The following is a 121896-nucleotide window of genomic DNA, read 5'->3' as shown; positions in this document are numbered from 1 at the left end:
TCAGATATGGACATATCGATGCAATAGTGTAGGAACCAATCACAGGTAAGAAACATCTAAGCCTATGCAATGGTATAATTAAATTTCTTTATATTTTCCCTTTTCAGCTATGGACATACCAATGGAAGACTGTTGGAACCAATCACAGGTAAGCATACAACAAAACCTGCAAATAATAATTGTTCTTTACTCTTACTCATTTCAGATAGCATGCACCTATACAGATACAAATCTAACTAAACAAAGGTAAGGTACATTTGGTTTGCGTTTTCTCTACAGGTATGTGTTTGAATAATCTTAAATATTTGTTGTAAATTATGATAATGTGTAAGGTGGCATTATCTTTGTATTGTAAGCTTTTCTCTGCAGATATGTGTGTTATATACTGTAATTAAGTGTAGCTAAGAACGTAGAGGTTTAAGTTTCAGTGCATTTCAAATAAAGTTAAATATGTGTTGTAAATTATTATCTATAATGTGTAAGGTGGCATTATATCTTGGTATTGTAAGCTTTTCCTGCAGGTATGTGTGTTGCTAAGATAACTGAATTAAGTGTAGCTAAGAACGTAGAGGTTTAAGTTTCAGTGCATTAAAAAAATGTTAAACATGTGTTGTAAATTATTATCTATAATGTGTAAGGTGGCATTATCTTAGTATTGTAAGATTTCCCTGCAGGTCGTGTGTAGTTAGGAAATATAAGTGTAGTTAAGAATAGAGGTTTAAGTTTTCAATGCATTTCAAATCAGGTTACTTTTTGTAAATTCATTTTAAGGTGGCATTATATCTTAGTAAGTTTGTGTGTAACTAAGATATATTATGTGTAGCTAGCTAAGAATATCTTTTCAGATAAGGACATACCGATGCAATACTGTTTGAACCAATCACAGGTAAGAAACATCATAGCCTATGCAATGGTATAATAAATGTCTTGATATTTTCCCTTTTCAGATATGGCATACCAATGCAAGGCTGTTGGAACCAATCACAGGTAAGAAATATCAAGTCTATGCAATGGTATAATAAATGTCTTTATTTTTTTCTTCTTTTCAGATATGGACATACCGATGCAAGGCTGTTGGAACCAATCACAGGTAAGAAATATCAAGTCTATGCAATGGTATAATTAAATTTCTTTAAACTTTCTCATTTCAGATATGCACATACTGATGCAAGACTGTTGGAACCAATCACAGGTAAGAAACATCAAAACCGAAGCAATAGTATAATTAAATTTCTTTATATTTTCCCTTTTCAGGTATGGACATAATGATGCAAGGCAGTTGCAACCAATCACAGGTAAGAAACATCATAGCCTATGGAATGGTATAATAAATGTCTTGATATTTTCCCATTTCAGATATGGACATACCAATGCAAGGCTGTTGGAACCAATCACAGGTAAGAAATATCAAGTCTATGCAATGGTATAATTAAATTTTTTCATATTTTCCCTTTTCAGATATGGATATATCGATGCAAGACTGTAGGAACCAATCACAGGTAAGAAACACCAAAGCCTATGCAATGGTATAATTAAATTTCTTTATATTTTCCCTTTTCAGATATGGGCATACCAATGCAAGACAGGTGGAACCAATCACAGGTAAGAAATATCAACGGCTATGCAATGATATACTAAATGTCTTTATATTTTTCCTTTTCAGATATGGATATACCAATGCAAGACTGTTGCAACCAATTACAGGTAAGAAACATCAAAGATGTATTGGTAAAATCAAATGTTTTCATGTTTTCCCTTTTCAGATATGGACATACCAATGCAAGACTGTTGGAACCAATCACAGGTAAGAAATATCAAAGGCTATGCAATGGTATAATTAAATTTTTTTATATTTTCCCTTTTCAGATAGGGACATACCAATGCAAGGCTGTTGGAACCAATCACAGGTAAGAAATATCAAGTCTAAGCAATGGTATAAATAAATTTCTTCATATTTTCATTTTTCAGATATGGACATACCACTTCAAGACTGTTGGAACCAATCACAGGTAAGAAACATCAAAGCCTATGCAATGGTATAATTACATTTCTTTATATTTTCCCTTTTCAGATATGGACATACCGATGCAAGGCTGTTGGAACCAATCACAGGTAAGAAATATCAAAGCCTATGCAATGGTATAATAATTTTCTTTAAACTTCCTCATTTCAGATATGCACATACCACTTCAAGACTGTTGGAACCAATCACAGGTAAGAAACATCAAAGCCTATGCAATGGTATAATTACATTTCTTTATATTTTCTGTTTTCAGATATACATACAGATGAAAGACTGTTGGAACAAATCACAGGTAAGAAACATCAAAATCTATACAATTGTATAATAAATTTCTTTATATTTTCCCTTTTCAGATATGGACATACCAATGCAAGGCTGTTGGAACCAATCACAGGTAAGAAATATCAAAGCCTATGCATGGTATAATTAAATTTCTTTTTTTCCCTTTTCAGATATGGACATACTGATGCAAGGCTGTTGGAACCAATCACAGGTAAGAAACATCAAATATGTAATGGTATAATTAAATTTCTTTATATTTTTCGTTTTCAGATATGGACATACCAATGCAAGACTGTTGTAACCAATCACAGGTAAGAAACATCAAAGACTATGCAATGGTACAATACTTTCTCATTTCAGATAGTACCTATTGACATACCTATGCAACTGTTGGAACCAGTCACAGGTAAGCATACAACACCACCTGTACATAATCATTGTTCTTTTACCATTACTCATTTCAGATAGATTATATGCACCTACTGTACAGATACAAATCTAAACACAGATATATTTTGTTTGCGTTTCCTCTGCAGGTATGTGTGTAAAAATGTAAAGGTTTAAGTTTCAGTGCATTTCAAATAATTTAAATTTTGTAAATTAGTATATATAATGTGTAAGGTGGCATTATATCTTGGTATTGTAAGCTTTTCCTGCAGGTATGTTTGTTGTTAAGGTATAGTGTATTAAGTGTAGCTAAGAACGTAGAGGTTTAAGTTTTAATGCACTTCAAATCAGGTTATTTTTATTAAATTCATTATCTTGGTATAATAAATGTTCACTGCAGGTTGTGTTGTAGCTAATAATCTACAGGTTTAAGTTGAAATGCACTTCAAATCAGGTTATTTTTAGTAAATTCATTATCTTGGTATAATAAATGTTCACTGCAGGTTGTGTGTAGCTAAGAATCTACAGGTTTAAGTTGCAATGCACTTCAAATCAGGTTATTTTTAGTAAATTCATTATCTTGGTATAAAAAATGTTCACTGCAGGTTGTGTGTAGCTAAGAATCTACAGGTTTAAGTTGAAATGCACTTCAAATCAGGTTATTTTTATTAAATTTATTATCTTGGTATAAAAAATGTTCACTGCAGGTTTGTGTAGCTAAGAATCTACAGGTTTAAGTTGAAATGCACTTCAAATCAGGTTATTTTTATTAAATTTATTATCTTGGTATAAAAAATGTTCACTGCAGGTTTGTGTAGCTAAGAATCTACAGGTTTAAGTTGTAATGCACTTCAAATCAGGTTATTTTTAGTAAATTCATTATCTTGATATATAAAAAATGTTCACTGCAGGTTGTGTGTAGGCTAGAATCTACAGGTTTAAGTTGAAATGCACTTCAAATCAGGTTATTTTTATTAAATTTATTATCTTGGTATAAAAAATGTTCACTGCAGGTTTGTGTAGCTAAGAATCTACAGGTTTAAGTTGTAATGCACTTCAAATCAGGTTATTTTTAGTAAATTCATTATCTTGATATATAAAAAATGTTCACTGCAGGTTGTGTGTAGGCTAGAATCTACAGGTTTAAGTTGAAATGCACTTCAAATCAGGTTATTTTAGTAAATTCATTATCTTGGTATAAAAAATTTTCACTGCAGGTTGTGTGTAGCTAAGAATCTACAGGTTTAAGTTGAAATGCACTTCAAATCAGGTTATTTTAGTAAATTCATTATCTTGGTATAAAAAATATTCACTGCAGGTTGTGTGTAGCTAAGAATCTACAGGTTTAAGTTGAAATGCACTTAAATCAGTTTTTTTTAGTAAATATTCTATATAATGTGTAAGGTGGCATTATATCTTGGTATTCAGGTTGTGTGTGTTGCTAAGAATATACAGGTTTAGTTTTAATGCATTTTATATTAGGTTATTTTTTGGGGGAAATGTGAAAGATAACATTGATATTGTAAGTTTTCCCTACTGGTGACTATAGTTTTTCTTAAGCAGGTTTCAACATTTATAGGATACTTCATAGTAGGTGGCATAGCAGATTATATCCGGACCAGCCCGTCTAACAGATATACATGTGTGGTACCTGGATAGTGGATGCAGAAAAAACAGGAAGATACAGTTTTTGACATGGAACCAACCACAGGTAAGTCCTCGCTGTGATCATCAACCTTGACGTGGTAGCGAGGCTTGCGTGTTTCCAATATGGAAGCCAGACTAATGATGATCTCAATTGTATAATATAATACATTTACATAAATCATGAATGATTCCAGAAAACTTTCAAGTTAAAATAACGATTGTGAGGCATTTGATAAATAAGCAAACTTAAACCTTAAAATGTCTTGACATGTTTCGAGATGTTCTAATGATGAGAATAGTTTCTCGAAACATGTCAAGACATTTTAAGGCAGTTTGCCTATTTATTAGTTATTTTAATAAATTTACAAATATTATAAATGTGGTGTTTCTTATAATGAAATTACAGAATGATCTATTATTATTGATAATACGTTGGAAAAGTTTTTAATTTATTTCATTTTCATAGTTAATTCATACTAAAACATGAGTTCCATTTGGAACCAGAGAACACACACACAGTCATTCACCTAATCTTTAGCTGGCAAAATGTATTATATTTAACACAAGCACATTTTTGTAAGCATTTAACCAACTACAAACCAGAATTTAAAAACACTAATCTGATTGGTCATAATTTTTGACTCCCTAGATTGATAAAAGTTATATGTACCAATGATTTTGATTCAATAAGTTATATAATGGTTTGGGTACGAAACTAAACACATAAAAAAAATAAACTTTTTAAATTTCCAATCTTCCTTTCACACATTAATATTGAAAAGGATATGTTTAAGTAAACAAAAATAAAAAAAAACAGATTAAAATGTTCTATAGTAGAAGATTGATTTAAAACATAAATTTAAGAAAATAATTATGCAAGAAGCAAACGTAAGCTTGTCCACCAATACCCTTTGGCTCGAGATGCAAAAATCCCTTGCAAATTATAAAACTACTAATGCTTGGTTATTACTAAGAGACACAATGCAAGCGCTTTGACCAATCACAAGCTATGGATCATCTAAACTGTCGCTTGTGATTGGTCAACTTGCTTGCATTGTGTCTATGTCTTGTAGGCCTACTGACCCTGTAAATGCAATACTTGCATTGCACCTTTTATTACATGATGGCAAACTTCTATTAAATAATAAAATGCACATTAACATTGAATTGTTGTTGTTTCCGCACAGCTGCAACTCTTTATCTATACCTTCCCTACAAAAACCACGCTATGCCCACTTGAATTACAGTAAGATATTTAATCGGTTTAGTTGAATGCAATAATTCTAAACGAGTAATTAACAAGTTCACATTGGGGAATAGGTATAAAAATATGTATACAGTCAACGCTCCCAATATCGGACTACTCTCTAAAAACCGGAAATTCTCCCTAATAGTAAAACAGACTTTTCTTTCCTAAATTCCTTTTTACCATTAAACAAATTAAAAAAATCAGTTATATTAGGCCAGTTTAAAGGTGTCCAGTATTGGGAGAGTTGATTGTACATACTGCTGTATTGATAACATTCAGAATAGAATAAAATGTGTTAAAAGTTAATTGAAATTATTATAATAAAACCAGATTATTGGATTTGGGCGAGGAGGGATTATCCTTAACAACATCTATCCCCTTGGATCGACGTAAACTTAAGGCTATGATTAAAATTATTACAATCTAAACTAAATTACATTTTAAAAAAACCTATAGTATATACAAAAATAAAAATACATATTTAAAAAAATAAAATACTGTAATACTAAAAACCTTTGAAAGCCATGAGATAAAAATTAATCATTGATTAACGACGTCTATTAGATATCAGATTGTAAAATATTACTGTCCTCTTGAGATGTGGAAATTGATGGAGACCACACCCTCCATGTTTCAGACTGAGGTGTACATTGTACTGTATAAGAGGTTCACTGCCTAAAAAAATGACTATATCAAACAACAAAGCACGTACACCCTGGATAGTAATAACACTTCATATTAGGGTCCTTAGCGTGTGATTGACTCACCTTTCTTCGAAATCCGTCCTAAGTTAAGCTAGGATGTATTGTATTATTCATATTGTTGATCTAAAAACAGACAATGTTTATATTCCAAGGTAACTATCTTCTCACTTATTTGAGAATATACAATATTTTATTTTTATATAGCGCTTATAAGCAAGCTCTCAATGCGCTGCACATTAGTACCCCGGTCATTTTTTGGATCAAACATGTATGAAAACATACTCCCATAATAATGCAGCTATAGTCATCAGCGCAATCTACATGCTTATGAAAATCTGGGTAAAGTTTTATACATTGTTTTTAAATAAAATATACACAATCATTATGTATAAAATTAGATACAACAACTTTATGTACAAACACATGTTTCCTGTTATTTTCTCATTTCACAATCCATACACACTCGTTTGTTTCCGTGAATGTCTGACCTGTCTTGGAAAGTACTCACGTGTGACAAAATAAACAATGAAGTTTCCATTATTTGTTAACTAAACCATAGTTATGATAACCCCTTGCTTAGTATGGATGTTGGTTCATGTATTGCAAAATAAGAAAACTAAATATTAAGATCTGTCTACACTATCAAACTAGTTTGACAAAAAAGTGTGATGTGTCCAAATATTGTAGTGATATGACATCATCATGTCCATATTATTGGCACATCACATTTTTTTGTCACATAAAGTTTGATAGTGTAGATAGAGCTTTAATCATTGAGTGCATTGCAACGATAACAAGTAAAATTCAATTAAAACTTGGTCTTAATCTAGGAGTGTGCATATAAATGTATACCTAATTCCTTCCTAAGTTTCTTTTTACAAAAATAGAATTTTCAGTGTATTTGTTTAGTCGGAGTCTCCGTCTGAGAGGTATTCATCGTCCTCGTTATCTGTGTAAAAAAAAAATAATAATACATTTTTGTTTTTCTATTTAAGGCATAATGTATTTAATTTGTCCTCAAGCTTAACTAAGAAACTGAAGAAATTCGGACTACTGGCCCTCCATGGACTCCACGGCACCCAGCGGTGCAGCGCCTACCAACAACAAACCGGGAGACGATCCCCTACTCTTTGTGAATAGTGTACCAAGTTCTTTAATGTGCACTATGTATATGAAACCAACGGCTTTATGACACATCCAAAGGACGAATTTCAATTTCAACCACATTCAACAATTATAAAATAGGAGAATGCATAGCTTGTCATATCAGGAATGTTATTTCTGATATTATTGTTATTATTTAATACAAAATACACTTACTTGTTGAAACAGGTTGTACAAGAACTGCTACTTCTGGTTTGGAAGCAAGATCATACGCAAGTTTTCCATCTTTGTTTTTAATATTTGAACGTGCACTCTTTGATAATAATAGTTTAACAGCTTCTGGGAATCCTTTCCAGGCAGCAGAGTGAAGAGGTGTGTCGCCTAATTTGTTCTGAAATTAAATTGTATTTCATCTTTGTATTAATAGAATATTAACTATTATGTTTTATTTTGTCACTATCAAACAAGTGTGACAAAAAAGGTGATGTGCCAAATATGGTAGCGATATGATGATCATCAAACTGTTTATACTTTAGTATTGTTTTATTTTGTCTTGCTTATGTAAGGATATGATGACCTCAGAAGTGAAACATTGACACTCTTAAGCCCTGTCTACACTATCAAACTAGTTTGTGATATGCCTAAATATGGTAGTGATATGCCATTGCACTTTTTTGTCACATAGTATTTGATAGTAAAAACAGAGCTTAAGTTTATTTTCTTATTTTCAGCACTTATCCAGAGCAGAACATTTGTGTTAAATATTAATTTTTGTATAATTATACTCACAGGTACATTGACTGAAATATTAGCTTTGGAGAGAAGAACCTTCATACAGTCAATATGACCTCCAGCTGCAGCCCAATGTAAGGCCGTTGACCCTGACTTGTCAAGACCATTAACAGATACCTACAAATATAATACAGGTAATAATAAAAACTGTAGCATGTACTTGTATTTTAATAAGTTTAACTCATGTTTTGGACTACAACTTAAATTTAAAAACATTTAAGTTAGAGAAAAAATTTTTTGAGTATTAATATTAGTCCTGCATGGATATTTTTCTATGCCGGGCGGAGCTGCCTAGGTGCCTCCCAGCGTAAACACATTAGTCAGTGCCGAGCGGAGCTGCCTCCCAGCGTAAACCCTAGTATAACTTACTTCATTTGAAAGACATTCCTGCAAAAAATCTAGGTTCCCCCGCTTGGCAGCCTCATGAAGTGGGTTAGAAACGGATTCCATACTCATTTCCACTGGAAAATAAAAATGTTATGTTAATAGCTATCAATAATATACTATGAAAATACAATGTGATTCCTATCTAGATATTCATACACATATCTAGATATGCATACGCATATGTATGGCCCCTGGGATTAAAAGTTAAACCTTTTGTTTTAAATTTCAACAAGAAACTTATTCACCTAAAACATACATTTTTATTACATAAAACAAAAGAAATTTGAAAATATTTTATTCTAGAACCATAGTATAAACCATTTATGCTGTCTTTGATAAAAATAATATTAACATCATTTCATTAAGTATTTCATTTTCATTTCAAGAACATTAATTAATTTTAATAATGGCAAAATTAAATAATATACATTAAAAATAATTAAGACATTATTGAGGATCCTGTAAATGAAGAAAATCATTTGATTAGACATATGAGAACATTATTTTTATCAAACACAGCATAAATGGTTATTTTTAGATTTCTTTTGTTTTATGTAGGAAAGATATAATGCCGATCGTTATCGTCCTAGGGTAAATGGGCCTGAATACAGTACTCTTATGAAATGCAAATACAGAGTAAATCATCTCATAGACCTATAAATTAATAGATCCATAATCATATTATGAAACAAACTAAACTAAGTACTTTATAATGTGAAACAAAGTGATGCAATAAATTTGTTTACAAAGACTTATAAAGGGACAAAAGGAAAGCTTTGTGGAATTCATGATTTGTTTGCATGATTTCCTATGACCACCAGGATGTTTATTGTGTTTATGTGGCTTTCTATGCTTTTCTTTATTTAATTTAATGAAGGTATTTTTTTGGGAATTTATTCCTTTATGTCATAATACCTTTTATTTAAATTTCTTTTTAGGTTACAATATTTCTTTTTTTTTGTATAATTTCTTTTCAGGCTACAATACTTTTGTTTATTTCTTCACTGCAAACCATAATTATCGAAACTTGTTCAAGTAGAAACTAATTTCAAAATGATTGGTTTAAAAAACATAAATTGATTTAGGAACGATGTTAAAATGAGTATACTGCAGTTACTGAGTGCATATAGTGTACTTACCATAATTACTAGGGATTAGTCCAGTTTTCTTGCCACTCCTTGCCTTCCACCAACTGTCATTGCTCTATAGAATCAATAGATAGAAATTAAATGTGACAGTGTATACAATAATAACATTTATAGGACTAGAAATATTTAAAACATTCAAAATATAAAATGAAACCATTAACTGAAATATATCCAGGCAATTAAATGTTAATTTTTATTTAACATTGGAAGTGACTGTATGAACCTTTTTAATACGTTGTTAGGATATTGTGTCATGTGAAAAGATTACATTGCTGTTCGTCTTATTCTTGCGCATAAATAACTAATAATTAATATACAAATATATGCGTTTGTTTTCTACCTAGATATTCATACAAATATGACCAAAGGCAGAATAGATTATGTTATCCTATAGTTCTACTTTTGATGTATATTGATCTATATATAGTAGTTCATTACCGTCCTAGTGTAAATGGGCCTTAATACAGTACTCTGTATGTATTTTTAATGAAATGCAATAATTAATATACAAATATATGCGTTTGGGGAGTTTAAAACGTTCCCATGGACAAACATTGAGTGTTTTAGGAAGGAATAGAGTAATGGTTTAACACGTTTATTATACAGTAATACACTGTAGATATCAAATCAAATTTAATTTAAATGACAAAGTGACAATTTTACCTACCATATCTAAGATATATAGAATGTCACCCTCATCAAATGACAATTCATCATTCTAAAAAGAAGTTACAATAATTAATTAATAAATTATTTATGTAAATAAAATACATACAGTACATCAGAACCCCAATTAAGAGGGGACACTCTTGTTAGCCAAAGTATTCCTTTGTTGAATAGGGGTTGGATCTAGTAGTGTTAAAACACATTGTCCCTTTGTTTACATGAGAAAGTGTCTCCTGGGGGTATGTTAAAAAAGAGGGGTTGTCCTGCATTATCTTAAAATGGTTCATAACAATGATGTAACCTTTGTAGTGTAAGTGGATACCTCCCTCATAAATGACAGCCATTCAAACATTAGCAGTCGTAATGTTTAAATACAAAAGATGAAAATTAATTAATTGGAAAGATTAACTGAAGGATTAACTTACGAATTGCGCTTCATATGCATAAAGAGCTCTAAAAACTTTAACTTGACCTGAAAAATAATGATATGTGGTGTTATATTATTGTATCAGGGTAGCTTTTATAATTTGATGATCTGTACAACCAAACAAAGTTCTTGTTTCACCTACCAGGTTTTGGAGTTGGTTTTGGTGGAGCGGGCCTGGCTGGTTGAGACATTCTGTATGTAATGTTGTTCTATACCTGAAATATAATACATAATACATTTTTCAAATAAATTGTATTCAATTTAAAATGTTACTTTTTCCATCAGAATACAGAATAGTTTTTGCTATTTCAGACATGAATAAAAACTGTCACTAGTCATATGCTACTGCCACCAACACCTTGCTATGCCTAGGTGTTGACCTCGTCACCTTCCTTTGGTGACGCCTATCTGAACCTATTAGTATTACAATACAATACTAAACCTACCTACTATGCATGAAGATACAGAGCCAGGGGCCTAGCTATATTGCAGTTTAAAACAACAAATTTTATGGTGAATTCCAAGTCAGTAAAGTTTAGTTACATTATATTAGCCAATATTGTCTAATGAATTTACTTACTTGGGGCTGCTTTAAAAACGAAAATACTTTGTACTCACCTACTGTTCTTCTCTCTTCTTCTTCTTCGAAATGTTTCCCCTGGTTTTTGTTTTTATTGTAATTTACTTCCGGGATCGATTTGAAAGGCTTCCGCAACATTGTGGATGTGAGAGGGCGCTAACTTATAAATAATTGTTTTCCTTCTGCTGCTGTTTGTATGTTGTATGGTGGTTTCGATGATGTAGTTTCCGTTTTTTCTGCCGTTTTAAGATTTTATTTATAGGTTTAACAACATAATACAGAGGTATGATTAATATATTATATTTGTGTTTGTACTTTATATATTAGTAATAATAATGTTTATAAATTGGTACATATATTTATATAGAAATGAAAGCAAATTGGTGTAAACTAGCCTAGCCTCTAGACTAGGCCTACTCTACTACTAGTACTACTACTGTACTACTACTAGAGTAGTTTATACTGTTAGTAGTAGGTTAGTAAGGTAAGGTTAGTGCTAGGTAGGAAAAGGGTAAACCTAGCTAGGCTAGTAGTAGTACAGTAGTAGGCCCTATCTACCAGACCTACTGTAAGTGTAGGGCCTAGAGCATAGTTACACAGTAAGAGTAGTAGCCTAGTTGATTTTCAGACGCACAGTGAAACTACTAGTACTGTATAATATAATAATAGTACATTTATTTCCTTGTTGTCTATCTGCAAATTCCCATCTTTTTAAATTAAAAGATTTGAGTTTTACTGTGTTTGTACAGTATAGTATTGTAGCCACATATTTGATCATTCCTTTTTTTTTTAAATAAAAAATGTAAAAGAAGAAATTTTATTTTATCCACTGACTCTTCCCAAACATACCAAATTAAATTTAAAATATCATTAGAAAGATTTGTCTACATTTGGGACAAAACCGAAATTCTGTGTTTGTTTTCTCTTTGGGAGTCTTTCAACTGTTTTTGATCAAATTATCATCATCATTTCATGTAAATTTTGCTGGCATCAGAACAATCAAGTATCTTTCATTTGGTCCAATGCCAGTTGACAGAAAATACAGGTATTAAACAATCTCGGTTTTCTCGGATAAGTACTATAAACCGTATGTCCAGTGTACACAGTTAGAACCTGTGTGCAGCACTTTAAAGAACCCAGTTCATCATTCGAGACAAGTAGAGGGTTACCCCAGTGAACTGTTTCCCCAGTGAACGGTTTCACAATATAGCCCCTGCATCAGGGGGAGTACCACCTATCTGATAGGACAGTCATTAATTTACTATTGGTAATCCTTGGCCACATTGCCTAAAGACAAATTAAAAAAAAAACTTTGTCTTCATTCTGTTTAAAGATGCTGTTTTCACTGCATTAATTTTATAACTTTCTGGGAAACCAGACATTGATTTTTCATAATACATACAGTTTTAATAATTAAATTTCAGAAACTGAACAGTTGCCAAGATACCTTTCATTATGGATTCAGTGCGATTTATAAAATGTGCAATATTATTATTGTTGATTATTGCGTTATGTCATATCAACAATTGTGAAGAGATAAAGATTACATTATTAAGCAGTAAGTATACATTATAGTTTTTGTCCTCCAAAACATAAAAATAAAGATCAATTTAAAATAAACATTGAATAGGTCATTTTGTAGTTTTATAAAATCCTCATCTTAGACCTTTTACCATTTTAACACATTCTTATAATGGTGTCAAATTATTTGTAAGAAGTAATGAAAAAAAAAAGAGTGGAAATTATAAAGGTGGGTTGTTTCCAAGACAAAAAAAAAAAAAATAGACAACTAATGTTATGTTTTCCAAACCCATCTGACCAGTAATGATACATAACCCTCTCAGTATTAATTACTATATTTTAAATAAACACTGTATTACTTGGACAATTGCCAACACTTCAATAATGTATAATGAGGATCAATACATTATTTACTATGCTATAGAAACTGTGCTATATAAACTGTGGAAAATAAATTTGTTTTAATTTCAGGTGACAAATATGATTTAAACATTGTTGAAGAGTCCAAAGCTTCACGGTACAAACTACTGGCTGACATAGATAATACATTATTTGTTGGAGGCAAAGATGTACTGAAATCAATTTTTATTCCAGACTGGAATTTAGAGTCTTCAGAAATTGTAAGTGTCTGCTTAGTTCTAGTACAAACAATGATGTACATTATGTTATAATGAAATATAATCATATTGTACATATTTTAGAAAATAATGTTTTAAAGATGTATGTCCCCCAAAACAAAGCAAAAATAAGATTAATTAAATCAGACTTTAGGTTATTTTGTAGTTTTAATAATCACTTCCATAGAAAAAAATAATGTTTTCACTTATAAAATGACAATATAAAGAGTTAAATTCAACCAAAAACTCATTGGCTGGCAGCCAATTTGATTATTTTTTGCTTTAAATCACAGTTTTTTCAGGTAAATATATTTTTTTTTCGATTCATTTTTTGCTCAAAGTGAATAACTATTGTGTAGACATTAAAATGGCATATTCAACAACAAAAATGTTAATTATTTTTTCAGGGGACAATACACTACAGTACATCTTTAAATAAATCTCTTTCAATTAAAAATAATAATATTCGTTCTTATATAGCGCTTATTGGACAAAGTGCTTCACGTTATTACCCCAGTCAATCGCATTTCTGTTTGTATGTGATTGTTAGAAGTGAGTAAATTTCTTTTAGGAGCAAAATGACACGACTTTTGAAGTATGTGAGCCGAAGAATGATATTGCCTGTTCTCGACAAAATAAAGAGGTATTATATATATCTTTCTTTTTTATTACTATCAATGTTAAACAATACAATAACAAATAGCAATAGATAATAATGAAATAATACAACAATACCATTAATAGATGATCTTGCAAGAAGAAATTTCTTGTCACGCAACACCCATAAACGAAAAAAAAAATGCATGTTTCAAATTTATTAATTACAATTGTAACATTACAAAAAAAGTCTGGTTTTTTAAGGCTTATTTCATGATGCTTGTTCTGCTTAACCACAGACGAAAAATAGGTGGGGTTATAATAAATGTAGTTTGTAAAGGTTTAGATTTTATTAAACAATAGAAAAAAAGTGTGATGTGCCTAAATATGGTGGTGATATGCCCAAATATGGTAGTGATATGACATCATCATGTCCATATATGGGCACATCACATAAAGTTTGATAGTGTAGACAGAGCTTAATGTTTTGTATTTGCTAAAATCCTTGTATTGCAATATTAAAAAAAAAAAAATAATGCTGATTCAATTGTCTGCAATGGTATTATTTGACCAAGTATGGGACACTTTTGACAAAAATTAAGGGGTGGGATTACATTAACAATGGATTTACCAAAGTGGGATTATACTCGAGCACCATTAGATTAAATACTTGATAATATACGGTATAAAGTTGTATTGCCATTGATTTGTTGCTATTAATATGAATGTTGTGTTGAAATACATTGGTTTTTTTTTCTATTAGGAAACATGTAATAATTACATCAGAGTGTTCAATGTTATGAACAGCTCCAGAATGTTTGTGTGTGGAAGTAATGCGCTCTACCCACGTTGCTATTACCTTGACTATAACATGACAGATGACAGGGTAAGCAATATTTAAAGATGTATTGTCCCCCAAAAACATCAAAAATGAAGATTAATAATAGAATATTAATATCGTAGAATATGTATTTATTTGCAACTGTAACTGTGGGTAAGTTATTAGTTAGTTAATTTTAGTGTAAATGTTAAATATGTATTGTCCCCCAAATAACATGAAAAATGAAGATTAATTAAATCAGATTTTGAATATGTTATTTTGTAGTTTTGATAAAAGTTAATCGCTTCCATAGAAAAAAAAACGGGAAAAAAACTGTTTTCAACCAAAAACCCATTGGCTTGCAGCCTGTTTAAAAAGCTGAAGTTTAAAAACTTGGTTCCCGCAGATGCAACGCAAAGATGAGTTGCAGCCCGGATGAGTTGGCCAATCACAAGTAACAGTTCGAATGATCCATCGCGTTTAATGTTGCACTTGCATCTTTGCATTGCGCCCTAATGGGACCCAAGCTTTAGCTACAAAATGTTTTAAAGAATTTTGGAAAAAAATTATTATTTTAAATTAATTAAAATAAAAATTATTTAAAAATCAATAAATTAAATAAGAATATCAAACATAACAACATAAGTGAAATTTATTTGGATATGTTTCACATTTTTTGCTACTTCTCCTAAAGCATTGTCTACACTATCAAACTAGTTGACCAAAAAAGTGTGATGTGCCCAAATATGGTAGTGATGTAGCCAAATATGGTAGTAATATCATCATGTCAATATATGGGCACATCACATTTTTTTGTCACATAAAGTTTGATAGTGTAGACAGAGCTTTAGAGGGGAAGCATGTAGCACCATGAGCAATGATCATTGGAATGGACATTATCATTCCTACCTGTAAATGTAAACAAGGTTCTGATTGCATTCATCTGATCCCTGTACACCTCCACTCCTTCTGCATATTGTAAGCATTCCTGTGAAGTATGTTAAAGAAGTATCTATCTCTTATTTAGTTTCAGATTGAAAAGGATATTAGCACTTTTGAATGTGGTGACACTTGGGATAAAAGAGACAACAACGGAGTAGATTTCACACCATTTAATTGGGATGGTGAAATGGTGCATTTATTTGCTAGTATGTTTATACTATTTTTACTGTATACTGTCACTTGATAGGTTTATTTCGTTATTTTAAAGGTACTATTGCATTATCATGTGTTGGTGAAATCATATATTGACTGATAGGTTTATTTCATTATTTTAAAGGTACTATTGCATTATCATGTGTTGGTGAAATCATATATTGACTGATTGGTTTCTTTCTTATAATATAGATAATGGTTCTCAGTTGTTTTCCGGTGGTTCAAGAAAAGTTGGACAAAGTGATTCTGTAATATGCCACATTACATTTGCTGACGGTTTTCCCTCTTCACGAATCTGTACAGCTATTGGATCTGAATTTCTTCGTGGTAATTTCTTAGCATTTCTTTTTTTGTTTCTTTAATTTTTTATAAAGTAGTATAATGATATTTTAAAATCAAAAGCAGAGAACAAAGTCAAGCCGTATATTAGTGGTTGACATAACCATCCCAAATTCGAGGGTTCAATCTTTACCTAGTGCCAGGATAGTAACCAACAATGGATTCTACTCCTGTCTACAAAAATGTGATGTATGGACATGATGATGTCATACCACTACCATATTTGGGTATATTACAACCATATTTGGACACATTTACTCTTTATCGTGATCCAGTTTATTCATTTATTATATTAGTTCCTTGTTTAACATCCGTCGTTATGGTAGTGTCTAGATAGATTTCCTTAACCTATAAAATCAGAAACAGATTTTTCCAGTTTTTGTCTGCAGTAACTCTCAAGCATATCTGTTAATTGTATTTGTTTTAATGAACAGAGGCAAGCTATGTTGGTAAACCAATTAAACACAGCGGCCACACCTACTTCTTCTTCCGTGAAGTTGCCGAAGAATATGCAGATTATGGAAAAATCATTTACTCAAGAGTTGGTCGTATTTGTGATGTAAGTATTGGATTCTGATTCGCCAATTTAATTATATTTCATGTTAGTGGACAATGTAATGTAATGCGACATTTATATATCGCTATTTCATGAAGATCAGAGCGCTGTGGACTTTAGATGTTACACCTTTTCAACAACATTCTTCTCCCCTGTCGTGTCATCGACAGCCAACTATGGCGCCATTACGTCTTTCCACGACAGTGTGTGTGTGTGTGAAATAGTACACCTGGGTAACCACCTACTCGTCTCGAAAAATGTACTAAGTTCTTTAAAGTGCACAAGAGCAATATGCATACACTGGACCTACGGTTTATAGTCCTTATCCGAGAAGACTTGTTCTACCACCAGAACTATGGAGCGAGTGAGCCACAAACCCTTGGCAATGTTATGGCTATGGATTACGGTTCCACTGTTTTAACCTCTCGGTCACTCACTCAATATGAAGATTTCATGTTGTTGTCTTATTATAGAGATGGAGAGAGAGTGGCTGATGGTGTTTATTTGAATCAAAAATAACAATTAAAAGCTTTTATAATAAGCTTTAATTGAGTGATAAAAAAAACAGTGTAATAACAATTATCAATATAAATTATTTGGAATACAGTGATCAAATTAGCGCACTTTGAACCCCCCCTCCCCCCTTTAAGCTCTGTCTACACTATCAAACTAGTTTGACAAAAGTGTTATGTGCCCAAATATGGTAGTTATTATGCTTAAATATGGTAGTGGTATTACATCATCAAGTCCATGTGCACATCACATTTTTTTGTCACATAAAGTTTGATAGTGTAAACAGAGCTTTAGAGAGTGCTTCCTCATTTAAAATTTTGATCTGCGTCTGGTATAATAAGGCTAACACTATTTTGATAGGATGATACTGGTGGCACATATGACAGTCTGGATGGTAAACTAATATCTTATATCAAAGCACGTCTAGATTGCTCAATCAATGGTGGATATGACACGTTCTTCTTCAATGAATTGAGTAAGTATCTTTTAGTTATACAGTAAAAATCATCAATTACAAACACCAAAATTTACGAATTCTCAATTCTAAACAAATATGGGTTGATGGGATGGGTTGAATCTTACAAATTAAAAAAGAATTGATTAATACGAAAATAATTCTTTTTCAGAGGATATATATCAATCGAGTGAGGATCCCGACATGATTTATGCTGTGTTTACCACGCCAAAGTAAGTCTGTGAGAAATAAAAGAAGAAATAAATGCCCATATATAAGCTGGATTGTAGGCTAAATTGTTCATACAGACACCTTGTATTCAGACCCATAGAGCCACAATGTAATGTAGCACCAAACATGAACAACAGGGCTAAGATAAACTGGTAACCCCCTATGATTACGAAAGATGCACTTGGTTTTTTAAAGTTTACATGGGTTGGTTGAATTTAACCATTTAGTTGGTCTTTTTACAATTGAATACACTAATTTTTTTTGCTACAGAAGTGATTAATTTTATTAAAACTGTGAAAAGACCTGAAGTCTTTTTTTTTTATTAATCTTCATTTTTTGGGGACAGTACATCTTTAATGCTCAAATTTTTTGTTTTATTTCCAGAGTTGGACTGCAGGAGTCCGCAGTATGCAGGTTTGACCTCGGTGAGATAGAAAGAATGATGAATGAAGACATGTTCCGAGGTCAAGATGATGTCACTGATCTCTGGCAACCAATCACTGATTTAGCCCACAGACCTGGCATAGTGAGTTTTTTAGTTTTATTATTTATGGTATTTATGGCAAATTAGGAAAATAGATCCGAAATAAGAATGCAAAAACATCATTATACATTCACAATATGTAATTGGTTTTTACAGTGTGAAACCCCAATTCCAGAATCATCTTATGCACGCTACTGGAAAGTAAACCTGATTTCCCCTTTCGTCAAGAATCGTCATGAGGTGGCAGGCACTCCAACACCCATGTTTATTTTACGAAATGCTATATATACAAGCATAGTTGTTGAGGATCGCTTATTAACAAATATGAAAGTCTACATACTTGGTACAGGTATGATGTTTATCTGTATTTACTGATGTATTCATATTTAATTTAAGTTATTAATATCAATGTGAAAATAGATTTTCTTTTGGCATTAGAAAATACAGTAAAAACACTAAAAATACACTCATCATACAAATCAGTTATAAATAAAAAAGATAACATTGCAAAAAAATTTAATATTTATTTATTGACAAAATAATACAAATATAATATTTGTCCAGCTAACTACTCACAATATAAAATCAGACTCTCGCTGAGATTGCCAAAGTTAAGTTGTTCAAAAACAAGATGAAGAAGATGATTGTTGTGTAGCATCCCATTTTCTTGTTTAATGTTATGTGTATACTTTAACAGGTGGGTTTGATATCAACCAATCAAAGCAGAAGTTGTTAATACATTGTCTGCCTATGTGTACATTTAAACCCTAAATTTAAGAAATTTAGTAAAGGCAGGCTTTATGAAATGACATTTTGACAATTTTTAGATTATAGGCAATTTACTGTTAATCTATATAGAAATTGATCAAATTAATTTGTAAATAAATCATTTTTCATAAAAAAAATTTTAGATGTATACAACTAGTGTTAGTAAATTTACTTTATTTATAAATATAGATCATATAAATATAGATCATATAAATATAGATCATATTCATTAGTAAACTAGAAAGCCACTCCGAGAGTGCATACCTCCGCGAGTGCATACCTCCGCCTACTGTAAAATTCTCCTACATAAGACTTCTCCGGTTAAAAAAAAATATATATATATTTGTGTGTGTCTTAATGCTGTTTGTGATTTAGGCTAAGTTCACTACAAGCATGTGTATGCGAGTTTGGTGTAATGGTTATGTAACAAGCCTTTCAATTAACAATAGCCTCAGTTGACTAACAATAGAACAGCAACGCGAAAATCAAACGAGTGAATTTGAAAAGAAAATAGGTTTTTTAAACTACTGGCATCAAAAAACGTGCACATTAAATCAAATTATGTTTTAAAATTACAAATCACAAATTATAACTCTTGCCTCTTGTACAAAAATGAAGTTTTTTGGACAAGTAGTTCTCGAGAAAATGCAATTTCAGTATACTTGTTACTTTAAGACTGCTCACCGGCTTTTGAAAAATTCTGTCTCATCTTTTAACACTAGCAGGTCTGAAAAGTATACTAAAAAGTGGTCCAGAATTGGGACAATGCTCCCAAAATTTTATGGAATGGTCCTTGACCACATATCTATCTGTATATTCATTTTGGTAAAGATCTTGTAATTACTTTTTGAGTAATCCTGCTAACAAACAAACAAACAAACACACGCTACCGATTACATATACCTCCTTGGCGGAGGTAAATAAATCATTTTCTGTGCTTAAAGTTGTAAACTATTACATTTATTTTCCTTATTATATTGAAATAGATAATAGTACAGTGTATATGGCCTATGAAAACACAAGCAGTGGTGAGGTGAAGATGTTCCACATGATTGATTTGAAAGAAACTGATGAGGTAGGCACATAGAGGTGTTATAACTAAAGCTCTGTCTACACTATCAAACTAGTTTGACAAAAAAAAGTGTGTTATGTGTTATTCAATGCCTTTTTTCTCTTTGTTTATTACCTAATTTAGGAACTGGATGAAGTGACAGACCTAACATTGCGTTATTATGATAATAACATTACCTTTGTATATGGCACAACTGATGGTCGGATATTTGGATTTCAATTGGCCAACTGCCCTCGTTACACTCAGATTGCGTGTACGTCAAACCCGTACTGTGAATGGAATGATGCCAAAATGCGTTGCATATCTATTTTTGGCAATGACACGTATGTTAATTTTATTTTACCTAACTTATGTTGTTAATAAAAGAACAGAATATCATTATGTATGAAGGAATGACTGACTCATTGAGTCATAGTGGCCTAGGTCGCCTTTGTTTTTCCTGACCTGTTTTTATTGTGTTTTCTTGGTCAAATAAATAAATGAATGAAATGAGAATTTCTTTTTAAAAATTAACTGAATAAATTTTGGATGGTAAAAGTTGACTTTTCACAATCCGCTTCTGCAGAAGAATTCATATAAGTTTTGAAATCTCTCATTATTATGTTTTTTGATATCAAAAACAACATGTATTAATAATGTGACCTTTTTTTTGTTTAGCCAAAAAGAAGATAATGAAGAAAAAGATTCCAACTATTTGCGTAAGTATTTAACAAAGCTTTTAAATTTACAATTGTTTTTTTCCAATCTGAACAATTGTTGGCTTATTGGGTTTGTTTACTTGTTTTGTCTGTAAGCATAAAAAAATAGTCTTCGCACGTAATAGCAGCCAGCTATATTTTAAAATTGTGATGACCGATGGACAAGCTAGGTGAGGTCAAGTGATGTGTCGTCTGGACTTAGAAACTGCCAAAACTGTCTCTGTGTATAGTAAGTGCTTCCCCGCACCATGAATAAAATTGACATAGTTAGGTCGTCACAAAGAAAAGCTATTGAAAGTAAACACTTCTCGCAAGCATAATCGATTGTTTATCGAATATTCACAAGTTTTTACAAAACATTTAAAAATAATTTTCTTATAATTTTAGCTATCACCACAAAAGTTATAGGCATGAACAATACTGTAGTGCTGAAATTTGCTGACAATTCTGCAACAACATGTTTGAAGCAAAATGATCAATCTTGTGTCTTTTACCTGGAGGCATCTGTGAAAAACAGCAACCAAGGCGAACCAACATGGAGTTTACGCCCTGATGTAGCAAGTGTTACAACTAGAAGTATTTCTGGTTCCTTTTCCAAATATTTCTATTTTAAGATTAATGTCGAAGTTGCTGACCTTGAAGAAGAAGATACCATTTTCACCTTCAAGTTTATGTCGTTGAATATTACATTTCAAGTTCAGCCCGATACTACTACTTTAGGTATTTACTTGTTTACTTGTTCCCACTATATGCAGGAGTTATAAAGACCCTTCTTGTGTGTGAATAATATCTTTTTGTACTGGGTGTGGTGTTTCAGACCAATTGGGGCTACGCATGCTCTAGCCCTCTTGTTAGGGATACTTTTCATCAGGGAATATAATATACAATCATTTGCGTTCACTTCGTAGCTTCAGCGCTAAGAAACCGCGACGTTTGTGCAATGTTTATTTTATTTCCAAACCCAACCAACAGCAAAAAGAAATTCGGCGGAGGGTAAATGCTATGTGATTAGCATTCCTAAAGAATTGAATTGTTGACAGTGGTTCCTATTGTAAATATTATCACAACTCCGGATAGTAGGAAATGTACTGCTGTAGTATTCATATAAACATACCTTTTAATTTTTCGAGACAATATCTGTAAAGTGTTATAAAATAGTGTAGTGCATTTGTTTTCATATTTCACTCTTTCATTTTTTACCATTTTTGCTCATTTCAAATTCTTTTTCAAATGAAATGTATTTAATTGACAGAACAACTGAATGTTAAATGTAACGGCAATGATGATAAGAAGTTTTGTGAAAAAATGAGTGATTATGATGAGAAGGTTGAAAAATATAGATACGATCTTAAAATATGGCCGCAAGACAATGCAGTGAGTATTAAAACCTGCAAAACATCATTTTGTTTTATAACACCTGGGGTATGTTGATATAGTTTGCGGGACACCACATATATTAGTTATAACACCTGAGATATGTTGATATAGTTTGCGGGACACCACGTATATTAGTTATAACACCTGGGTATGTTGATATAGTTTGCGGGACACCACGTATATTAGTTCTGAAAGAAGCTGTTGAGTTTCTCGATGTTCCTCAGGAGTGAGAAGGTTGTTCTTTCTATAACATAAAATTTAATTTAATTAATCCGCTACTTCCATTTTGAATCAATGTTGAAGACGATGCCATTCAAAATGGCTGTGCTCGGGGTTTGACCGTTTAGTAGAACAGTTATAATAGAAGGCGCAGACTACAGGTTAATGTTCAAATATATACTGCACAATATAATATAATATTTTTAAAAATTGCTAACTTTTCCGTACTGAATTCATAATTATATTTTTTCCCACAGGTAATCTGTCAATCCCGAATTTCAAGGCAGGAAAAGAGAGGAACTTTCTACTTTCCACGATCGGAAAAAGTGGAGGCCTGAGATTATATTTTCATTCAGTTTTATCATATTTCATAACATTCCTATTTAGAAAATTTCATTTTAAAATGTAATCAGTTGACATTTTGTTATCCATGTGCTGCTAATGGTTCACTTTGTAAACAATAATAATAATAATACGAATTTGTAATGGACCAATTCCAGCAGTAAGTGATCAAAGAAAGAAAAGAGTTTTCAAAGCAGATTTGAAGGCAATAGTAGAAGAACATGATCTAATAGAGTCAGGTAGGTCATTTCATAAGCGAGAGGCAGCAGAAGTAAAGGTGCTTGGGCCATTTTAGTGTTAAAAGTCGGAATGGAAAAGAAATTTTTTTAAGACGAGCGAAGGCGATGGTAAGATATGTGAAGAAGAAGAACAAATTATGCTATTGTTAGTTTACACTTTATATTACTGTAGAACCAATTCCGCCAATAATCTGGCACGATGATACAAATTAAATATACTCTTGCAATTTGACCATTGGTAGCACTTGGATTGCAGCAGAATTCAACTGTTACAAAATTTCTTTTGTATGCTGCCAACTAACTTTCTTGTCCAATCATAACTACATCTTTTATTTCCTCCTAACCAAATGTAAATTAATGTTTTCAAAAATGACATCAATTTCCCATAACACCACTATCTTATTCCAACTAATATCTGCATTTAAATTATTTCCTATGGTGCCGTCTTATGTAATCCTGCAATTAAATTAATGTCTTGTGTCACACTTGGCGTGCCATACCTGTCAAATGATGTCATAGTCCTATTCTACAGTATTTTATTTATTTTATATACTCGACACTAAATAACTGATCCATAAGTACAACTTTATAGGTCCATACAACGTTTCATTAATTTTTGTGTTTGACAGAAAGTTGTATAATATTTTTAAACCAGTTGGCATGCATGTTATATTTTAATTACATAGTGTTTGTGAAAATATGTGTATTGTGTGTAGTTTGGTCCAAAGGACATGTTCTACTGGTTTTTTTTTCAATTTTTTTTTTACTTTGTAGCTACTTTTCCAAGACAGTTCATGTTATGCTCAAAGTGAAATTTAATTCAGGATAGATGGCACAAAAATACTGTTGTTTGCAAGAGAAAAGGATATGAATCTAATTTGTAACTTTATACACTGTATTATGTTAGATGTATCACTTAATTAGTACCTTATCTTGCACTACAACCTATAAGAGGTTGTAAGCCAATCTCTTAAGCAGTTAATAGTTAAACAATTGTATTTGTCCATATACGAAGCTACTGTAAATAAACATTTTACTACCATAGCATGGTTCCCACAAAGCGATGGATATTCAAACTGCCGCTTGTTATTAATCAACACGCTTACGTTGCAGCTGGCGTCCTTATGATGCTTCCAAGTGCGAACCAAACTTATTCAAACCCCCTTCACTTGGCCATAACTTTTTGTTTATTGAAATCAAAGTTTTAGTAGCTTAAGCATTTCTATTAATTAAGTGATGTTGTTACAATGTGTGCTATTCTATTGTTTTATTATGTTATAAACAATATTAATTGAAAAAAAAAAAAAAAATTGAGAATTGAAGTTAAATATGTACTGTTTTTCCTTAAAGTTTAAACCCTGACTCAATATTATTACTGTTATTAACATTAATTTTTTGTTTTATATAATTTGAAAATTTATTTTACCAAAACCTATTAAATGGGTTTTTCATTAAAAGTGTGTTATATATAGTAGAACCACTATTAAGGGGACATCTTTGGGACCTAACAAAGCGTTTGCTGGAGTTGACCATAGTGTTAAGACATAATGAGTGAAGAAGAGTGAAATCTTCTCTGGTCCCTCATTCATTTCCCGGGAAACTGTACCTTTAATAAAGGTGTCTCAAAGAAGGCGTTCTACTAACTTATATATAGATGAATCAACTTTTTGTATTCATCAAATATTTTCTTATAATTTGTCTGATTTCAGAGAGAGTACAGCATCAATATAGAGATTAATTCATAACATGCATTTTCTTCACTAATCGTTTTTTTTTATATATTTCTAAAAAAAGAAATTTATCTATTGTGCAAATATCTTATTTATAACCAAAAATGATGTATCTTTGTAACTAATATGTTATTGGTTTAATTAATGTTAACATTATTAGATATTTTATTGTACCATTTGTGTAATTAAGTTGGTAAGTATTGTTTTTTTTCGATTGGAAAGTTTGGTGAACTGAGTTAGTTGCACCTTTCGTTAAAGATACTCAATACTCGGAATACAGTATACTGATTATTATTATTAACAACTAATTTTTGATACAAACTATATTGAATATAATAGAATATTATTACAAAATAATCATTTACTGCATGTATATAAAATCATAGTGAAAAGAGAAAAATCATAGAGACAAATAGTGTACTCAATTCGTGTTGTTCATCTGCACATGTTCCATTTGCATTGGATCAATGAGATTGTATTTATGAGCACTCTGCTGGATTTATGATGCAATATAATAAATATATTTGTGTAGGCCTAGTATAGGGTGTGAAAAGAGCACATACAATAGTAGGCTACTGCCAGAGTGTATACTGTAATGTATATATAGTAGGGCTAGAATTGAATGCAACATGTTCTTAGAATACGTAGTATAATCGAATAAGTTGTAAATATTATTTTTCTTGTATGTCTTTTATCCACTTTTGAATCAAACATTTTGCGATGAGAGATTATATTGCAATTTATTGAGGATTTGTTACCTAAAATGTCTTTAGTTTGTCAGTCAAAGAGTTGTATTCTGCAATGTTTAAAACGTCGCTCTCATATATTATTAGGAGAATACACAGGCCTACTTGTAGTAATAGTTTTATCATAATATAAATGTGTTTACGTCCATATGCATATTGTGAATGCACATTAATATGTCTGCTAATTTCATGCTTTCTGATCTTTTAGAAATTCAATATTTAACTGAGCTTTCATGTGTTGATCAGTCTAGTAAAATAGGGGATTCTTGAATGAATTTAAATTAGACAATGATAGCCTACACAGTTTAGTCACACTAGCAACTGTAGTCTGGGTTCCAGACGGAGTTTTGACTTAACATTAGTAATAAGATAAATATTTTGGCACATATGGCGTTTCATACGTATACTATTTGAGCTTGAAACTAGCCAGATTTTAGGTTCAGACTTGAACAACGAAAAGCCTCGAACTAAATACTAATTGTGGGTCGCCTCGCGATTGTAAATCGTTTTCAGTTTGGGCACTATTGGCAAAAGACATTCATGTTAAATCTCACTATACGTCTGTTACTGTAACAAAAAATTATAGATTATTATTATATATTTGCATTATTCAGAAAGTCATTTTATTTCTAACTGTAGAATACTGTATCTGTTTCAGTGCCTTAGATGATTTAGTGTGAAAACTTAATAAATAATGGACGACCTCATTATGCGTTTTACCATAGAAACATGAATGATGGCGTGATAGTGAGCCGCCTTAATTAGAGTGTCTGCAATCGTGATTTTCTTATGATGTACCATCGGAAGAAATGTACCTTGATTGAGTTTTCACAATTTGTTTAAAAAATACGAAATAAAGCATTTTGTTTCTTAAGCTTGGCCGGTTCCCTCTTGTTGGACGCAACACGACGACGTAAACGCAATGAAAGCAAGTTGACTAATCACATGCGACAGTTATATAATAATAATCCATTGCTTGTGATTGGTCAAAACTTCGTCATTGCGTTACGTCATAGTGGTATCGCACAATGAATTTCATCCAATCGGATACAGGGTTTTTGTTGTGACTGGCCATGATAGAAATGCATAGACATTCGTTTCATATCTGGTGTGTAAAACTCAACACTTTTCATTTAAAAGCTTCAAAATATACTTTACAAACATATGCGCTTTAACACTATTTTCTTCCAGCATCGTTGACCCCATTACATTTTGTCGTGGGTTGAAGAACGATGGAACAAACCGATTCGAAAGCCAATCATCACATTTTGTGAATATGTCCTTAACTATTTCTGGGTCGGGTTCTTCACTCGACGAAACATCAGAAGCACTCTCAGAACCAAAGACACTTTCCACTCCATTCTTCATTGCTTTCTCTTCTATGGAGTGGAAGAAGGCCATTTTTAGTATATATGATGGTATTATACCTTCGATTGGTTCAAACATAATAGGGTCCTCATCAGAAGCCAAACTGCCATGTTCACGTGCATACTGTATCTTTACGTCTGTGTAGTCTTCGAAACTAACAAATGGACAAATAACCGAGCTGATCATTGACTTGGCAGCTATGTAGCTGTTTCGAATTCGATTTAGACATCTTTTCATAATAGCAACTTCAACAAGACACAGAGAGCATCTCCAAAGTCTGTCATCTTCTTCACTCGTCATTTTTGGAACAGCGAGACATGGAAGTTGTATAATGTCTGGAACGAGGAGTGGAGACTGATCTTGAAAATTGTCTGCCCAAGAAGGAAGGCGTACTGCTGGAACAAAATCAACTTCGATAGCCATAGTTTTATATCTCGATCCTTTCCACAACAAGCAGAACTTGGGGTCATTGGTGACGTCCTTTACTACCAAACGTTCATCTTGTGGGAAGCTTTCATTGAAAACGATATTCGACAGTTGCCTTGAGAATACATTAAACATCATACAATTTGAAATGTTTTTCAGTTCTAGGCCGTCGTGTGTAAACTCCGAGTACTCGTAGCTTGTCTGATCTTTCAGAAATATTTGAGTGTAAATTGACACTGAAGAAGAAGTTTCTTTATAGTCTACTCCCTTCTCTAACACCTCTTTTCCTTCCTCATTTCCTTCCTTATCTGGAACAAAATAGACATTTTCTTGAACGTCCTCGGTTTCATGTTCTGGATAAATATTTTCACTCAGTTCATCAAGACAGACAACATAGTCAAACTCATCCGGGTATTTTGTCTTGGTGCTTTCTGATGAACTACCTACGTGGTACAGACTACAACGCATTTTTGGATTATTGACTGCTATACGTTTCACCACATTTGCCACAAATCTGTCTAAAGCATCCCGGATTTCCATCGCTTCGAGATGTTCAAAAACAGTCCCCATTCCTGGTGTGGAAATTAAGCAGTTTAAATATTCACTTAACGTGCCCGACGTCCGTGTTGATTCCGGACTAGAGTCGATGATATCTTGAAAATCTTCAAGCTGCAAACACTTACCACCATGTTTTGCGAACGGTTTATTTGGTCGTTCCAATTCAAGTTTTTGAGTTCCGTCTTTTTCATGTATTATCTGCATAAAATCAACATTTGACCAAAATGTTGCCACCTCTTGCGCTGTTTGATCACATGCATCGCAAAGTTCAACATCACATCCTGCTTGGATCAAAACATTTGCCACAGAAGCACTGTTTCCCCACGCGGCAAAATGGAGTGGCGTGGACTGATAGTTGTCCTGTGCGTTGATATCTGCCCCTAGTTTGATTAAAGAATTGCAAATGACGTCAGAACCACTCTCTGCTGCAATGTGTATCGGTTGTCTGCCGATTGAATCTTTCACGTTCACGTCTGCTCCACGTTTAAGCAAAGCTTTAAAAAGTTCCTTCTTACCCTTCTCTATAGCTTGATGCAAGGCTGTCTGTCCCCACTTATCAGGAGAATTGATATCAAGTTTCTTGTCCAATAAGAATTTTAAAATATCAATTGCGTCATCAACATCTCGGTCTACAATACAATGCAGTAAACTGCGTTTTCGGCCGTCTTCAGCGGTGGGTACACATCCTTTCTGTACAAGGTATTCCAGCACTTGTAATGGTGCTCCTGCGGGTATTGCTAAATGTAGGATGCTTTGACCAATTGCATCCTGCGAATTTGCTGCATTATCATGAATGACTAGCAGATCAATGTAATCGAATAACAACTTATTATCAACTTCGGAATAATATGGTCTGCAGCTACTCTCTACGAGATAATGAATAGGATTCATTCCCTGCAGATCTAAGTCTGTCACAGATGCTCCTGCCTTTACCAGAATGTTTACTGTTTTTCTTTTCTCGAGAGAAGAATGCATGACAGCTAAATGTAACGGAGACCTGCCCTGGGCGTCTTTCGAATTAACAGTAGGCCTACCTCCGATTTTAATCAATTTTTTGGTTAGATTTTCATCTTCCATAAATGATGAACAGAGTGTGTGAAGTGGAGTCTCTCCTTTATTATTTCTGTTTAGAACATCGACACCAACTGTCAAGAAAAAATCTACAAGTTCATGTTTGCCCTTTCTTATTGCTGTTTGTAATGGAGAGTCTCCATATTCATTACGGCCATCCGGGTTAGCCTTGGCTTGAAGCAGTAATTGGGCAGATTCTAAATCGGAGACAACGTGAAAAAGGCTATGTTTTCCAATAACATGTGCACCATTTTTTAGCAATATTTCAATAACTTTTACATGCCCTCCACTAACAGCATGATAAAGAGATGTGTAGCCATCGTTGTCCTCTTCGTTGACGTTACCTCCGTTGTTAATCACGTCACTGAGCTCAGACTCATTTCCTTCGCTGGCTAAGCGATGGAGGGTGGGCAACATTTCTGAGGAATCTGCCTCCTCAGTGGTTTGTTCCAGGAATTGACGCAGTTGTGCAAATGGCTTGTAAGTGCCGGTTACTTTGCTTTCACTGATACCTAGAAATATAATTGTTTCCAATATTAATATAAATCTTCGCTGACAAGCAGTTTACGATATAAAGTTAACATAATGCCTGTTACTCACTATTTCACATCTGTACCAAACAACGTTTAGATTTAGACAAACTTCTTCGGTTTTTGTGATAACAAGTTAGTTAATCACAATAAGACTTTTTAGAACTTTAATTTATTTCTTTATTTTTTTTGTGAGCCAATTTCTTTTTAATAGTACGTGATTTCCTATTTTCTACAGCTCACTATGTCGGTCGTCGGTTGGTTGGTCGGTAGGTCGTCGGTAAACATTAACTTGAGCACGCGACTGCAGCCATGTATGGCCTTGTTCATTTAGGCTCAATATTAATAATCATACCTGATGCAGCCATGCTATCGAATGGCTATTACAAAACTCGTTGAAGGTTTTTGTCTTTACTACTGAAAAAATAATTTAAAAATTGGATAATGTTAGGAAACAATGACTTAGACTACAAATTAGGTCTACTACACAAGCTACCAGCCAATAACAGATGCAAACACAGCTCACATTATCAAAGATGGGGCTAACAGTTTTCTACCTCTCGTGTGATTTACATTTAGTTTTAGTGGACTTGACATCTTATCTTGTCATGTAATATAGGCGTATTAAAACAGGCGCCTTTTACAAAGATAAATAACACGTCTCTTTTTCATCACATAACCTAACGGATATCCTTATGCTGCAGATGCCAACTTTGTTAATCAGAAAGTAGTATAGGCCTATTCCTTAAGTTTCAATAAAACTAACTTAATAACATAGGATTATTAAATAACACATAGACTGAGGTAGGCCTATATGTACATAGTAGGCCTATTTATACAGCAGATATGCCTTACATATAATTCAAACAAGGCTTTTATGACTTTGTGCGTAAATTTGAGATTGTAGTAGGGCCTATAAGTTAACTTACAACCTATGTGGGGTCACTCCCAGCTGTGTGAGGTAGGCCAAAAATCCAAAACAAGTACGCATAACCGTGTAAACTGCCTAGGTACTACTGCTGGATACCATTTTTCTACGGAAGCAACGCAGCAGAGAAGACAATAAAACGTCGTGCCAAGGCAAGCGGAAAAACATAAATAACATCGGGGGATTTCCGAACAATGCACCGTGTATTATTAGCCTGGTTTATGCGAATTTTAACTGTGGGAGAAATGTCTATTGATTATTTTATAGGCCCAATCGCGGCGCCATAAAACCATGATGCAATATAATAAAACATATTTATAATCTGTTACGTTAACAAACGTTATGAAAACGTGTGGTTTGTAGAGTTGTAAAGTTATATTTCAGCTTTAAAAACGTGATTTTGTGGGTTTTTTAAACGTTAAATAACGTTTTAGTAACCAGGGGCGGACCCAGCATGTTGTGAAAGTGGGACTGTAACTGTAGAGTCCAATATGACACATAGATGGTCGAAAATGGCACTCTAACGTTAAATTGATAATGAATGATGAAATGAAAACTGAGGTACGGTAATAGCCAATTAAAAGGTGATATTTTCCCCTATATTTTAAGTAAAGGCGTCACCACAGATGGGCGCTTCCGCGCAAGTCAGCGTTTGTGGAAAAAATGCTTTGTTTGCACATGGGCTTCTTTTCGAGGTTATGGTAGTCTATTTAATGGAAAAATTAATGCCATACAACTTTCTGATTTTGAATATTTTTTTTTTTGTGACGCGCGAATTTGGTTAAATGACACACCTAGCCGGGTCGGAAATGGTACTCTCGCACGTAAAATTCCTGAAATGGCACCTGTATTAATAATAATAAATAACGCACATGGTGAAAGGAGCGCGTTAAGTTAATGTCGACCTGTTAAAGAATATCACCTATAGCCTATATAGCAGTTATGTTAAATAATATACATAGTGAAAGAGTGTGTTCAGACTTTAAACATCAATGGTGACCTGTATAGCACGGCGCTGAAACAATGTGTTTTAATAATCAAAATTGAAAGTACTTTACTCTTACGATTTTTTCCCCAATTTTTTCCTATGATAAGATTGCATTTTTTTTTTAGGTCCGCCACTTGTAATAATTCGATTGTTATTTATTTTCCTTTTTTTACATTATATAAACAATTAATAGGCCTATAATCAAATATATTAGTTATGTCATATTACATTAGAAAAATATAACATAGATTGTTTAATGTGTTTGCACGATATTTTCGAGATGGATTTTTAAACGAATTAAAAAATCAATACGGTGATGTGCCTGTTAAACTTTAGCATTTTCGTTGCAAAAGAGTATCCGCTAGGCCTAATAAATGCGCACATCGCGCATGTTAAAGGTTAGTCTGGGCTCCAGACGGAGTTTTTTTCTTAATATTAGTAAAAATATAAACATTTTTGCACATATGGCGTTTCATACGTGTATTACTTGAGTTTGGATACTCCGTCTGGCTGGGGAAACACGCAAAAGTCACGTGGTTTGACACCAAGAATTCTTGGTGCATAGATTATCCGGTTGACTAGTTTCAGCTGCATGCGATTGGCTACTCACTCGTACACCGTTTTAATATTCATATTTCAGAATTTCAAAGACTCAACAACTAAGATGGTACGCATGCGCTATGTTACGTTTAGACAATTTACATTGATCGGGACATTGATGAAAGTTTCTGAAGGCTAGAAATGATTTTGATGGGATTTTCCCCAAGAACATGAAAACTCGTCTTGCTTCTCCGCAAATCAAACATTGAATGGATCATTTAATATTACGCGGAGATAATTTGATTTAAATCCCACCTAGGCCTAGACCCTGTCCTGTTCTGTGTAGTGGTGTCGTAGCCCTGTCTGTTGTGTGTGAATCCTGTTGTGTGCCGGTGGTGGTATGTAGGCCTACCTCTTATTGGCGTTTTATTTGGCAGATCATACGTGCGAGTTGAAGTAGGCCTAGGCTAAGGACTAAACAATTAATAAACAAAACAACTTGGCAACACGATTTCATATTTCAACAGTCTCGATCGTACATTCAGCACTGTACGTACTCGATCTTTTTCATTTTGAAACAAAATGATCATTGGTTGATTTGAAATCCATATTTACATACCGCCCGCCCCATATAGCCAAATACGGTATGATAACCTACGTCATTCTTATCAGTTGTTTGCGGTCTGCAAATCGATTTCTATACGTGTTTCACAAGTCTGTATTTTCAGACAAAAATCGCGGTCGAAATAAAAACAAATAAATTATTTAAAAAAACAATACAGACTTGGGGCAAGTCTAGTTAAAGGTATGCATACTTTGCAAATTCCTAATCTGCATTTTCAAATCCCGAATGATGTTCTATATTAAATACAGAATAAAGTAAATAAATATATAGGCCTGCTACTGTAACACTTATCTATGATTATATTGAATTAACCATAATTTATATATAACGTTCGATGACGTAATTGTATTCAGAACACAGTGTATATCCTCTATTCGTTCTACTACTGACTACAGAGGGCGTACATAATGTTCGCTCGTCGTACACAGTACACACAAACTGTGCTCGCTCGAGCTTCTTCACCAGCTCGCTCCGATCCTCCTCTACTCCCCCAGCACCACTCTAAAAACTAGAGCTCCGCTCCTCGCGATATATAGCCTAGCACAATAATGGCGGAAGCGGTTGTTGAAACTCCTCACTTTTTTTGCCATAATTGTAAACAGGAAATCAGTGCTCTGAAACAGGTAAATATAAATATGTTTTTCTGATTGGGATGTTGATTCGGACGGAGGAATCTTTATTAATATAACAAAATACTAGGCCTATTTATATGTAAACAACGTATGTGATAGACAAGAGCTGTGTTTGTGTGTGTGGTGGTGTCATACGTCTTGCTTTTATAGTCCTACTAGCTCGGCTGGTGGGTAGGCCTAGCATATGTGGTGACGTTGTTTTAATGAGAGGTTACGTTCGGCTGTTAGCGGTATGTTAAAAAACTCGGAAGGTTTATGATGATATTATGTATTTATAAAAAGGGTATAATATAATAGGCTAATTGTGCCTTTTGATAAATTGTGGCTAAGGGGATTTCCAATACATTACGTTCCTAAACCCAGGGAGTAATAAATGAGAGGTATGTGTTGCCATGGAGTAACTCCATGGTGTTGCTTTACATAAAACAATAGACCTAGGCTTAAGCGTTATTGAAATTTCACCTTGCTTATATTAATATATATATGTTAAATCTTTCTATTTTTCTTTGTCCATCGTAAATAAATAGGTTGGTATTGGTCAGACAGATGTTTTATCCTACCCTGACGTAATTGTACTACATCTGACCAATAACTTAGTCTCTGATGAAAAGCTACCCGCTGATTCCTCAATTATATCAGAGTCAGAGTGCATTAGTGGAGATGCCGCGCACTCGAGAGTAGTTACAATAATGCACAAGGCACAGCTGAGTGCATGTTACACGACATTGTAAATATCCATCCAAGAGTACGCCACATCTCCACTAACATATGAATTTAGACAAGTGCATTATTTTTATATTAATGTTTAACACGAAATCATGGTCTTCTTGGAATAGCTAACTGATAATGGAGGAATCAGACAGTACTTGAACCCATGTTATAATATCAATTATTATGAAATATTTATCTTATCTTCATATAGGATTACACATGTCCAAGGTGTAGTACAGGATTTGTTGAAGAATTGGACGGTGGAACAACACAACAGACCGAAAGGTTACTCTACAATAATAATGTTATTTTGCTTTTAACATACTAATTTGCATATATCCCAAACCAATATTAATAAATAAAATTGCAAGAAAATCTCGAAAAATTGTGATTTTTATATACATTTAACTCATTAAATTTATTTTTTATTTTAGGACAACAGAACATGAGAGAGAATCAAGACCAAGTACAGATCCTGATAGTTCACTAACGGTGTTCAATCAGGTAAATTGGTATACAAATAATGAATACATGAGAGAAAGAGTAAAAAAATGCTCTAATTTAGGGGTTGTGGACACTCACACGATTGGCGCATTGTTGCCATCGCAACCCCTTGACCTTGACCCCTTGACCTTGTCTAATAAATGAAAATGAAACAATCCGGATTAAACTAGAGCAGTGAAACCAATGAAATATTCTCTACATTTAACAAATAAAAAACAGATAAAAACAAATGTGTGTTCCCTTCCTCATAGAGTACAGTTCCAATTCTGAAACCATATTACTTTTATTACTTTAACATTGTACTTAGTTATGGATGCAACTTGGATCAGCAGATGGGCCACAAGAGCCAGCAGCTCCAGTAATTACTACCGGTCGTAGACGGTTTCCAGTAAGAGTAAGACAATTAGGAAGAGATGCAGCTGACCCTGCGCAAGACATGATAATGTAAGTCACCACAATCATTATAAATATCAAGAGTACAAAGCCTCATCAAATTATTGTCGCATGGATACAGTAGGGAATTTTAAATAGTCATTCCAACAGTCATTGCTCATGGTGCTGCCAAAAATATTAGAAAATGTGAGTTTTGAGTAGTGACTTATACGATGCTCAACAATGATCCATTTTAGTTATTGAGCCAGTTGCAAACAATTCTTATCACCCTTTGTGAATATCAGCTTTGTCTACACTATCAAACTTTATGTGATAAAAATGTGATGTGCCCATATATGGATGATGTCATATCACTACCATACAGTATGTGGGCATATCACTACCATATTTGGGCACATCACACTTTTCAAACTAGTTTGATAGTGTAGACCCAGAGCTTAAATGTTAGCGGCTGTGTTCACCATTCATACTAGCATAAAAAAACACCTTTAAAATGAAAAATTCTCATGTCTATATTAAACTAGCAAATAAATAAAATACCTGATTTGAAATATAGTTTAAAAGTACAATTCTGCTCATTATTGTATATGTATATGGATGTGTTACTAAAAATCTGTATCATTTACAAACCTACAAACTCTATAGATACAGTATGTACCACAATATGTGTGTCATACATAGTGTTTGCAGCATATTATATGTTATGATTGATGTTTTTGTTTGCAGGATTTTGCAACATTTATTAGGTATGGGTGGGGTCGGTAGTGGTCATCCATTTCCAGTGTAAGTAGATGATTGTAAATTATTTATAAAACTTTTGTGCACAACTAAAAAAACAAATCCAAAATTATGAGTTTTATTGAAATATACAACAGACTGATCACAGTTGTGTAATACCCCTTACACACCAGAACTCCGGAGTGTCTCCAGAGTTTTGCTTTTGGTGTTAAAGGGGTATAATATATTTTCACTGTAAATCGTAATAGTTAGCATCACAGCTATGGACACCAAGATAGAAATGAACTTAAGCTCAAGAATACATTCATGTCGGTTTAAAGCTTTGGTTTTGTGCACAATGTTGACGCTCTAGTTTTATAATACCTCTATGCTTGGTATACAGACAGTAATGTCAACTCTTTATAATACCTCTATGCTTGGTATACAGACAGTAATGTCAACTCTTTATAATACCTCTATGCTTGGTATACAGACAGTAATGTCAACTCTTTATAATACCTCTATGCTTGGTATACAGACAGTAATGTCAACTCTTTATAATACCTCTATGCTTGGTATACAGACAGTAATGTCAACTCTTTATAATACCTCTATGCTTGGTATACAGACAGTAATGTCAACTCTTTATAATACCTCTATGCTTGGTATACAGACAGTAATATTGACTCTTTATAATACCTCTATGCTTGGTATACAGACAGTAATGTCAACTCTTTATAATACCTCTATGCTTGGTATACAGACAGTAATGTCAACTCTTTATAATACCTCTATGCTTGGTATACATACAGTAATATTGACTCTTTATAATACCTCTATGCTTGGTATACAGACAGTAATGTCAACTCTTTATAATACCTCTATGCTTGGTATACAGACAGTAATGTCAACTCTTTATAATACCTCTATGCTTGGTATACAGACAGTAATATTGACTCTTTATAATACCTCTATGCTTGGTATACAGACAGTAATATTGACTCTTTATAATACCTCTATGCTTGGTATACAGACAGTAATGTCAACTCTTTATAATACCTCTATGCTTGGTATACATACAGTAATGTTGACTCTTTATAATACCTCTATGCTTGGTATACAGACAGTAATATTGACTCTTTATAATACCTCTATGCTTGGTATACAGACAGTAATGTCAACTCTTTATAATACCTCTATGCTTGGTATACAGACAGTAATGTTGACTCTTTATAATACCTCTATGCTTGGTATACAGACAGTAATATTGACTCTTTATAATACCTCTATGCTTGGTATACAGACAGTAATGTCAACTCTTTATAATACCTCTATGCTTGGTATACAGACAGTAATATTGACTCTTTATAATACCTCTATGCTTGGTATACAGACAGTAATGTTGACTCTTTATAACACCTCTATTCTGGGTTTTTGAGGTGCGTGCATTACAGTATAGTTGTATCGCCTTTGTTGATTTCAGACAATTAATGAATCTACATGGAAGGCCTGGGGATTATGCATGGGGTGAGCGTGGTCTAGATACAATAATAACACAAGTAAGTACTTCTCTTTATGTATCTTACACATGTCACATCTTTCTTACAAACTTAGTCTTGAATTCAACTGGCCGAGTGATGTAGAGGTGCTGAAAACAATTGTCATACAATTGAAATGGGTTCAAAACTCTCCTTAAAGCTTTGTCTACACTATCAAACTTTATGTGACAAAAAATGTGATGTGCCCATATATGGACATTTATGATGATGTCATATCACTACCATATTTGAGGATATCACTACCATATTTGGGCACATCACACTTTTTTTTTGCCAAACTAGTTTGATAGTGTAGACAGAGCTTTACCATAGTTCTTGAATAAGAGCCAGATGTGTACACTAGACCTCAAGTTTAAAGTCTCTTTTAGTAGACCTCAAGTTTAAAGTCTTTTTAGTAGACCTCAAGTTTAAAGTCTTTTTAGTAGACCTCAAGTTTAAAGTCTTTTTAGTAGACCTCAAGTTTAAAAGTCTTTTTAGTAGACCTTAAGTTTAAAAGTCTTTTTAGTAGACCTCAAGTTTAAAGTCTTTTTAGTAGACCTCAAGTTTAAAGTCTTTTTAGTAGACCTCAAGTTTAAAGTCTTTTTAGTAGACCTCAAGTTTAAAAGTCTTTTTAGTAGACCTCAAGTTTAAAAGTCTTTTTAGTAGACCTCAAGTTTAAAAGTCTTTTTAGTAGACCTCAAGTTTAAAGTCTTTTTAGTAGACCTCAAGTTTAAAAGTCTTTTTAGTAGACCTCAAGTTTAAAAGTCTTTTTAGTAGACCTCAAGTTTAAAGTCTTTTTAGTAGACCTTCAAATTTAAAGTCTTTTTCAAAAAAGACTTTTACCACCAGAAATATGATCGCATTGAGAGAATTGAACCTAGCTTATATTGTATTTTTTGACTGCGAATATTATAAATAATGTTTTGCTGATCCAGCACTTTCCAACAGATTTTGTTATAATTTTTAGTTGTTAAGTAATTTAGAAGGAGGTGGACCCCCTCCAGCAGAGAAGACAGATATTGACAAATTACCGATAGTGAAGATCACAAAAATTATGGTTGGTAAGTAAAATTTACATTTTCATCTGTGCAATGTAACTAATAGAAAGAAGAAAATATTAACATTCATGGTTTCATTTGTGTATGTATGTGTGTACAGGATTATAAATCCAAAGGCAAATTACTGAAAAAATGACAATGCTGTGGGTATCAGTGGCTGGAAAAGCTAAATGAAAACAATAAGTGAAACAGCGAGAAAAGTTAGCAGAGCTTTCGGGCAACACTAGCCCTTCATCAGTGCAGGATTATAACATTTTTTTGCAGTATAATTTTAGATTTTTATTGTTAGTACTGTTTTGTAAGTATTGTAGTTGGTTATCTTATTGTATTGTTGATATGGGTAATGTTTCCACAATTACAGTAGGTGTGTGTATATTTTTATAGATTTATTTTAAGTGCGTTTTAAAATTTTGTTTACATGAGCGCACCAATTATCATCGAGTGCCACCGATACACGAGCGCACCAATTGCGTTGATGTACCGCCCATAAAAAGGTGTAAGTTCAAATAATTATTATTATTGGTAACTTTATGTAGAAAATCACTCTGAATGTGCAGTATGTAAAGAAGAATACACAGAAGATGAAGAAGTACGCAAAATGCCATGTGAGCATTTGTTTCACTCAGATTGCATCATACCCTGGTTGGAAATGGTAAATAAACCTTTTGCATGTTAAGCTCTGTCTACACTACAAAACTTTATGTGACAAAAATATGTGATGTGCCCATATATGGACATGATGATGTCATATCACTACAATATTTTGGGCATATCACTACCATATTTGGGTACATCACACTTTCTTTGTCAAACTAGTTTGATAGTGTAGACAGAGCTTTAGGAAATGATTTATCTTATATTATAATTGTACACACAGTAGTACCTGTTCCAGAATGTATTTATTATAATGAAAGGGATTTCTGGTGTAGGCTATGTTATGCCTTGAAAGCCCTTTGCATATCTGGTTTACTATAGATGTAGATCCATTTTAATAGCACCCTCTCTAGTTCGATATAATTTGTATAGCACGCTTTTTTGTTTTGGCCATCATTTTATAACTTATTTTCAAAGTTGGAACCTCTATTTGTAACAAACACATTTTTAACTATACCACTATATATAAATTGAAATTACAATGATGTAAATTGTGTGTATATTCTGTATTACAGCATAATACTTGTCCTGTATGCAGAAAAAGTTTAGATGGTCGATATACCAGAAATGATTTTACAGAAGAAGATGAGAATGGTCCACCAGAGGATACAGAAGACAGAACGTCAGAGATGGAGTCAAGTAACACTACTACAGGTCAATCTCTAATTAATAACTTCTAGATTATAGAATTATATTCCTAATAAGACCTTAAAAACTGCGTTGCTCAGTGGCGGTCAGTCGGTCAAGATACCAGGCCTGGTCAAAAGAATGATGGCACCGGTCAATCACAAATCGACGACAGAGTGCTACCTTTTAAATACCTGAAAGCACATTTTTCTCATTCAGCTTTCCTGAAAATATTTTTGTATTAAAAACCTTTTGTAAAGAAAACTAATACTAGATTTTTTCAGTCTTGGTAACAAAATCAATTGTTTAGGCTTTCACTTCCGCAGTCTTCTAGTATTGGAGATTTTGTATTATCCTGTAACTACATATTAAACCATCTACATATTTGGAAGATTGTTAGAAATCACATAAATCTTGGTGTAAATTTTAAATTTATGTAATTATTTTTTTTTAATTTGATGTACTGTAAATTAATGGGTAGTGGGTAAAATATTTGGTTGAAAAAAGATAACATTTAAGCTGAATTTGAATACAGTATACATAGATTGTGGTAAATTACAGATTGCAGTTGAAACCTTTAGGAGCAATGCAGTTTTCAAAATAAGTTCAAAACATATGTATGTAACCACAAGTGCTATGCAACCTTGTAGCCAGGATTGTTACAGGTCCCCCCCCCCCCCAAAAAAAGCTGCAACTATGGAACTAGAGAGCCAAAGAAGGAAGGTTCTGAAGAAAAGATTGCTTTAGGCCTTGTTGATAGAATATGCCTGCTACATAGGTTAGATTGGGCCTACAGTATACTAGCAATTTATACACTGCTATGGGCTCGCTCTCATCAATATAATAGTTGCTAATCTTCACTGAACAGCGCTCGTTTTTTTTCATTCCACTCGTATCATTGTTTTCATATAATGGCCTGTTAATGCCGAGTCCAGATTTTGTTCTTGTGACCAGACCGGATCCTATAGTGTATAGAATAATCGTAAGATGAAAAATGGAAGAAAGCCGAAGTTTTCTCCTTGGAACCGGGCTGAATCTGAGCATGAACTTGGTTAACATTTTGTAAAGCAATTTTGTGCGCATTCCATTTGGGAGCTTTCATCACAACTTTAACTACGCACGTCTGATTGTGTTGATTTATAGCATGTCAATTTAATCATACAGACACGGTGACGTAACGGCTATGAGTACTCAATGGCTAAACCCAGGGGCCCCGGACCGTTGGAGGGCCACTTAGAGTTCCTGCACTAGGGGCCTCAGGCCTCTCTGTGTTATACCACTGTATAGATATTGTACATTATTCACCTGTGGCGGCATTTCTGAGTATGTTATTAAATATGTTATCTTGTGCATATGATGCAAACAAGATCTCCAACTTATGCAACAGACTTTGGATATCTTGTTTGCTGAATTTAACTAATAATTTATTATTGAAAAATTATCATAATTATTTTAGTTTTTGGTCTAAATAATTTGTAATAATCAGCAAATGTGTAAATTGATTGGTAATTTAAAAAAACTTTGGTTGGAATGTATAATTTTGTAGTTGTATATTAATTGATTTTTTACTATAAATTAGTTTAAATAAATGCATGATATTCTTTAACTTAAGAGAGAGGTTAATGGAGGTCATGAGAGTTATTATAAATAAAGAGGGCGGATGTGAATAATTTTAGAATAGTTAAAAAGTATTTTTCATGTATGAAGAGAAAATATAACATGGCAGTTCTTAAAACTTTTTGTTTCTGATAATAAAAACATTTTATTTGTCCCCTAAAATAAATAATATTAGGCCATGCTCTATGCAGATAGATAGTTCAGTATTGTAAACATAGATTTAATATAAAAATGTGTACTTGACATTTTTGTAATATAATCATCCAATGGCAAGTTTCTAATTTCTATCCTCTTAAACTGTTACATCACAATTTTTTAATCCAATGTGTACCTACACATACAGAGCCTCTTTCGTAGGGCATCCGAATTCAACAGGGGCGGACCCAGAATTTGTAAACGAATTAGCGCTTATAATATAAAAAATAGTATTTTATACAGTAATTTAATTTTTTCTGTCAAAATATCTTTTTGAACTAGGGTATAGGCACAGTAATTGGAAGATCTAATTAAAATTTACATATAGATACAGTGTGTAATGTTCTGAAATCAGTTATCCACATCTATACAGTATAATATATAACTTTGTAATCAAAATATCTTTTTGAACTAAAGGTATAGGCACAGTAATTGGAAGATATCATTAGAATTTACATATAGATACATATATGTTCTGAAACCAGTTATCCACATCTATACAGTATATATATATATCTGTCATCATCTGCTCACATTTGTCTGTACAAAGTGAATATGAATATGACCAACCACCAGCTGAATTGATATTCCCTCATACAACACTATATACATATTCTATTAAAAATTCAATTATAACCAATTATTATAACAAGGCTTAGAATGATAATATTATGGTATTTTAATAACTGTGGAGGTCTAATTTTATAGCTCCATGTAATAACTATATAATACTATATTTAATAATGTATAGTAAAGAGAAATATATTACTGTATGTCGTTTCTCTATGAATCTCCTAATCAAATAGTTGTTAGTATTTTGAATAAGTTAAGTATAGTCTAATTATACACTGGTAAAGGTGTATATTTGAGATTGTGATGTTTGTTTATTTATTGAATGTACCGATACATTCACTGATTCCAAACATTAGTTATAAACATTTCTGTGATTTTATTAATTCTTAAGTTTAATATTAATATTTTCATAAATATGTCTGTCATTATAAATTTTTTTTTTCTTTTATTGTATAATACATTCATGTTGATTTTGAAGAATCACTCTGCTGTGAAAATTAGAAATACGTAATATTCACCGCTGCAACCTCACACAAATTGCTGTGTTCAGTAACACGAAATAAAAGGAATATTTCAATGTGTAATCGTCTACGTTTATTTTTATTGAATTTATTTTTACAACTCTAAAAATTATTTTATTTTTATGTAGCGCCACCAGCGAACGTTTTGAGTTTCTTCCAGCTCACAAGTAGAGTTAAGATGTGCCATGTGTGTTTTTATTTTTACAAATATTAAAGATGTATTCCCCTCCCCCCCCCCCTTCTCCCATAAACATCCTGTAGGGCTGCTGTAGCTTCCCGTCCTGTTTCGTAAAACTCCTAATATCTCACAGGCCACGTGGTTGATGAATTGAAATTAAATTGACTATTCTGTTATAACTACTTATATGCCTATACTACTGCGAAGTAGAATGAATTGGGCAGTGCATACTCTGACATACTGACCAATGATGAAAAGAAATGAAATGGTTTTGTATAATCAATGAAACAAAAAATTGATTCTAGTTTGCTGATATTATTTTATTATTATCTCTGTAACTAATCCTACAATATCAAAGTTTCTTTAAAATTGGACATCCGAGCTGACTATTGTATACCATATGAACCTCAACCATGAGTTGACATACACTGTTGTCGGCACTGGTATTAGGCCTACGTCTATGAGAAGCAAACAAACAGAATATCCAATATCCAAAATATCAATTGAGTTTGAGCAGACGTACTACAGTACGTCTTAATAGCGACAAGGGATAAATTAAAATACAGGAATTATACTAGTCTTTTGATCTGTGTGTATATAAAAAAATCATTAAGTTTGGTTCCCATTCTAGGAGGCAGCGCAAAAGACGACGTAAGCGCAACACAACAGACCAATCACAAGAGATTCGAACTGTCGCTTGTTTGAAGCTTACACTATAAGGCTATATTTTGGAGTGGCCAATATTTTGTGCGAACATAAAAACGTACCCGTTAATAATTATTAATAATTTTTGTCGAGCATGTTGATCCCTTATATCCAGGGTTGCAGTGGCAATATGCCCCTCGTCCTCCTGGAAACTCCTCACATTTACCGTTTTCAGAACAGATATTTCTGTACCTCGGGCCGCACGCCGGGTAATGACGTGTGTCTAACAATTCCCGCAGCACCTGCAGGAGATTGGTATCATCTACTAACAAGAAAATATTGATTTATTAAGTATTAGTAGATAAAAATGACAACAACGTTAATTAAAACAAACTAAAATCGTGGCCTAAAATCTAATAAGAACTTAAATCATAACGTTATCACAATATATTTCATCCTTAAAGATGTGAGGTTATCAATTTACAGTTTTCTGCCAGAATAATGAAAAGCAAAAACAAAAATTGTATATAATTATGAATATATTAATCGAAAGGCAAATTACTTAAAAAATGACAATGCTGTGGGTATCAGTGGCTGGATCTCAATGGAGATACAAAAAAAAAGCGAAAAGCTAAATCAAAACGATAAAGTAAAACATCCAGAAAATATTGATATATTTAAGAATTTGTCTAAATGGAGAGAGGCACTATAATGTCATCAGATAATTATTGATCCTTTCTCCTCCAGCATCATTTTTGTTGGAAGGTTGTTACATAATTAAATGTATTTTATTTTCTATTGTATCATCTGGAAAGTTTGTCTTAAATAAAAGTTGAATTGAATTGAGCAGACACACTAACCGTCAAATCTGTCGGCGTACACATGAGTAGCGGCTATCACAACGGCGATTAAAACAACCCACTTCATTTCTGAAGGAGAAGAAAAAATCACTGACTTTACATTTAATTTTACTCATTTAGTTACATTTATGATCAGTTTAAAATGATGACAATGATATATTTGTGTTAATCTTACTAGAACACTGAATTCATATTTAACAACCATCATAAAAAATGAAATATAAATAATATATTAGAATAAGCACATTTGTTTCTGACTTATACGGTACGCGATAACATTGTCAGTGTCACATACTGATTTAAAAGTCGTTCACAGATATAATGCCTATATTATAAAAAAAAATGATAAAATAAATAAATCCAATTATTACGGTGGTTCAGTAAGAAAGAGAATTCAATTTCGTTTATTATTTTTTGTTAATGTAATTTTTTTAAATATTGCAAGGAAGACTATTAGTTGCACAGTATTAAAATGTTCTTTTCGGTTGTACCAGATTCCAACTTTGCTCCATTCAATTGTGTGTTCATCACCCTTAGGCCACTTAAGAAATCCTTCTGTTTAGTTTGACTTTTCACCTTCCTTCGACATATTTACCAATTGAACGCTTACGTTTGAATGCCACTTTATGAAAGAACGTTTTATTCTGAACTCATTCGTTCTTTACGTGGGATGAATGCAGTAGCATTAAGTGTTTACATTTTACCTACCTTTATATATTTACTACCAGAGTATAACTCTCTGTTACTCTGTATTCTTCTTTTATTATCTACACCTTTATTGACATTTTATACAATAGGTAACCTGAACATTCCTAGGCATGTTAGCACAGTATGCCTATGCCACGTTATGGTTCTACTGACACTCTCTCTATTTATTACGGTTTTCCTTTCAAAACGAAATTAAACGAAAGCACAGGTATAATGATTTTGAAATTTAAGAAAACATATGAAAAATAATACATAAATATTTATATTAAACTTATTTTCTAAATTGATAATCAAAACTGTGTGTTCACATTTCTACTCTCATTTGACTATGAATGTACATACTTTTAAAAATAAATGTTAACTTTTTTGATTTTTGATAAACCAGTTGCCAAGTACTTACTTGCTACGTTTCGGCTATTTCCATACATATATTATATACATATATTACATACTTTTGTTTTCAAAATTGATACATATAGCAGAAGAATTTTACCAGAATGTTATCAATATTTGAACCCAGTATCTTGCAAGATTTGGACCCGATACTCAACGATTGGACTATATTTATTTAAAGGCTGGAAAGATCGAAAACTCAACTTTACAAACTAAAAATAATTAAGCTTACGGTAATTAGGCCTATGAGTTACTTGTGAAATTAGTTAGCAATTCTTTACAAAATAATATATTGAAAACTCTTTAATATTATTATGATTTACAACGAAAAAGTTTTAGAAAAACTACTAATTAGTAAGTAGGAAACACCGTTTTAAAATCTTGTATCTTATTATCATACGGTACTTTTATATTGATTTCGCTGAACCTTATATTTTTCTTAGCGGTGGTACTAATTTAATAATTAATTAAAAAATCTTAGTCCTATAACTCGTAATTAATTAAATTTGTGAAACACAGTAACTTACTTGTTTATAGTCTTGTTGATGTTGGTAGATGCTCACTTGTTCAAGAATGAAGCCGAAATGGATATCAAAAGACGTATATGCCTTTGCGTACGGCTCTTTCAAAGTGTGTTTGTTCACCAGAGATTCATTTCCCGAGAGTGAATAGGCCTTTGTTGTACGATGATGAAAATGAATTGTGACTAGAAATACAAAATCGTATGTAGAGATTTAATGGTTCAGGGTGGCATATATTATTTATTTCTAAAAATTGACATAAAAGGTTTATATCGATAAACTTATTAACAAGTTGCAAATTGATTTAACCAATTTTTAAATTGGTTAAAAGAATTATGATGTATCTAGCCTATAGACCTAAAATAAATAGATTGAATTTAGTTCGGGTGTAAACCTTACCCGGTCGATCGAGTCGATCGAGTGGAATATAGACCGCTTATAACAATCCGCTCCAGAACATATTTTTGTTAGAAGTATAATTGCTCGTCCATTGGCTTCGCAGTGATTTCCCCTGTTTTACTTTTAATTGTAGGCCCAGTTTATATTTTTGTAAACTCTATTATTAGGCCTACTTATAATTATATGCTTTTGTTTTTGTTTGTCAGGAAGACAGAACGCGGATCCCAAAGTTTAATATAGGATTATAATAATCCATTCCCATTGGACGTCCCATTATGTGTTGCTAAGCAACGTATCAACAAATGGGATCGGATTGATCACAGGTTTGTTGTTTTTGTGATTTGTTTGATACACCAACGTGGTGTAAAAACTAACTTTTTAATTAATTATATTATTAATAATACCGTTGGTATTATTAGTGAAATAAATAATGAGTCTTAATACATCTTATCGATTTGAAAAACAAACCGAGAAAGCAAGTTTAAAACGTGCCTTAAACCGCCAAAAAGAACGTATAAAGGTAGGTAATATTCACAGGCTAGCTAGTCTAGGCATACATAGGCCTTATATAGAGGAGGCTACTCTACTACTAGTAGTACTAGGGCCTAGGCTAACTACTAGGCTACTAGTACTAGAGGCTAGGCCTAGACCTAGCCTACTAGAACTACTACTACTTGGCCTAGGCCAAACCTATCTAGGAAGGGCCTACGCACCTGCATTTTTAAGGCCTATTGTAACTTCACAAACACGTTTATTATTATTAATTATGTTTATCGTGCTTTTTAGTTGTCTCCACTCCAATTTTGTTTTCAATTTTTTTGTTTTATTTTTAGTATGATGAACTTATGGTGACAAGAGAAGCAATTGTAAAAAGGTTGGTAAATATTATAATATTAAGTAATTTACTATTTAGTAGTAGACCAGGCTAGGCCTAGGCTAAACTCAGCAAGTACATATTGAGTCGCCAAAATTCAAAATATCACCTATTGTGGTATATAGATCCGGAGTAAGATCATTAGGTAGGCCAATAATCATTCCTTTAGATTTTTTCCAATTTGTATTACGTATATTCTTTGACCACTATTTGTAGAGAAACGTTTATTTATATTTGTTTAGTGAACAGCAGACCAGTGAGCAGGCTGAATGGTCTGAAGGTCTTGAGACGTCAAGTGGAAGAATTCGTGAAGACATAAGAAGAATGAAACAAGAAATGCAAATGACTGGAAAAGCACTAGTAGATGTGAATAATAGCTGTTCAATGAAAAATAACTAAAGCTCTGTCTATACACTATCAAATTTTATGTGTCAAAAAAAATGTGATGTGCCCATAATTATATGAACATGATTATGTCATATTACTACCATATTTGGGCACATCACACTTTTTTGTCACATAAAGTTTGATAGTGTAGAGAGAGCTTAACAAATACATATAAATAGGCCTTCAGTAATACCAGACTTTTCTTGATGATCCCTTCCTTTTTTATACCATTAAAAAAACCACCAGAATTTCCATATATATTGGCCCAATAGTGTGTCCGGTATTGGGAGAGTTCATATTGGGAGAGTTCATATTGGCAGAGTTCATATTGGCAGAGTTCATATTGGCAGAGTTCATATTGGCAGAGTTCATATTGGCAGATCCTGGATTTTCAAATGGGTCAGTCAATAGTCAAATAGTAGTTCTTCCTACTGTGATTTTATTTTACCTGTCTAGCTGGGGTAAAGTGTCAACATGCTGTACAAGCACAAACCCTGCATCCACCCAAAGGGTCTATATGACTTTTAATCTTTTGTATAATATAACCAGCTACCTAATATAACAAAGATACAGGTTCTTTTCTATGATTTGATCATCATCATCATTGTTTTTGTTTTCTAGGTTAGAAGAAAATCTCTTCAGACTTTACTACAAAAAGAATATGACTTGTATGAAAAAGAACTTCAACTGCAAGGAAAAGCTTTTTACTTCAAACGTGACTAACTAACCTACATCAGGAAATACGATTGGGAAATCATTTTTAATATTTTAATATATTTATTGATCGTTTTATTTCTGTGTAACAGTAATTAAAATAAAAAATATGATTATTTATCAAATTTGTATTTTTCATTTTTATTTGATAATTCTTTAATGAACAAATCTGTAAATTATTCTTCCATGGATTTTACCAAATATCTTAGCTTGAACAACCCACCGAGTAATAAGCCTGGACAGAAAAATTATTAATCCGATTTGTACTTTTAGTTGTATTTGAAAATGTTTTTAATGAACAAATCTGTAAATTATTCTTCCATGGATTTTACCAAATATCTTTGCTTGAACAACCCACCGAGTAATAGGGCCTGGACAGAAATGTGTTAATATTTATTAAATGTGTGTATAAATTAAATACAGATGTATCTTTAGTTTTTCAAGATGAATATGTGAAAAGTGTAAAAAAAAAAATATGAAAAGCATGTAGGCCTATGTTTGGTTGTTTTGCCATTTTATTTATTTATAAAATGCTTTTAATATTACATGTATATTTCAATATATTGTTGATCACAAAATGAAAATAATAGAGCCTACATGTGATGCAACCGACTACCATTATAGAATAACCAGAGAGGTATTTTTATACCTTCCTGGAATAACTACGGTAAGCTAAAAATTGTTATTATTATCCGGTTAACACCTCTCGTCTTGCGAAATGACGCTTTCCACAACTTTTGGCCATTTTTGTGTGTTTTATCTGTTAAAGTTTTATATTTGTATTAGAGTACAGTAATACTGTAGTATTTAAATTTAATATTTTAATTTGATTAAGAAAAACAGTATGTACAAATTAATAAGAAAATAGATGTAATATAAAATGCAGTAGAAAAACATTTTGAGTGTGTTCTTAAAATATTCAAAATAATAATAAGGATTTTCAGTCTGTGGGTTGTTTTTAATTTTTTTTTACAATATTTTTGTTTGTATATTCTATAAATATCCTGTTATATATGTTTTTTGTAAAAATGGAAAAAAAAAATGAAATGAATCAACAAATAACCTGTATTTGTATATAAATAAAATAACATTTGCTGCAGTATTTTTCTGTCTCTGATGTACATAATGTAAAAATACAGAACAAGTATTAACATTAACATTAATTAGTTGGGGATCATAGCAACACTTCATTAAATGAATTTACCAGATGGTGATGATGCCACACTGTTTTAAAATATTCATTAAAAAAGTATTGAAAGTACATTAAGCGATTCTGTATTATTTATTATACAAGAGAAGAGTGAAATTATACCTTCTTTAATCCAACACGCAGCCACAAATCTGAAACTAATATTGATTGGATCACATGCTGATGAGGAGATAAAATTGTGATATCCATGATTTCAATAAGGCACATGTGACGTGCCATACAAGATTAGAAGGTTAAAAGAGCGAAGTAAATCAATCAACAAGTTGACAGATTTTCGCGCGATTTACTTGGTTTAATTTCACATGGCAAAAATAGATTTCAAACCATTAGTTAGTTCATATATATAGCCTGCCTAGTCAGGTCTAGGTTCCATTTAGTTTGTAGATTTGATTGATTTGCTTTCTGAATTCTTTTTCTGTTTTTTCGCACTGCATTTTAAGTCTAGGCCTAGCTAGGCCTACCTGTCCTAGCAGCCTACTATACGTACGTACGTACGAAGGCCTAGGCAGTCGATCAACAGCAGTCGATCACACACGGTTTACATCCATCCATCCATCCATCCAAGTCTTGCTGCTGCTGTTAGGCATACCTCACACATCAGGGCCTAGATAGTTTGATTGTTGACATTCATCATGCCGTCTAAGAAGACAAAGAAAAAAGATGAGTTTATGGAGGGTTCCATCGTAAGGATAAAAATGGAAAATTTTGTGTAAGTTAATTAAGCAATTTAATACCCATGAAGTAAAGCATGTTAATACGTACACAACACCATGTTTTGTTTTAATTTGAATTAGTTCAAACATGAAAGTTTGTGTTTATTTTTATAGTGCATTATATCTCACTTGATGATAATCACAGTAATTCAGTTTTAATTAATTCAATTCTATTTTAGAACATATACTTCGTGCGAAATCTTACCAGGTCCTTATTTGAATGCGATTATTGGTCCGAATGGAACAGGAAAGTCGTCTGTGGTTTGTGCAATATGTCTTGGTCTTGCTGGCAAGACTCAAGTATTAGGACGTGCAAAAGATGTAAGTACACGCTTCCTGATTGTCTCCCAGAACTTGAACAAATAAAGGAGATGTATAAAATCTAACTTTAGTAAAAAGGTTCATCTGGATCACTGTATAGAATATTAAATAGTAAATTTTTTTTTGGATTACTCAAAACGTAAGTTTACGAATTTTATTTGACTTTGGATCATCCAAAAGAAAATTTACTATTTAAAATCTAACTTATTGTGTTTTAGTTTTGATAAAGTTATTCACTTTTGCAACAAAAGAAAAAAAGTATTAAAGTAAAGTAAAATTTAACCAAAAAGACAATGTTCTTTCGGTTGACTATTTTTTCCACTTTAAATTATGATTTTATCAGGTAAATAATTTTTTTACAATTTTCAAATTGAATAAAAGTGTGATATGCCCAAATATGGTAGTGATATGATGTTATCATGTCCAGAACTTTAAACCCAGAACATACATGTTCGCTCAAACCTTGTGGTCATAAAATGTACTGTAAAGTCATTTTCAAATATTATGTACATTAAATCATTTAAAATACTTTATAATAGATTGGAGAGTTTGTAAAACATGGTGCAGAAAAAGCTACAATTGAGATAGAGCTGTACAATCCAAAGGGTGCCAATTGGGTAGTAAAGAGGGAGATTCATCGCCAGAGAGAGATGATTGGATCAAGATCCACTTGGTATCTTCAAGGGAAAGCGGCTAAGCAACGAGACGTTGAAGAGATGATTGGATCATTAAACATACAAGTGTCAAACCTTTGTCAGTTTCTTCCACAGGTATACTGTACTAATTAAGTCACACTATCAAACTAGTATGACAAAACAATGTAATGTGTCCAAATATGGTTGTGATACGCTTAAATATGGTAGTGCTATGACATCACCATGTACATATGGGCACATCACATTTTTTTGTCACATAAAGTTTGATAGTGTAGACAGAGCTTTACTATTATTATTATTATATAGTTTAATATATATAAAATTTAAAATAAAAATTTGACTTGCATTTTAAATTATAAATATGCCAGAAATTGTTACCCAATAATAATAATAATATAGATTTATATAGCATACATACAGCATAGAAAGATTAGGATTAGTTTATTATGGTGATATACCCAACTCGTTTGTAGACGTCTGTTTGCCATTTTCCTCTATCAATAGATGGTACTGTGTTTATAGATAGATAGAAATCTTTCTTTATTCTGGATATTCATTCAATATTTGTACATTGTTCTTCCTTGAAGTCCAGTTAACACTTTTAACAATATCTGGTGTGGACTATTAGGAAATCGTAGGCCAACAATTTAGTCAAAGTATACCATGTCATGAGAATACATTCTTTATTCTGGATATTCATTCAATATTTGTACAATGTTCTTCCTTGAAGTCCAGTTAACACTTTTAACAATATCTGGTGTGGACTATTAGGAAATCGTAGGCCAACAATTTAGTCAAAGTATACCATGTCATGAGAATACATTTAAACCTGGCAACCAATTAGAAAATGTCAGCCTCCGCAGAAATTGTATTTATTCTATTGTTTTTTTATCAGGATAAAGTTGCAGACTTTGCCAAGATGAACTCGTATGAACTGCTTGAAAGTACCCAAAAATCCGTAAGTTACAAATCATTTTTTTGACCTTCTGTTTTGAGGAGATAAAGCTCGACGGGCTACTCACTGATTCTTATCGGTAACCATTTGAGTGTGCCTGAAGTATTTATATTATTTTATAGTCAAATACCGTTTCGAAAACCCAAAAGCACTATTGTTACAGTACTAAAAATATATTAGGAAAAGCGTGAAAAATTCCCCCGTCCTAGAATAAAACTGTTCTCTTTGATGTGCAGATATTGCCTACTACTCTCGCTTTTATGGTATGTTCAATTCCGATTGGATAGCTTGTTTGTCTCTTCACAAACATTTCATTTTCTACAGGTGGGTTCACAAGATATGTATGAGCAACATATGCGACTAAAGGAGTTACGTGGTCAAGAAAAAAACATGTTAAAAAAACATAACGAGTTGGTGGAGCACAAAGAGAAATTGGTTAAAATGAACCAGCGATTGGAAGAAGATGTGAGGAAATTCCACAACAGACAGCGTCACATGAGACATGTAGAGCTTCTTGAACAGAAAAAACCATGGGTGGTAAGTTGGTGCAGTGCCCTCTCAACGCTGTAGCAAGAGGTTACAAACAGACGAGGCAAAGACGCTTTAAATATAATTATTTATATAAAATATGACGACCGGTGCATGGGGAATTGGGGTAGTGAAAATTGAAATTTTCAGACAAGGCGATATTGTGGACTGTTGATATTTTTGTATTCATAGTGTGTACAAATAGAATAAATAAATACACAATTGAAAAAAAAAAACAGCTTGTGCAGTAGTAAAGCCTTGTCTACACTCATCAAACATTATGTGTAGTAAAGCCTTGTCTACACTCATCAAACATTATGTGTAGTAAAGCCTTGTCTACACTCATCAAACATTATGTGACAAAAAAAGGTGATGTCATATCACTACCATATTTGGGCACATCACTATTTTGTTGTCACATAAAGTTTGATAGTGTAGACAAAGCTTAAGAGAAATCTAACAAGTTTATAGAGATAAATAAGTTATTGAAAAAAACAAACATGTGAGCAAAGCAGAATGTGAGTGTATTATCAACACATTACTGTTACAACCCTAAACAGTGTTGCTTTCTTATAATGGTAGAGGCAGTGTCTAGTTATATATTTTAAATTTTACCAAAATGGTTTTATTTTTATAGGAGTACGTAGAAAAACGCAGTGAATTTCTGACATTGAAAGAACAGAAAGATGAGCTAGCTCTGAAAGTTCGGGATGCGAGGCGAAAGAATGAACCTATGGCCAAGAAAGCAGAAGTGCTTGAACATAAAAAGCAAGAACTTGATCAAGATATGAGACAAAAGGTATAATTCCCCCCGAATAAAAATTGAATATACCATCGTAAAGTCACATAATAGTTATTCGCCAGAAAAAAAGATTTACCTGAAAGGAATTGGCTGCCAGGCAATGGGATTTTGGTTGAATTTAACTGTTTTAATTTTTCATTTCATAAGTGAAACATTACTTTTTCATTTTTTTTTCTTTAGAAGTGATTAACTTTGTTTAAACTACATAATGGCCTAGATTGAAAGTCTGATTTTTCTTAATTTTTAATGTTGTTGGGGGACAATACATCTTTAAATCGATCAATAAATTATCTTGTTTTTAGCTGAGTGAGTTTAAAACGAACCAGCAGACTCTGCAACGAAAACGTGACAGGTTAACAGAACAGGAGGAAGAAATAAAAGATGCACAGGAAGAGTTAAAACAAAAGAAGACGAAGGAAGAAAAAAGAAAGAAAACGTAAGCCAACATTCTGTTCTAGTGATCACTCTAGGTTGCTTAACAATCTTTTTGTATTCACTAATTTCACTTAACTCAATAGATAGAAAACGACATAGGTACAATCCAAGTGAGTTGACCAATCACAACCGACAGTTTAGGTGGTCCATTGTGTCGTGATCGGTCAAATTACTTGTGGTCAGCTTACTGAATGTCCTTGCATTGCATCTAACAAAGCTTTAGTAAGATAATGTAGGCTTATGTATGTATAATGTATTTTTAAAAGATCTGGGAAGAAATATCAATCCTGGAAAAGATATTGATGAATAAGCAAAGTACAAGTTATATAATCAAATTATGTATACATTATTTTCATTCAGTGTTCTTGATTGGAAGAAATCTCTAGATGGTTACCAGAAGGAATTGGATGAAATTCCAGAGAGCTCTGATATCAAGGTCTGTAGGAAAAAAAATATTATAATATTAGAATTAAGAGCACTTAATCTTCAGTTCTTTCTACACTATCGAACTTTATATGACAAAAACAAATGTGATGTGCCCATATATATACATATAAGTTTTTGAATTTGAATTTCTTTATTTAGTAATCAAGGTTAAAAAACAATAAATACAATGTCATATCACTACCATATATGAGCACATCACTGTCATATTGGGCACAGCACACTTCTTATGTAACTTTCATCAAGCATGTCCCAAATCCTTTTCTCTGAAGCTATTGAGTTCAAGGTCCACAGATATCTCTTGATGTAATTATTTTTCGTTTCATTATATATTATATTTGATTGTGTTTTAGCCTGAAATTGAAAAAAATTCTAACCGACTGCGACAAATAGGAAAAGAGCTAAGTAAAATAGATTCAGAATGCTCAAGCATTCGCAGAGATATTGAAGATGCAAGGTCTGAAATGAAAGGTACCATTTATTTTGCCTTAAAAATATTTTAATTTACCTATTAGGACATTTCTATTAATAGGCCTTCTATTTTCAGCCACAAGGTTTAACATGGCCATTAGGGAGCTTTCCATTACGACCTAACCTATGTATACTATGTCGTTATTTGAGCCTAGAATCCACCAAGAGGGTCTCTTCAAGTCAGATGTACTGCTGTAGTACAGCTGTTAGAGCTTGTAAAATAAATTTGAATAATTTGATAATAAATATCCGTGTGTTTTAAGGAATTGAGTCAGGAAGCACAATGCATTAATGTGATGCATTGAAGAATAAGATCATACTCAGAAAACAAGCCAATGAAAGAAAAATAACTTGACAAATAATTTATTTTGAATTCATTTTTTTTATCAGAGTTACAAGATCAGCTTAAGGTGCTGAACGATCAGCGTAATGTCCGCTTGAGATTCCTGGAACAGAGACGTAGAGATACTTATGCAGCGGTGAAATGGTTGCAGGCAAACAAAGACATGTTTAAGAAACCTATCCATGAACCGGTCATGCTTGTTGTTAGTATTTACTTATTTATTTATTTATTTCACCTCGCAAAATTCCGGAGCATATAAGATGTCATATTGTCGTTAACCATGGACTTTCACAGAGCTTACACAGGAAAATAAAACAAAATAAAACAAAATAATGTATGTTTTTTGTTCACTTTAGTTGAATGTTCATAAGCAGGAGCATGTTCGTTACATTGAGAAAACTATTCCAGAGAAGGAATTGTGGGCATTTGTCTGTGAAGACACTGAGGATCACCGTTTGTTTATGTCAGAAGTAAGTAAAATCCATAGAAGTATTATACTAGAGAATGAACTGCCAAGTAATACAACAGGGAAAATGGCCACTATATCAATCCTAGTACCACAGTACTAGCATATTATTAGGCACTGAAAAATATTTTAACCAACAGTTTTGACTGGTATGCACTTTGTTACTGAAGTAAAATATCTTTCATTGCTTTCTCAGTATCATCATTTTCATTTTGAGTCGCAGGATATCTAACCAGTGATATTTGTTACAGGTCCGTGATAAGCAGAAATTGAGAATTAGCGCTGTTAGTATGGAGCCTACGCATCTTCCTAACCCTCAACGACCAATTGATGCATTACGGTGAGCTAACTAAATAATGGCTAATTAAAGTATAAATTAGGATAGGCCACAGTTGCCTGAAAGTTTCACCAGCGATTTGTAAAATCTGACCTTTGACTTTTGTTTCAGACGATGGGGATTTGAGTATTACTTGACTGATCTGTTTGATGGGCCTCCGGCTGTACTAGCTTACCTATGTAAGCAATACCGAATGCATAATATACCACTAGGAACAAAATGGACACAAGACAATGTCAAAAAGGTAACATTTTCATGTCCTCATCACAGACATCATTTTGATGCAAATCTTAATGTCAGGATATTTATTTCAGTGCACACCTGGTTTATGCAAATTAATGCATTATCTTTAGAATATTAGATGCACTTGCAGCAGCAACATAGAGCTGTTTAATAACTTAATTCTGGCAACTGGGGCTAAGTTTTATATTCCATTTTGTATCACTTGCAGCAAACCACTGCATCTGTCTTTAAGAACTGCACCAACCCTATTAATTGATTGATTAAATTAAAATTTTTCTTAGGTTATTGATGAATCTGGCTTGTGGTATTTCTACACGCCTCATGAGCAATATTCCGTAAATCAGTCAAAATACGGAAATCGGAAGAAGACATCAAGGTCAACCGGGGTCACTGAACCGAAAATACTAAGCATTAGCATTGATATGACGGCTAAAAGAAATCTGGAAATGCAACTACAGGTATATGGAAGTTGGATACATTTGAAAGATATTCTAAACAATTATTTTAGACATACAAGAACCATATAACATTATATTAGTTTCAATTCATTTTTGTATGTTTTTGCATTTTTGTTTGAGTGGCACGCCTAATCTCAGACAGAAGTGGTTCGCCTCTTTAATCACTTTTTGGCGCAATCGAGGAGTGGCTTTGTTTCTACTTGTGTTAGCCGAAATGATAAAATAAAATATAAGCGGTTTCATATTGTTGCCCTTTGACCCAAAGTCTATTAGTAACGTAATTTTTAAACTGTAATATGTAACTGTAGCAACTTGAGCAGAGAATCCAGATGCTTGCTGATCAATACAAACAGCATGAGCAAGAACGCAAAGGTCTTACAATGCAGGATAACCAACTGAGAGATGAACGTAAACAGCTACTGAACCGACAGAACAGAAGGAAGACTGTCATGTCTCACATAAAGCAGAAAACAGATGCGTAAGTTACCTTTGCATTTGAATACTGTATTTATTTGAATAAACACTTTGAATAAACACCTCGCTCAAATAAACCTCCCACCTTAAGGAAGTAAGCACCCTTTCCCCCATAGAACATCGGTTGGAATAAACGCCCTGGTCCCCCATAGAACATCGTTTGGAATAAACGCCATGGCCCCCCATAGAACATCGTTTAGAATAAACACCATGGCCCCTCAAATGAATTTTTATTTTTTTCCTCAACTAAATGTCCCCCCACATGCATACTGAATACACACAATATTGTAGTATAACACATTTCAATTTGTAGTGGAGTTGGTGACTCCTATGATCTACAATTTACAAAGCATTTGATATGTATTTATACATGATATAATTGTTTGGCTTTTTGTCTACTGGCTTATGTTATTTTAATGTATTAATTACAGTATTGCTAAAAGTGAACGAGAAGCCTTAGATAGTGAAGCGGAGGAACAGAAATTTAAGCAGAAAGTAAGAAGTATTAACAGCAAGAAGGTGAAGTTGATTGTTGATTACAAGGACATTCTGATGGTAATTATAATTAATTTGTTTTTATTTTGTATTAAATTTCTTTGTTAGTTTAAAAATGATTGCCACTGTTGCTTAGGAGGAGATAAAACACATATGTTTCAGTACTATGGCTATATGAATAAGTTAATAATACTAGGTGTCTACAGACAGGGATTTCTTCAATCTCTGTGAATTCATTGACATGCTCGAGAATTAACAAAAAAATGTTATACAGGATTCAGCTAATTTTGTTTAAAGCTCTGTCTACACTATCAAACTAGTTTGACAAAAAAAGTGTGATGTGCCCAAATATGGTAGTGATATGACATCATCATGTCTATATATGGGCACATCACATTTTTTAGTCGCACAAAGTTTGATAGTGTAGACAAGGCTGAATACTATGTGTTCCGGAGATAATAAGACTGATAGAAGGCGCCAGATATGTGGTTGCCAGGAGGAATAGGAGGTGATTTGTACTGATGTAATGTTTGAACACGTTCGAAGTTTATACGAAATAAAGTGACAGTATCTGTGAAATTCTTCCGTATTGAATTTAATTATATGATGGTTGAGACTTCTCCATAACACTATGGTTTATTTACAGGAATGCAGCAACAAAAGTAAAGAGCGTGTGATTATTGCATTCAAGTATGCTTTAGTAACTTCTGATAAAGCACATTTAGAAGAAGAAAGACGTGAAACATCAGCATTATTGCAACAAGTCACGGTAATTTATGATTCTAGTAGAATCCTAGACTAGACCTAATCTTACTTTTATTTCATAGAAGTTTTGCTAGTTTTATAACAGTAGCAAAATCAGCACTGTTACAAGAGTAGTCAAAACAATATAATAGATTATCTGATAAAAATCCTAGAAAGTAGGAAACCTTTTGCCATTTTTCCCCTGACTGATAATGTTTATATTTGGAGGCGCAAAATGTTATTCTTATTTTGTTTATTATAATTCATGTCATTTTTAAACGATCTCTATGACAGTGTGATATTGAGATGCATAGAGCATAATTTTTATTTTGAAACTAGATTTTCAAATTTACATTATTCATTCATTTTTATAGGCTCAACATAAAGAAATTTCAGATTTGGCAAAGGAGACTAAAGATGAAGCTAGGAATTTACTGTGTGTTGCGAAGAGAAAGACAGACACAGGACCAAATGAAGACTTGGACCCAGAACTTAAAGAGGTAAAGATCAGTGCATCATTGCAGTAGATCAAGAGTAGAGTAGATACAACAACGAATTAAAAATTCTACCCATTCAACTCCTTGAGCACCTTTGGTGGAAAAGTGCATTTTAGAAATCTGTATTATTATTATTATTGTTATTATTATTATTACAACATTCATTATTTCTTTTTTAAAACGCCTATTGGTTTAAAGTACACTTTTATTGAATCAATGTTGAAGGGTAGACGGTTGGCTAAGCTATTCAGAAAGGCAATAGAACAGTAGAAAGCAAACCATACAGGTTGCCAGCACACCATACAGGTTGCCAGCCTCGTGTTGCACAAAATACTTTATGACAAACTGAGCATGCAATATAACCATTAAATTGAGCATGCAATATAACCAATAATTCGAGCATGCAACCATTGAATTGAGCAGTACCATGAACAATGATTTACAATACTTTCAGATCTTCAAAAACTATCCGGGGACAGTTACCGAAATTGAAGATATGATTCACGAAGAGACAGTACGGGCGAACAGTTGTTACCAGACTGATGCTAGGGTTGTTGAAGAGTACAATGAGAGGGAAAAGGAGATTGCTGAGACCACTGAAGAGGTATGATTCAGTTTCCAAATGCTTGATTTATTCAACTAGTATTTATTAGAAATGATTTTGTAGTACCTACATAATTACGTTGTGTAATCTATGTACTGTTTGTTAACAATAAAAATATATTTATTTAAAGTTGGATAAACATATAAATTTCATCGAGACACACAAAACTGAGATTGAAGAAGGAAAACAGAGATGGTTGCCACCTTTAAGAGAGCTTATTGCTAAGGTGAATGTATCCTTTACTGATTTCTTCAGCCAGATGGGATGTGCTGGGGAAGTGGCCCTCGACTATGAAAATGAGGTTGGTTTTTTTTTACATTGTATCAACCAGTAAAATTAGTTATTTGTAATAGTAAATAGATAATATGGAGTGAAAATAACATTTTTTTAAACTATTTTAGGATGATTTTGATCGCTACGGTATTACAATTCGTGTCAAGTTTAGAGCCAATGAACAACTGCGTGAGTTGACGTCGCACTACCAAAGCGGAGGAGAGCGAAGTGTGTCTACGATTCTTTACCTGATGGCATTGCAAGAAATAAACAAGTGCCCATTCCGTGTCGTAGACGAGATTAATCAGGTGTGTAAATTTGTCATTTATTAATCAATCTTGTCGTCGGACAACCATACAATTTTTTAGCCAGTGGAAAAATTGTAAATAATAATAACAATGATATTCGTTATTATATAGCGCTTATTGCAAAATGCTTCTAAACGCTTCACATAATTACCCTGGTTATTTGTGGTTACTGCAGTAACTGCAGTAAAATAATGTTGGCATGATCCCTTGTTTATTAATTTTATTTTGTTTGCTTAATCTACAGGGAATGGATCCCAACAACGAACGTAAAGTGTTTGAGTTCATGGTTCAAACAGCCTGTCGTGAAGCTACTTCACAGTATTTTCTTATCACACCAAAGGTAATTCTTGAAATTCATTTATTCCAAATCTATTTACTCTAATAATTGAAAAAACAAAATTTAAAACAACACATACACTTTGAGTGTGCCAATGAGTGGAAAAAGAGGTCGGAGGACCACTGTCGCCAAAAGGTGTGACACACCAACAGTCAAGGATACAAACTTTAAAACAACACATACACTTTGAGTGTGCCAATGAGTGGAGAAAGAGGTCGAAGGACCACTGTCGCCAAAAGGTGTGACACACCAACAGTCAAGGATACAAACTTTAAAACAACACATACACTTTGAGTGTGCCAATGAGTGGAGAAAGAGGTCGAAGGACCACTGTCGCCACAAGGTGTGACACACCAACAGTCAAGGATACAAACTTTAAAACAACACATACACTTTGAGTGTGCCAATGAGTGGAGAAAGAGGTCGAAGGACCACTGTCGCCACAAGGTGTGACACACCAACAGTCAAGGGTACAAACTTTAAAACAACACATACACTTTGAGTGTGCCAATGATTGGAAAAAGAGGTCGGAGGACCACTGTCGCCACAAGGTGTGACACACCAACAGTCAAGGGTACAAACTTTAAAACAACACATACACTTTGAGTGTGCCAATGATTGAAAAAAGAGGTCAGAGGACCACTGTCGCCACAAGGTGTGACACACCAACAGTCAAGGATACAAACTTCAAAACATACAAACATAATTCTATATAAATATATATTTATCCACATTAGCATAATTGCTAAACACAAGCCCATAGGAACATGAATGAAAAGGATTACAACTAATAATACTTGTCAGAAATAAAAGATGACAACATTAATTTTCCAAAGTGTCGAAATTAGGATGAACTGACCATGGTAACATACATTTATTTGATACAGTCACAATTTCTATTGCTGTGATTTTAACCATTGTAAAAAAATAGTCACTACCCAAGCTGTGTGCTAAAGCATTCATTTTATGGATATACTGTATAATTATGATTTGTTTATTTTAGCTTTTACCAAACTTAAAGTATGGACCCAAAATGGCTATTCATTGTGTATTTAACGGTCACTGGGTTGACCCTCATCTATCATGGAACATTGATAAATTCATTCAGCGTCAACGTGAAGCTGGACAGTGAAAATGGGGTTAGTACAGCAACCCAACAACTTTTATGCTGTTTGTTACCATTTTGGCAATTATAAGTGTTTTTCTATTTGTAACAGACAGTGGGCGTATTTTAGCTTAAGTTTTTCCCCGAGTTACTTGGTTGCATAGAAACAGTTGGTGCCAACTTTGGGGGGTAGGAACCAACTTTATACCTAAGACTGACCTGGCCCGGTGTAAGAAGTAGAAGATTTTTTTTTTGTAAGAGTTTAAATGTCAGAAGAAATTATAATTATCAGTAGCTTCTTAAGGTTAACCTTTGCTTTTTTGCAAGTATGTTCTGTTTAACAATATACATGACATTGTTTTGATAAAAATTGAATTATAATTATAATGTTATTAATACATTTATAGAGATCCGTTTGATGAAATAAATTGTTTTGTAATGAAAAAAATAGGACTGAAGTAAATGGGGGTAATAAGTCAGGATAATGATTAGTTGGGTGACTACCACCCCTATGAATGGAATATTAACAGTAGAACCTTATTACAGGGGACATCCAACAAGTGTCACCTTAAATGGGATATCCCCTGAGTAGGGCCTATATGTTAAAACATATGTTTTCTCTTGTTTATCTCATGGACAAGTGTGCTGTGAATAGAGGTGTCACCTTAAATGGGATATCCCCTGAGTAGGGCCTATATGTTAAAACATATGTTTTCTCTTGTTTGTCTCATGGACAAGTGTGCTGTGAATAGAGGGTGTCACCTTAAATGGGATATCCCCTGAGTAGGGCCTATATGTTAAAACATGTTTTCTCTTGTTTATCTCATGGACAAGTGTGCTGTGAATAGAGGTGTCACCTTAAAAGAGTTCTAGTGTTGATATTACTATATAATTAATACTACTCTTGTTTCACCCTTTTTGCTACGCATGCTTAGTTTTTTTAGTTGTTCTATGTTTCCAAGTTCTATAAATGTAGTTTACCACTTGCCAAGCCTTTATAACATATTTTGCTTATATAATATCACTAATTAAATACTTAACTTAACTATTATTCTTGTTGATATAAAGTTTGTGGTACACCACATGTATTAGTTCTGAAAAGAACTGTTGAATTTCTCTACGTTTGTGTACCGCAAACTTAATATCAACATTTGATTTCGCCATGCAAACCTTCAAACAATATATTAACTATTATTCTTGCTAGTAATATTGTTTATGCATGTTTAAGATTATATGATATTGTTTTTCTAGTTTTTCATCTATTTTTATTTAATGACTAACAATAAATTTTAGTTTGACTAGTATTACTATATTATTAATTTTACTGTTATTAACTAATACTACTGTATACTATCAATTTTGTTTTTGCATGTCAAATTCGATCTAAATTAATGTTTGTTGTAGTGGTCAAGAGAAAACTGACCAATAGCAACCTGTGTTCATAGTATTAGCATTACTATAGTCTTCATACTTTGATTATCTTAACTATCTTTTTAAAGCAAAGCATGTTTAGTTCAATATAATAAACCAATATGTTATTTCATTTTGTTTAATATTTAGCTTTTACAATACAATTCTTGTTGTATCATTATTAAAAATCATTAAGAGGAAGCTTTCCATTTGCGATAACCTACTGAGCAAGCTAGATCATGAGGTAACGTAGCTGGTCGTTGTCTGAACTTAGCAACGAACTAAACTTTGTGGAACAATAAAGCATGTGTACAATGAATTGTCCTGACCTTGTAGGTCGTCGGTCGTTGCATATCAAAACCTTCCTAATATTACTATTACAGTAAACTTCTATTTTGTTTAGGCTCACTTCAATATAAATCACTTGGTTAGATTGCTTTGGTGGAAATAAATTGATTACAACTCACGTTACTGTGGTAAAATTGACAAATTTAATTTTAAAAAATCTCTCTATTCATAAGATCTTTTTGTATATTGTTACTATGGCTCTATAAGATGATGATAACACCATATATGTGCATATATGGGAATATTATTGCATAATTATTGAATTTTAAAAGTGGATATTCTGGCCTTTTTTTTCGAAAAAATCCCTGTACTATAGTACAGGGATATTTTCGAAAAATGGCTGTATTTCGACCCTTCATTTTTTGACATAACTAGTTACTATGGCTCTCTAAGATGATGATAACACCATATATGTGCATATATGGGAATATTATTGCATAATTATTGAATTTTAAAAGTGGATATTCTAGCCTTTTTTTTCGAAAAAATCCCTGTACTATAGTACAGGGATATTTTTGAAAAATGGCTGTATTTCGACCCTTCATTTTTTGACATAACTAGTTACTATGGCTCTCTAAGATGATGATAACACCATATATGTGCATATATGGCAATATTATTGCATAATTATTGAATTTTAAAAGTGGATATTCTGGCCTTTTTTCGAAAAAATCCCTGTACTATAGTACAGGGATATTTTCGAAAAATGTCCGAATTTCGACCCTTTCATTTTTTGACATAACTAGTTACTGTGGCTCTCTAAGATGATGATAACACCATATATGTGCATATATGGCAATATTATTGCATAATTATTGAATTTTAAAAGTGGATATTCTGGCCTTTTTTCGAAAAAATCCCTGTACTATGGTTACAAAATATGAATAAGATAAAAAATAACTTGAAATATTTTATTTGAATTAAAATAAAATAGATCAAAACAATCAGCCAATTAATAAAATACGTTGTTTATATAACAACACAAAAAAAGCATATTAAATAAAATTATATACAGCATACACATACATAATAAACACTTAGGTTCTACAATTAATCTTAATCATAATTGTAGAACAGTATCATTTAAAATATTTAATTCACATATAAACTAAATAATCATTAACAATTCTAGAAAGAAAGCTTTATATACGTAATAAAATATACAACATGGAATACCGAGGGTGGAACCAGCAGGGTGCCCTCCCCAAATAAAAAAAAATCCTGGATTTGCTCCTGAATTCTACGGACATCACCAACCTTTGGAATGGGCCATTCCCAACAAGGCAAATGATATTGAGTGAAAAAAATATGTTTTTACTCCTCAAATGTTAAAAATAGATCAGTTATACTATTATATGTCATCTAATCTGTAATTTTGATTTAGAAAGAAACAATAAAATGTGACCCACCCTTTTTAAAATATCTATTGGGTATAAAACATAAATATAATTCAGTAATCCATTAATGCTGTTTTATACTATGCAGTTTTTTTAATATAATAAAAATAAATATATAGATTCACAAACACATGAAAAACCATTATATAATGCTGTTTAAATATTAATAGTATTTAAATATTAATAAATATTGTTAAATAATCCTGTGTAAACTTGCTAAAAATAAAAAAAAGTCCTTTTAAGAATAATACGTGTTAAAAGATAAAGTATGGTTTGCGATACACCATGTATTTCAAAAAGGAAACAAAATGAACTCAATTGTCTTGATGTTTGATTGTTGTGCTACATCTTTATAGACGGTAGCATATTATATACTTAAATGTTTCTGTTTTTATGCATGATGTACCGTAAACCTTACTTTATTAGTGTTTATTTGCCATGCAAACCTTTAAAAATAATGTTGAAAGGAATTGTATTATTAATTAATAATTAAATTATTAATAATAGCTAGTTTTGAAAGTGACCTTTAAATATTCATCTTCACACTACTGTATAATTATTGAGTTTCCACTCAAGAATAGAGTTGTAGACATTTACAAGAAACCTTTAAAGCTCTGTCTCAACTCAACTTTATGCGACAAAAAATGTGATGTGCCCATATATGGACATGATGATTTCATATCACTACCATATTTGGGCATATTACTACTATATTTGGGCACATCACACTTTTTTGTCATTTAGAGTAGACAGAGCTTTACATATAGGCCGTAGTGTATGATTTTCTGCCCTTACTTTTAAAACGAAAGGATATCATGTCGAAAACTGCTGTTTTATGGAGTGACCGCTGTTCGATCCTCAATATCTGGCGTTTGTTGCTTTCGTTTGCCACTCGGAGAGCTCAATTCCCCCAAGCGATTGACAGCCCTCACAGCATGTGTCATAACCTAAAAAATAGAATATATGTTACTATAAAGTGTATTAACATATTATTTAAATACTATGAAGTGAATTATTGTTGTGTGTAAACACAACCTTATTATGTATCATTTACTATTTACATTTACTATTTACTATCTTTGTATATCTTAATATAAATGGAATTATTTGTATTTTTTTATTGAACCAGGGTCATATATTACAGGTCAAAGTAGTGTACACTCATTAAAAATAATGTTTTAAGAACACATGGGGAGTGGAGGGAGTACCAAGGGTAGCCCAGTGTGACACTGACCACAGTCATCATCTATTCATCAGACAAAAGTTGGCTAAGACTCTGTACAACAAAACACAAAGAAACTCCCAACTGCCCAGTGATATGTTAGCAGCCATATACATTATAGAAACATTTGCATTAGGTGCTATAAGACAACCAATATCAGATTTATTATATGTGAATGATATGAATTGTTTAAAATGTGTATTTGACACTGTAAATACAAAGGATAACCGGCCGATTTAGTTCATGTTCTAGCTGTTATTTATTATGTGTTTGCATTTATTGTTTTGTTTATTGTTTTGAGACGAATAAATAAAATGAAATACATAATGGTTACCTTAAACTTGCGGCGTCTATTCTCATTAAACTCCTTCATGTTATCTTGTATATTATTCTCCATAGGTTTAATTGGTGCGGCACTTTTGCTCTCTCGCACCCACGGGTGTTGCAATGCTTCGTTCGCTGTCAACCTTTTAGTTTTAACAATGCATTTACTGATTAGGTCCTAAAAAGACAAAATTTTAGACATATTAATTATGCGTCAGTTTTTAACAGGAGAATTATAGGTTAAGGCAGTTAAAAATTCTTGGTCATATAGTCAGGAAAGATGGTTTGGTCAACCTATCATCATCACAAGTGTAATTGAGTGGTTAACAGAAAAAGGTGTAAAACATTAAAGAGTTAACGAAAGTGAGAAGTAGAAAATTGTGCCAGAACATGATGGCCTACATCTGTAGAGAGAGAGTTGCAAAAAGCTTGTAAGGATACAGGATAGGTGTTTCATAATCTTTTATAGCTGCTCAGACAACTGTCCAATGTCTGGCACCCTCTCTGGATTGGTCTCTGTTTTTTTGATTTATATATTTAGGCAAATTGCCAAGGATAACCATAAGAAAATTCATTCATTATCTTTCATATAGATGCCAATCCTGTTCCCAAGACAAACATACACAAGACCCTCTACATAAACAAAGTCCTAATATTATAAGTCTTTGGGAGTGGAGTTGTAAATTGACATATGACAGGACTCGAACCCAGGACCCTTGGATTGGTACTGTAGCTAAGCATCACAACCATCGATCCACATTCTTAAATAAAGTTGTCTTTATAGTTTTAATCATTGTATTGTGTCATGACAACAAGAATACAACCATGGTGTCAGAAGTATGATTCGAACCCACCCCTCTGCAGTATATACCTGTATCAGTACAATTCACTGTAGTTACCTTTGCATTTGTTGACACATCGTCCCACCAAGGCGAGTTAAACTGATAATCAACGTTCAATATTTTCCGATAGATTTCTTTATCACTGTTTGCATAGAATGGTTCATAACCACACAGTAAAATATAGATGATGACACCAACACTCCACATGTCAACATCATTTTTGTATTCATGCTCCGGCCCTCTCAGTATTTCAGGCGCTGAAATAAATTTCTGTATCAGTTTATAATCAAAGAATTTTACTTCAGTTAGTAGCTGCTAATGACACATTATATGAATAAATTATCATGATCTATTTAATATCATGATATGTTTAGCTATTTTTTCTGCAAAACCTAAAATCCTTTATTTTGTATTTAAGACAGGACCACAAATTTATGCTAAGTTGTCTTGTGGCATGAAAACTGGGTTAGTCATGGGTAATGACTTGGAAACAGAAAATTAAATGCTGATTGGATTTAATCATCTGGATCCAGCGTACCACAATATCCAGGTGTTCCGCAAACAGTTTTCATTTGTACGTCGTCACTCATGATCTTTGATAATCCAAAGTCAGCAATCATCAACACAGCATCATCATCTTTTGTGGCATAAAGTAGATTTTCTGGTTTTAGATCTCGGTGTACAATGTCATTATCATGCAAATACTGAAATAAAAATGTGTTATTAATTTGTATGTGTATATTGAAGGAACAAGCTCTGGACAAGAGGAGGACTTTGTGAGCTAAAATTTTTATTTGTTCATCATTTTCTAAAAAACAGTTTCTTTAAATTTTAACGACTTACAGACACACCACTGCATATTTGACGGACACAATGAGCAGCATCTCGTTCGCTGTACTGCCCTCGCTCTACAATGCGGTCAAACAGCTCTCCTCCGGTCACTAAATCCAACACAAGGTAAATTTTTCTACTTTCCTCAAATATTTCTCGCAACTTAATCTGTAAAACAAAAATAATTTTGAAATATAGATAATAAATCAGATTGAGGAAAAACGTTTAGAATTTTTTAGAAAATCATATAATTATAAAACATAGAGTAAAAAATACTCACAATTACATTTTGAAAATATTCACTATATAAATTATAATATTACTAAAAGCATGTACATTAACATCATTTCTGTACATTGCCTTTAACAACCTTTTTCTAAGGTGTGAAATATGAAATATTAGAAAAATTTAAAATGTTATTCACAACATAAAGCGTCTACAGCATTTCATTGAGTTAGCGCCTATAGCTCTGGTGTAATAATAAACACTGCTGTAAGGTACTGTTTATTTCAGACATCAATTTAAGCATAAGCTTAAGTATAGAATTTTAATTTAAGCATGTGTATGAGAATTTTCAAGCCTGTGCTGAAGGAGACCATTGAAACATTAAATAAATAAGAATCCTGCAGCAGTGAATAAATGTCACACTGGAACATTGCATCTTAAGTATATCTGACTCAGTGATAAGACCACTCTGGGGTAAAATTCTACTCTTAAATGTTAATAATTTTATGCAGAATTATCTATGTAAGTAGATTCCAAATTTGCATCCAAATGTTGTTGGCTGGTATATAAAAAGGATAGATATATACAGTAGATACTGTAAATTATTTAGAGTTAGCATATACAGGTAGAATTTAGAAATGTCTAGTTTCATATGTACATTTACAATCAGTCTAAAACGGGTTGTTTTAAAATGGCAGTTTTTATTTTGTGCCGGGGTCAGGGGGCGAGTCCAGGATTGTCCAAACGGAGGATCCAGCGCTAAGATCTGTGGCTAAGATATTATATTATGAATAGTCTGCAAAAAATAGATGTCAAAGGTCATAATTTCATTTGATTTTCCAAAGTGCAAAACCTCTGAGGATCTAGATGCAAGTTTTGAGGCTGCTTCTCATTACTAGCAAGTATACTGTATTTTATCATTTACATACAAATTTATCATCCTTGCAGACTGTTTATTGCTCAAGTTCATTAATAATCATTAACCAATAGACCTAGTACTGTAGACCAGTCGCTGTAGCCGTCATTCTTCTGATAAATATGGAATGTAATTTAAGATTGCCAACATCATGTTCACTCCGGAGTTAATGGATTTTTGCAATGTCAACATATTAACTGGATAATTGCCATTCAATGTACAGTAATCTAGTCAATCTAAAGTGATGTTACTACTTTATCTAGTAACAGATAAATACTAATTAAAAAAATTTTGTTTACGTAGAATGATGCATTTAACTTTATTAACATATTTTATTTCTCATATTACAGTATAAATATAACATGAATTACCAAACTGTAAAGCTGTCTACCCTATCAAACTAGTTTGACAAAAAAAGTGTGATTTGCACAAATATGGTGGTGATATGACATCATCATGCCCATATTTGGGCACATTTCATTTTTTAAATTACTGTGCGATGCCATTTAAGAAATTTGTGTAATGTTTGGTTTAAATCCAAAATTATTATCATTTAAAAATTAAGAGGTGGTTAAAATATAATATATTTATATATTATATTCAGTTTATATAAAATACAAACAAATTTAACACCTCTATGTCTTCCCCTCACCCTGAATTCAGCATCGCAGCGACCCAACCCAAGAAACCCTCGAATTCCTGAATGTACTGTTTTATTTTTTCATCTTTTTACATTCTAGCTACTCACTGAGTGAATTCTTTAAATCTCCACAGTAAACTTACTAATAAAATCATTTTCTTTTCACATTTAGTGCCTTGAGCACTTTGTGGATTTGTGCCCTTTATAAATCTTATTATCTTATCTTTATCTTATTCAAAATTGTTTGTTGTTTTTAGTTTCATGGTTGCATTTCTCATGGTTTTCACAAGCGCCTTGAGCACTTTGTGGATATGTGCGCTCTATAAATCTTATTATTATTAATATAATATATTAACAATCACTGAGGTATTCTTCTTGTATGTAGAGTACTGAATATTTATATTGTACTGTTAAAATAAATAAAATAAAAAAATAAATTATTGTAAGATTGACATGAATAAAAAATGACAAATTGAGAAATATAATAAAGCACTCAAATTGAACACGAAATGCTTGACTGCAGTTGCGTGGTAACACGTCGTGTTATGACAGAATTATTACACAAAGTTCAATGTTTCAGTAATTTTTTTACTTGTGCGCTTTAGCGAGGTGTTATAAATACTTCACCATAGATTAGTACTTTATGCGTAGGAGGAGAATCGTAATACAACCTTGTAGAAGCAAATTGTAATAAGTAGCTCACCGTGAATCGAATCAAATTTAACTCAATGATTGTAATATGACAGTTAAATTAATTCAACTTTTGTGTTCGTGTGTCATTTAAGCCATTACAAACAAACGTTTGCTAACTAGTCTTTGCAAACAGACAATCTACCAGTCAATATCTCTATAACATATTAGGCTTGCTACTAGGACTGTCTTATTATGCAAATTGCCAAGGATAACTATAAGCAAATTCATTCACTATCCTTCTTAAAGGTGGCAATCCCAATCATAAGACACATATACACAAGATGCTCTACATAAACAAAGTCTTTGGGAGTGAAGTTGTAATTTGTCATTAGAAAAAATCCTGACATACGACAGGACTTGAACCCAGGACCCTTGGATTTGTAGCCAAGCATCATACCTCCTTAGCTCCTCACCCTGACATTGTTTCTAGATCCAGGTGACGACCTACGACATATCGATTGGATTGACCTGACCTTCCTCCCGTATCATTACATTCGATTAAATACATTTATATAGAAAAGGTTGTACAATTGTTGGCAAGTTAAAAGTAATATTTTCCATTTCAAAATATAATCACAATCATGTCAAAAAGCTGTGTTTGACATTGAATATAATTCCATTGTTTGTAATTAGATCTCATTAGATATCTAGAATTATAAAACTGCATACTGTTCTATACTTACAATATTTTGATGGTCTATCTTAAACAAAATTTTTATTTCTACTGCTAACTCTTTTTGATTGACCTGGAAATAAGAAATTAACATTTGAAAACATTAAGTAATGTATCACAAAAGTAATAAAACTCTTTATGTTCACAATGCATCATTACAGCTAAATGGTTTCCATAACAACAACAAATACTTGAGAAGAAGTGACGCTATAATTAAATGATTTTATTACTTGCTGATTGGCTGAGATTAAGAATGAATAAAACACTAATTGAAATATAAAATCAATCAATACTAAATAATAAAATCAATCAATCAATACTAAATAATAAAATCAATCAATCAATACTAAATAATAAAATCAATCAATCAATACTAAATAATAAAATAATATAAATTATATATATAATTCTTACCTTTTTTTCTATTGCTTTTGCTGCATACTTCTTCTCTGTTCCATTTTCACTGCATTCATATACAACAGATGTCGCTCCTCTAAACGAAATACAGAATTAAAATAAAATTATATAATTTTATGTTGATATAAAGTTTGCCGTACACCACATGTAGTTCTGAAAAGAACTGTTGAGTTTCTCGACGTTTAGATCAATATACTTTGATCGTCCGATCGGAGTGACAAATAGTTTTATATATGTTTTTTATTCATTAATTTCATTCTACACAATTTATTTTAACCACCTATGACAATTAACAGTATATACTGTTATATATATATATATAGCAGTTTGCCAATTTTAATTCAAACAATAAATGAATATATAGTACATGTAGTATATAGTAGGCATACTATATGATAATAGTATCATAAAAGTATGCCATAAAAATAAACAATTTATTCACCTATGACAATTACAGATGCCTTATATGTATGATAAAGTATTGCGATGTCAACTTTTATACAAACAATATACTAAACACCTCCTAACTAAAAAGGCCTACATAAAAATAAACGGACAAATAACTTTGCTTACCTTCCAAGTACACCTTTCAAAGTATACTTTGTCGAGATGTCTTTTGTATTTATAACCGGCGGCATTATTCACTACCTAGTCTACCGTAACCGTGACGGAGTAGGCTACAACAAAACAAGTACAAACTTAGCAGCGAAGCTTTTACTTTGCCTGCGAGCAGAACGGCCTTCTACTTGGCGTTCAACTCAGCGATGTTCATCAACTAAATTTCTATACTGCGTGTACAATATGTTTAATGATGTGAAAGGTTGAATATATCAGCCATGGATTGCAAGAAGAGTTCGATTTGTTTGAATTTGCAGACCACTTTAGACGGAGTATCGATGTCTCGCTCTACAAGCTAGTTGTTGACACGCTTCCTAGCAATAGCAATTTAGTTAATAGTGTTGGTTTTTATAGAGGGCGTACTGTACGAATTCTCAACTTCATATTTCAGGATTACACAGTTGGTCGGGGGAAAATGGCAAAAGGCTTCCTACTTTCTAGGAGTTTTATCAGATAATATATATTGTTTTGACAACTCTTGTAACATGACCACAGTGCTGATTTTGCCATTTTCTCCAACTGTACTGTGTAAGGCACTTTACAAAAAAAAAGAGACTCGCATATATTTTTCGTTTGGAAAAAGTGAACGACAACATTGTTGAATATGTAGTTTTTGTATTACATACTTAGAATACGGTAGACGTTCCTCAAAGTTGCATACATAATTTGAGACTAGAACCCCGCCAATATCTTCCTATTCAGGGGGTACTTTTTCTATTCTTCGTGTTCCTCTATTATATTATTCTGTTTCGTTTGCTTTTGTATATGATATGTTGTTGTTGTTGTTGTTAACGTTTTCCGTCTCCGACATTACGCTTTCCACAATTTTTCCATTTTTTTCTGTTTATGGCAGGATGGTTTGTTATTGTGTTAGTGTCTACTAGTCCTTGTAAGCCTTTCTTTATTTGATTCATCCAGTTATTTCTTGGTCTTCCTACGGGTCGTTTTACTTTCATGTAGGTAGGCTCCTAATTGAGAAGTAGATCTCAATTCTGGTCGTTCTGTTTGGGAAATTCTTCTACTATTTCTTGTAATAAACGTTACATAAATAACAACAATTGTAGTTTTATGATATTTAATTTGAAGAAAAGTTTAAATCCTTTGAACATAATATCAAACGCTTACACTTTATATGGTTATAATGTATAATGTGTGTATTTACAATATTTATTATTAGATTGTAGGGGCCCATAAAACTCAAATTGGAAGTTGATTTGGGGTTTTTTTAGTCGTTTTTACAGATAAAAAAACATTTTTTGTAAGATCCATGTAATTGCAAAGCTAAATAATTGTGAAATTTAATAATAATATTGGTTAAGTAGGCTTCGTTTTTTAATTTCCTTTCATTCATTTCGTCAAAGAAGGACCGCGGTAACAAAACAAAGAAACAAAAGAGTTTTAAAAATGACGAGTTTACACAAAAAGCGAAATAAATTCAAAGTAGAAAATGAGAAGAGTTATAAAAAGAATTAAAATTCGATCATCTTCAATATAATAATTCAAAATCAATGAATAGTTACATTCTAAAAATGTATCAACATTGAAATCCATGAATACAAAACTTTATAATTATATTTTGACTAGAATAAAAATGTACAATACTCTTTATTTTATACCGATGGTAAATTCAATGTTAAATGTTCTGACGTAGGCCCCTATTACGTCATAGTTGTGTTTATATAAGTATTTTGAATCAGTATCAGTTGAATCATATATACATTTATTTAATATTGATATTTTATGCTTTTGAAGAATTAGTAGAAGCACCATTGCCTTGCTGGTTGTACAGCGGGTTGTCGACATTCATCTCGGAAGCTACCAACACAGCCACGTCATTCGTGGTCTCCTTATAACCCACTGATGTTATCCCAGTAGTGGCATTTGATGCGTACGATTGCTGTCGACGCTTATAAAACCAAAAACTGAGGACGACAGTGAAAACGGCAACGATTCCTAATACAACACCGACGACGATGAAGACAACACTGCCTGAACCGTCATCTACAAAAACGATAATACAATGCGTTCTTATTTAAAGTCAGATATTAGTTTGATGTTGTTTCCACTAGAGACGCAACACAACGACGTGACGTAACGCAACGTAAGGGATTTGACCAATCACATGAATTATTCGAACTGTCGCTTGTCATTGGGTTGCGCTGCGTTCATGTGGGAACCAAGCTTTATTGAGAAATAAAATATTTTAAAACCTTGTCAACATTGTGTGACAAAAAAATGTAATATGCTCATAATATGGACATGATGATGTCATATCACCACCATATTTGGGCACATTACATTTTTTTGTTACACTAGTATCATAGTGTAGACAGAGCAGACGAACATTGATTGATTGAGTATTATCTAGGAACTACTACTGTAGGATATGATATAAACTAGAGGACGTTATGTTAATTCACTCTCACATGATTCCTTGACACATTTTTTATGGATTGTATATTCAGACAATCCGTCGCAAATAGAAGGTCCCTAATAACTATTACCTGAATCTCCTCCCCCTGTGCAAATACTACTATCTATCATGATATTATCAATTGCTAGTATTCCACGATCTTCTTCACCAATAACAGCTTCGATGAGAATCTGGAATGAGAAACATCTTACTATTCTTAAGAATGTCCATATATGGACATGATGATGTCATATCACTACCATATTTGGCCACATCACACTTTTTATTGTCAAACTATTTTGATAGTACACACAGCTCTGTCATGAAGATGTCATTTTATGATTTTATATCATAAAAAACCGGGCGCTGCCAGACGCACCGGGGGTAGATCAGTTTTTTACCACTTCTACTTACGGAGAATAAAGGAGCCTTTGGAATTTCTATAATTGTATTGTTCCAGTAGTACGATTCTGATCCTGTTATTGTAAATATATGCTTCCTTGTAGTTTCTTCATTACTGTAAATCATTATCTTGAGAGACGGATCATATCGTAAAATATAATCCATTGACATGCATGACTGCTTCTCATTGATAATTATCGGCGTCTCAATCTGGGCCATTTCATAAATTTCTCGGCCACCAGCCGAACTGACGAACAAGTATGACGTATTTGCTTTAAAATAATTAGAAACTATTGTTAGTGATTTGTTATTTAACTAGAGGTTTGATAGGCAAATAAATACCAGTAAAGTTACGTTGGCACCATGTGTTTACAGAAGAATAAAAGTGAAACACTTCACTTCATTCTCCAGAACACGCTAGTAGGATCAACAAAATGGAACGCCGAGACATTCTAAAGCACACTTAATCTTTTGTAACACATTATGTACCGAAACCCAACTTTACCAATGTTACAGTAGTGAATGCTTACATGTGTATATTCAAGTTTAAGTTTATTGTTCCACACAATACAATATACAGAACATAAATTAATAAATATAATTGTGTGAGGAGGACACATTAAGCCAATATCACCCCGATAGTAGAATAGAATCACAGACATTTTCCATATTATTTATCTATATAACTTTCACCTCGGCACGATAAAAACATTTCTACCCGGTACCTCTCAATGAACAGAATGAGACAGCAACTAACCAATGTCTAGATTTCACTTACTTGGCAAATCTGTGATGCCAAAATGATGTTTCGCATCAAAATACTCCCAGTCAAATTGGTCCGTATCTTCTAACTGTACTATTCCACATGCGTCGGGTCCGTTTTCAAAATCACACTTCTCCTCACCAATTTGTTGCGCCGGTGTTGGTGTGGCAAGGTGTGTACCACAGGGATGGGGAGATACTCGTATATCATCTAATGCAATATCACTATGCTGCGACCCAACACTTGCTTCGAATGATACCTGTCATAAAATGCATTTAGTGGTCAGGTTTAATAAATAAACGTAATAGCACATTAGTGGTATAGGGGAAATTAGGATTACAAGTTCAACTAGAAGGGCACTCAGGGAGAGCAAACCTCTGCCTAGGCATATGAAAATTGAATCACGTGTTCCCATACAACTATGGAACCATCCTTTAAAATCTTACGAAAATTGGTCGCAATAACTTGTTGGATAATTCTGATAACTAACAAATATAGAAAAAACTAACACCCGATTGACCCCATAACCTCTCTGGCGGAGGTAATACCAATAATATATATTCTAAATAACATTGTGTGTTGTCGCTAGACATGTTCCGTACAAGAATCTTCCGAACAAGAGTCGACTTACTTGGAAATATGAATAAGGTGGTATGTTAATTTTAGCTTCGATCCACTCGTTGCCCTGATCACCACCTCTCCACCACAGCCGTGTCGGTTCGAACCCAGGCTCCTCTTTGAACACTGTCAGCGTGCCAACGTTCATTCCGTACATGTGGTACCAGAACTGTAAGCATGGTACCGTAGCAGTGCCGTCCATTGTGGGACTGCGGATAACAGCCGTTTCTAATGGCCTCCGTGGTTGTGAAGATTCGATGTAGATGTAACGACCTATTAAATAATAAATATAATTCTAAGATAGATTAATTCACATAGACCAAGGTTTTCAACAACTAAGAAACAAAAACACTCCCTATACAAGAACCATCAACATATCTAAAGTAATACATATTTAACTACTCACTTTTGTATGTTATTATGGATAATAGAAACTCGTAGTTTTCTGTCTAAACCTATTGGTAATCATTAATTATTTTAGAGTCACTCCCTGGTACACAAAGAGGTGTAAAAAATACATTATACACAAAATGATTACCAGAAAGAATGTTAGGAGTTTGTCGAATCAATTCTCATGATTCCAATTTAAGAAAGAATCCCAGATTAATAAGATAAGATACAACCTACCAAGTTCATTTCCTCTTGTATGGTCATTCGTTGGTCCGGTTCCATCACTTGGTGTTTCACCATATGTTAATGTCCAGTCGAATTGGTCATTTTCGGTTTCCTGAGTGTATCCACATGGTTCATATCCAAAATCAAAATCACAAAACGATTCCAACAAAACTGGCGGTGACGTCGCTAAAAATAAGAATTAGTTACAAAGAAGAATAAGTAACAAAGAATAATATAACGGTCAAGGATTAAACAACTTGAACTGGTTTTCCCTACTTGTTTTATAAATTTGATAGCTAGTACAATTGCTATATGTAGCATTCACACGCCTAATGACGACCAACGTTCTTTTCAGAACTAATAAACGTGGTATATCGCAAACTTTATATCAATATGTAGCTTGTTTGAAAATATTATACCAACCAACTCTGGACAAACAATTACACAAAGTGCGTGGTTAATAACATACACGAGCACTACTGTTTTTTCAGCATATAATAATAATACATAAACAGTTTTAAACCAGCACTCACATACATTGATGTGCTAGAGACGGATATTGCAGAGAGATGAGTATTATATGAAGGAATCTAGTCATATAAGTTCGGGTATATCCCGAACTAACCATTTCACCCCTCCTACTACTTACTTGGTGGACAGGCTGATCTTGTAAACTGAATATCATCTATCGCAATGTCTCCAGTAAAACTTTTACCTTGGATGCCTTCAAACACAATCTATTAACAGATTGTTAATACGGTATAAAATGAAAGCGTGAAGTACTTGGCAAAATATTTCCACAGAGGGAGCATGATGATATTTCAGACCATGTTCAAAGAATACATATTTTTCCTTTTTGTTATTTGTGAAGTTATTATTGTACCGATTCTCTTGAATGTCACTAGGCATATTTTGTAAATATATACCTATTTAGACCGAAACATTCAGAATGATAAATTAAAAATTGTAGGCGCTATCGTGCTAATAAACGAACAAAGCAAGTACAGTACTATACTTGGCAACAGATTCAATATTTGTATTTATTTTAAAAATTTTAATTGATGGGTAATAATTGATTGATCATTTTAGTTCGTAGTTGCAAGAAAGATACCGTATATATCTCATGAGGTTGTTGTAGAGCCATGGTAACATTCTTGGGATAAAACAGTTAACTTACGTAGAAGTTGTCTGTGGTCGGTTTAACTTCAAATTGCTGACTGAACCATTTATCTCCATGATCACCGTACACAGAGAGTAACGCATCAATTGGCAGTATGTACTCATTCTTGCGATTCATGACGTAGATATTCAGAAAATCAACTGTGTTTCCAAACATGTGACACCAAAACTGTACACACATTGAGTTGGCAGATTTAGCAATTAGTGGAGAGTACAAGCGAGCTCTTGCGTCATAGGATTGTATAGATGTTTCGATGTAAATGTAATAACCTGAATAAGAAAAAGAAGCTTTTGATTTGAAACGACGTATGACCCGAGCAGAATTCATTCATGGTGCGCATGCGTGAAAATTGGGATTGATTCCGCGACACAATTTTAGTGGATTGTAGTTAGACGCAAATCTTAAGTTTCCTATTGATATACCACTTTAAGCCTATTTTTCACTAGGCGATTGTGTTCGCGCGAATCGTCAGCTTATATGCATGGATAGATTTAGAAGATAGAATCGTGAATACGCATGCGTATAAGCTGACGCTTTCGATTCGCGCGAACAAATTCGCCTAGTAGAAAATCGGTTTTATAAATAGTTATAGGCCTAGTACTGTATAGTATGCATATTTTTATAACATAGTAAATGAATACTGTGGTGAATACATTTGTTAGTGATTAACCAGAATTTGAAGTGAATGAATTTGAAGTCACTAACCGGTTGCATTATTGTAAGTGTGATCGGTCGATGGACCAGTTCCAAAAGATGATGTGCTTCCCCTTTTCCTTGACCAATCAAAATCATCGTATATTTCTTGGGTGTAGTCGCACCAACCATCTTCAAAATTGCAGTTTCCGTCATCATACACAGTAGGTGGATCAGTTGGTGGTAATGGGGTAGTTATGACTAAACCAAATTAATTAATTAAATTAATCATTTGTGTAATGTACGGTAATAACCAAAAAACAAATTTTCAATTAATCATCTTCAATTGAATTAAATAAGCCTACCGGATACAGATAACTTTGAAATCCGACTTATGGGGGTAGGGAAGAGTTTGAGAGGGGATGGTATAATCCTAATTCTAAAACTCAGAATTCAACGGTGACAAAACTTTCAACATATGCAAATATTCACATATCACTACACTAACAACATGTACACTATATATTTTATTCAATGAATGTAATAGTACTTACGTGTCGGACAGGTTTGTTCATAAATGTGTACATCGTCTATCGCAATATCACCAAACCTAGCCTCGCCAGCCATGCCTTCGAACACAATCTGAATTATCAAGAAAATAAATACATAATATCTAATTAATGTTCTAAATTTAGCTATATTTTTGAGGATAGACAAACGTAGGCCTACGTGGCAACCCTGTGTGTTCATAAGACATACACGAGATGCTGTAGGCCTACATCTGATCGTCATCATCATCATCATCATCATCATCATCATCATCATCATCATCATCATTATCATCATCATCATCATCATCATCATCATAATCATCAACATCAACATCATTATTATCATAATTATCATATATTATTTAAAATCCTAATAATAATTTCGTCAACATCAATTTAATATGGAGCCCGCTTTCTGTTGTTAAAGCAAACATCTTTAAAAGATAGAAAAAAACATCTTACAGCAAATTGTTTTGTTGGTTGAATAACAACAGTCTCTCTGTGCCAATAATCTCCAAAATTTCCCTCCAAGTCAGTTATTTTATTGCTTAATGTCTCGCCTTTATATTTCAAGAAAACTTTTAGTTCCTCAACTGTAGGCCCGTACATGTGGTACCAGAATTCTACGCAATATGATGAAACTGTGCTGTTTTGATACGGGGATATTAATCGAGCTGTGTCTCCAAGTTTGTTTGGCAACGACGTTTCAATGAACACATAGAAACCTAAAAAGACAGTTACAAAAAATAACACATTTTTAAAGCTCTGTCTACACATAGCTTTAAACAATAAAGTGTTTATATAAATCGTGTAGTTCCGTAGTAGGCTATACTCGTTGCTCCTACAATTATGGATACAGTCTTTGAACAATTGATTATTGAGTTACTGTGCACGTGTAAACTTACCAAGACCAGTGCCAAGGGTATGATCAGACGATGGACCAGTACCAAGTGTTCCTGTCGCATAGTTTTGCCAAATCCAATTGAAGTCGTCACTAGTATCCTGGGTATATCCGCATATTTCTGGTTCCTCAAACGTACAACTGATTCCTATTACAACATTACTTGTTCCTAAAGCACACACAAAAGAGAGAAATGTCATAAATAAGGTCAACGATAATCTAGATGATGCAGATAAACAATGTTCTCCTGTACACTGAAGCTAGGAATGTAGTGCGATGATATTGTTTAAAAAAAATTATATCTCATCGTAGTTTGGTATGCCGTGTGTTGTTATGCAATGAGTTTTTGTAGGTGTGGTAGGGAAGATGGAATATTTATTTGCCGCGCACTGTTATATTTTGATTTTGATATCTTGATATTGTTCTACCGTATCACCGACTGTGTTTGTTGCTACATTGGTAGCGAAATATACGTTTCATATACGTTTCATACAAGATATTGTATTGTAATATATGTTGATACTGTATAAAGTTTGCGGTACTACACCACGTACATTTTAGTTCTGAAAAGAAGTGTTCACCATTCAGCTAAGGGAAACACTTATCCAAGAAGGGTTCTGTGTATTTAAATACTTTTTTTACTTTACCGATTATGTTTATCTAACCGTATTATATATATCTACTATCATATTATTCTAAATTATCTTACCATTATTTGATGACGTGCATGAATAATCAGCTACGGTGACGTCATCAATTGCAATATCACCTTGAAAACTTATGCCAACTATACCTTCAAAAATTACCTTTTAATTACAAAAACAAATATGTTACCACCAGGCACTATAAACTAGCATAATAAAGCGTGGTTTCCAGACGCAACGCAAGGACGTACGCGCAACGCAATAAGACGACCAATGACAAGGCAATGTTCAAATAATCAATCGCTTGTGATTGGTCAAATCTTTGCGTCGCTAGTAGGAACCAAGCTTAACAAACATGTACGGTTTGCCATCTCTCATAGGCCTACATCTCTTCCCCACAGATTCATAACACTTTTTTTGTAGGATATATACAACCACCTTTCAAAGGAAAGTGCGAGTAAATTAATAGAGTAAGACTTAAGTTGAATTTGTAGTAGCAACAATGTTTGTTTAAGAAAGGTATTTCCAAAAAAAAAAACAGATGAAGAAGTTACTCAGAAGGAACTGGTAGTTTCTAAAGCTTAGGCATACCTTATAATCATCACCCACGTCATTGATTGTAACTTCAGCCGGTCTCCAAACATTTCCACGGTTTCCTGTCTTGGACCAGATCTTGTTGGAAATATCTCCCTGTGTTGAATTCACGACCACATTGAGTGTGTCGACGTGTACACCATACATGTGGTACCAAAATGTGAGGCATGCTGCAGATCCTGTGCGAATTCTTGGAGTTGATATTTTGGCTACTTCTTTAGGGCGCCTGGGTGCACTCGTTTCAACGTAAATGTAAAACCCTTTAATTAAAATTGTTAAAAATAAAATTATAAGCAATATCTGTAAATAGTGAAAACACGAAATACGTATAATTATAAATTAATATAAATTGATATCAATATCATCCAACATAATTCTCATTTACAATCTCCGTATTTTGTCCAACATAATTCTCATTTACAATCTTCGTATTTTGATGCTAAGCCATAACAGTAACCATAATGACATTTAATTTACTTAAGGTATACGCCAATTACATAATACATGAGTTATTGGTTCTTTTTGAAAAAAAACCCCCAAAATCTACCGAACTACAGTAACCTTAACAGTTTCGCTGTCCTGTTTTTTTTAGGGGGGGGGGGGGGGGGGGGGGGCTTAAAAAAGAACCAATAATATATTAAAAACCAGATAAACTGTTTTTAATCATACTTAAAATACATGTTATACAAAATAATGTTATATTTCAAATACAATGAATTAATTATGTAATGAATAATAGGAAAACGATCACTTTTCTTGCAAGGACCCACCTATGAAAAGCATAAATACGTGAACGGTTTTATGAAGTAGCGGAATTTGCTGAAAAGTAACTCTTGAGCATCCCATTATCATGTTATTTTGATTTGAATGTTTCAGTTTCATTTACCTGCACTTGTTCCCGTCGTGTGGTCAGTTGATGGTCCAGTATTGGTAGAACCAGTACTTCCGGATATTCTTCTCCAATTAAAATCATCGTTAGTAACTTGATCAAGACATCTATCAGCTTCAAAGTCACACGAATGACCTGCAAGATTTTAACAATTTGCAAAAGTTGTTTTTTATTTGATTGACAGGTCTACATAACCAACTTTGTGAAGCGTCCCAGTAAAAAAAATATTGAATACAAATAACGTATTTTTATATTAACCTTAGTTAACCACACAACAAACAAAAATTCAAAAATTATGAATCACTTTAATGATCTCATTTTTTTCACAAAACATTTTTTCCTTGATTTGTTTGTATTCAAGACAGGACCACAATGCAATGCAAAACTGGGTTTATTTTACCGTATTGTGTAATCTGTATAAAGATGTTGTTAAATAAATAAAATAAGTCACTGGTAGTTAAGTCATGTTTCCAAAATAAATATCTAATAATTGATTTAAAAATACAAGAACGATATTAATTAGAATAAAAATGTTTATATTGATAATGTTTCATCAAATTGTGATCGCATTATAAAGTAAAGCATTATCATTAAGATTGTAATTATTATGTTAATTTTTTTTTACCAATAAAACAGCTTTCGTTCAGCAACTTGATATCATCAATTGCAATATCTGCGTATATTCCTTCCCCTCTTATTCCCTCAAATGTTATCTGTAAAATAAATGGTTGAATATTTTATTGTTTATATTTATTATTAACCAGTCATAATTAAATGCTGCACTTTTTAAAATATCGGCTGATACTACAAATTGGAAAGTAGTACTGTAACTTATAGATAATAGGGGAAATTATATTGATTAGTGCATAATAATAATTATATTGTTTGAAGGTTTGCATGGCGAAATCAAATGTGTATTAGTTCTGAAAAGAACTGTTGAGTTTCTCGACGTTTCGATCAATATGCTTTGATCATCCTCAGGAGGGAGAAATCATTTCTCACTCCTGGGGACGATCAAAGCATATTCTTTTCAGAACTAATACACGTGGTTTACCGCAAACTTTATAGTACATAATAGTTATTGTTTTCGTATTTGTACTATACCCGAAAGTCATCTGTCATCATTGGTATATCTACCAACCCCTGAAACCACCGATTGCCTTTGTCACCAGATTTGGTCCATATGACTTGGACGTCATTCGCCGTTTTCGTCATAATCACGTTCAGTGTTCCGATCCTGAGACCATACATGTGATAGTAGAACTGAAGACATGAATTAGATCTTGGTCCATCTACCATAGGCGACTTAAGTCTCGCACTCCAATGTTTCTTAATAGGAGACGATGTTTCTATATACATGTAGTAACCTAAGGAACAACATTAGCACAATAATAACCAACGTCTCATACGGTAAGAAAAACAGATCTATAGACAATTTAAAATCTAACAAAATATGGCACTATAACTCGTATTCTAATAATCTATCTAAGCCTAGTAGTTTTTGTGTTGAACATATATTCAAGAGAAGTTACTAATTATTTTAAATACACACCATTATTTTAAATACTTTAGACTTTTCTTGAAACCCCCAACGCCCACAACTCCTCCCCCTCCCCCTCCAAAAAACCCACAAAGCAAAGGAGTTACCGTTACATTAGATTTGTAATTTCTTCAGAATGTTTTGAAGATGATAGGCCTAATAAATAAATGTCTTACCAGTTCCATTTCCTGTCGTATGGTCCGCTGGTGGACCAGTATCGACTGTGCCGGTTGGACGATTACGTCTAGTCCAATCAAACTCGTCATCCGTGTCCTGAGTATATCCACATAAACCTAGATCGAAGTCACAGTTAACAGTGTCGTTGTAGCTCATCACAGATGGGTTTGATGTATCTGTTGATACTAAAAATAAAGTTTTCGGAAATGAAGCAAAACGAATTATAGAATACGTTATCCAAATGGACACTTTCTTTATTAAATTTTTGAGTGAAAAATCTAACGTACTTGTTGCTGAACTGAGATACCAGTTGGTCACGCGAGAGTTTAAGCTTAGTTCTAACTAGGACGTGACGCAATGGAAACTAAAAAAAAAAACTTTTTAAATATATATATAATGTATGGATTCATAAACATGGCTGCAGCGATTGACAATCGAATAATTCATTGCTTGTGATTGGGCAAATTGCTTGGGTTGCGCGTACGTCTTTGCGTTGCGCTCATGTCGTCTTTGCGTTACGTCCTAGTAGTCACCAAGCTTTACCGATTAATTTAAAATTATTGACTCCACTTCAGAATTAATGAAGGTTATTTATCCATTTTTTTCTTTTTATTTATTTTAAATAAATGCGATTGTAAATATACGGATATTGATGAAATAGTTAATTGATTTTTGTGGTAAATCATATCCGTATTGTTTTCTAATTGCTGGTTATTTTCTAATTTACTAAGAGAGATATCACACTGATGATATGGTAAAAGCATTAGTTGTGTTATTACCGTTACTGGTGATACAGCAATTCAAGTAGACGACGTGTAATCAGCATGTTATCGGTCGTCCTTATCAATAACTACACACAATTGAACTATTTACATGGTAATGAAATGTGTGTATTAAAGATGATAATAGTAATAAAATACAAATTTAGGACATCAACACATGAACATAAAGTTTCCGTCGGAAGGAATTTATGGTAATGATAAAAAAATTAGACATAATAAATGTTAGGACGGTACCAGTCACGAGGTCAACCTACTAGATATCGATATATTACGTCACCACACACCTGTTGTAGTTTAAAATTGATAATGATTTTCTATATTATTTTTAGGCCAAAGGAAGACGTTATTCATAAGCAACTTATAACTTTTTAACTGGCGGCGAATACATTGGTAGTATGCCTATTTTATGATTGGCGTCTCAGATTTTTTATTTCTCTGGATTTGAAATCTTTCTTACCGTTCTTCCACAACCAATATTCTCGCTGCCATGCTAATTCAGTAAGGATCTCACCAGACTCTCCGGTTGCATTTGCATTTGCATCATTTAAGCAATGTAAATATCGCCTTATTCAATCATACAATCGTAAGCAATAGTTACATTTTCCTTTTAAAATGCAGGGTATCATGAGTCCTATATTTCGGATTTTATCAATGGTTATCGGATCAAACGAAGGGCCACAGGTAAAGAAAGGGTAATAGCAGGAAAGAGTGAAATTGTATTTTCAATTTCACTCTTCTCTGGTTATACGGACATATATAATACACAGAAATTCTTCACCACAACACTTGGATAAAATGGAACATTCCACATGTACTGGTGCATCTTTGATTACCGTTTCACATAAAAATACACGTTAATTGGCATAAACAACAGTTTGTGTTAATTCGAAATTCGTACTTCTAACAAGAGTAACATAGAAAGAAGAGAAAGACATATAGATAGACATAGAGAAACCCATAGAGAAAGGCATAGAGAAAGACATAGAGAAATACATAAAGGCATAGAGAAAGGCATAGAGAAGAACATAAAGGCATAGAGAAGAACATAGAGAAAGACATAATTAGTAATATTGCTATTGAATCAAGGTGATATTTTGAATACTATAGCTAGTACATATTTTTTACAGTCAATGGAAATTACAATTTGATTTAATACGATTACTTACCATTTGCAAGAGCACCTGATACAGCAACCAAAAGCACAAGTTTCAACCGTCTATCCATTGTCGTCTTTCGCTGAGTACTGTATCCAATAAATGAACTCTACATCTTTGTGTTGCGTCTATAAAGTTGATTATTTAAACAATCAATTAAAATTTATCAATTTTTCGGCGAGGTTGTATACCTCCTTTATATTATTGACAGAGATCTTATACAAACAATAGACTGATATTTAGTAGGTTTATTAGGGTCAATAGCTACCGCAAAGATAGCAGATACATGTGGTACTCAGACAGATTTCTAAAGGCACTGAAGAATAATAATTATGTAATACTATTATAAACCACCCGTAATTTGAAAGAAAACTGGAAATAACGTGCCAATGAAACTGTTTTAATATTCAATCTCAAGCAATTGAACAAAAACTAATTAAGAGATTGTAAATAAGTAAAACAATTTTTTTTTAGTCACTCACTAACTCTGACGGACTCTGAAGGTTCTCCAATCATGTCTATTCTGCATACGGATTTATAGATCTCTGTCCGTCTTCTTGAAGCTGATCAACGTAGGTCATCATGTCTTCTCACCACCTTCTTTCCCCCGAGTTGGTCTCTGGGTAACTAGGTTGGACACCCTTCTTAATTTTTTGTAATTAAGACATTTTATAGAATAATTCACAGAATAACATTTGTGGATTTTGCCTCACAGATATTCAATGGACTCAGTTTTTTAAACTTTGGCGGGTTATGGGCATACATATCTGTATTCTTTTTCTTTTGTATGTTAAATTTTGGCCAAATAAAAGATGATTTTTCTGAAATAAATTCTAGATGTGTATTTTATGACATTTATAACAGCATTAACAAATCGATACAATATATTTTTTTTTTATTTATTATATTTCATCAGCAATTTCTATAGTAACCCCAGATTATTAAAAAAATTAACATTTGGGCTAGTGTATCATAGCAAAATATGCCGAAATTGTGAGTAAATTTAGACGCTATGCTTTGGCCAAATAGGTAATTAAAAAATTGTTCACCTGTTTTGCCAAAACATAGCGCCCTCAATTTGCTAGAATTTCTTGATATTTTGCCATGATTCTCAACAAAACAATGCTTTTTAAAAATTAAATTAAAAATTCCACCACAGAAAGAATAAGAATTAAAACTAAAAAAATAGTACTCCTTTTGCTATAAAACACAATTCGACACATTTATTAAATAATACTGTCCAGAAGTTCAACCTTTGTTTCTGATACTTCCATTTTGATATTGTTACTTTTCTTTCGTTTCTTTTTATCTTTCTTCTCTTTTTGTTTATACTGTGGATACTCAGCATCTACTGCAAATATTTCTTCCAATATTTCAGTTTCTATACCGTATGAATTTCTAAGCAAGTGAAAGAAAACACCACCTGGTGACCTCCTTCGCCGTTTATTCTGTAAAAAAAAAAAATCAATACAATGTATATAATTAATTATTAATTTTTATTATTATTTTAATACTGTATTATTAAATATCATATTTGGGAACATCACACATTTTTTGTCAAACTTATTTGATAGTGTAGACAGAGCTTTAAAAAGAAGATCCTAGAGAATTATTTTTAATTAAATATTACTCTTACATTAATCAACAGACCGCCACTTTCTTCAATTTCAATCACTTGATTATAAATCTCAACAGACTTTTCTGTTCCTATCATTTCAACTGTCTTGCGTACAAGATGTCTTTTTGGTTCCCACAAACTGTAAGCAATATTCCCGGCCACGATTTTAACTCCGTCATCGGGATTTATATCAATTTTTTTGGCAGTTACGGATGAAAGATGTTGTGGCCGCTTTCCTAGTCTTTCCTTTACATTCTGTTTTCTATTTTCGCCATCATTATCATCAATATTCTCATCCTCTTTAACTTCAACTGGATCAATCTGTTCTGAAAATAAATCGTCGGCCACTTGCGGGATATCTCTGCGGGGTTGTTGACATTGTGTGTGGGTACCAAAGGGTAGATGCGTCTCTGTTTCTAAGTCTCTCTGATGATTGTAACTTTCAACGCCACGATTGGCACTGAAATCTAGCCCCACTGTTGTCAATCTGGATGACACCATGTCCTGTGTTTGTTCAAGCATGACCGCTCCCCATATGTTATTCACTTTTTTATCACCAGTCCTTTTTGCTATCACAGGATTACGAACACTATTTTTATCATCCTTGATTTTTGGAGGTTGAAATACTTTTTGTTTTTTTCTTTTCCATAAATTCTCATCATCTGAATCATCATCATCATCTGTATCTATTGCATTCCTATAGCTGTTTTGACGGAACTTTGCATATGCTGCTGAAGCCTGGTTTTTCTACAAAACAAACAAATTCATGCGTTTTTACTGACACTGTTATTCCTGCTTTGGAAGTTGAGGGCGCTAACTAGCTCAGTTGAATGTTAGTATGCAATGTATAGCTAGTATATAGTCTATACTATACTATACTCAATAGGCCTAGCTAGTGATTCTATAAATTATATTTGATAAGTTACCTGACAAGTGACAATCAAAGTACACACAGGAGTTTTAATTATTAATATTATAATGTAAATAGGCCTACTAGCTAGGGCCTAGTAGTTAGGCCTAGGCCTTTTTCTTTTTTTCAATTCTATAATAGGCCTACAGTAGGAGGCCTATAATTATATGCTAGGCCATGCCATGGCCTTGTTGTTTGATATTTATAATATACATATTCCAATCAATCAATCAATCAATCAATCAATCAATCAATCAGATTTTTCAAGAAAAGAGGACAAGAAAGCAGCTGTATATATACAAGGCCTGGGGCGATCGGCGCGCGAGCTACACACAGACAGTGCAGGGAGGCGGCGGTGCTTGCCTCTTGTTGAGGATATTACTACACTATGCGGAAGCCCCAGCTAGGCCTAGCTAGCCTCTAGGTAGATAGGCTAGGCTAGGCCTAACACGAACCTTGCAATTAAGGTCATCATCTGAATCGGGTAATTCGCCATCTTCCATATCACTGTTTCTCGAAGCTTCTACTTTTGATCCATTATCCGTGTCATTTTTGACCAAACATAATGAATTTTCTTCCATTTTCACGTTATAGGCCTAGCCTAGCAGCCTAGATAGTCCAATATAACAATTTGTTTTGTTTTTGTGTGAGCGCCACCAAGTATCATTTTTATGACACGCTATTCTTGCATTTTCTAATACAAGATGGTCAAATAAGATTTTAGCTCTAATTCTCAATGTTTACAAGCTTTTTTCTTTTTTGTGGCGTAAACACCATTTTTATTCACATAAATATTATCTTTCAAGTCATTACCAAAAAATCATACTATTTATCACATTTTGTTAATTTCTAATGTTATATAATTTTATAAGCTTCATCAGTAACATTTTAAATCTTGTAAATTCACTTTGCATTCCGAATTACCTCCTTTTTTAAAATAAATTTTCTTTTTTTTTACGCTGCTGCTCTAGCCAGCTACGTCCCATGAGAACTACTCATTCATAAGCTAAAGCAAGCAGCAGTTATAGTATAAGGCCGACAGTTTTGCGACTTTGTAAACTCGACTATAATTTTATAGATCCCAGCTGCTGGACCCAAAAAACGTCTGGGAAAAGAGAGTCTATGAGAGCTCACGGTTGAACGATTTTGGATTCTCGCCCTTTGATTGGTTGACGCGAATCAACAGACTGGGAAGAATTTTTGTGAAGTCACGAGTCACTAGTCTCGACTAGAGGGTATTCAGTTGCATGGCAACAGGTTGAGGTCACACACACATAGCACATTATAAAGTTCAAAATTGACCATTTTTAAATGGGCATGTGAATTATAATTAAAGAACTATCTTTGATTTGTATGTATTTTTGCGATTAAAGGACATCTTTTTAATAATTAATCATAAATATATCTGAAGAAAGAACAATGATTAATTTTAAAATGTCGAGCAGCGTTTTTTGTAAGAAATATTTCTTGTCTATATTTACAAGCTACTGAACATGTTTACATATATATTTGTTTTCAATATTTTAAGTTTTTGTATTATTAATTGTGATGTTTCTTTAGCATAACTGACATTACCGTAGTAATATATATTATTGTATATTTAGTTATTTATAGTTTTGTACATGGATATTGTATACATCTTTTGTAAGTCCCGTATTGGACCTCATTTGATTCAAAGCGGGCCAATTTAAGTCCGTTGCCATTAGCAAAATATAAATGGCTTGATTTGTTTGTATTGCAGCTGTTTGCAACTGGGATAAAGTACTTGAGACGTCAGTTAATGTACTATTAATATATTTCGTATTCAACAACATTTGACACATTGCATACAATAGCGTTGACTGGTTTACCTTTATTGATGAATGTTATTATTTCCTTGTGTTTTAACCATTATTTTATAGCCACATCATATTACCTTAGATAAGATATATAACGTTGTAGATGATAGATATCTGTCCCGATAAATTAGTTGAATTGAATGTTGATTGTTAGTAAACCATAAACCTAATACTAATGTTAGTATTCATTTATATTTTAGTCAGCAGCACAGAAGTCTTGTAAATAAATTGTACATACTTTTGGACTTTTGTCTGCGTTGAGTTGATTGATCTCTATACGCCACCGTATCGTTCTTTACAATACCTCTACAATACAAAATGAAAATTCCGCGAATATGATCTGATTAGTATCCTGAGAAATGTCACCATCCTTAATTGCAATGTTAGTAAGATATTCCTATGACTCAGGGGAGGACACGATCGAACCCAGCTATCAACGCGAGTTATTTTGGTCGAATTTGTGGGCAGGATGGCCATGTTGCCAACGGATACATAGATTTCCTATAAACCGCCTATGTTTCCTCTTTTTAATTGTTCATTGTGAAGATAAAATACATTTGTACTGCTAAAAGTTGTGAATAAAAATGAGGCCTATTGTATCGTAATTTGAACTTAGTTTGTTGGTCACAATGGTGGTTAATTCTTAGGTCAAGTTAACGTTTGTTGAATTATAGACTTGAACATTTGGCACGCATTTATGATGTTATTATGAATTTGACGTTTTTACAATCAATTGAATAATGTAAAATGGCAAAGTACAATTTGGCATTTTGTTTGTTTTGTTTTGTTTGTATTTGTATTTCTCTAACTTTGTTTGTTATTTTTTATTTAATTTATTTCAAATTTATTTAGAGAGGATGACCCTTCCAGCTGATATCCAGAGGGTCTCTTTAAAATGTCAAATATAACTATAACATTTAATTAAACTTGCGGCCTAATCAAATCCTGGCGCTTATTCAAAATTAGTACCTTGCATTTATTTGTAGTTGTTTAATGTTGTACCTTTGGCTTCTAGCCACAACGATTATATTTCATCAAATAAGCTTGTAACGTATGGTAGGCCTAATTTATTGCAATTTTTTTGTTGTCTTGCGTGGGTTCGTCCCACTTTTATTATAGTTCTCTGTTATAAAAATCGAGTCAATAAATTCTGAGGAATGCGGACGTGCGGACGAACTATAATAGAATCAAATACCAATGTGTTTGAATAAAGGATAAAAGTGAAACCAGTTATATAGAGGAAAAATGGCAAAAGTAGGAAAAATTTTGCTATTTCTCCCCCTGACTGAAACGTTGGAATATAAAAAACAATGAACGGTTTATAACAGACCTTGGCCTTTTTGTTTTCTTTTAAAGCAAATTTCTAACAAAAGAACGGTGTCTGTTATTTTTTAATATTATTGTTGTTTTATTGGATCTTATGTAGTGGTACTGCCCAAATAAATCCTGCTCTATGATTTGATGAAATCATTCAACCAGATCTGGTATTCAAGATGAGGTCTATTTAAATTGACTGCACCAAGAGAAGGTGCTGTTTTTTCCGCTGGTTCCAGATTGCAATCTGACGTATCTATTTCTATCTGAGACTGATCAACAATAAACGACACCCATCATGAAATTGACATTTGCAGTGCTTCTCTGTTATTGCTTATCTCTTGCATCTTCAGATGATTGTAGTAGCCCCGTTGTCAACGTATACGGTAGTTGTAGTGGTGGTGGTGGTATTAATGGTGCCAGTGGTGGCGGTTCAAATACTAACGGAGGCGAGTGCTCCGAGATCTCCTCTAAACTCGATGCTATGTCCAGTCAACTATCCAATATTGAAAGCAAGCTGAACAATAGCAACAGTTATGGACTCACCTTTACAGGTTAGCATAGCATTATGTAGCTAGGTAAAATGTATTGTTATAATATTATTATTACAGTCAAACAGTGAATAACAAATTAAAAATTAAAAATTATATTTATTTTAATTAAATTTTTATTGTTTCATGTTTGTGGCTCGTCATGATGCATTTTTGTGAGGGTCCCTAATGATCAGCTTAGGCTGAATGGACCACTCTTGTAAAATATTGTTGAAATAAATAAGAATAAATACCGCCTAATTCTCTTCGGGATGCACTTATATTGAACCAATACTGATACTACATACGTGAAACATTAATAGACATATGAGACTAATCTCTGATATGATCTGAAAATGGTTTGATTTTAATGACATTAAGCTTGATATTATCGATTCAATTAATGGTTTGTTATATTTCATATAAGATTGGGAAGTTGTATTCAGAGCTAATGCAGGAAACGGTGGTCAGAACCTACTTGAATTGTGGGAAGGGATAACATCATTAAATGACGGTATTCCAGAGGCCAAGAAAGTGGATGGTAGTTTTGAAGAAACTTATAAAAGCTCACTCGTGGAGCAATGGGGTATCCTTGACATTAAAAAGGTAACTGATCACTTATCTTTGCTTACTCAGAAAAAATGGCAATCTGAATATAGCGAGCTTTCGAAACAGGTGACACGCAACAACACAAGTGTAAGGATGTGGACGACAACACAAAAGGAAAAACACGCCTTTTCTCACTTTTACCACGGTCCGGTGGTGTATTTGGTTTTAATTTGTTTTTAGCATAACAATAGAGATCAGTATGGTCCTGAAAACCACAAAATAAATACAATGAGAAACAAAAGTAAATAATATTCTAAAATACAAGCCAATTCTTAGTAACGACCTCAACTTAACAGGCGACTCTAATAAAAAGGATTCTCTCTGAGGACTGCGACTATTACGTCAAACGGCACGTCTACCTAAACAGCCTCTGTATACTTTGTTAGAGTATACAAATACCTAATTAATTACCTACACAATTGCATCATAAGTGCCTGAATATTACTATTATATTACTAGAACAAATGCATGTTGGAATTTACTCACACTATTTGAATACTAAACTTAGTCTATTCATTGAATCAAGGAGTTATAATCTTAGGTTTGTGTAAAATATATAAACAATAACAAATCCATGGGCGCAGCCATTTTGTATGATAAATAGAGGGCGCACTACATGACGATCTATCACGAGCATGGTAGCCTCGTGTGTACAAATTAATCAAGTGTGAACTGTAGGATGAACTATTTTATACAAACTGTTAACTAGAAACTATCTTCTATAAACTAAACATTACTAAATCTATCTAAACATATTTTGTTAATACAAAGAAGGTTTATCACAAAAGTATATATTATAACATTATATGGCATAAAATCCTAGTTCAAAGATTGTAACACAATACTATTCAATAGGCTTCCTAACTGCACATTCCATGAGTCAAGGTTAACCCAAAACAAATGTCTAGGCCTATGAATGCAATCATCTTAAAATACAACATTAATGTTTCTTAAACATAACAGAATCTTATAAATGTATAACAAAGTAATATATGTAAAAAGTAGAGCAATTACCTTTTAATCAGATCTTTAATTAAGTAAGAGACAAAACTATCTGCTTCCTTGACCGGTTCATGAATACAAAAGAAAGCAAATCATTTGAAAAAGACTGTTACAATTATAGGGGGCAGCAACACCTATAGGGGGCAGTATTTAATTATCACATGATTAGATTAATCCCCACACTCCCCTGTTTAAGCTGAGTTTGTCCTCAAACTTAATATTATTCACAACAAGAAGAATCTTTTCAGTATTTTCAGAGTCAATGCCAGCATCATCAGGCCAGTCAGGGTAAACGTCCCCAGTACCATCGTCTTCAACAAAGGACTCTACACATTCCCCTTCGGCTCCCACAAAGTGTCTCATCTTCTTCTCTGGGAGAACATATACTGTGTTTCCATTACCATGGGCAGCACGCCTAGTTGCTTCTAGTTCGGCTCTTAGCTCATCAACCGTCCTCTGCACATCTCGCAACGATGCCTTGCTTGCCATCACTGATCTCTAATGTTAAAGCCAAATACGATCCACGATCCCACTTCTGACACCAAATTGTAAGGATGTGGACGACAACACAAAAGGAAAAACACGCCTTTTCTCACTTTTACCACGGTCCGGTGGTGTATTTGGTTTTAATTTGTTTTTAGCATAACAATAGAGATCAGTATGGTCCTGAAAACCACAAAATAAATACAATGAGAAACAAAAGTAAATAATATTCTAAAATACAAGCCAATTCTTAGTAACGACCTCAACTTAACAGGCGACTCTAATAAAAAGGATTCTCTCTGAGGACTGCGACTATTACGTCAAACGGCACGTCTACCTAAACAGCCTCTGTATACTTTGTTAGAGTATACAAATACCTAATTAATTACCTACACAATTGCATCATAAGTGCCTGAATATTACTATTATATTACTAGAACAAATGCATGTTGGAATTTACTCACACTATTTGAATACTAAACTTAGTCTATTCATTGAATCAAGGAGTTATAATCTTAGGTTTGTGTAAAATATATAAACAATAACAAATCCATGGGCGCAGCCATTTTGTATGATAAATAGAGGGCGCACTACATGACGATCTATCACGAGCATGGTAGCCTCGTGTGTACAAATTAATCAAGTGTGAACTGTAGGATGAACTATTTTATACAAACTGTTAACTAGAAACTATCTTCTATAAACTAAACATTACTAAATCTATCTAAACATATTTTGTTAATACAAAGAAGGTTTATCACAAAAGTATATATTATAACATTATATGGCATAAAATCCTAGTTCAAAGATTGTAACACAATACTATTCAATAGGCTTCCTAACTGCACATTCCATGAGTCAAGGTTAACCCAAAACAAATGTCTAGGCCTATGAATGCAATCATCTTAAAATACAACATTAATGTTTCTTAAACATAACAGAATCTTATAAATGTATAACAAAGTAATATATGTAAAAAGTAGAGCAATTACCTTTTAATCAGATCTTTAATTAAGTAAGAGACAAAACTATCTGCTTCCTTGACCGGTTCATGAATACAAAAGAAAGCAAATCATTTGAAAAAGACTGTTACAATTATAGGGGGCAGCAACACCTATAGGGGGCAGTATTTAATTATCACATGATTAGATTAATCCCCACACAAGGATGTAACGCAACGTAAGTAGTTGACCAATCACAAGCGATGGATTATTCGAACTGTCGCTTGTCATTGGTCAACACGCTGCCGTTGCGCTTACCTAATTGCGTTGCGTCCTAGTGGGAAACCATCTTAACAGTGCGCATGCGGGTACATTTCTTGCAAGAAAACGGCCACTGACTACTGTTGCACAGGCACCGAGATTTGGACGACTGTTGGCGTTGCCTTGAGGGCAAGTCCTCATCTCAACTACCCGCATCGCCATTCGAAATCCCCCTCATACCGGTGGCCGGGGATAATAAAATATTACGGAAATGTGTTGCAGGAGCAGATCCCGGATTTTGGAAAAGAGTCTAACGAGAGGGTACACAGTGTAAGAATTTCGATTTAGTGGGTGGAGGAGGAGAGCGAGGGCCTAAACATTGCTAAACTGATCAGTACATGTCCTTTATTTTGCCATTGTAATTGTTATTTTAGGGCGGGGCATATGACATGTAATCATAAGGCATGCATGTACTGTTAATTACTGTTTACAAAAACTAATTAAGCGCTAAAAATTGTAGGTCAAGTTTACTTTTTACAACGATGGTGAAGAGGTGATGACGTTGATATTTAACGGCATTGGAAGTAACAAAATGAACTGGTTTGACAAGGACCGTCTTTTACAAACACCGTATCCAGATATGCTGACATCTACATTCAATCACTTTGAGATCGGCCCAGTTATAGGGTAAATTTTTCTTTTTTACTTTAAATTCAATGTTTCAACTATTTGTAGTATACTACTAGATTACAGTCATTATATATTAGGCCTATATTACGTTCATATTATTAAAATATCTAAATGTAGGCCTCTATTTGAGGTTATAACCAAATTATATTCACAGATTTCTAGTAGTATCAAATAATAGTCAAACAAGATAAGCTCAGGTAGCTATAAATTCCCTTATATCTTTTAATGGTTTCATCATCATTAGAACACATGATTAACATGTACATGTATAAATACATAAACAAACAATTAACCAGTAGGCGTGTTTCCGTTGCCTATGTATTCTTACATTTTTGTAACAGAATGTATAGACCTAATGTAATGATTTACATTCGTTTTAAAACAGGCCATGCCCTATCTGTCGCATGTGGTACATCAGTAAGAATCATGGCGGATGTAATGTCGATAAAGGCTGGGTAGCTGTCACTTCACATAATGCCTGTGTCTGGGACAGAATATTTGGTGAAGCACCTCAGTTTGTGTATTCCAGCAGGGGTGGTGCCAATGTTTGGGAATCAGGTACGTAAATAGGATATCTTGCATGTCATTAACCTTTGTAAAATATGTATCCAGTCGTTATCAACTGCTAGAAGAATACCATAGTATGTCGTTTCCAGAAGTATCGATCTATCTGATAGCAGTAGGCCCTATAGAGTATTCCCAATTGTGTTCGATTTCTCTTCAATATTTCTACTGTCGTCAATCTCCTGCTTCGTTTTCCTTCTATTGATGTCCAAACTGTCAATATCGTAAATACATAAAAAGTAGACATATTTCACACCACGGTACTCATTTACTGATTTACTTGTATCCACAGATAGCCCTTCCAGCGCCAGTGTGATGGCAATTTCGATCAACACCAGAGCCTAACGATCGAAATTATGTGCAACGCAGTATGTAGTCGTTGCAGCCTAGTATTATAATCAACGATGTCTATGTAATTAAAGTCTGAAATGATTCGCCGTTGTACTAAAAATTTTATTTGCTAAAAACTTCTTAACGTTCTAATGATGCTTATAGATTCTTAGGCAAATATATCGTAATTGCTTTCTATATTTTACTCAGCGAAGTCTTTAAAATAAAAGATGTGTTTTATCAATCAACCGTTTGTGTTTGTTATTTGAATTATTTGTTAATGAAAATGAATTGTATAGAGACATAATAATTTGCTTACATTATACAGTATATGAAAATATTCTGACTGAATTTAAAAAAGGAAGATTATTACAGAAAATCTGGTTAATATTTTATAACGGAGATAACGCCATAAATAAGGATTGTGTGACCTAAAGCTCTGTCTACACTATCAAACTTTATGTGACAAAAAAATGTGATGAATAGTTATATACACAAATAGGGTAGTGATATAACATCATCATGTCCATAGGCACTTCACATTTTTTTGTCACATAAAGTTTGATAGTGTAGACAGAGCTTAATAAAGAAAGATTGACAACAATACTAATTTGAATTCGAAACATGATCAAGAAGAATTAAGATTTTATTTTAATACTAGGCTATATTGCGTTTAATACAATTTACTTTAATACTATTGGTTTTATTACAATATTATTACTTGGATCTCACAAACTTGGTATTCAAAAACTGGTACGTATGAATGCTAAATATGACTGTAGCCATCAATAAAAAGTATAATTAAAATATGACTAGAGAATGCGATACACATAAGCATGATGACCAGATCTTCCCTATCATCCTTTATCCATCCTTTTCAGTCACAAGTACCTACTTGCTTCCAACATACCATTGTAAGCTAATCTAACCTCTGCTTGCAAACGAGTTTTTCTAAAGTTTGCATGTGTTGACAAACGTCAGCAAACTGCAGAAAACAAATTTTCAGAAGTCTACACAAATAGCAAACTTGAGTTTACTCGAGTTTGCAAACAAAACTTGCAAATGTAGACTCGATTGAAGACATAAAGTTGCTATACACCAATGCTAACTATACAGTCACAACATATTTAAGTGTATGATAAGCGATAGGCCTACTACTTCTTTTCCATTTTAAAGTAGAACCCATAAGACAACCTGACCTTTCTTCATAGGACAGTATGACTAGCAACGGCTGTTTTAATTTAACTTATAAGGCTGACTAGGTGGTGGTGATCATCATTTCCTGGCATTCTGTTTACACCCAAAATATCACTACAGTAATATTCAAAATATCACTATAGTGATATTCTAGGTGTAAACAGACTACTATGACTTTAAATGTACTTTTGACAGACATACGTTTTGATGACGGAACACATACATGTATTTAAAAACTATCCAAAAATAGTAAATCCCGTCATGCATATTACAACAATGAAAACACAAAAAAGAATGCACTTTTTTATCATTTGTATTTCGAAAGGAAATAGTGAAATTCCCTGATATTTCCTATAAATTTAGAGTGCTCCTAAATATTAACTGGCATTATTTTATCCAGTAATAGGCCTAATAAAGTAAACATTTGAAGACAAAACCTATTGAGTAGGAAAAAAAGTGTTTTTTTTAACATTGGGAATACGGGTTAATGAATTGAAAGTTTAGGCTAAAAGGTCGATGATTCATTAATGTGCAACTTTCTCTTTCTTTCATATTACATAAAAAAAATTTAAGAATATTCACAAGCATAATACAAAAACAATTATTTTTTCAATACTGTTCAACACAATTTTAGATAGTCAATTTAGGCAAACTATAAAATACAATGGCCTCAAATAAACACGTTTAATTAGGAGGAAATTATCTATTTAGGCGCCGAACTTTCGCCCATTAACTCATTAGATACTGACCATTAACAGCCCTCATATCTGGTGTTTAATTTTTGCCAGAATTAAATACCCCCTCCACATTGCCTTGCAAAACTACGGAGAGATTATAATATCACCAAGCACTGGGACGCACACCATATAAAGAACGCCGGCGTTAATGCCCCGGTGGTGTGTGTAAACTTTGGAGTTTACGCACATCATATAAAACGCCGGCGTTAATGCCCCGGTGTGTGTAAAGTTTGGAGTTTTTTAATGGTGATATATACGTTATACTCAGCTTATTTTGGACTCCATAAAGACATTTTCAAATGAAGGCCTACTAGCCAAGAATGACATTTAGTAGTTTCATGATAAAGGCATGACATCGTCTCGCGTAAACATCAAGAGTAGGCCTACACATCCTTAATATAATTAACCACAAACAATAAATTAAATTAATTTCTAGTTAAAAAACTGATATGAAAAGTGTTTTAATTTATGGTGACTTTTTGACTTCACGCGGCTTAATGGTACCAACTAAACGGTCAGTTGAAGGAAGTAAAGATTATTAGGCCGGGTCTTTAGATGCTAACTATTACAACGTGATATCACTTATTCATTTATTAAGTCATAATGTGAAACAAAGTAGGTCACATTTTCAAATATTTCATTTTAAAAAAATGAGTGGCATATAGAGATTGTTTACATACAACTGAAACAAGAATCAATGTCATTTATAAGTTAACGGGAATAAACACACAATTAAAGAAGATTATTTCTGTTTATAGGCCTATACTATGTAATCAGTAAATTAACTAAAAATCTTTCAAAAAGATTTTCACACGATGATAAATTTACATATTGATATTTTTTTAAGGAAGCACGCTAAATACACTAGATTAAATATCTGTAATCTTGGACAAAATTTCACGAACTTTGAAGCCTTATTTGGACCAAAACTAATGAGAAATACTTTGTCATGTTCAACATCTTGCTTGTAGGAAACACTTCCCCAGTTCAGGCTATTTGAGTCATCCAATGCTCCAGGATGATGTCATCATCCACTGCGGAAATGAAAATCACTATTTAACCAGCAACTTTCTTCAGTTTCAAAGACATTCGACTTGAAAGATTCACTGATTGAAGCCGAAACGTTACCGACAGAACCTAGCAGCCAACCATGAAGTACACATTGATCATCACGATTACTCTTGGTAAGTACCATTTTTTTTTCTACCGTATTTCCAAGAAAAAACCCACGACTAAAACGCCACAAACAACCTGACAAAGTTTAGCAAGATAATAACCACCGGAGGAACCGGCATGCTTATTTAAATTGTACGCAAATTAATAAACGTGTAATTGAGAGGTGAATCTTTCTAAAAAACTTGCTAAATTGCTTATATTTGTGATTATTATATTAGTGTATTGCTAGAAAGACTGATCGACCTTAAACTAACATCGATTATTATAATGCTTAACGTTTTTTTATGATTAATAGTTAAAGCAACGCCATTTGAAAGCAAACAGTATAATGAACATTTTGTATTGTACTTAGTAGGCGTATAAGTTACCGTTCGCATAATATGTAGGTGGTTTACAACAACAACGTTGGCCTAAATAATTATTGAAAGAAATGTCAATGTACAGGTAATCAATGTTAATTAGTTAATTGGGGAGCATATTTTAATTAGATTAACTGTCAACGATATTGAACGAATGAGTTGAATCTTTCAAACAAATTCTCCAATTTTAACGAATACAAAATATTGGTCATTTAAACATAAACATTTTATTCAATAATAATAATCCGCCGTTTCCCACTTGAAACGAATGCTATGCCAGGAGAAACTTCGGCACTCCTATGTTGGCCGAGGAGTTCAGTTCAGTTAAAGATGGGGTTCGGTCGAGCAATGCTATCCTACCGCGCGGCGGCGATTCACCAATTTTAAAACATATTTTATAACATATTTTATAGCTGAACGTGCAATATAATGATTATAACTAATGTGTTCTTTCTTTCCATTTTCAGCATGCTTATGCGCATACATAAATGGACAAATTGTTCCAATAATGACTACAACACCACCGTTTAATGGTGCCGGTGGTGGTGCTGGTGGCGTCGGAACCGGTACTGGAAATGGATTCGGTGGTGGATTCAACAACAACCAAGGTGGTGTAGGAGGAGCTGGACAACCAGACTACGGTTACGGTTCAACTTCATTGCCAAATCCTACGTATCAGCCAAGTAGCGCCGACGATGATAACTCATTCGAAGACTCTACCACAATGAATCCTAATGGAAATGGAAACGGAGCTAATGCACAGCAGTCAATGAGCGGCGGTGGACAATTCGCCATTAGTTTTGTAGCTATTTTAATGGTAATCGGTGTTGCTGTTCTGCTTGTGTTCCTTGTACGACGAAAGAGAGCTCAGGCCCTCAGAGAGCAAGTTCAAGCAACTTCAGCATAGATCAATTTCAACTCTAAAAACTTTATAAACTTATTCACGAAAATCTAATTTAAAATACTGTTTTAGTCTAATTATTAAGTTTACAAATAGGCTGGCCTATTTGCTGAGGCTAAACGCTTGTGGCATTAATAACTTATGGTTTTTATAATACTATAGTACGAACCAAAAAAACTTTAAAAAACAGTATGTATTTTATAATAAAAATATAAAAGTAACGTAGCATACTATTTGCGATGTTTAATTGAACAGATATTTTGTTCAATTTGGCTAGAAATTGTAACCAAGAAAGACGCTGCACTGTATCTAAGACAGCTAATAAATAATTATATAATACTAACTCTGTCTATAATCTATTATAAAATAACAACAGTAATGTTGTGTTATGTTATATAAATAAACTATGCTATATGATGCTCTAGTAATTTATTAATGTTTAAATATTTAAAAACGTGCAGATATTATTGTATATGCAATAATCTCTATCAACATACTACTAGAATACATTTATTCTGATTTTAATCTGTTAATATTTTTGGATTTTGTGCCTTATTTTATGACATTAGATTACTAATATGATTATTTGCGTTTATCTTTTTTTAATTAAGATTATATTTTTGAAAAGTTGTTTTTGCAAAGTTGGCAAAAGTGGAAATGGTAGAGCAGGATGCAGGAAATGAATGACTAGTATTCACATTTGAAAGTGTGTTAGTCATTCATCTATCGGTCAAAAAAGAGAAACACTTTATTACTAACAAGGTTACATTTATTAATAAACGAAACCTTTAACGTTGCATTTGTGTTGTAGTCATTTTTGTGTGTAGGCGTCAGCAACAATTATGAATGGTTAATTGCTCCTAAATTTGTATCGAGTTCAACTCTAAAAGAGCTTCGTCTTCCTACTGATGGACTTTACAGAATCGATTTTAAGCTTGGTTCCCCAACTTAGCGTATTGGTTCCCAACTTGGACGTAGTGTATTGGTTCCCGCTTGGACGTAAAGAAAGAACTCAACCAGCCGCAAGTAATTGGACCAATAACGAAGCGTTACCATCCGAATTGAGTTGGCCATAATGTCAATTCGTCTAAATGAGAACCAAGCTTAAGGGAAACGTGCACCCGCACCACCACAAGAATATAACCAATCGCAAGCGACGGATAATCCACTTTTGATTGTTAAAATTACTTGACTTGCGCGTACGTCTTTGCGTTGCGTAGAGTCATATTAAAATCTCTAAAATAAGATCAACATTTCAATGATTTGTTCAATGTTTCCATGATTTAAAACATTGGTGGCGACCAATTAAATTGTCCATAATGAAATCTGAATTCACTTGGAATTAGCAAAGGGCTTTTATTAATGGACTAATAAATAAAGTTTGGAAAGGTATTATTTTCATGATAGTCTTTTAAAAAGACAATTGAAACATTAACCATTTTTGGATCAAATAATGATATGAGGAATGACTAACACAAACAGATATCTCTTTCTGGATCAAATAATGAATGAGGAATGACTAACACAAACAGATAGATATCTCTTTCCCGTGGCTGAATGTATTATAATTAGTATTTGGGGTATCCATTAATGTCGGAACACCTAATTATTTACATAGAGAGAGGAACAATTAAGACTTTTTAACTTCAAAAAGGGTCAATTTTGCATAATTATAAGAGAAAATGTGTAATTACTTTAGATAAGTTATAGAAACTGTATAATTTGCTATAATGCAAATTTAACATAGAACTATACTTGTACTTTAATAGTTGAATGGTATAAGATTTTATTCAAAGTTTTAACGTTTTGAACGATGGGGGCGCTGTTGCAACTGTGGATTCAGAGCCATAATGGGTTTGTGTGGATTTAAAATAATACATTTTTACAAGTGTAGGCCTAGTATTCTAATAATATAATTATATAATGGCTGATGATTGTCCAGCTCATAATTCGTATCAATAAAAATTTATTCAAGGGGGTATTTATAGAATGAATGTTTCACGGATATTTACACGTGTCGCACGTGGTATGATGTGTGTGTGAGTGTGTACTGTACTACGGAACAAAGTTTGAAAGTTTACAAATACGCGTACATCCTACATTAATATTATTAGACTAGACTGCATATTAAGATATTATTGGCTAAATTGTACCATGAAGGAAGTAGTATTAGTAACATTTGCAGGATATTACAGACTTAATTCTATTCCAGATATTATGGTATCATTTTTTTTAATCTAAAAAAAAGATATAACATCTGAATTCAATGGACCATCACATTTATATTTTTAAATAAGAATTTAATAAAAAAAAGTAAGGAAACAGCAAATGAAAAAAGTCACTTAAAATTACATAACTATTAAACATGTAGGGACTATTTAAGTATATAGATCAAATGCTGTATTGTATGAACCTTCATAATCTATCTCATCTTTCCTTATCAAAGAACAGCAGAAAGTATAAACATCTAACGAAACTAGATTCAAAAGTGTTTGGTTTTTTTGCCTCTACTTTCATCTTTAGAACTTTCTTTTTCCTCTTTGTCTTTTGTGTCAAAGGTCAATCAATTTTTGTTATATTCCTCTTCATATTCAAAATGTCAATGTAATCGTGTTTCTGCTATTGCAATCTGTCATTCGCTCGTCTCTTTCGTAGGAAATTAGACAGCTGCGGGATTCTAAACTAAACTTTGCTGTTTATAATATTGTATTAATTTTAAACACATCTCACATTCATTTAGACTAGACAAAAAGTAGTGAGCCCTCTAGCGGTCATTTGTGATTTCTGAGATTCATCGAAGCGCGACAACATCACCCGGAAATGATGTGAATTTAAAATTTTAATAGGGTTAAACTCTTTTAACCAATTGAAAGCCTTAAATTATAGTTCCTTATGAATAATTCATGAGAATAATTAAAGCAAGGGTTGAAGAAGCATGTGACTTGGTTTTTGGAACAGGATAGCAGTTATGATCGTGTCAGGTAATCATTGAATTTGCTCTTCTTTTTGTTAGATTTTATACGGTTTTTATCAATAATAATATTGTACATTTTTACGAGACCATAAAAAAATTCCTCAATTTTTGAGTAAACGATTGACTAAATAAAAAGTTACTATGTAATGTAAATATTCGTTTGACAAAAAATGGGCATGTTGATATTTTCAGGTATTTTTTAAATGGCGATTGAAATAGGTAAACAAATCACATGTATAACGGTGGTTTGTGCGAAGCTGGGCCTAGCCTTGATGGTCCAACGCGTACTGCGTGTTAATCAATGCGTATAAGATACACACGTAGTCGTTTAGGCCAATTTTTTTACATGTTTATTTATTAATATTAGGCCCCATTCTCATTTATTTTAATTAATGTACTGAATGTACCACACTTTACAACTCTATATAAATTAGATTTTGTACTTGTATTAAATTCAAACGTTTTATGGGATAAAAAACATCAAGCTAGGCCTTGTAGTAGGCCTAGGACCACATGCTAGGTTTTTCAGCCTAATTTATCATGCAGTAGGCCTATACCTCTAGCCCATCTTTCAAATACATATTTAAATTAACATACTTTTTATATTTCTATATTTTTTATAGGATCTGACTCCAGAAAACATTTGCATCACTTGAGAAAGCGGCTATTTATGGACAGCATGTTGACATTAAAAAAAATGTGACCAGCTCTTATTAATTAAATGTCTTTTAAATTAAAGGTTTTCATTATAATGAAATGTACGGTGACAGAAATTTAAATGATTCTCATAATTGAGGTTTCTCATAGATTTAATATTGAAGGTAAATAAATAAAGCTGTTTGTTATACTTGCCTTTAGAAATAAACATGTTGTTAGTACTATATTATTAGGCCTAGGCCATTATACAAATTAAAACTAAAAAAATACAGTAATCATATTTAAGGCCTACACAGCAGTACCTTACTTGATTTGATTTTTTTCAAATATTTAATTGATGAAATAAATGAGTTTGACTTTTCAATTAGTTGCCATTTTATTAGTTTCTGTGTTTTTTTATTTATATTCTTAAAATAATTGTATACAACAACTTTAAAGTATTGCGCAGAAGTGATCAAATTATAGTAGGCCTATTTGTATGTTATTGTCGCTTAAAATTATGCAGTTAAAGCATTTGATTTTAGGGTGACAGAAACGGTTAGGCAAGAAAAGAAATAAATTTGGGAATTTTGTTATGCGGTAAAAACAATTAAACATAATTTACCCCTAATGCATGTACATGTAGAAAACATTGCTTATGTTAGCGCGACCGAAACTCGCTACTGGGAATAGAGCCTGCAAAAGCGACGCGTACACACCTACTCGGGCACCGGCGGAGCGCGATCGATAGTAAATATACCCGATTTCAAATGATCATAAAATTCTTTTAAAAAATATCAACATTTTGATTTTTTGAGGATTAAAAGTAAAGATATTGAAATTTAACATAATATTTACAAATATGTATTTAAAAATTCGGAAACAATTTTAGCGTGATATTAAAACAAAGTTTTTAGAGTTCCGCGATTTCCTACGCAGGATTTGTTTGTTTTCATTGTTAATGGGCGAATGTTACCTAAACTAGAATCGTTATAAATCTTTTAAATTTGTATTATAAGTAATTTCTTTAGTATTCTTAGTAACATCGAATGTCTCTAATTAACTAGCAGATATTTATACTAACTATTGTTCAATAATAAGCGTGTATGAAGTGAAAATCTATAGTAATAATGTTCTTAGTCAGTTCGCCTCGCTCGCGTGAAGTCTTCGGGTTTCTCAATACAATTCTCAGCGGTAAAGATAGGCTCGCGCTAATGTTTAAATCAAAAGCGCTCTCAAAACACTTTTTGTCCAAAATTCGCAATATGACGTGAGTGTGATCTATGACCATGCCACTACTTCCATTTCTTCATCAGCATACTTCTTTACCAATAAGTTACTGTACCAAAGCGAAACAATGTATTTTAAACATTAGGCAATTAAAAGACAAACAAGTTATTGTTAAAAAAAATTAAATGCTAAAGGTACTAAATAAAAGGCGTAAACTTATATCACTAGATTTATATATGAATATAGATTCAAAATAAAGAATTATTCTTAATTAAATTAACCCAAAATAAAATATGTATACTTAGGAAAAAATTAGGACATGTAGATTTATACTAGAGTCTGGTGTTTAGTATAATTATTTTTACAATGTAATGTTTTAGTATTATTGCTATCAAAATGACAAACTCACAAACGAACAAAAAAGAAAAACAAGTTTTGTTCTTTAGTACTGCATATATGGTTTTAAAATCCATTAAATGTAAAACAAACCGTTTTGGTGAATCTTGAAACAAATTGTTTCTTGGTGAACAGGAAACAATTATCTCACTTACTAATTTAATTTTATTTAACTTAGGAGATACTGCTAGTCACTAAATTAGTTACATGTTATTTTCAGTTTTTCATTTATTGTTTGTTTTCTTTAAAATCAGTAATCATGTTACTAATAATTTCATAACTGTTTTCTTGATTTGTTGTTTCAAGTTTTTAATGTTTAAGTTTACGTTTCTAGTTTATTGCTTGTAATCTTGTTCTGTTTATATTTATTGAAATTGATTTTACGAAATGAATGAATATTTATATTCATTATTATTTACCCTTTATATACATTTTTACCATTTATGTAATCGGCAAACAGAAAGTACAGATTTTAATATATAGTAATGTTGAGATTGAGATACCGTACTTACATCCTGAACAACAAGAAAATATGAATATCAGTTAAATTTTTCTTAGAATCGACGACAGAACTTTCTTTTTCGCGGTACATTTATTAATGCAAATGTATTACTATAATATTATAAACGTCATATTTTCTTATTAACAAATTACAATGTTTGCATCAACATAGAACATCAGTTTTAATATTGTAATGGATATGTGATTTTGGAAATAATAGAAATTGAATTTAAATGGACTAGCGAAGAATAGTCGGAATGTTTCTATTATGTTATTATATAACACTAAATAAATGAGAACAAGAAATATATCGTAATTGAATGGACGGACCTAACCTTGATCTAATCAAAATTCATAACTATAATATCTTAAAATTTGCTTCACATAAGTCATTTTTTCCTGAAATCTAAAATATTATTTTTAGCCTTTTAAATAAGTTATCGTCTAGTCGTCGAATTTTGCTAATCAGGTCATTTGATTTAAATATTTAATAAATGCAGTTTAATGCAATTTAAAGAGTAAATTAAGTTACGTATGTCTGTATTTGCCATTAGGCTGACTTTGATCTTTGATGTGTTGGTAATTTAAGTTAACAAAGTATAATTTAAAGATTAAAACAATTTGGGAGCCCATGTGAACGCACCCTGTATAAACTCAATCGAGATTTACGGTTAATACGGCGTATCCTGTGTCATATCAGTCACCAGAAACTTCCCTCCAGTCGTGCTGCTGAACTAGTGCATAATTAGATAGGAAATTGTATCGAAAGGCACCGAGCAGATATGACGAATCAACCTCCTGACACGGATGACAGCACTATGACGTAAGATTAACTAAAACTAATAACCAACCAATATAAAGTTTATCACTAACTTAGTTTTCTACAGGCTTTTGTTAAACCAACATTGCCTTCTATATATTTACCTACGCCACAGATTTAAGAAAATGGCGTCGAAAATATTGTGGACACTATCATTTTTACTGCTCGGTAAGTTATAAAATTTAATGTTATTCGATATATATGCGTTTAATATATGTTATCAATTTCAAGGTGCTTGGTTCGATCTTAGTCCTGATCCTTTTACCTTGGAACAATGAGTTTCAATTAAGATAAGTTTCATATTAAGATTAGAGAAATATTTATTTAGTGCATGTCTATCTTTTTATTGATTAAGACGTGATCTTATTTATTGGTAACATTTATACATGATTTTTACTTATTTAAAAATCCTAATATTTCAAATGTTTAAAATCTATTATCAATAATAATAAGCCAATGACAATTTAAATAATAGTTAAAGTAATGAGGTTTATGCTTTGGTGGAAGATATAAAGTTGGATTATACATTGTAACTTTATTGGATTGACCCCAAATCTGACATAAATTCCGTGCCAGGCACAGTAATTCGATAAGAAAGGAAGAACGACATCTATATATAAATTATGCTTATATTGAAGATTACGAAATGAATAAAGGACATCTCTCCTTTTTTGGAAAAACCATTGAACTGTTAAAGTCATATGATTCAGAAATGAATCATACAAGCCTGTACTTAATTATCATATTTTATCATAATCTGAACTGTAATCATATTACATATAGGCTAACGTACAGGTACGACTTTATGTATCTTGAGAAACAAACACATGAATACAAACATACGGTACTCTACATGGCAATGAGTAGTAGTATTGAGTATTAGGTGTAGAGTAGTTTATCGTTGTGGACAGACGATCGAATGAGCGCCGTTTGGCGGAAGCTGTACGACACGAAGAGACCCGTAAGCTCTGTCTACACTATCAAACTTTATGTTACACAAAATGTTGTGACCATATATGGATATGATGATGTCATATCACTACCATATTTGGGCACATCACACTTTTTTGTCAAATTAGATTGATAGTGTAAACAGAGCTTAAGAAGATGTTTTATGTTTCGTTCACAGTCATTGTGTGTGCAATAAGATCAGACACACGTTATTCTTCCACATTATCACACGTTTTTCTTCCACATTATCACACGTTTTTCTTCCACATTATCACACGTTTTTCTTCCACATTATCACACGTTTTTCTTCCACATTATCACACGTTTTTCTTCCACATTATCACACGTTTTTCTTCCACATTATCACACGTTATTCTTCCACATTATCACACGTTTTTCTTCCACATTATCACACGTTTTTCTTCCACATTATCACACGTTTTTTTGACAGGATTGACTCAATGCTTTAGAATGGTTACAATAATAGACAATCATCATAGAATCAATATAACCGCATTATAAAATCCCACGCCCATTTAATAGATGTAAAGGTTTATTAGCTACACTGAGTATAGGACAACATATACTAATTTTGTTCAATACATTTTCATTATTTTGCAGTTGCCGTAGAATGTAATGACGCACTAAGGATCAAAAGAGGTGTCTTGTACGGAGAAGTTATTTACAAGAAAAAGGTTAACGCATACCTGGCAGGAGGACCACCCGATAGTAATTCTGGAGAGGACTCATCATCAGATCTGGTAATGCAAGAAAATGAATTACCGTCAGAAACAGAACAAGACTCAGGAACCCCATTAAACGGCATAGATTCACCTGGAATGGCTGAAGGAAATAGCCCTACTGGATATAGTAGTATAGATAGTGCCTTTCACGGAGGGACAGGAATTGGAGTCGGTACTGGCGTAGATGGAGGAGGTACTGGCGTAGGTGGAGGCGGTACTGGCGTAGGTGGAGTCGGTACTGGCGTAGGTGGAGTCGGTACTGGCGTAGGTAGAGGCGGTACTGGCGTAGGTGGAGGCGGTACTGGATTAGGTGGAGGCGGTACTGGCGTAGGTAGAGGCGGTACTGGCGTAGGTGGAGGCGGTACTGGCGTAGGTGGAGGCGGTACTGGCGTAGGTGGAGGCGGTACTGGAGTAGGTGGAGGCGGTACTGGTGTAGGTGGAGGCGGTACTGGCGTAGGTGGAGGCGGTACTGGTGTAGGTGGAGGCGGTACTGGTGTAGGTGGTGGAGGCGGTACTGGTGTAAATGGTGGAGCAGGTGGTCCAGGAGGAAATGGAGGTGGTACTGGTGTTGGCGGAGGAGGCGCTGGTGTAGGCGGTGGTACTGGAGGCGGCAATAGTGTGTGGGGTGGAAGCCCAGGGGTAGTTGGTACTGGTGGAGGAGGAGGTACTGGTGTAGGCGGTAGTGGCCCTGGACTCGGTGGCGGTACCGGAGTCGGTGGAGGTGCCGGGGTAGGTGGAGGTGCTGGGGTAGGCGGCGGTACCGGAGTCGGTGGTGGTACCGGAGTCAGTGAAGGTACTGGAGGCGGTGGTGGTACTGGAGTCGGTGGTGGTACTGGAGTAGGTGGCGGTACTGGAGTAGGTGGTGGCGGTACTGGAGTCGGTGGCGGTACTGGAGTAGGCGGCGGTAATGGAGTAGGCGGCGGCACTGGAGTAGGTGGCGGCACTGGAGTAGGTGGCGGCACTGGAGTAGGTGGCGGCACTGGAGTAGGTGGCGGCACTGGAGTAGGTGGCGGCACTGGAGTCGGTGGCGGCACTGGAGTAGGTGGTGGTAATGGTTTCGGTGGCGGCACTGGAGTAGGTGGCGGCACTGGAGTAGGTGGCGGTACTGGAATCGGTGGAGGTACTGGATTAGGCGGCGGCACTGAAGTAGGCGGCGGCACTGGAGTAGGCGGTGGCACCGGAGTAGGTGGCGGTACGGGTGTCGGTGGCGGTACTGGAGTAGGTGGTGGTACTGGAGTAGGTGGCGGCCCTGGAGTCCGCGATCGAGGAAGAGGTGACGCTGGTACTGGTTTCAATGGAGCTAATGGTATCCCAGGCGTAGCCAAACCAAACATTGGTTGGCCTGGAATGGAAGTTCCTGTTGCACAGAGACCTAATGGAGGCGCTGGAAACGCGCCTAACAATCCTTACATCGGCAGTGATCAACCTAATACTGGTAAAGAATATTTAGGAACTGATGTAACGTCAAGACCAGTAGTGGTCACACGTAGAAGATTTAACAATGTTAATAATAATAATTTCAATAATAATTTCAATAATAATAACAACAATGAAAAGGACATAATGTTTCCAAAACAGACAACTCCTAGAATTCTGGAAGAGGAGAACGATCAAGAAGTGGGCAATAAAAAAATATCTTCAGGAACAATAACAATCGTTGTGTTTTCAGCTGCCATTGGACTTTCTGTTATTATTGGCGGTGGATACTTACTATGGACAAAATTCGGCCCTGTTTACACACAAATTATGTAAATTAAAATAGAGAGAAATATTATACTTTCCATAATGTAAAGCTCTTTTCACACTACTTTTTCACTAGAGTATTTTTTTATACTGTAGTTAATTTGGGAAAAACATTAGATAAAAACATTTCTGATCATATTGTAGTGTCAATCGAGCTTTATTTTTTCTTTTTGTTGATTATAAAAATATGATTTTTTGTATGTTGTACAAACTTTTTCAAGAAATTGGACTAACAAGTTTATTTTGTACATGAATTTATAAAAAATATTGTGATAGTAGGCCTACTTGACAAAAATAGAATTTATTAAAAACAATGCTGGCATTGCGTATATCATTACATGATTGTGTATTGTGTTATTACTGTATTTTATATAAAGCTGGGTTCACACTTGGACGCAACGCAACGACGTAGGCGCAAAACAAGTTAGTTGACCAATCACAAGTGACAGTAAGAATGGCCCATCGCGTACTGATCTGGTCACATTACTTATCATGGACTTACAGCAGAAAATGTCTTCTGAACAATGTTGTGAGTAATACATTCTCAGAAAACATCCGACAACGTTTGTTTTACAGATTCATTTTTCATTAATAAGTCGTCTTCCGTTATTTCCAGATAAGTTGATTGAAATATTTTCCAATGAACAGACTGTAGGCCTATATTTTTCCTTTATAATTGCATTATAGAATCTGTGTTTTTTTAATACTGTATGTTTACCGTTTCAATCTAATTTATTTATAAAATTTCATATCTATATACATAAATATGTATATTATTATAATATTGTCATAGTATTATCTTAGTTGACAAAGGTTTCTTCTAGAAAATCTCGCCTTATCGTGGCGAATAGTTAGAGAACCTTACGCAACCCTCACGCTCTCCCCCACATGAATATAATATAAAGCATACGCTTTATAACACGTATAACCAAATGATATATATTCTTTGGTATAACACCTGTGCCAACATCATACTCGACAGAGTCACTAGTTTCCAATCTAAATACAACTTCACAAAGCACTATGGGATTATTCGTACGTAGCCTATCAAATATTTTAAATCGGCGCTGTTGACTTGTAGATTAAGTCACATGTTCGGAAATGAGGTCACAGACAGCTAGTCAATTTGACCTAATCACAATGACATTTCAAAAGTATCAGGTCTATATCTATAAACACAAGTCATTTTATAGGATTTATTTTTCCATTTTTTTAATTATTTATGAATTCAGGTAATTGATTGTGACTAGGATTACATTTCCCAAAAGGAAAGTGTAAGTATTAGATTTTTGAGAGTCGAACGTCTTAATTTTAACATCTTACTCATTTGTCGTATTCGATTGGGAACTTTCGTTGAGTACTCGAATACGACAACTTCCACACAAAATTGTCACACATGCGCACAAAAGAAACACGAGTTAAACGCACGTCACGATTTAATGTGTTTTTGTGTGTATAACGTTTATTTCAGATCGTTCCTGTGCTGTGACGTTGCTATTGGTAGTTGAATAAATCGGTTACTATTTTCATTTATTATACAGTATATAATTTGTAAATTTTTGGACTCTGAGACAGTTTTACCAGGAAGGTATAAAAATAAATATTATTTTTATACCTCCTTGGTTTATACTACAGATACAGAAATTAGTACAAAATATTTAACAAATAAATCTCATTTGCATAAACCAGCCGAGTTTCAAATCAGGGAAATATTTATGGTATAAACAATTTCTTTTGACTTAAAAAAAAAAGATGGCAAAACAGATAAATCCACTCAAATATTTTGTTTTTCACAGTCTGCTGCCCTCTGACATACATAGCACAACGCCACCAATGCAGCAGTCATCTATATTATTACTTACGCATCATGCGTATGAAGTCTGCCTTACAATCTTGTTATAATTACCGTTGCTATGATTAATTAACACGAGGACATAAGCTTCCGTTCTTTCCAACAAAGGAAACGTTATCAAATAAAAAATAAAACACATACAATTATATCCACAATTTCTTTATGAAAACATTTATTTCAACAAATGAATCAACATAACCGCCTAATGAAACGCTATGTAATTTTAAATTATGTGTACTGAATTAAAATGTCATGTTGTGCGTATTCAAGTTGTGCGTATTCTAGTTGTGCGCATATATCAGTACTTTGCAAGTCAATTGCTTAAAAGAGCATATTCGCAGTTTCTGTCTTTATTGGCTTGTCGCACGCGATTATCACACGCATGTTTACGGTTATTACACGTATCACGTGCAATAAAACTATTCAACAAACATCATGCATATCTAACAATTTAAGTCACAAATGTACAAAGTGTATTAATTACACAAATTACTGATAAAAAAACATTATTCTTCAAAAGGGGCTAAAATAAAGATGATATAATAATTATTATCAACTTGGTGACACAATGTGCTTCAATTGGTTCCATAATGACTATTATTTGTAGTATGGATCCCAATGCATTAAAGTGATCACGTCTTGCCGTTCTTGTTGGGTGTGAGTAGGCGTATTTATAGGACTGTATCAACTCTCCATTGCCTATTGTCTTTGTGTTCTTGTTTATTTTATTATAAACTAATAATAAATGAATTCATAATTTTCAAGTGAACGTCAATAAACAAAATCAATAGTTTTAGACGCCTCCGGCAGCAGCTGAACCCGCTCCCTTCAATTTCACATAAGCAATTGCTAACCCTGCGGCAACTGCTACTGTACCAGCAGTGGTAGCTCCGACAATCAGTCCAATCTTTTGAGGAGAAGCTGCAGATTCAGTGTCTCCTGGCTCACTTCCTTGTCTGTCCTTGGCACCCTCCTGTGGTCCAAAATCAGCAAAGAAAGCGTCTCCGCGGTTAGGATTAATTATGTTTGAAGTAGCCTCTCTGATAGGACTTCCTGTTGAAACTATATATCCCACTGTACTCTGAATGAGCTGTGTAGGTATTGGTTCGGTGCCTATTTCATTGCCTATTGCATTAGTCACTTCTTCTGAATCTACGGGAACGCCACCAAGCCCGGCGCCTCCATCAACACCACCTCCTCCAACATCTTCTTGTGACGAATCACCTCCAGCTAATTCGGCATTGTTCATCGCTGCACCTTGTCCCCCCGCTTCTTCTGAATTACTTTCTTCGTCACCACCACCACCCAAGACGAGTTGTGAGCTACTTTGTACTGCCTGTCCAGCTGGCACAGATGATTCAAAAGTTCCATCACTCTCAGATGGTTGTATATCTTGCGGTACTATCTCTGCGGGGTCTGAAGACTCAACATCTTGCATCTCAGGAGGCTCTGAAGGCTCTGAAGATTCAGCCTCCTGCATCTCAGGAGGCTCGGTGGGTTCGGACGACTCTACTTCTGGTGTTTCCTGTTCTTCTGGTGAATTAGGATCAGATTCATAATCTACTTCATTACCAAATTCAGACTGTCCTTCGATTCTCGTTACTGAAAACAAAAATAATTCTTATTTAATGTTCTAAACTATTAAAATACATCAACAAAGTAAACATTAATCTTCCTGAATAAAGTATACTTTAGTAAACTTTACACTCAAGACCTGGTTAATAAATCAATGTACACAGGCCAAAAATATAGTAGTATATATAGATACTATGGTAAAATATAATCTTTAGTAAAAAATTATGATAAGCAAAATATTATTTTAAACAAAAATAAAATAACTAACTGTTACACGTTTGTTAGATTGTTTGTTATTGGTTATCTTGTATTTGACCTTTGACATAAGCACATACATTTAAAGCGTCTTACACACATCCTTAATATAATCATTCAATACCTTATTGATTAAACAATTACATGTATTGTTGAGTCATGTAATTATTTGGGTCATTTTGATTCAATGTAACAATTATAAGTTTTAACTAAATTTGCATTTCAAACTATATTATAATAATAATGTTTCATTAGCATACGGTACTGTATAACTGTTTAAACATAATCAAAGAAATATAACAAACAGTATATTATTAATGAACATGCATCCCGTATAGTCGTTATAATTCAAATTCACTTTTTCCATTTCTTATGACGTTTTCAATTTTGTAAGATTTACAAACACTAAACGAGTCTGTAATATAACTGATAACTAATCTATATTGTTCTGAAATGGACTTAAATTGTCAACAAAATTGAACTTTTTCTCAATTTCCGTACATTAAAAAAAATGACACTTTCTTCCAATAGGCCTATACGTATTTTAAAGAAAATATACAAATTGATTGATAATTTCGCAAAACTGCACTTTAAATAAAATGAGAAAACAAGTTATTATACTTACAAACTAGTCCAAGAATCGCCAAATACAGAAACCACTTCATCTTACTGATTGATTGATGAATATTATTAGAGAGGTTTTGTTGCCGATTTACAAAACAAAACTGTGTCTACTGACTCGCTAAAAAAAGCCTGAAACCTCTGCGTAAATTTAATTTCACGCAGAGGAAATAGTAAGTGCGTCATACACTGATGTTCTTATATCTTATTGGGTAGTTATCCATGCTCTTTTTCCAAGTTTCAATCTTTGCTTGATTCTAGATCCCATCCTAATAATGCCTACGCATCTGGTACCTCTTTCGGTAATTTACAACTGTTTCTACATTTTACAGCGAAAAACACCCCCCCCCCCCGTCTCCCCCATCTCGATACTATTACTAATACAACAACGGAAGATAATAATTACAACAATGTATTCATAATACCAGCAAGCAAACGACTTGACTACTTGGTACTTTTCACTTTCTCAGTTTTACCATTTGTTATTAATCCTTGTCTACAGTACATTATTAAAAGTGACAACAAATGTGATGTGCCCATATATGGACATGATGATGTCATATTACTACCATATTTGGGCATAGCACTACCATAGAGAACTTCACACTATTTGTTGTCAAACTAGTTTGATAATGTAGACAGAGCTTTATACAGTATATTACCAGATATATCATTGTTGGATTATTTTCTTTCTGATCTAAATATATTAACAATTAATAATAGTATTATTATCAACGCCATTAGGACTACAGTATAAATGGTTGGTATCCAGACATTATTTTTTGTTAATGTACTATAGTTTGTTATCCATATTGAGCCGATATTAGTTCATTCCATAATTACAATAAATTTAATCTGAAAATAAAAGTTGAGATATTAGGCCTCATCCCGGTGACCTCGCGAAGAAGTATTAGGTCTATTCAACATCCTCCCGGGGTTAATTATAAATGAGTGGTTTTTTTTGCGGATAATTGTGAGTTTACAAAAATACAAAAGCGTATTTTCGATGTGTATATATAGCGGGCGTTTTAGTAAACATTTTAAGTTTATTAAGAACTTGTGGGATGATGGTTGACTCACAAAATCGAGGTTTCGGACACGCAGAAACTTTTAGCTGACGTCGTAGTTGCGTGTGTAGGTTGATGATATAGGTATTATAATAATATATAATTTCACCTGTGTTATTATGACAGACCAATGCTTAGCGCATCATCAATTTTTAACTTTTGATCGTGTTCGAAAAAAAAAAACGTAGCCCAAATTTCCACGGCTCACACAGAAACCCCGTGCTCATTGTATAAGTAGCTTAACGATCTTTCAACTATTGCATAAAGTTAAATTAACACAAACAAATTATAAGAACATTTATGTTATGGTTTTTAAATCTGCGAATTATAGCATAAGCTTAGTTCCCACTTAAACGAAACCCATACGTAACGCAAAGACGTACGGTTGACGCGCACGGGTTTAAGCTTGGTTTCCACTAGAACGTACACGCAAGGACGTAAACGCAACGCAAGCGTTTTAACCAATGACAAGCGAAGTTATAGACAGTTAGCCATCGCTTGTGATTGGTCAATTCACTTGCGTTGCGTTACGTCCTTGCGTTGCGTCGCTAGTGGGAACCACGCTGTACGAAAGTAATTTAACCAATTGAATGTGACGGGGCCTGTGATTTGTCAACTCACTTGCGTTGATTCAATGGCGTAATTAGTTTTACAATCGAAAGATCGAAGTTCGAATGATCGAAGTTCGAATGATCCATTGCTAAATTACTTGTTTTATCCGTACGTGTGTTGCGTCCTTTTCGTTATCTTCACTTTATTCATCAAGTAAACTGTTCACCTTTATAAATCGTTATCCGGTCTTTTTCTAATTCTATCACTTATTTGTGGTTATAAGTTTGTTAGTGACTAAACCTAATAATTACAAATGGCTGCCAAGATTCTATTATGACGCATCGGAGCGGGAAATATTGACGATAATTCTTTATTTATATTTATTCTTTCTTTATTGGCCAACTGCCATTGGGATATTATTGGCAATGTTTTGGTATGAATACAAACAACTGCGAGACGTACGTGAACATTATAATGTGTTGATATTCGTGTTAAATACCTACATGTTTTCATCAGTATTTTTAATCTGCTGAAACTTCAGAAAACAAGCGAAATTTTTTATTTTGTGAGTTGAATTAGCTTTATTATGTATTTGATAGCTTGGCAATAAGTAGTATAAATGAACTAGGGGCGTCCAAACATGGAGCATCGGTACATTGACATAAGAATACTGTTCCTACAACACCATTATGTCCACATAGTTCCATACATCAACTTAACAACAATCCACGTTAAAATATTATAGTAGATACTCTCAGAGGCACATTTAAACATGTATAAACGATATGTCCCTATAGTATGTGTAAACAGCTAATCATACCGAATCGTCCTGAGTCAACGGCCATGTTTCGCTAGCTTCACATACCTTTCAATCGATTACCTCTCATCGCCGCCTGCTAAGTTGCCATATAAAACCTGACGTACACTGAAAATCATTCATAATATGTTAGATTTCGTGAGATTGAAGCCTGGGGTAGCTATCTGCGCCAGTAACTATATAGGCCTACCTGTCTGTGCTTGGGTACATTGACCACTCCCATTGCAACCCGTTTGGGCAATCTAATTACTAGAATTGACCATCTGTACATACAGTATATCTACCAATGCTTGGCATACCATTATTGTAACAAACTAGGAATCCTATTCCGATATTAAAAGCTTGTCACATCACAACATATCATATGGCAGACATTCCATTCTCATTAAAAAACATTTTTGTTACGTTTACGTTAAATAATAATTTGCGTTTTTAAGTTTCATTTTTGTTTCATTTTTGTTTCATTTTTGTTTTTTGTTTCTAAATATATATAACATATCTAATAATTGTAATTGTTTTGAAAGTACTGTATAAGAAAGTAGATTGAAAAAGTCAGTTTAAGTTATTTAAATGATTGGTTTGGACATGGTCATATTGTTTTTGTTTTCATACGTCAAACAGCGTGCCAATGTGGACGAGTCACGTGGTGGTTATATTTTTTCCTGGTAATGTGACAGAGTCATAATTTGAACCTAGGTCCCTGGGACTGGTAACCATGCAGATTATTATTAAAATCATTATAAATCATAATATGCATTTCTTTAAACAATTGAAGTAATTCCAACAAAACAATCACAAAATATATTATTTATTGACAAACACGTACTTAACACAATAGTATTCATTCATACAATATCTATAAATTCTGTTTACGAAAGAGAACATAATACATTCAATGTCGTCATTGCTAGGTGTATCGTAGGTGCAGCATATACTTGAATCTGACATCTTCATTTTTATAAATCATGACGTCACAAATACGCTCTAATAATACCAATAAAGATTTGCTAATATTTACAATATATTGCAGCCAACTATCTGTAATTACGTACTGTATTTTAATCATTACATCAAGTCAAATAATCAATATAGAACGTAAGTAATATATACAACGTAGGCTATATATAATATGTTTAAAAGATATTTAGATTTTAGATGGAACGTAGGGAATTGTCTTTATGTGAATACATTAATTACTTCTTTCTTATGTACAGAATAATTCCTGCAGCTGCCGCCAGAGCACCGACGATTCCAAGAGTTGTAGCTACACCAACTGCCGTGGCACTGAATCCACCAGCTCTTACAGCTTGATCACTAGCCTTCATTCCGAGAACAGCTCCAGAAGAATCGCCTGCATCAGCCTCTACCGCATTGCCGTTGACATTGAAGTTATTTCCAGCGGCTCCTCCTCCTGCGCCAGCTAGTCCTCCAAAGGGTGCTGGAGTGGTATCCTCTGCGTCAGGAGCATCTGTACCATCTACTGCATTTGGGTCTGTTACGTCTACCTCTTCTTCCTCGCTTGAGCTGCTGTCTGAATCGGGATCTGGTTGGGATGTTGCACCTATTGGTAAATTGCCTTCTTCTGCAGCTTCTGCGGCGTTCTCGCCAGCTTCAGAAAGCTCACTCTCAGATTCAAATTCAGATACATCAGGGACAACAGTTGGTGTTGGTTGAGTTGAAACCCGTACGGAAAATACTGAAAGAAAAAACATAACAACTTAATTCATCATTTATTATTAGATCAAAATTATTTTTTATATTGTATTAGCCAATAATTTGAAAATTATATTCTAATTGAGATTATGACGACCATTTTGCAATATGTGATGGACCGGAAAGTTTTTAGAAGTTTCTGTTATAAAGGCATGATTGGTGGCGTGTTATGTTGCATTCCATTGCTATTGGTCGCGCGTATTTAATTTACATATCAAGTGAAGGTTTATATTGAATAGGCTGCGTAAGAGCGTTGTTTCGGCAGAAGAATTTTAGTAAGTCCTTATATATCGTTTTGTTTTTTAAGATGTGAATTGTCGCCGATACTGTGAGTATTTAACTTGATATATTTTCAATATATAATTATAGTGACCATATTATAGTGTATGGTATCTGGTGTTTTTATTGTCGTTTAATGATATAAATAAGGTGTTTTCCTGCCGTGTAAATTGCAGTAACGAGAAAGAAAATAAGTTAGTGAGCAAACACAGCCTCATCATCTTGCATATTTTTCTATTGCATGAGATATAAGCTCTCGCACACCAAACAGTAATGAGATTCCCCATGACAAATATATAATTTATTACACAACAAAAAGGCATAAACTTAAAAAAATGATTTTTGAATGACCTCCAAACACCCCTGACAATTAGTGTTGTTGAATATGACGTAGGCACTTTCGATGGAGTAGGAGCTAAAATTAAAACATAGTGACCTGTAGGAACTTGATTCCAGATTATGGAACAAATAAATAATCCACTGGAGGATATATTATAGACTTGTACTGACTGACATCAGGACATTCCAGAATAAAAATAACCCTGTTGGCTAAATGCAAGAAAGATAAACTATGTCTACACTATCAAACTTTATGTAACAAAAAAATATGATGTACCCATATATATATCATATCACTACCATATTTGGGCGTATCTCACTTTTATTGTTACATACAATTTGTGAGAGAGTTAACATTTAAAGATATAAAAATAATAAAAAACAATAACAAAAATCGTAAAAATCCAAAATCACCAAACATATTAAACCTTTGTTAATATTTACGCGTAGGGAAGCAGTATACCCATCACATTGTACGTTTACCTATAAACTAAATACAATACTATTCCTAAATGTTTAACAAAAAAGCAAGAATGCTTACGTATTTACAAGTGTAAATACATTGTGATTTCTTATTGTTTTTATTCCATCGTCCACAGTCCTGTAGGCTATTTATTTCTAGGATATGCTACTAAAATCACTCTATATCTTATAAATTGAAATTTTACTATTCAATTATCGACCAAATACACCCATGAGGCATAATATTAGTGTGTAATTGATAATAAATTATAGATATTAATTATGACTCATTGTTATTATGCGACCTGATATTGATAACTACACTGACTAGGCTACCCCTATCGTCTAATACCTCGTAATCCGAGGGTGATTCAGCAACAAGAAAGAAAAAACACACAAGCAGTAACTTTTACATTTAAACTTATTTTTGCTTTTCGATTGCTATTTATATATTACTGAAACAGCGGGTAATTTTAAGTTAATACTCCTACAGTTGTAGCTTGCCCAGTATACCAATGTTATATATTTTGTACTGTATGCTGTAAAAGTTATCGCAGTTACAACATGCTCATATTTTATAATATGCTGAAGGGGGTAGAGGAGTGGGGATTCTCTTTTTTGTCAATAAATACTTAAACCATTATTTTTACCTTCATGCTTAAACTATTAAAATATTGTTTATTAGATCATGGAAGTAAAAATAATTACCTCCATGGTTGGATCAGCAGAATAAATCCTAACAAATATAATATAGTGAACCAAATTAAAATTTTCACTACTAAATAATAATGTATTAATTTCATATAACATGACTGGAAAAGGAATGTAGTTAATTTTAACATTCGTTTCTATTTGATGTGTTAACCGTATCAATGTATTGCTTATGATTTATTTTATGTAACAAAACGTTAAATCTCATACAACACTATCAAAATTCGACATTTTAATTCGT

General features: G+C 33.2%; 15 protein-coding genes and 3 long non-coding RNA genes across 20 annotated transcripts in view; 8 read left to right on the top strand and 10 right to left on the bottom strand.

Moving 5' to 3' along the window:
• Window positions 1-5575: 5575 nt before the first annotated feature.
• On the bottom strand, window positions 5576-11485 carry LOC140062636 (osteoclast-stimulating factor 1-like). Its single transcript, XM_072108937.1, has 9 exons — window positions 11435-11485; window positions 10959-11031; window positions 10815-10861; window positions 10391-10441; window positions 9715-9778; window positions 8558-8649; window positions 8186-8305; window positions 7613-7787; window positions 5576-7241 (listed from the first exon to the last, which is right to left on the bottom strand). The coding sequence occupies exons 2-9, from the start codon at window positions 11005-11007 to the stop codon at window positions 7198-7200; spliced, it is 642 nt and encodes a 213-aa protein (XP_071965038.1). The 5' UTR covers window positions 11008-11031; window positions 11435-11485; the 3' UTR covers window positions 5576-7197.
• Window positions 11486-11616: 131 nt separating this feature from the next.
• LOC140063253 (semaphorin-2A-like) lies at window positions 11617-26472 on the top strand. The gene is made up of 18 exons (XM_072109779.1): window positions 11617-11679; window positions 12821-12954; window positions 13389-13537; window positions 14106-14177; window positions 14895-15017; window positions 15979-16099; window positions 16299-16433; window positions 16880-17004; window positions 17875-17989; window positions 18141-18201; window positions 18584-18725; window positions 18840-19032; window positions 20438-20526; window positions 20647-20846; window positions 21181-21221; window positions 21609-21941; window positions 22474-22595; window positions 23075-26472. Exons 2-18 carry the CDS (start codon window positions 12852-12854, stop codon window positions 23153-23155), a joined length of 2205 nt encoding a protein of 734 aa, XP_071965880.1. The 5' UTR covers window positions 11617-11679; window positions 12821-12851; the 3' UTR covers window positions 23156-26472.
• A 319-nt stretch (window positions 26473-26791) lies between these two features.
• Window positions 26792-30931, bottom strand: LOC140063252 (uncharacterized). 2 transcript variants are annotated; one of them, XM_072109777.1, is made up of 3 exons: window positions 30757-30931; window positions 30183-30244; window positions 26792-29809 (listed from the first exon to the last, which is right to left on the bottom strand). In XM_072109777.1, exons 2-3 carry the CDS (start codon window positions 30193-30195, stop codon window positions 26994-26996), a joined length of 2829 nt encoding a protein of 942 aa, XP_071965878.1. In that variant the 5' UTR covers window positions 30196-30244; window positions 30757-30931; the 3' UTR covers window positions 26792-26993. The 2 variants fall into 2 exon arrangements, with proteins under 2 accessions (XP_071965878.1, XP_071965879.1); XM_072109778.1 differs by lacking the exon at window positions 30757-30931 and having other exon boundaries at window positions 30183-30470.
• Window positions 30932-33394: 2463 nt separating this feature from the next.
• Window positions 33395-42728, top strand: LOC140062643 (E3 ubiquitin-protein ligase RNF115-like). Of its 2 annotated transcripts, none has more exons than XM_072108946.1 (9): window positions 33395-33531; window positions 34463-34536; window positions 34686-34755; window positions 35063-35199; window positions 35875-35931; window positions 37349-37424; window positions 38371-38464; window positions 38998-39113; window positions 39631-42727. In XM_072108946.1, exons 1-9 carry the CDS (start codon window positions 33457-33459, stop codon window positions 39793-39795), a joined length of 864 nt encoding a protein of 287 aa, XP_071965047.1. In that variant the 5' UTR covers window positions 33395-33456; the 3' UTR covers window positions 39796-42727. The 2 variants fall into 2 exon arrangements, with proteins under 2 accessions (XP_071965047.1, XP_071965048.1); XM_072108947.1 differs by lacking the exon at window positions 33395-33531 and adding an exon at window positions 33696-33770 and having other exon boundaries at window positions 39631-42728.
• Window positions 42729-42929: 201 nt separating this feature from the next.
• On the bottom strand, window positions 42930-46025 carry LOC140062335 (uncharacterized). The gene is made up of 4 exons (XR_011847472.1): window positions 45960-46025; window positions 44332-44400; window positions 43594-43793; window positions 42930-43284 (listed from the first exon to the last, which is right to left on the bottom strand). It is a non-coding gene; the product is annotated as an uncharacterized lncRNA (long non-coding RNA).
• A 626-nt stretch (window positions 46026-46651) lies between these two features.
• On the top strand, window positions 46652-49505 carry LOC140062513 (uncharacterized). The gene is made up of 4 exons (XM_072108768.1): window positions 46652-46872; window positions 47186-47226; window positions 47469-47592; window positions 48235-49505. Exons 1-4 carry the CDS (start codon window positions 46783-46785, stop codon window positions 48334-48336), a joined length of 357 nt encoding a protein of 118 aa, XP_071964869.1. The 5' UTR covers window positions 46652-46782; the 3' UTR covers window positions 48337-49505.
• Window positions 49506-49813: 308 nt separating this feature from the next.
• LOC140062574 (structural maintenance of chromosomes protein 5-like) lies at window positions 49814-63435 on the top strand. The gene is made up of 23 exons (XM_072108841.1): window positions 49814-50246; window positions 50430-50571; window positions 51111-51341; window positions 52123-52185; window positions 52507-52719; window positions 53348-53509; window positions 53815-53948; window positions 54308-54383; window positions 54745-54862; window positions 55253-55407; window positions 55562-55675; window positions 55923-56011; window positions 56120-56252; window positions 56533-56709; window positions 57018-57187; window positions 57615-57738; window positions 58325-58447; window positions 58797-58922; window positions 59374-59523; window positions 59654-59824; window positions 59925-60104; window positions 60349-60444; window positions 61445-63435. The coding sequence occupies exons 1-23, from the start codon at window positions 50170-50172 to the stop codon at window positions 61571-61573; spliced, it is 3153 nt and encodes a 1050-aa protein (XP_071964942.1). The 5' UTR covers window positions 49814-50169; the 3' UTR covers window positions 61574-63435.
• Window positions 63436-64255: 820 nt separating this feature from the next.
• LOC140062352 (calcium/calmodulin-dependent protein kinase type IV-like) lies at window positions 64256-72406 on the bottom strand. Its single transcript, XM_072108528.1, has 8 exons — window positions 72058-72406; window positions 71482-71560; window positions 71078-71140; window positions 67933-68088; window positions 67628-67793; window positions 67147-67346; window positions 66258-66425; window positions 64256-65648 (listed from the first exon to the last, which is right to left on the bottom strand). The coding sequence occupies exons 1-8, from the start codon at window positions 72120-72122 to the stop codon at window positions 65535-65537; spliced, it is 1011 nt and encodes a 336-aa protein (XP_071964629.1). The 5' UTR covers window positions 72123-72406; the 3' UTR covers window positions 64256-65534.
• Window positions 72407-73768: 1362 nt separating this feature from the next.
• On the bottom strand, window positions 73769-75114 carry LOC140062131 (uncharacterized). The gene is made up of 3 exons (XM_072108192.1): window positions 74930-75114; window positions 74607-74706; window positions 73769-74103 (listed from the first exon to the last, which is right to left on the bottom strand). Exons 1-3 carry the CDS (start codon window positions 75086-75088, stop codon window positions 73841-73843), a joined length of 522 nt encoding a protein of 173 aa, XP_071964293.1. The 5' UTR covers window positions 75089-75114; the 3' UTR covers window positions 73769-73840.
• A 573-nt stretch (window positions 75115-75687) lies between these two features.
• Window positions 75688-86028, bottom strand: LOC140063015 (MAM and LDL-receptor class A domain-containing protein 1-like). Its single transcript, XM_072109441.1, has 16 exons — window positions 85971-86028; window positions 84022-84207; window positions 83410-83672; window positions 82931-83018; window positions 82303-82440; window positions 81414-81676; window positions 80888-80984; window positions 80183-80347; window positions 79740-80002; window positions 79281-79368; window positions 78799-78987; window positions 78091-78362; window positions 77563-77650; window positions 76926-77099; window positions 76312-76571; window positions 75688-75939 (listed from the first exon to the last, which is right to left on the bottom strand). Exons 1-16 carry the CDS (start codon window positions 86026-86028, stop codon window positions 75688-75690), a joined length of 2844 nt encoding a protein of 947 aa, XP_071965542.1.
• Window positions 86029-86855: 827 nt separating this feature from the next.
• LOC140062334 (phosphorylated adapter RNA export protein-like) lies at window positions 86856-89114 on the bottom strand. The gene is made up of 3 exons (XM_072108509.1): window positions 88942-89114; window positions 87595-88323; window positions 86856-87406 (listed from the first exon to the last, which is right to left on the bottom strand). The coding sequence occupies exons 1-3, from the start codon at window positions 89065-89067 to the stop codon at window positions 87185-87187; spliced, it is 1077 nt and encodes a 358-aa protein (XP_071964610.1). The 5' UTR covers window positions 89068-89114; the 3' UTR covers window positions 86856-87184.
• A 2597-nt stretch (window positions 89115-91711) lies between these two features.
• LOC140062678 (uncharacterized) lies at window positions 91712-97257 on the top strand. The gene is made up of 5 exons (XM_072108982.1): window positions 91712-92192; window positions 92596-92774; window positions 95985-96151; window positions 96540-96712; window positions 97011-97257. The coding sequence occupies exons 1-5, from the start codon at window positions 91937-91939 to the stop codon at window positions 97061-97063; spliced, it is 828 nt and encodes a 275-aa protein (XP_071965083.1). The 5' UTR covers window positions 91712-91936; the 3' UTR covers window positions 97064-97257.
• On the bottom strand, window positions 92768-95419 carry LOC140062679 (uncharacterized). Its single transcript, XR_011847516.1, has 3 exons — window positions 95255-95419; window positions 93792-94445; window positions 92768-92982 (listed from the first exon to the last, which is right to left on the bottom strand). It is a non-coding gene; the product is annotated as an uncharacterized lncRNA (long non-coding RNA).
• A 2780-nt stretch (window positions 97258-100037) lies between the features above and the next one.
• On the top strand, window positions 100038-102215 carry LOC140062559 (uncharacterized). The gene is made up of 2 exons (XM_072108826.1): window positions 100038-100166; window positions 100985-102215. Exons 1-2 carry the CDS (start codon window positions 100133-100135, stop codon window positions 101422-101424), a joined length of 474 nt encoding a protein of 157 aa, XP_071964927.1. The 5' UTR covers window positions 100038-100132; the 3' UTR covers window positions 101425-102215.
• A 5837-nt stretch (window positions 102216-108052) lies between these two features.
• LOC140062379 (uncharacterized) lies at window positions 108053-111749 on the top strand. Its single transcript, XM_072108571.1, has 2 exons — window positions 108053-108143; window positions 109548-111749. The coding sequence occupies exons 1-2, from the start codon at window positions 108101-108103 to the stop codon at window positions 111419-111421; spliced, it is 1917 nt and encodes a 638-aa protein (XP_071964672.1). The 5' UTR covers window positions 108053-108100; the 3' UTR covers window positions 111422-111749.
• Window positions 111750-113407: 1658 nt separating this feature from the next.
• Window positions 113408-115848, bottom strand: LOC140062558 (uncharacterized). Its single transcript, XM_072108825.1, has 2 exons — window positions 115720-115848; window positions 113408-114866 (listed from the first exon to the last, which is right to left on the bottom strand). Exons 1-2 carry the CDS (start codon window positions 115757-115759, stop codon window positions 114058-114060), a joined length of 849 nt encoding a protein of 282 aa, XP_071964926.1. The 5' UTR covers window positions 115760-115848; the 3' UTR covers window positions 113408-114057.
• A 3095-nt stretch (window positions 115849-118943) lies between these two features.
• The window catches only part of LOC140062302 (uncharacterized), a 4211-nt gene continuing 1258 nt past the window's right edge, over window positions 118944-121896 (bottom strand). The window contains exon 2 of the mRNA XM_072108459.1: window positions 118944-119847. Coding sequence (XP_071964560.1) covers window positions 119345-119847 — 503 coding nt within the window. The 3' untranslated portion in view covers window positions 118944-119344. The remainder of the gene's footprint in view (window positions 119848-121896) is intronic.
• LOC140062303 (uncharacterized) overlaps window positions 119889-121896 on the top strand; it is a 20370-nt gene continuing 18362 nt past the window's right edge. Inside the window, exon 1 of the long non-coding RNA XR_011847468.1 lies at window positions 119889-120192. This is a non-coding gene — a long non-coding RNA (uncharacterized lncRNA). The remainder of the gene's footprint in view (window positions 120193-121896) is intronic.

The sequence above is a fragment of the Antedon mediterranea genome, chromosome 11 (genome assembly GCF_964355755.1).
Source record: "Antedon mediterranea chromosome 11, ecAntMedi1.1, whole genome shotgun sequence".
NCBI classification, from domain to species: domain Eukaryota; kingdom Metazoa; phylum Echinodermata; class Crinoidea; order Comatulida; family Antedonidae; genus Antedon; species Antedon mediterranea.
The sequence above is the reverse complement of the archived record's forward strand: the minus strand, read 5'-3'. Positions and strand labels throughout refer to the sequence as shown.

Coding starts and splice junctions, on each gene's coding strand:
- LOC140062559 (XM_072108826.1), top strand. CDS start 100,133: ATGAAGTACACATTGATCATCACGATTACTCTTG. Junction 100,167..100,984: donor GATCATCACGATTACTCTTG/GTAAGTACCATT, acceptor TTCCATTTTCAG/CATGCTTATGCGCATACATA.
- LOC140062131 (XM_072108192.1), bottom strand. CDS start 75,088: ATGTCAATGGATTATATTTTACGATATGATCCGTCTCTCAAGATAATG. Junction 74,707..74,929: donor CAAAGGCTCCTTTATTCTCC/GTAAGTAGAAGT, acceptor TTCTCATTCCAG/ATTCTCATCGAAGCTGTTAT. Junction 74,104..74,606: donor CACAGGGGGAGGAGATTCAG/GTAATAGTTATT, acceptor TCGTTTTTGTAG/ATGACGGTTCAGGCAGTGTT.
- LOC140062352 (XM_072108528.1), bottom strand. CDS start 72,122: ATGCCGCCGGTTATAAATACAAAAGACATCTCGACAAAGTATACTTTG. Junction 68,089..71,077: donor AGATAGACCATCAAAATATT/GTAAGTATAGAA, acceptor TTTGTTTTACAG/ATTAAGTTGCGAGAAATATT. Junction 65,649..66,257: donor ATAGACGCCGCAAGTTTAAG/GTAACCATTATG, acceptor TCTATTTTTTAG/GTTATGACACATGCTGTGAG.
- LOC140062643 (XM_072108946.1), top strand. CDS start 33,457: ATGGCGGAAGCGGTTGTTGAAACTCCTCACTTTTTTTGCCATAATTGT. Junction 33,532..34,462: donor AAATCAGTGCTCTGAAACAG/GTAAATATAAAT, acceptor ATCTTCATATAG/GATTACACATGTCCAAGGTG. Junction 38,465..38,997: donor GATCACAAAAATTATGGTTG/GTAAGTAAAATT, acceptor AACTTTATGTAG/AAAATCACTCTGAATGTGCA.
- LOC140062379 (XM_072108571.1), top strand. CDS start 108,101: ATGGCGTCGAAAATATTGTGGACACTATCATTTTTACTGCTCG. Junction 108,144..109,547: donor ACTATCATTTTTACTGCTCG/GTAAGTTATAAA, acceptor ATTATTTTGCAG/TTGCCGTAGAATGTAATGAC.
- LOC140063253 (XM_072109779.1), top strand. CDS start 12,852: ATGGATTCAGTGCGATTTATAAAATGTGCAATATTATTATTGTTGATT. Junction 15,018..15,978: donor ATAACATGACAGATGACAGG/GTAAGCAATATT, acceptor TCTCTTATTTAG/TTTCAGATTGAAAAGGATAT. Junction 21,222..21,608: donor AAAAGATTCCAACTATTTGC/GTAAGTATTTAA, acceptor TTATAATTTTAG/CTATCACCACAAAAGTTATA.
- LOC140062636 (XM_072108937.1), bottom strand. CDS start 11,007: ATGTCTCAACCAGCCAGGCCCGCTCCACCAAAACCAACTCCAAAACCT. Junction 10,862..10,958: donor AAAACCAACTCCAAAACCTG/GTAGGTGAAACA, acceptor ATTATTTTTCAG/GTCAAGTTAAAGTTTTTAGA. Junction 8,306..8,557: donor AGGAATGTCTTTCAAATGAA/GTAAGTTATACT, acceptor TTATATTTGTAG/GTATCTGTTAATGGTCTTGA.
- LOC140062678 (XM_072108982.1), top strand. CDS start 91,937: ATGAAATTGACATTTGCAGTGCTTCTCTGTTATTGCTTATCTCTTGCA. Junction 96,152..96,539: donor GAGATCGGCCCAGTTATAGG/GTAAATTTTTCT, acceptor GTTTTAAAACAG/GCCATGCCCTATCTGTCGCA. Junction 96,713..97,010: donor TGCCAATGTTTGGGAATCAG/GTACGTAAATAG, acceptor TTGTATCCACAG/ATAGCCCTTCCAGCGCCAGT.
- LOC140063015 (XM_072109441.1), bottom strand. CDS start 86,028: ATGGATAGACGGTTGAAACTTGTGCTTTTGGTTGCTGTATCAGGTGCT. Junction 84,208..85,970: donor ATCAGGTGCTCTTGCAAATG/GTAAGTAATCGT, acceptor CTTTATTTTTAG/TATCAACAGATACATCAAAC. Junction 81,677..82,302: donor CACGACGGGAACAAGTGCAG/GTAAATGAAACT, acceptor TTTTAATTAAAG/GGTTTTACATTTACGTTGAA.
- LOC140062513 (XM_072108768.1), top strand. CDS start 46,783: ATGAGTCTTAATACATCTTATCGATTTGAAAAACAAACCGAGAAAGCA. Junction 46,873..47,185: donor GCCAAAAAGAACGTATAAAG/GTAGGTAATATT, acceptor TTTTATTTTTAG/TATGATGAACTTATGGTGAC. Junction 47,227..47,468: donor AGAGAAGCAATTGTAAAAAG/GTTGGTAAATAT, acceptor ATATTTGTTTAG/TGAACAGCAGACCAGTGAGC.
- LOC140062558 (XM_072108825.1), bottom strand. CDS start 115,759: ATGAAGTGGTTTCTGTATTTGGCGATTCTTGGACTAGTTT. Junction 114,867..115,719: donor GGCGATTCTTGGACTAGTTT/GTAAGTATAATA, acceptor TTTTGTTTTCAG/TAACGAGAATCGAAGGACAG.
- LOC140062334 (XM_072108509.1), bottom strand. CDS start 89,067: ATGGAAGAAAATTCATTATGTTTGGTCAAAAATGACACGGATAATGGA. Junction 88,324..88,941: donor ATGATGACCTTAATTGCAAG/GTTCGTGTTAGG, acceptor TTTGTTTTGTAG/AAAAACCAGGCTTCAGCAGC. Junction 87,407..87,594: donor GTGGCGGTCTGTTGATTAAT/GTAAGAGTAATA, acceptor TTTTTTTTACAG/AATAAACGGCGAAGGAGGTC.
- LOC140062574 (XM_072108841.1), top strand. CDS start 50,170: ATGCCGTCTAAGAAGACAAAGAAAAAAGATGAGTTTATGGAGGGTTCC. Junction 54,384..54,744: donor CAGAGAGCTCTGATATCAAG/GTCTGTAGGAAA, acceptor ATTGTGTTTTAG/CCTGAAATTGAAAAAAATTC. Junction 56,710..57,017: donor ATCTGGAAATGCAACTACAG/GTATATGGAAGT, acceptor ATGTAACTGTAG/CAACTTGAGCAGAGAATCCA.